This window comes from Dendropsophus ebraccatus, chromosome 11 (assembly GCF_027789765.1).
Source record: "Dendropsophus ebraccatus isolate aDenEbr1 chromosome 11, aDenEbr1.pat, whole genome shotgun sequence".
In the NCBI taxonomy this organism is placed as follows: domain Eukaryota; kingdom Metazoa; phylum Chordata; class Amphibia; order Anura; family Hylidae; genus Dendropsophus; species Dendropsophus ebraccatus.
This window is the reverse complement of record NC_091464.1, coordinates 64,446,131-64,590,309: the sequence shown is the minus strand read 5'-3', so window position 1 is coordinate 64,590,309 and position 144,179 is coordinate 64,446,131. Positions and strand designations below refer to the sequence as shown.

General features: G+C 43.0%; 2 protein-coding genes across 4 annotated transcripts; both read left to right on the top strand.

The window, feature by feature from the left end:
* Positions 1-4,742: 4,742 nt before the first annotated feature.
* C11H3orf38 (chromosome 11 C3orf38 homolog) lies at positions 4,743-16,373 on the top strand. Its single transcript, XM_069944832.1, has 3 exons — positions 4,743-4,967; positions 8,668-8,873; positions 15,683-16,373. The coding sequence occupies exons 1-3, from the start codon at positions 4,841-4,843 to the stop codon at positions 16,217-16,219; spliced, it is 870 nt and encodes a 289-aa protein (XP_069800933.1). The 5' UTR covers positions 4,743-4,840; the 3' UTR covers positions 16,220-16,373.
* Positions 16,374-72,542: 56,169 nt separating this feature from the next.
* HUNK (hormonally up-regulated Neu-associated kinase) lies at positions 72,543-139,568 on the top strand. Of its 3 annotated transcripts, XM_069944504.1 has the most exons (12): positions 72,736-72,795; positions 74,426-74,534; positions 95,361-95,601; positions 116,731-117,023; positions 121,164-121,219; positions 121,723-121,858; positions 123,914-124,041; positions 125,281-125,410; positions 129,199-129,367; positions 129,541-129,624; positions 134,941-135,103; positions 137,095-139,568. In XM_069944504.1, exons 3-12 carry the CDS (start codon positions 95,362-95,364, stop codon positions 137,751-137,753), a joined length of 2,058 nt encoding a protein of 685 aa, XP_069800605.1. In that variant the 5' UTR covers positions 72,736-72,795; positions 74,426-74,534; position 95,361; the 3' UTR covers positions 137,754-139,568. The 3 variants fall into 3 exon arrangements, with proteins under 3 accessions (XP_069800604.1, XP_069800605.1, XP_069800606.1); XM_069944503.1 differs by lacking the exon at positions 74,426-74,534 and having other exon boundaries at positions 72,543-72,795; XM_069944505.1 differs by lacking the exons at positions 72,736-72,795; positions 74,426-74,534; positions 95,361-95,601 and adding an exon at positions 100,225-100,281.
* Positions 139,569-144,179: the final 4,611 nt, after the last annotated feature.

Here is a 144,179-nt window from a genome sequence, read left to right as displayed (position 1 = left end):
CCCACATGTGGACATAAAGCGCCATGCGGGTGCAGGGTAAGCCTCCGAAGGGAAGGAGCGCCATTTGGTTTTTGAAGGCTGGATTTGGATGGAATGGATTTCGAGGGGCCATGTTGCATTCAAAAGGCCCCTGTGTTGCCAAGACAGTTGAAACCCCCCACAAGTGACCCCATTATGGAAACTGCACCCCTCAAGGAATGTAACAAGGGGTGTAGTGAGCATATGGACCCCACTGGTGACGGACACAAATGTGGAACAATGTGGCGTGAAAATGAAATATTACATTTTTTACACTATAATGTTGGTTTAGCCTTGAATTTATCATTTTCACAAGGGGTTAAAAGAGAAAAAAACACACAATATGTGTAGAGCAATTTCCCCCGAGTCCGTAAATACCCCACATGTGGACATAAAGCGCCATGTGGGTGCAGGGCAAGCCTCCGAAGGGAAGGAGCGCCATTTGGATTTTGGAGGTTGGATTTGGCTAGAATGGATGATGAACGCCATGTCGCATTTACAGAGCCCTCGTGCTGCCAAAACACTGGAAACCCCCCACAAGTGACCCCATTCTGGAAACTGCACCCCTCAGGGAATCTAACAAGGGGTGCAGTGAGGATATGGACCCCTTGATGACGGGCACATTTGTGCCATGAAAGTGAAAAAATGAAATTTTTCCCTTTCACGTCACATTGTTCCACATTTGTGCCCGTCACCAGTGGGGTCCATATGCTCACTGCACCCCTTGTTAGATTCCTTGAGGGGTGTAGTTTCCAGAATGGGGTCACTTGTGGGGGGTTTCCAGTGTCTTGGCAGCACAAGGGCTCTGTAAATGCGACATGGCCCTTGAAATCCTTTCCAGTGAAATTCAGCTTCCAAAGGCCAATTGGCGCTCCTTCCCTTTGGAGGCTCGTCCTGCGCCCCCTTGGCACTTTATCGCCACATGTGGGGTATTTCCGTACTCGGGAAAAACTGCGCTACACATTTTTTGTCTTTTTTTGCCTCTTATCCCTTTAAGAAAATGAAAAATTGAAGGCTAGAACAACGTTTTAGTGTAAAAAATAAATTTTTCTTTTTTCACGCCATATTGTTCGGAAAATCTGTGAAGCACCTGTGGGGTCCAAATGCTCACCGCACCCCTTGTTACATTCCTTGAGGGGTGTAGTTTTCTAAATGGTGTCCCTTTAGGGGTGTTTTTTAGGTTTTGGCACCCCAGAGCCTCTGCCAACCTGAAGTGGTACAGTCAGAAATGACCAAATATAACGGAGGCGTTGAAATTCACTAGGCGCTCCCTTATATCTGAGGCTTGTGGTTGCGTCAAATAGCGCAATAGGGTCACATATGGGGTATTTCTATAAACTGCAGAAACGGGGCAATAATTATTGGGGTGCATTTCTCTGGTAATAGGTTTATAATTATGAAAAATATTGGATTACAATAAAATCTCTGCACAGAAAATTAAAATTTTCAAATTCCTTACACACTTAGCTTTTATTTCTGTGACTCCCCTAAAGGGTTAAAACACTTTCTGGGTGTGCTTTTGCAGAGTGTGGGAGGTGCAGTTTCTGAAATGGGGTGCTTTGTGGGGCTTTCTAACATACAGGCCCCTCAAATACACTTTCAGACCTGAACAGGTCCCTAAAAATATCAGATTTTGAAATTTTACTGAAAATTTGGAAATTTGCTGCTAATGTGTTAAGCTTCCTATCGTCTAAAAAAAATGAAAGATAGTTTAATAAATGCCGCCAACATAAAGTAGACATGTTGCTAATGCTATTTAATATATAATTTATGTGGTATAACCACTTTCTGTATACGCAAAAAAGTTTCAAAGTTGGAAAAATGCATTTTTTCACATTATTTGGGGTTTTTTTTCATAAAGATTTGTTATGAGTATTGACTCCAATTTACCAGAAATGTAAAGTACAATATGTCACGAGAAAACAATCTCAGAATCAGCCGGATAGGTAAAAGCATCCCGAAGTTATTAATGAATAAAAAAAACACTGGTCATATTCATAAAATTTGGCTCTGTCATTAAGGCCATTTCAGGCTCTGTCCTTAAGGGGTTAAGGCTATGTTTGCACAACTTTTTTCTTTTTTTTTTTTTAAATAATACCAGACGTTATTTGATAACAACAGCGGAAAAAAAAAAAAAAAAAGATCATTATTTAGGCTAAATAATGCTATTATGCTATTATCCGGGGGGGGGGGGGGGGGGGGGGGGGAAATAATAAAAAGAAAACTATTAGTCGCATAAGTCGCCAGACATTATGTGTCATATGTGTCTTTATGCAGATGAGTGCGTATACAGCAGTGTGGTGGGGCTGTGCGGGTCTAGCTGTGAGCTTCTGCATACCACCTGTACCAGCTTAGAGGGTGTACAGGCTTAGGGCTCGTTCCCACTGAGGAAAGGTAGCGGAATTCCGCGACGGAATTGTCCGCCGCGGAATGCCGTTAGCCTCCCGCTCATAATGGGAGTCTATGGGAGGCGCGCGCTCCTGCCCTGTCCGCGCTGAAGAATGAACATGTTCATTCTTCAGCGCGGACAGGGCAGGAGCGCGCGCCTTCCATAGACTCCCATTATGAGCGGGAGGCTAACGGCATTCCGCGGCGGACAATTCCGTCGCGGAATTCCGCTACCTTTCCTCAGTGGGAATGAGCCCTTAGGCTATGTTCACACTACGTGAGAGACCGGCCGTTCCGTGACCCCGGCCGCATGATCTTTTGGTCGCAGGGTTTGAATGTGGGCGCATCAGCGCGCCCGCATCAGAACCTCCCACAGCACACAATGAAGCAAGCGGCCGGAGCCGCTCGCTCCATTGTGTGAACTGACATGGGTTTCCTACGGCCGCAATTCATTGAATTGCGGCCGCAGAAAACTGACATGTCAGTTATTTGCGGCCCCGCAAGGGATCCCGGCCGGAGTGTATATGATGTGTGTACGCTTCGGCTGGGATCATACAGAAGATAAGGCTATGTCCACACCGCACAAAGTACGGCCATACTTTTACGTAGTGTGAACATAGCCTTAGAGGTTACATCTAGGTCATGTCACGTCTCTCAGGCTTAAGTGCTTGAGCTGCAATGTTCTCCAACATATGGCTACTCAGCTGTAGCAAAACTATGACTGTACTGTACGCTGGGAGTTGTAGTTCTGCAACAGTTCTTTAATGGTGCAACTCTCCTTGTTGGGCTATAGGGAGAGATTGATCAGTCAGGGCCAATGGGTCAGACAAAGGCCCCTGGGGCCCACCATGATGACTAGTAGTCCTGTTGCCAGTGTTATAGCTATGAACGCAATTCCTCTAAAATGCTGCATAGTTTGACAGTGAATTATACATCATTATAATAAGGGAGCCTGTCTGTGTGTCATGCTGCCTGTGGTTCGGGCAGCATGACTACTTCCCTTTAATAAATGAAGGGTCCTGTAAGCACCGCTCAGTGTGTATAATGGCCACTAGTTTACACCTGCTCTTATATTTCCTTTCTTCTGTTCTATCTTTAGAAGAGGAGAGAAGAAAATAATGACAGTGCTGGGTCTGCCATGTGATGCCAGCGGCGCCAGGCAAACCATATAGTCATAGACTGTAGCGGGGTACCATGTGGAGAAACTGCAACAGAGATTCCTAAAGTCAATTTACACGGAACGATTATCGTTCAAATTGTCGCAATAACATGTTCACAAATCGTCGTTCATCATTCGCTAAAAATTTGCAGATCGCTTCGTGTAAACAGTCTTCCAAACATTCACCCTATGTAAAGGATGGGCTTAAGCGATCTTAAAAACTATCGCATTAACGATTTTTCTAACGATTTATTAGTCTAAACGCTGATCGGTATAAAAACCAAATCGTTCCTTCAAAATCGTTAAACGATCGATTGGGCGAATTATCGCTTCGTGTAAACGCAGCATAAGAGCAACCAATAAAGGTGTGAACACGGCCTAAGGGCCTTATTACACGGGACGATTATCGTGCGAAAAATCGTTATATAGTTCGAATTTAAACGATAATCGTTCTGTGTAATTGGAGGCAACAATCGAAAAATCATTCGTATGTCGTTGATTTAGATCTGAACCTAAAATCATCGCTAATCGTTCGCTGTAATTCCACATTGGTTCCCTCAAGTTCTGCGTCAGTGTAATTGCCCATTGTTTTGCTGGAATCAGAAGGAATAAAGGATCGTAGTAACAATCGTAACTAACGACCATCGTTCTGTGTAATATGGTGATCGATTTCAGGTTAACGATAAACAATCTCGTTTGTGATCGTTTATCGTTAAAAATCACTCGGTTTAATAGGTCCCTAAGGCTGCTGGTGGGCACCTGCTGCCATCATAAAACAAATACGATGTGCACATATATGTGGGTGTTTTTTTCTGGGGTCCTCCCTCCCATTCTTCAATACAAAAAGGGGAAAAACACGTTAAAACACTAGAAAAGTACGTTTTTTTTTTGTCCAAAAAACGCCAAGTAAAACTCTTGTCCATAAGAAGTGCCACAGCGACCCCTACGGTAACACCGCGGGACTGCAGTCACATACAGATGTTCCCAACCTGTGGGTCTCCAGCCGCCCGGCATGATGGGAATTGTAGTTTCGTAAGAGCTGGAGGGCCGCAGGTTGGGGAGAACAGGGAGAGGCCACCACAATGTTCTGTACACACTCCATCTCCTGCGCCGCTCCATGTCAGCTTGTAGCGACGCTGGCGGCGCGGACGCCCGGTCACGTGAGTAGTGACGTAGCCGGAAGTGCGCTGCTTTCGGTTAAGTTTCGTTTTAGGCTGACAGCTCCCAGAGCGGAAGCTTCGTTTGTGTCCGGGACAGTGGCCGGTGGCCTCGGCCATGGCGGGTCTGAGCGGCCGGGAGAAGGAGGGCTGCAGGCGGCTGCTGGCACAGCTGGACACCGAGGACCTGTTCTCTGTAGCCGATACCGTCACCAACCGCATGATCCATATATTCAGCAAGGAAGGTGAGCGGCGCCTGCAGGGGGCGCACTACTGCTCCCAGCAATACACGACTGCTCGCCTGCTAATCAGACGGGTATTCCCTATCCGGTCACTAGGGGTCACTCTCCATCTAATGGATATAAAAGGGAGAGATTGAAGCGCACAGCTGCGCTCTTCTCCCTATGTTGGGGAGGGACTGACTGCAGGGACCCCTATTGATGACAGGGATGGAGGTTTACTTGTCTCCTGAGTGTTCACCTTTTATTTACCAATCTGTTCACCCTCAGTGGGATTTGTGAATGTTCCTCAGCCGTGTTCATAGACAGTGATTGGAGCGTGGTCTCTGCTGGTCCATGTACTAGGCAATGGGGGGCAACGTCCGCTGCTAGGAACCGTCAGCCGAGCGCGGGGGTGCTGGACCTCTCGTGTGATCAGTGGGGGTCGCAGCAGTCACATCCCCACCCATCAGACACCTAGTATCACAGGTACAGTGTGTTGGAATCATAACTGGTGGGGAATCTGGCATTCACTTATTTTACTTTAGCGGTGCCTACACAATGGTTGATACAACCGCTTTTCTTAAAGGGGTTATCCAGCGCTACAAAAACATGGCCACTTTTCCCCCTCTCTTGTCTCCAGTTCAGGTGCGGTTTGCAATTAAGCTCCATTTACTTCAATGGAACTGAGTTTCAAAACCCCACACAATCTGGAGACAACAGTAGGGGGAAATGGCCATGTTTTTGTAGCACTGGATGACCCCTTTAACCCCTTAGTGACCACTAATACGCCTTTTTACTGACCAAAGAAGTGGGCCTTATTCTGATACATACGCCCTTTTACTGACCTATTGGAATAAGTAAATGCTGCACTCCTGTGTCCGCATCCTGGCAGATCAGTGTGACAGCTGGACTCCTACTTCTAAGTACCAGAAGCAGAGAATTGTCCCTTCCGGATAATTTAACCCATTAAATGCCGCTGACAACCCACCCCCCATGATAAAATGACAATTTATGACAGTTTGTCCTCCATCCAAAATAAATTATTTAAAACCTAAAAAAAACTATACATGTTTGGTATTGGTACATCCATAACGACCCAAGCTATAAAATTCGACTGTCATTCATACTGCATGGTTCATTAATAAAACCGCGCCAGAATTGCTTTATTTTGTCGGTCTGCCTCAGGAAAAACATAAAGGAGATCACATATATGTGTGAAAACTGCGATCAATAAATCTATACATCTTCCCACAAAACATGATCCTGCAAACAGCTGTGTCACAAGGAAAATATCAACGCTGTGGATCTAGCAATGTGGCAAAATTTTTGTCTTTTTTTTTTTTTTTTTTTTTTTTTAAGAAAATAGTTTGTACTGTGCCAAAGGGGTAATAGTTAAAGTAAAAACGATGCAAATTTGGTATCACTGTAATCGTAGTGAGCCAGAGAATACATTTGTTATCCTATTTTTACTGCACGCTGCATATCATAAGTTTAATATTAAAAAAAATAAAATGATTTTTTTTCTAATATTCCTCCAAAAAAGGGTTAAAAAAAAATCAATCAATAACTTTCATGAACCTGAAAATGGCGGCAGTAAGTAGTATAAGCTGTCCTGCAAAAAAACAAGATCTCATATGGCTATATGGGTAAAAATAAAACAATGGTGCAACTCTTGGAAGGCGGCAATGAAAAAGTATGAAAATGTTTGTTTATTTTTATTTATAACATGGGGAAAGTGGGGTGATTCAGACTTTTATTAGGGGAGGGGGCTTTTTACTAATAACACTTTTTTTTTTTTTTTTTTTTTTTTTACACTTACACTAGAAGCCCCCCTGGGGTTGGGGTTATTCCCCCAAAAAAACAAAGTGCCGAGCCAGGATCAGCGCCATTACAGCGCAGACCCCAGCCGGGTAAGAACACAGGGATCGCCCCTCTGCGACAACGTCGCGTGTTGGGTGATCTCGCCACTAGACACCAGGGATGAGGCTGCAGTATGTATTCAGATGCAGCTGTCAACTTTGACAGCTGCATCTGAATATTTAATTAGCGGGCACGGCGATTGGACCGTGCCCGCTAATAGCCACGGTCCCGGGCTACACACAGCACCCGGGACCGCGGCGGTTCAGAGCGCTCTGAACACTTCTAGGCGGCCCAGGACATACGGTTATGTCCAGGGTCATCTAAGGGTTAAATCAGCGCCACCTGTGACCCAATGCAGTTTGGGAATTGCATCTAACCCTGTTTACTGGAATGTCCACAAAATGCCTAAGGGCTGCCTACAGAAAAAAGCGGACATTTTCATTGTTGTTAAAAGGGTTCCCCCCCCAAAAAAAATCTTTTTTGCAGTGTTAAATAGTCCACCCCTAGCTCAATATATCTCTCAAAGCAAGTAATTGCCTGTTTTAAGCCGTTTTGGAGCTATTTCTGCCTATTCACCCCCTCAGCATTCACAAAGTGAGCTAAATGGAGTCCAGGCCGACACGCTCCTTCCTCCTGGCCCCCACCTTTGGAGTAGGGATCACATGTCCTCCTCTCTCTTCAATGGGATGACAGGCGCTCCCTCTGCTGGCTCTGTGAAGAGAACACTGCAGCTGGCAGCCTGCTAAACTGTGTGTCATCAGGTCATAAATCAATCAGGTTGTGTGTGTCAGCTGCGGAGTTGGGGGCGTGCTTCCTTGGCAGTGTGGGGACCTGTGCCTGGCCATGTGCGTCCTCCCTTCTCCTCAGCCTCCACTTGTAGCGTCCAGGATCCTCTGCCCCTGCTGTAAGCCTGCTGATTCTTCTTTCTCCCCAGGGCATACATCTACAATCCCCCCCCCGCTATCCATCCACATCAGAGGCTCTGTAACCTGATACATTGTGATTGTAGATGGATAGCAGCTTGCTGGGACCTGTAGTTCTACACAATATATCAAGTCACAGAACTTCTGTAGAACTACAGGTCGCAGCAAGCTGCTATCTGTCCACATCACAATATATCAGGTCACACAGTTTCTGATTTGGACAGATAGCAGCTTGCTGGGACCTGTAGCTCTACAGAAGTTATGTGACCTGATACATTGTGTAGAACTACACGTCCCAGTAAGCTGCTATCCATCCAAATCACAATATATCAGGTCACAGAGCTTCTGTAGAACTACAGGTCCCAGCAAGCAGCAGGAAGAATGCATGATGGGAAATGTAGATTCCTGGCCAGCACCATCTTGCATGTATATTTCGGCTTTTAGAAAACCTTTTTCTCAGGTATGGGAACAGCTAGAAAGACAGGAGACGGCTCAAAATACTCAGGGGGACTTGGTGAGACCAGCTAGGTTTGGGAGCATTTAATTTTTTTAGCTCTTGAGAGCTTGGAGAGATGCTTCACGTGCTGGGTGGTCGGGTTGGTGAGGTAACTGAACGACACACAGCGAGTCCCTATACACAGAGGTTCCTGGGCATAGAACAGTCGCCTCAGCAGCCCAACCATCCAGCGTGTGCAGCGTCTCTCCACACCCGGTTGTGAGTGCAACACTACATTTACCATTTCAACTGACTCTACCTTTTTGTAGAAGTGTCTGGCAGCTGCATGCACCACTTGCCCCCTTTAGGAGGCATAAACCCGTACAGACATATTTGTAAGAGTGGATCATTTATCTGACAGCTGTCTAATGGCTATGGCCACCCTTAGTCCTTGTCTCTCTTGAAATCTGTATAAAGTAACTCTCTGCTTCTATCTCCTCCCCAGAGGCCATTGATGCAATAATAACTTACAGCAAAAGTGCAGAAGAGCTCTTAAAAAGAAGGAAGGTTCATCGCAGCGCCATCTTCAAGTATCTTGCCGCAGATAATGTCACCGTCCTGCCCTCCAGTGAGAAGAGCCAGCTCATTCAGTGTGCCCTGGATCACTGGAGAGGTCCAAGCGTCCAGCATACAAGGTCTCCGGGTCACAAGGTGAGTGGTGGGGATCCATAGAACTTAAAGGGAAACTATCAGCAGGTTAGGACATAGTAGCCTGCTGATGGAGTCTAATCGGGGCGTTTACACTGAGGGTTATAGTAAAAGACCCCCGTGCTGTCTAATTTCTTTATAATACCTGTTTTATGGCTATGCAGAGGAGGCTGTTTGGTGCACGAGGGGCTCTTTTCAAGTGCATCTTCAGCTACTTCTGAAAAAAAGAAGCATAAGGCTGAAGTCTGAGGAAACCAGACTGTTTTACTACCGCGTATAGCAAATACCACTTTCTTACGCTGGCCATGTTTGTTTGCATCGTAAAACGTGGATGCGTCATACATTACAAAGCAGGAGCCACCCTACTGGTAGGGGCAGAGGTTATGTGTCATACAGATCGACCAGTTTACTCAAGTATTTACTGGTAATTCATTGTCTGCCAACTTGTGACTATCCAGATTGTCATGTACACACTTACCAGAACTCTACATGGATGCCACTGCAAGGGGTTAATCTATTTCCACTCACTGAATCTTGCACTCTCTGAATCTTGCACTCACCTACCCTTCAGGTGGCAAATTGAGCATAAATCACACCCCAACCCAGTCCCAGCCCCTCAACACACACACGCTGCCACCACCTTTCAAATTAAGTGTGAAAGGACACTGTCAACCCACAACACTACTCTCTGGCACTCACAGGGTTAAATCACTACATCTAAAGGCTATGGATTCTTAGAGCATACAAGGACCAAACTTATTAAAGTTTTGAGCTTTAATAGACAAAAGGTACAGTGCTTACAAAAAATAAAGGGAAAAGGCGGAATTATGACTTACCGATAATTCACTTTTCATTAATCCTCATGACAGCACCTACACATGGAGGATGTCACCTTTGACCCTATCAGGAACAGGAAACACAAAGAGGTTAAAAGGGCACTTCCCACCATTCCCCTCAGTGTAATTATAACGAACCCATACAGGATTATACACCAAAAAGGGAGGGAAATATAAGGGTGCTGTCATGAGGATTAATGAAAAGTGAATTATCGGTAAGTCATAATTCCGCCTTTTCAGTGCATCCTCATGACAGCACCTACACATGGAGACATACCAACTTAGACTTTTAGGGAGGGACCACTGCTTGGAGCATCTTTCTCCCGAAAGCCAGATCTTGAGAAGTGCCAACGTGCAACAGATAGTGCCTGTAGAAAGTGTGAGGCGAGGACCAGGTTGCTGCTTTACAAATTTGTTCGAGGGAGGCTGCTGATCTTGCTGCCCATGAAGCTGCCGTAGCTCTTGTAGAGTGTGCTTTAACACCTGTAGGGGGATCCTTCCCCATAGAAGTGTAGGCTTCACAGATTGGCATCTTAATCCATCGAGCAATGGAAGTTTTTGTCGCTTTCTTGCCCTTGTTTGGGCCTTGGAACTGTATAAGAAGGTTTTCATCCTTTCTCCAGGTTTTTGTAGTATCTAGGTACTGTAAGATGGCTCGTTTAACATCAAGACGGTGAAAGGCTTCTTCTTTCTCATTTTTTGGGTTGTCACAGAAGGATGGTATCACAATATCTTGCGATCTGTGAAAATCTGTAACCACTTAAGGAAGAAAAATGGGGTTAAGTTTAAATACTATCCTATCATCTAAGATGGTACAGAAAGGTTCCATGATTGTTAAGGCTTGAATCTCTCCCACCCTACGTGCTGTGGTAATGGCTACCAAAAAAGCTGTTTTGAGTGTGAGATATCTTAATGAGACTTCATTTAGGGGTTCAAAAGGTTCCTTTGATAATCCAGATAAAACTATATTTAAGTCCCATGGGGGGGGAGAGATTTTTGATGTTTGGTTTGATTCTTGCCACCGCCTTAAAGAACCTTCTGATCCATCTGATCTGCGATTTGAGTATCGTAAATGCAACCTAGCGCTGAAACCTGTACTTTTAGCGTGTTGATAGAAAGGCCTTTGTCCAGCCCGTCTTGAAGAAAATCAAGGATCCTGGGGATATCTGGATGTAGCATGTCCGGAGGAAAGTCACCACACCATGATTGGTATTTTTTCCATTGTTTTAGATAGATGGAGGAGGTGACTTCTTTTTTGTTTTTTTAGGAGAGTCTCTACCACTCTTGGCGAGAGGCCTTTGGCTGATAGGAGGGACTTTTCAAAAGCCAAGCCGCTAGATGTAGATTTGCTGGATTCTGATGACGTAGAGGGCCCTGGGTCAAGAGATCTTCCTGAAGAGGGAGCAGGATTGGATCTTGAACCGCTAGCGACTTCAACAGACTGTACCATGCTCTTTTGGGCCACAGTGGAGCTATGAAGATTACTGTGGTCTGACCTGACCGTATCTTCTGTAAAGCTTTTGGAATGAGCGGGAGAGGGGGAAACGCATACGCAAGCTTGAAACTCCATTCTTGTTGAAGTGCGTCCAGGGCCATCGGCCGATCTAGTCGATTCAAAGAGCAGAATGTTTTTACCTTTCTGTTTGCTCTGGAGGCAAATAGGTCGACTTCTGGATAGCCCCACCTGTCTACTAACATGGAGAATATCTGGGAATTCAATTCCCATTCTCCTGGAAGAACCTGGTGACGACTTAAGTAGTCTGCCACCACATTCTCTGTCCCTTTGAGGTGAACCGCAGATATGGATGACACCTTCTTTTCTGCCCAGGAGAAAATTTGTTCTGCTAGGGATTGGAGTTGGGATGATCTGGTGCCTCCTTGATGTCTCAGGTATGCCACCACAGTTGCATTGTCTGTAAATATTTTGATGTCTTTCTGGATAAGGAATGATTCGGCACTCTTCAGTGCCTCTAGCACTGCTCTCAATTCCCTGTAGTTTGATGACTGACGTTTGTGATTCTCTTTCCACTGACCCTGAAAATAGAGGCCCATGAGATGTGCTCCCCAACCCCATAGGCTGGCATCCGTGGTAATCTGAATGGTTGGTTCTTGATTCCACCGAATTCCTATTACAAGGTTCTTCTCTGTCATCCACCAGATAAGAGAGGATTTCACCTTTTGCGAGATTGTCATCTTTTTGTCCAGAGACAATGGAGACCTGTCCCAACATTGTAGAATGCTCTTTTGCAGAGTTCGGGAGTGATGTTGACACCAGGGCACTGCAGGGATGCAGGATGTCATCAGTCCTAAGAGGGACATTGCGTTTCTGATTGATGTCATGGTTTTCTTTCTGAAATCTCTTACCTTTGAGGTTAGAGAGCATACTTTCTCTTCTGGAAGAAATGTCATCTGGACTCGAGAGTCTAGGATCATTCCTAGGAACTTCTTCCTGGAAGACGGAATCAAATCTGACTTGGCAAAATTTACTATCCACCCCAGGTCCTGAAGGCATTCTACCACAACCTGAATGTGCGCATTTAGAATTAGAGGAGAGGGGGCAGTAATAAGTAGGTCATCCAAGTAGGGGACTATGGTTATATCCCGTTGTCTCAGATGTGCCACCACCTCCAGCATAATCTTGGTAAATAACCATGGGGCGGATGAGATTCCGAATGGAAGGCACCTGAATTGATAATGTAGGGTTTGGTTCTCTTTTCACTGCAAATCTGAGGAATTTCTGGTGAGAGGTATGGATTGGGACGTGGAAGTATGCGTCCTTCAGGTCTATTGTTGCTAGGGCTGCGTTCTGATGTATCAGAGGAATAGTTGTTTTTATCGTCTCCATCTTGAATTTTTTGGGCCTCAGGAATCTGTTCAGGTATTTTAAGTTTATAATTGTCCTGAAGGTCCCGTTGGGTTTGGGGACTAAGAATAGATTGGAATAATGCCCCAATCCGATTTCCTCCTGAGGTACTGGAACAATTGCGCCTAGGTGAATTAGATCTTATACCCCTTCCATTAAGCGATTCCTCAGAGTGCGGGATTGACATGGGGTAACCTGAAATTTGGGGGGGGGGGGGACGAGTAGAGAAATCTATGAGATACCCCTCTTTCACGATGTTTAGAATGAATTGATTTTTTGTCACTTTCTCCCAATTGGTGGTGAAGAGAGAAAGTAGTCCCCCCACCTGAACACAGTCATTTATCTTTATTTTCGGAGGAGGGGTTGAGGAGGAAACCTCTTCCCTTACCTCCTTTAGGGTAGGACCATCTGCCACTTTTTCCCTTTCCTTTATACTCCTGTTTTTTCTGGGTATAGGGACGAAAAGGTTTCTTATCCTTTTGTGCCTTTTTGTATGGAAAGTCTTTCTTTCTGTCAGCCGCCTTCTCTAGGATGTCCTCCAGTACAGGTCCGAACAAAAGGTTTCCCTGGAATGGAATTTGGCAGACTTTATTTTTAGATGCAATATCCCCATGCCAATGTTTCACCCATAATGCTCTTCTTGTGGCATTGGATAAGGCCGCTGATTTAGCTGCCATTCTCACAGATTCTGCCGAGGCATCGGCCAAGAACCCTGCAGCCAATTTAAGTAAAGGCATTGTAGAGAACAGTTCTTCTTTTGACGTTTTGCCTGCCATATGATTTTCTAACTGTTCTAACCATATATATAGTGATCTAGCCACACTAGTGCATAGAATCCATAGAATCTTTTAACTGAGTAGCGTCCTCAAAGGGTAAATCAGTTTTTTTGACAACTTTGGCCACCTGTACATCAATTTTAGGTATATTAGTCCATGCCTCAGAATCAGCTTCATGAAAAACAAATCTCAATCTAAATTCCTTAGAAATTTGAAGTAGTTTCTCAGGTTCCTTCCATTCAGAAAAAAATAGATCTTTAATGTTTTGATGTATTGGAAAAACCTTTCTCTTTTTTGGTTTTAAACCGGCAAACATTGCGTCTTGCGCAGAAAGTATTTGTTTAATATCATCTAATTCCATGAGAGATCTGACCGCCTTAATTAACGTGTCAGTATCCTCAGAAGAGAAACAGAATTTTCCTGGTTCCTTCTGGGAAGTACCCTGAGACGACTCCATAACCACATCATCAACATTATCATCATTATTATCATCATCATCTTTGTTTTCGGTTATACAAAAGTCTGAAATAGCCCATGCTTTACGTTTTTTAGCAGGTGGAGCTCTATCTGAAACATTGGGGGACCCCGGCTGGGCCAGGGGTGTGACAGCTGGGTTATTAGGAACCAAGCCGGCCATAGAGGCCTGGATTTCCCGACGTATTATGGCCTTTAATTCTTCTGAGACAGATACTTGTGCAGGAGGGTTCAGTTTTGCAAGGCAGATTTTACATAGCATTTTAGTATATACTTCAGGTAGTACAGCAGCACATCCAACACAGCATTTCTATTTGTCCCTTGATTTTTTTGGAGCCTCCATATCTCCCTATAAAGAGAGGAGAAACCAATATGATAGGAATCACCCTGGAGGACTAACTATCATAACGCCCTTAAATGAGTATTTTGTATCTCTACTCACTGAACCAGCTGGTGGGCTTCTCTCTGCAGCCTCCCCACGCTCCCCAGCAGCGTCCATCACAAAGCACAGCAGGACACAGTGGGTTACTTACAGATCTTGTAGCTGCAGAGATTCAAATTTGGCGCCGAAATCGTGGTGCCGCGCCGCCTCCCTACGTCCGTGTGACGTCATCAGCGTGCGCCCGTAACACGTGCACGCATCGGCGCCCGCATGCGCAGAAGTTTCCACTACCGCCAGGGGGAACGCCACAGGGGAGCCGCAATGGAACCCGAGGGCTTTGTGGCGTCTTGTAGCTCCCCCGCATAAACTCCCGGAGCGCCGCAGGGGGAGCGGGGACCGGAGGCACCCAGAAGATGCGACCGACACAGGCTGATACCGGGAAGGACCCTTAGGCCGTTCCACAAGCCCTGTCCCAGGACCCGTGACCACACAGGATCACAGGTAACCTCTGTGTTCCTTGATCCTGTCAGGAACAGGAAAAACACTGAGGGGAATGGTGGGAAGTGCCCTTTTAACCTCTTTGTGTTTCCTGTTCCTGATAGGGTCAAAGGTGACATCCTCCATGTGTAGGTGCTGTCATGAGGATGCACTGAAAATAAGACATACATATATGCAATAACAGTATAAAATAAAAGGGAAAAATAAGCAGAAACTATCTAAGACTTACAATAGTTGTTGCCTTCCCAGGGGGTAGGAGAAATCATGGATCGCAGCTCAGTCAGACTGACCCTCTACACTACCACCAGGTTTTGCTGTTGCCGCCATATTTTATACCATCAAAACTCAGCCTAGATTTCCGAGACGCCCATCAGGTGATTAGGATAATGTTTTGTCCCTGATTGGCCGCCCACAGGTGATTAGGATAATGAGTGGTCTCTGATTGGCCGCCCATCAGGTGATTAGGATAATGGGTTGTCCCTGATTGGCTGATTAGGGGATAATGGGGAAGGACCAGGGACACCTCATTGCATATGTCCTGTAATTAAACCATTGCCCTGGGGTTGGGGGGTGTTGTGCTTTAGTGGATCTATCCATTCTTTGAAGTAGATTAAGAACTCTAGGTTTCCTGAGACCCTCAATAAACCAGGCCTAGTGTTTCCTGATCAGAGACCCTCAATAAACTAGGCCTAGTGTTTCCTGATCAGAGACCCTCAATAAATTGCCCAGAGTTTATGATGTTTGGACCAGCTAAGGTGTAGTGAGTGGAATACACATAACAGTCTGTAGTGTTTGAATAAGTAAAACACTTTCATAACCACCTATAATATGACTGTACACACTCATGAATAGGGACAGGGATGTCCATATTCCTCACACAGATCTATAAGCAAGAATCAGCGGTATACGGTCAGTGGACCCAGGGTATACGGTATACATAGGGGTTCATTTATTTATTTATTTATTTTCATTTGTGTTTTTAGGTTGAAAAGCAAGAATCTGAATCTGAGACGTTGGACTGCCAGCTGCTTGGCGAACACTTCTGCAAATGGTTTTACCCTCTGCTGAATTCCCAGAATCCATCCTTCGGGCAGGAGAAGGGGGACTGGGGGCCTCAGCACTTCTGGGAGAACGCAGCACTGAAGCTGGCGTACAGAGCGGCGGAGCAAGCTGTGGAGGAATACAATGGGTCCCAAATGGCAAGTCTGAGGCTTCTTGCACTCACACGAGAGGAGAGACTCCTATTTAACCCCAACCTTGATGGAAGAGGCCTGAAATGCGTGCCCTCTCCTCATGGACTGGTGGTGGTGGCGGTGGCCGGCACTATACACAGAGACAATGTCTGGCTGGGAATATTTGAACAGATTTTCGGATTGGTCCGCTGTCCAGTGGGTAAAAACTGGAAGATAAAGAACGTGAACCTTAAAATCCTCGGGCAGAACACTTTAACCTGTGAGGAGTCACAAGGGCTGCCCGCCATTACCTTACAGAGCAAAGAACTGGAGCTGTACTATGGCTAAAGCACTACTAGAACCATATATGTAATGGGGCATACACATGGCCGGCCATATATCAGTGTTATGCACATCAGCGTGGTCCAGAGAATCTATGAACACTGTGATTTTCGCTATGCACTATGTATGTTTTTAACATGACAAGTTTATTCTGTCTCCAGTGATTGTCCTTTGTACCAGATTATAATACAAAAGGACGTCCTAGAGGTACTGTAATATATACATCACAGGTCTCGTATGTCTTTATGGTAGATGCCATTGACATGACATTGCATTAAATGGGTTCTCCGGCGTAAATCTTTTTCCTTCCAATCAACTGATTTCAGAAAGTTATACAGATTTGAAATTTACTTCTATTTAAAAGTACTTATCAGCTTCTCTATGTCCTGCAGGAAGTGTTGTATTCTTTCCAGTCTGACACAGTGCTCTATGCTGCCACCTCTGTTCATGTCAGGAACGGTCCAGAGCAGTAGCAAATCCCCATAGAAAACACCTCCTGCTCTGGACATTTCTTGACATGGACAGATGGCAGCAGAGAGCACTGTGTCAGACTGGAAAGAATACACCACTTCCTGCAGGACATATGGCAGCTGATAAGTACTGGAACACTTGAGATTTCTAAATAGAAGTAAATTAAAAATCTGTGTAACTTTCTAAAAACCAGTTTATTTGAAAGAAAAAAGATTTTTGTAGGAGTCTGGGTGTCCTCAAAACTAAGCCAGGACAAGTCCGTACTAAGCACTTTCTCCCCTAGCTCTGCTCCACATGACTAGGGTGGTCTCATAATGTAAGTCTATGGAACCCGCTTAGTTCTTGTTCATTGGGGGCATCACTAGCTATCTTTTTAATTGGCCTTCCCTGTTGAGATAAATAACATATTTGGCTGATGCATGTGTCCCGCCAGGGTTTGCAGTCATTGTCGATCAGTGGCCGTCCAATCTCTGGGACCCCCACTGATCATTAGAATGAAGAGTGCAGTGCCAGGTGAGCTGGGAGGCTCCTTCCCTGTGCAGGAGCGCTCACAGACGCCCACTGTGCTGTGAATGACATTGAGCCCTAGTCCCCTGAAGTTCCCTGCAGTTTTATTGACAGGCTCGACCCTGAGCTATTTTATTCTCACAATCTGCAGAGCCCACCAAGTATAGTGCTGTGGTACATTCTAGCAATATGATAATCACATATGTAATCACAGGCACAGAACCTCTCGGCACTGCAAGTGCAAAAGAAGGACAAGTCGTGGAATTCTGGAATTTGCCTACCGTCTCCCAGAGTGGTGCGTATAAAAGCAACAGAACGTTCAGCTACATCAATATAGACAAAGGCTAATTCTATCACTGGGATAAAAGATAGCACCAAGATAAATAGAGAATAGGTTAAAAAAATTATATATATATATATATATATATATATATTGCCACCACCACAATCATAACAACACAGCCTGGATAACATAACTTTCTCTGGATACAGTCATATGAAAAAGTTTGGGCACCCCTATTAATATTAATCATTTTTAGTTTTAATTTGGGTTTTTGCAAGAGCTATTTCAGTTTGATATATCTAATAACTGATAGACACAGTAATATTTCAGGATTGAAATTAGGTTTATTGTACTAACAGAAAATGTGCAATATGCATTTAAACAAAATCTGACAGGTGCAAAACTACTTTTTACTGACTTATGGTGCGTTTACACAGGCAGATTTATCTGACAGATTTTTTAAGCCAAAGCCGGGAACGGGTCATAAAGGAAAGACAGAGATTTCTCCTCTTTTCAAATCCATTCCTGGCTTTGGCTTCCAAAATCTGTCAGATAAATCTGCCTGTGTAAACGCACCATTACTGAAGCACTAAATTGGTTTCGTAACCTCATTGAGCTTTGAACTTCATAGCCAGGTGTATCCAATCACGAGGGGGGCATTCCTCTCTTCCCAGTAAATCCAGATGTGTAATCAGCCGATTACAGGACCAAGAGACGAATCCACACCAGGTATAATAAGCGCAGGAGTATTCAGATTTGCACACCGGTGCAACCAGGGATCATCCTGAGGTAGATGGCATAGTAAACCTATACTCTTTATTGCAACGCGTTTCGGCCCTATATTGTCTAACATGGGCCTTTATTAAGCATACAGAGCAGACACCACATGAACAATATATAGGCACATCTTAATGACATCATATTAGGCTTCCGGGTCGGTGACCTCAGGAAGTCCTGGGACAGAGGTAAACAAATATAAGCACATGGCAGACAGAGGTAAACAAATATATGCACATGGCAGGTTGTCACTATGTAAACAAAAGGCAAATAACATATGTAAAGTTCATCAGCCCATAAGTCCATGAGATTCCGAAGTTCAAAAGTTCATAAATCATAAGTCCATGAATTCATAACCAGTTCTTACCAGTAAATCAATAGATAAATAAACAACCGTATATCTCCACATAAATAAATAGGTTAATGTATGCAAAGAGATAATTGTACATACTAATCATAAAGTGTATGTAGTCACTAAAGTGCATGGTCTGTTTAGATAAACATGATTGTGTTCTTGTGTGGGTATAATTCATTGCTTACCATGCTGGAGGACAATAACCCCCATCCTGGACTGATAAACAGGGCTCCAGTGTTGTGGAGGAACGGAGTGATACTTCTGGTGTGTGACGTCATCACGTCAGAGCACACTACGTTGGTGTAAAGATACGGTATTCCTGAAAGCTGGAGTAGTGTAGGGGTAAGTGAAGAGTCACTAGTAGAAGTTCTGGTGCATTTTAAAGGGGAATTTTTGTAAGTAAGAGACATTAGCAAGGTTATAGCCACTGTATATATGATATGAAACAGATTATGTATAAAAAATCTAGTTTTAATTAAAATTCAAACTAAAAACGAGAAAGTCATATATTAGAGCGCTGGTGCCATCTAGTGGGCAAAAGTGGTAATGCAGTCCTATAAATGTTCAATGCACTCATTTCAACCTTCATTGATACCTGAAGGTTTAACCCTTTAAGGACTGGGCCCATTTTCGTTTTTGCGTTTTCGGTTTTTCCTCCTTGTGTTTAAAAGGCCATAGCACTTACATTTTTCCACCTAGAGACCCACATGAGCCCTTATTTTTTGCATCACTAATTGTACTTTGCAATGACAGGCTAAATTTTTGCATTTGGTACACTATGAAACCAGAAAAAAATTCAGTGTGTGGTGAAATTTTTTACGCCATTCGCCCTGGGGTAAAACTGACTTGTTATGCATGTTCCTCAAGTCGTTACGATTAAAACGATATATAACATGTATAACTTATATTGTATCGGATGGCCTATAAAAAATTCAAACCATTGTTAACAAATATACGTTCCTTAAAATCGCTCTATTCCCAGGCTTATAGAACTTTTATCCTTTGGTCTATGGGGCTGTGTGAGGTGTCATTTTTTGCGCCATGATGTGTTCTTTCTATCGGTACCTTGATTGCGCATATACGACTTTTTGATCGCTTTTTATTAAATTTTTCTGGATTTGATGCGCAATTTTGCACTTTGGGATTTTTTTGCGCTGACGCCATTTACCTTGCGAGATCAGGAATGTGATTAATAGTTCGGGCGATTACAGACGCGGCGATAGCAAACATGTTTGTTTATTTATTTGTTTACTTTTATTTAAAACCTGGGAAAAGGGGGGTGATTCAGACTTTTATTAGGGGAGGGGGCTTTTTACTATAAACAACACTTTTTTTTTTTTTTTTACACATATACTAGAAGCCCCCCTGGGGGACTTCTAATATATATACTTTGATCTCTCATTGAGATCTTTGCTGTATAGATATACAGCTTTCGGCTACTGCAGCCGGAAACAAACGAGTGCCTAGTCGGGGACGGCGCCATCTTGGACGAGTCCCCGGCCGGCATCAGACAGGGAGATCGCTCCTCCGGGAAAATGTCCCGGAGGAGCGATCTCCCCCACTAGACACCAGGGAACGGTTGCCTCCGGTAATCGGAGGCAGCTGTCAACTTTGACAGCTGCCTCTAATTAGCGGGCACGGCGATCAGACCGTGTCCGCTAATAGCGGCGGTCCCGGGCCACACGCGGCACCCGGGACCGCGGCGCTTCAAAGCGGGGTCGCCGCGCGGCCCCGCTTTGAAGTGCTAATGAGGACATTTGACGTACGGGTACGTCCTATGTCCTTAAGAGGTTAAATGAGTGCATTGAACATATATAGGAACGCATTACCACTTTTGCCCACTATAAGCTCTAATATATGACTTTCTCGTTTTTAGCTCGTTTTTGACCACTATAAGCTCTAATATATGACTCTCTCGTTTTTAGCTCGAATTTTAATTAAAACTAGATAATCTGTTTCATATCATATATACAGTGGCTATAACCTTGCTAATGTCTCTTACTTACAAAAATTCCGTTTTAAAATGCACCAGAACTTCTACTAGTGACTCTTCACTTACCCCTACACTACTCCAGCTTTCAGAAATACCGTATCTCTACACCAACGTAGTGTGCTCTGACGTGATGACGTCACACACCAGAAGTATCACTCCGTTCCTCCACAACACTGGAGCCCTGTTTATCAGTCCAGGATGGGGGTTATTGTCCTCCAGCATGGTAAGCAATGAATTATACCCACACAAGAACACAATCATGTTTATCTAAACAGACCATGCACTTTAGTGACTACATACACTTTATGATTAGTATGTACAATTATCTCTTTGCATACATTAACCTATTTATTTATGTGGAGATATACGGTTGTTTATTTATCTATTGATTTACTGGTAAGAACTGGTTATGAACTCATGGACTTATGATTTATGAACTTTTGAACTTCGGAATCTCATGGACTTATGGGCTGATGAACTTTACATATGTTATTTGCCCTTTGTTTACATAGTGACAACCTGCCATGTGCATATATTTGTTTACCTCTGTCCCAGGACTTCCTGAGGTCACCGACCCGGAAGCCTAATATGATGTCATTAAGATGTGCCTATATATTGTTCATGTAGTGTCTGCTCTGTATGCTTGATAAAGGCCCATGTTAGACAATATAGGGCCGAAACGCGTTGCAATAAAGAGTATATGTTTACTATGCCATCTACCTCTGGATGATTCCAGGTTGTACTGCTGTGTGCAAATCTGAATACTCCTGCGCTTATTATACCTGGTGTGGATTCCACTCCTGGTCCTGTAATAGGCTGATTACACATCTGCATTTGCTTCTCCCACCGTCGGTGGTGACGTCCCCCAGTACAGCTGCGGAGTACACCCCTTTGCATATAGAGTTGTGCCTAAATTTTGCACAACCTATCCAGGTGAGTGGATCCCTTTAAGACCCTGCTACCATTTACCTAGTCATCTTTTATCACACAAGGAAGTGCCCCCATGTTTCTCTCTTTCTCTTCCCAGTAGACATCCCACAAGTGCCAAAGCTTCTTAAAGTGCTCCATTTTATTATCAAGCATAGCTGTTAGTTGCTCCATATTCCTCACATCTAGGATTCGAGCGTTTAAGTCTTCCAGTGTTGGAGGAGCAGAACGCTTCCAATACTTAGCTATTAAACATCTAGCGGCTGTGAGAATATGGAGTAGTAACTTCAGGGCCATGCGCCCGATCTTGAGGGAGGTCACATTGAAAAGATAAAAGACAGGATCCAATGGAATGTTTAAGCCCGAGATCTCTTTAAGCAGACCTTTGACTACAAGCCAGTACGGAGTGATAAGCGGGCAAGTCCAATAAATATGCGGGAGGGAACCTGAGGTCCGCTGGCATCTCCAGCATAAATTTGGAATTTTCTGATTCATGGCATGCAAAATCTATGCAGTGTAGTACCAAAATAGCATGATTTTATACTGGTTCTCCTTGTATGTCACACATATGGAAGTCTTAGCATCTCTGTCCCAGATTATCTTCCATACACTCTGAGGTAACCGTCTCCCAAAGAGATTTTTCCATTTATCCATATAGGGGTATCTTACTTCGGAGTCTGGTAAGGGCTGCTTAAGAAGTCTATGCCTTTAGTGGACACCCCTGCTTTCCAGAATCGCTCAACCTTCGTTGGAAGTGATACCGTAGTAGAGGAAAATAGCGAGAACATGTAGTGCTTAATCTGAAGATGTTGGTACTGTGCCGCTGGAGGGAGACTATCAGAAATCAGAGGCTAAACTCGAGAAAGATCGTAGACTTTGGTCAGACGGATTCACAATATCCGCAAAGTGGAACAATTCATTAGCATACCAATATTTCGTCATTCCACTGGTGATGCTGTCTGGGAATTTAGGATAAAATAAAAATGACGTCATTGGGGAGCACTACGAGGTTAGGGGGAAGTTACGCATACAAGTGTTCCAAATCCGTCTAGTGTGCGCAATAGGGCCTAGGACAGGACCCGGAAGGGTAGTATCAGAGGTGGAACACAGTAAGGAATTCGGGTGAGGATGAGTAATCCAAAGTTTCTCAATGATCATCCATTTTGAATAGGCCTGTAGCACTGACCAGGCTGGAATATGTCATAAATGTGCAGCCCAATAATAACATAATATGTCAGGTAGGGCAAGACCTCCCCAACATTGGGGAGCCTGTAAGATACTTTTTGCTACTCTGTGGCGCCTATGGGCCCAGACAAAGCGGAGGATAGCTGCTTGTATTGATTTGAGCGTGACCCCAATCGGTAGGGTTTCAAAATAATAGACCAGTTTGGGAAGTATTGTCATCTTGACCACCGCTATTCTCCCTAGTAATGACAAGGGCAGCGTATGCCATTTGTCCATTAGAGTCCGTATCTCAGAGAAGAGCTTAGGGAAATTAAGAGTGTATAAAGAGGCATAGAAATTAGAGATCTGTATCCCTAAGTATTTAAGGGAGTGGTCTTTCCAGTTATATTTATAATTAGATTTCAAATTGGTTAGCAAAGATTTCGGTAGGTTAATAGCTAGGGCTTCTGTTTTAAGTGTGTTAATTTTGTTTCCTGAGAGATGACCAAAGTGAGATAGAAGGTTATGCAAATTGGGTAAGGAGATATGTGGTTGTGTAAGAGATAATAACACATCATCCATGAATAAGGAAAGTTTAAAGTCAACCCCTCTAATTTTGATACCATGAATATCCGGGTGGTGTCGTACTGCTGCCACCAGGGACTCCATGCACAATACAAATATAAGGGGTGAGAGCGGGCAACCTTGTCTTGTGCCATTGTGTATTTGGATGAGATTGGATAAGATATGGGGAAACTTAATAGTTGCTGACGGGGAGGTATATAGGCCCTTGATCGCTGTGAGGAAAAGCCAGACGTCTCCAAGACTCTGATCATGAACGGCCACCCCAGGCGATCAAAGGCCTTTTCGGGGTCAAGACTCAATAGCATTGCCGAGCCTTTTTCCTTGTTTACTGCATCTATTAAATCAATCACACGACTGGTGTTATCTCCCCCCTGGCGGCAGGAGACAAAGCCAACCTGATCTTTATCAATGAGCTGAGGGAGCCACAGGGATAATCGGGTAGCAAGAACTTTAGTAAATAATTTAAGGTCAGCATTGAGGATAGCAATGGGGCAATAACTCCCATAGTCCAAAAGGTTTGTCCCCGGTGTGGGGATTAGCGTAATATAACCATGTGACATAGTGGTTGGGACAAGCTCCCCTTGGAGGAACGCATTAAACACCTTAAGGAGATGGGACATAAGAATAGGAGCAAAAGATCTTTTAAGATGTCCCCCAACTCCTTAGTGGTGATTTCTGCATTTAATGCCTCTCGGGCCTCTGGGGGGAGTGTGGGGAGTTGTCAGGTGTTTAGAAAGGTGTCATAGAGTTGTGTTCGGTCTTCGGGAGTGCATCCGGGAGGTTGTAGAGATGGGCAAAGTATTCCCTAAAGATTTCTGCTATAGCAGAGGGATCATGGATCAGGGTACCATCCTTACCCCTAATAATGTGTGGGATTTGCTGCTCAGTGTGGTCCCTCAATTGTTTAGCCAAAAGAGTATGTGCTTTGTTGCCTCTTTCATAATACCGCTGTTTAGTATATAGTAAAAGCTTCTCAACTTTATGCAAGGCTAAGCTATTTACTTTAGCTCTAAATCTCAAAACCTTCCGTAGTAGTGCCACTGAAGGAGAGGCAACTAATCTAGTCTCCAGGGACCGCAACTGTGCAGAAAATTTGTCTATCATGTGATTCCTATCTTTTTTTAATTTAGCACTTAGGGATATACAACAGCCTCTTATCGCTGTTTTATGCGCTTCCCAAAGCACTACCGGAGACCCCAATGAACCATCATTAACGGTGAAGTATTCCTTCAAAGAAGTAAGCAGACTATCTTTCAAATGGGGACTTTTCAAAAGTGATTTGTTTAGGCGCCAATGGCACTGCCTAGTGAAAAGGGCAGAATCCTTGAGATCAAGCATCATTGGGGCATGATCCGACCAAGTAATGAGACCCATATGGGCGTCTTTTATAATCCACACTGCTGGGACATTCCCAAAAAAGTAATCTATACGTGTCTACATCCCATGCGGTGAGGAGTAGAAAGAATAGGATCTATCAGAGGGATAATTGATCCTCCAGAGATCATATAAGGAGTATTTACGAATCACCTTGCGACATTCCCTGGCTAAGGCTATCAGCGAGGCAGGGGGTTGAACAATATTTGGAGAAAAACGGTCACTGCGTTCAGACATAACACTGTTAAACTCACCACCCAGAATTAGGGTAGAGAGTGCGGGTGAGAGAGTTTAAGCAGGAGTCTATTCAAGAATTGGATCTGGCGGGTGTTAGGGACATAGGCATTACACCAAGTAATAGGGAGGCCCCTATAATAACCTTGGAGAATTATATACCTGCCTCCAACATCCAGTGTCAAAGAGTGAACCTGGAGGGGGCATGTTTGGGATATAAGGATTGCCACACCTGCCCGTTTACCATCACAGGGAGCTGAGTATGCAATGGGGTATTTGTGTTTGGCAAAGTTAAAATTGCCCGCAGCATCAAAGTGGGTTTCTTGGAGAAACACTATTTCCGCTTCTGCTTTAGTGAACTCCGTCAGTGCAAGTCTGTGTTTGGTGTTAGTATGGAGGCCATGTACATTCAATGACAGTAGTCTCACCATTGTGAAGCAACACAGTAAGCAACACAACTCAGTTATAGAGCACCAATCTACTCACCAGTCCCAGGAAGAGCGGAGGATCCAACCGGAGGATGGGTCACACAAAAGGGGAAGGGTCACAAGGAAAACACAGACAAAAGACACAATAAAAAAGGGGGAGTGAAAAATGAAACAAATTAATAAAACAATCAAAACAGTATTCAAATAGGCAATACCAAGAGACGCCTAGTGCGCCTTAAAGGCGCCCCAGGAAACTTTGGGTTGGGGGGATAAGATAATGTTAAGTAATAGAGCTGGTGTCTAAAGGGAACCCGAATTCTTTATTCACTCAAAAAATACGAGGGAGGAAAGACCAAGGGAATCTAATATAAACCCCACAGGGTGAGGAGGTGAACCAGTCTTCTGGAGAATAAGATAACTAAGTATAACAATATAAGAGTAAGAAAATAACCTTCAAGCTCGATGTGCTCAACCGCCAACATGCATATATCTCGTATCTTGGCATGATAATCATGCCAGGCACAATTCTTAAACTATTTCCATTCAATTTAGTGCAACATATCGTACAGCATTGTTAAGGGACCCTGACCACATCCACATATTGATAGTAAGTTAGTAAGCCTGCCACCTGCTAATGGGGGGAATAAGAAGGTTAGGTGTGAAATAGAGGAGGGGGAAAAGAGGGGAGGGAGAGAGAGAAGGGGGAGGGAGAGAAAGAGAGAGAGAAAAAAGGGGGGGGGGGGGGTGTGGACAGGACAGGAGAAAAGAATATCCAGGGAGAAAGGAGATGGGATCAGAGGGTAATGTGATATGACTAAGGGTACTATTACACGGAACGATTATCGGCCGAATTGGCCCGATTCGGCCGATTATCGCTCCGTGTAATAAATGCAACGTTCAGCCGATGACAACGATCATCGGCTGATCGTTGATATAGGTTAGACCCTATTTTCGTCGGGCGCCGACCGCGCACCGCTGCGTGTAATAGCGGTGCGTGGCCGGCGACTAACGATATACATTACCCATCCACGTTCCAGGGCTGCTCCTGCCGTCCGCTTCTCCCGGGGTCCCGCGCGCGCTCTAGCTTCACAGAGGCCTGTCAGCTGATAGGCCGCTGTGAAGCTAGAGCGCGCACGGGACCCCGGGAGAAGCGGACGGCAGGAGAAGCGGACGGCAGGAGCAGCCCTGGAACGTGGATGGGTAATGTATGCCAGTTTAGCAAGGGCTGCAAGGACATCGGTAACGATGTCCTTGCAGCTCTTGTCAAACGATTATCGGGCCGTGTAATAGGCCTAGTAAACGAGCAACGATCTAGCAGATCGCTGCTCGTTTACAGGTATTATCGGGCCGAGCTCGGCCCGTGTAATACCACCCTTGCAGTTCAATGGTCCATCAAACACTCAGCAAGTGGGGAGCCCGCCCGAGTTCAAAAGTTATGCATTGCAACGACTCAGCTTCAGGTCGGTAACACCCCAGGGGAACCTCTAGGAGGGGTGAGCTTCCATTTTTGGCATTCTCTGTGGAGCCAGTCAAGAGGGGGGATTGGTGGGGGCAGGGGCAGTTCCCAATCGGTGAGATCCGGGCCCGGAATGTCCAGAGCAGCGCAGAAGTCATCCATGTCAGCGTATGTGGACAATGCAACCAATTGGCCATTCTTCTGAGCCATAAGAGCAAAAGGGAAACCCCATCTGTAGGGGATATTGTAGTCTCGTAATATAGTCAGCAGAGGCTCCAAATGACGCTGTTTTTGCAAAGTCAGCCAGGAGAGATCTGCAAAGAGCTGAACCGGAGTGCCATTGTAGACTACAGCATTTGATTGCCTAGCTTAGGTCATAAGTTCTTTAATAGTGTAGTCAGTCACACAGCAAATGACATCTCGGGGGTTGCGTAGTTGTGGCCCTAGGTTGTAGAGCTCAATGCGCTCTGTCCAACTGAAGCGGGGTGTCTGCTGGATGCTCCAAAACAGAATTAAATAACGATTGGAGGACCAGTTTAAGATCTTCCGATGAATCCTCAGGGAGGCCCCGTACCCTGACATTTTGCCTCCGTCCTCTAGTGTCTAGATCTTCCAAATGTCTGGTAGTCTCTTGGAGGTGTTTAGTAGTCAAACAGCATGTTTTTGGAAGGTGGAGAGACTTTTTCTGGTATCAACCTGGACACATTCCAAAGAGTCAACTCGATCTGTTACTTGTTTAAGATCCTTGCGAAGATGTGCAATCTCTGCTCTGCAGGTTTCTTTCACTTCAGATATAAGTGAGTAAAAAAGTCCGCTTTAGTAGGCAGTGCCTGAAGAAGCTTATGCCATTCTGATGGGTCAGGAGCTATAAGTGTCCGGTCAGCAGTGTCTTCCACTAAGGACTCCGATGAGGAGCACCAATCTTTGCGTTGCGCCAGTAAAGTCGGGGTAGCGCCAAAGTCATCATCACAGGAGGAATGCCATTCAGCCAATCTCTGGGAGGATCCTGCTTGGCTTTTTTTTGTAGCAGAGGCGGAACGTGTACTTTTAAAAGGCATGGTGGCACACTGCTTGTCAGGATCAGCTGCAGGGGAGGAAAGAGCATTACTGGTAGCACAACACAATGGCGCAGAATTATCTCCCTGGGAGGGGGAGTAAAATCCAGTCGCGGCAATGGCTGAGAGGCCTGTAAAGTAGTAAAAAATTGGTGCAGAGTCCTCTGTATAAGCTGTTGAGGAGCAGCAGTAGTAGTAGTAGGTACAATAAGATCCCCGTCCCTGAGAGGGGGTTCAGTCTGGTGGTCTGACCGCTCCATCCCTCTGACTATGTCTTCCTTGTCAGTCAATGTCTGTAGCAGCACACTGCAATGCTGCAATATAATGGGTAGGGAGAAGGGGTAGCCGTACTATAGAAGGGCCAAGCACTGTGGAGTGGCTCTCACCACCTGAAGCTGCACTTACTGTATTAAGCTGCACTGTTAATCAGGGGCCAGGGAGCAGCTGCAAGGAAGGGAGCACAATGGTGTGTCTACACTATGGTGCGTCACTACTGAGGGAGGCAAGATGGCGGCAGTGACGAGGTGTGCAGAAGAGGATCGGACTCCCAGGATGTATGGGGGCTGCTGTCAGTACGTGCTGGGGCAAAGATCACCTGTCCGGCATTCAGGGGAATCACAAGAGGTGTGTAGCTACTGGAGTCTGGGCGGGAGTTCGTCCGGCCGCCCGCACACTGTTATATGCACCAGTCAACGCGGGCAAGATGGTGGGGGCCACATGGGGTACAGAGGGGGTCCGACTCCCGGAATCATCGGCGGCTGCAGCTGGTACGTGCCGCGGTGACGCTTACCCCTCCGGCGGGTGGTTGGAGCTTGGGTGTCCCACTATTGCGGGGGTCTGGGAGGGCACTAGCCTGTCTGCACGGCCTAAGATGGCGCCAGCCGCGTGCAAGGGCAGCCCTCCACCTCTTACTCTCCTGTCCTGCCAGAGAGAGCTGACAACCCACTGCAACGCCTCTGGGTGGTCTCCAGTGTCCGAGGAGAGGGTCAGCGAGGGAGGGAGATAGCTGCAAGCTAAATTAGCAAGTGTAGCAGGCGGTGGGTGAGCGGAGCTCCTGGTTCAAGGGGCCATCTTCTCCAGTGGCTGGACATGCCCCCCCCCCCCCCACACACACACACACACACAAAGATTGTTCAACATAGTTGTTCAGGGGAAGGATACAAAAAGTTGTCTCAGAGATTTAACCTGTCAGTTTCCATTGTGAGGAACATAGTAAGGAAATGGAAGACCACAGGGACAGTTCTTGTTAAGCCCAGAAGTGGCAGGCCAAGAAAAATATCAGAAAGGCAGAGAAGAAGAATGGTGAGAACAGTCAAGGACAATCCACAGACCACCTCCAAAGCCCTGCAGCATCATCTTGCTGCAGATGGTGTCACTGTGCATAGGCCAACAATACAGCGCACTTTGCACAAGGAGAAGCTGTATGGGAGAGTGATGCGAAAGAAGCCATTTCTGCAAGCACGCCAACACAGAGTCGCCTGAAGTATGCAAAAGCACGTTTGGACAAGACAGTTTCATTTTGGAAGAAGGTTCTGTGGACTCATTAAACAAAGATTGAGTTGTTATGCATGGCGGCAAAAAAACACAGCATTCCAAGAAAAACACTTGCTACCCACTGTAAAATTTGGTGGAGGTTCCATCATGCTTTGAGGCTGTGTGGCCAATGCCGGCACTGGGAATCTTGTTAAAGTTGAGGGTCGCATGGATTCCACTCAGTATCAGCAGATTCTTGAGAATAATGTTTAAGAATCAGTGATGAAGTTGAAGTTACGCCAGGGATGGATATTTTAGCAAGACAATGATCCAAAACACCACTTCATACTACTCAGGCATTCATCCAAAGGAACAATTACAATGTTGTGCAATGGCCATCCCAGTCCCCAGACCTGAATATCATTGAACATCTGTGGGATGATTTGAAGCTGCTGTCCATGCTCGGCGACCATCAAACTTTTTTTTCCCTTTTTTTCTTAACCCCCATCCTCCCACCCACCCCGCAGGGAGAGAGAACAAAACAAAACAAAAAAATCACCCCACAAAATAAACAAACCTAGGAATCCAATTCCAAACTATTTTAGCCATCCAGACCCTGCCATCCAGCCCAGATCTTACGATGCTTTCTGACTGCTTTATCAGATATCTTTCTGGCAAGAACTTCTTCATATTCCCTCCTCAGATCCATAAGGGACCACCATTCCTTCAACACCGCCACTTTCGGACCCATCCAATACCGGCCAATCATAACTTAGTATTGCACCAGCTTTATTACATAGAGTACCTTTCCCCCTATCGTTCGGGAATCCACACAGGACCAATTTCCAAGTGTCCAGATCCAAACTAATTTTTAATTTTGTACTAAGAATTCCATCATCCCTTTCCACAAAATCTGAACCTTATCGCAAGCCCATACTAGGTGCATAAAGTCTGCATCATCCTTCCCACATTTAGGACAAACTGCGTCATCTCTGCAACCCCTATTTGCTAAACCCTGCGGGGAATAATATAGTTGGTATAATATCTTCAATTGGATAAGTCAATGAGTCTGGGAGACAGTTGAGTCCCTAGCGTTTCTAAGGGCAAGCTCCCAATCATCATCTCCCAACGGTCCTACTTTCCCTTCCCATTTTCTTTTAATCCTTCTCAGCTGCGCGCCTCCCCTCTCCCTGATCACCTGATTGTAGATCCCTCTCAAAAACGTACCATCCCTCGGAGGTTCCCTAATATAATAAAAAAAAAAAACTGGCTGATTTATATGCCAGACCTCTACATTAAGTGTACACCTAAAGGCGTTCTTTACTTGTCCATATCTCAAAAAGTGAAAACCGTCCTCACCATAGTCTTTTTTCATAGTTACATAGTTAATACGGTTGAAAAAGGACACATGTCCATCAAGTTCAACCAAGGAGGGGATGGATACAGGGAAGGGGGAGGGGTGATAGGTTCTATACATATGCATTTATATTATTTTACTCTAAGAACTTGTCTAGCCCTGTTTTGAAGCCCTCTACTGTTGTTGCTGTGACCAGATCCTGTGGTAGACTGTTCCACAGAATCACAGTTCTCATGGTAAAGAAGGCTTGTCGCCTCCGGAGATTGAACCTTTTTTTCTCCAGGCGGAGGCAGTGCCCCCTTGTCCTTTGAGGGGGTTTAACCTGGAACATCTTTTCCCCATATTTCTTGTAGGGGCCATTTATATATCTTCATGTCTTCCCAAGATCGCAGATTGCCATTATTCACCAATTGTGCAACATATCGTATTCCTTTAGTTCCCCAAAACGATGCTTCACCCATCCCAACGAACTCCTTCAGATACATATTTTCCCACAAAGGGGTAAATGTGAAACTACCCTTAATTCCAAAAACCCTCTTCAGTGCCTTCCAAACTCTACAATACATAGTGAGCTGTGTAGCAAACGTGCTCCACCCAAATCCCGCTTCAACCGCTTCAAATATATCTTTATACTTAAATATTCTAGAATCTCCCCGTCTCCCAGCACATAGACCGGAGGACATGGCGAGTCGTGATCTCCATCCAAGGGCAGCAAGGATGATTTTTTCCCAATTAATTTTTAATCCCGAAAGGGAACCAAACTCAGAAACTATCTTACATATTTTAGGTACGGCGCTCTTCCTGTCTCTCAAAAATAATAAAATGTCATATGCATAAAGCAGCAATTTTTCGTTCTGACCATTTAATACAAAACCAGAAAATTCATCCGAACCCCTAAGTCTGGCAGCCAGTGGCTCGATAAAGAAGGCAAAGAGCAGGGGCAACAAAGGGCACCCCTGTCTTGTCCCCCTAGATGGTTCAAACCATGCAGTAAAATCATTGTTAACCCTAACTCTGGCTCTAGTGGCAGTATATAATAATTTGACCCCAGACCTGAATATCATTGAACATCTGTGGGATGATTTGAAGCGGGCTGTCCATGCTCGGCGACCATCAAACTTAACTGAATTGGAATTGTTTTGTAAAGAGCAATGGTCAAAAATACCTTTATCCAGGATCCAGGAACTCATTCAAACCTACAGAAAGCGACTAGAGGCTGTAATTTTTGCAAAAAGAGGATGTACTAAATATTAATGTCACTTTTCTGTTGAGGTGTCCATACTTTTGCACCAGTCAAATTTTGTTTGAATGCATATTGCACATTTTCTGTTAGTATGATAAACCTCATTTCAATCCTTAAATATTACTGTGTCCATCGGTTATAAGATATATTAAACTGAAATAGCTCTTGCAAAAAAACTAATTTTGATAACTAAAAATTATTAAGATTAATAGGGGTTCCCAAACTTTTTCATATGACTATATTTAAAGGGGTTGTCAATGAGTAGAGAAACTGTGTCACACCTGTGTGCAAGTTGTGTTTAGGATTGCATCTCGGTCACATTCGCTCAAATGGAACCAACCTGCAATACCAGATATAACCAATAGGCAGGTGTGGTGCTGTTCCTGGAAGAAGGCAGGCATGTTTGTCTAATATTGGATAATTCCTAAGTGGAGTTAGTTTCTCGTCACTCGACTCTGTCATAATTTCAGAATCCCCACTATCACTTGGTCCAGTTTCCAGCCCCCCCTTCTATGCCATAGGAGACAGGCTCAGGCCCACTATCTCCCTCTAGTCACATCATGTGACTTCCTCTGCACAATTCATGACTGGTGTCAGACTGCCGTTATAGGTGTGTTCTCATATAAACAAGGTGCAAGCAGATAGGTGGGGGCTCCGACCATTGGAACCCTACTAATCCCAAGAACAGGGACAGGATCATCTCAGGAATGAGCAGTACACAGCACACAGGATCAGCCAGCACTCTGTTCATTCCCTGTGGGGCTGCTGACTGATGAACTTCACAATGTGACCACATAGAGAATGAAAGGAGCACTGGTCGTTTCTGAGACCAATTCTCAGCATTGTTGGGGGTCCCAAAGGTCAGATCGCCACCTTTTAACTAGGTATCCCCTATTGTGTAAGTAGGTGATAACTTCAGATGTAAATACCGATTTAATCTCTCTTTTGTCTCCAACTATTAGCATTGCAGTGTTCCAGCATCAGGCATCCTATCTATGGCAGCCCCAGGGCTCTTCCTGGGCACCTCCTCTTACAAGTGTACAGCCAGGAAGGGGTCTTTCCTGCTGCCCAGCTATCCTGGCAGGCAAAGTGTTGGTGCTGCCACATATACACCAACCCGCCAAAGCAACTCTGGCATCAAGCTACAATGTAAGTTTACAAAACAACATGTACACACATATACACGTACATTATATGGAGGAAGGTATGGGAAACCATACGGCTTAAGGCCCAGCAAGTACCGGCATGGGACACTGGCTGGGAATCCCGGGTGCCGCTGGCTTTTTGGCAATGGCCCCTTTATCCCTCCTCAAAAGGCAGCCCAGCTGGAGCAGAACTCGTCAGCGGCCATTCTAAGCTGAAAGTGCCTGCCCTCGTCAGATAGCAGACTGCTACACGGCTTAAAGAGAACTAATCATGGAGGAAAATCAAAAAATATTTTTTCCCTAATTATATGTAAAATATCATTTTATTAAACTTTGTAAATATATTAAATTTTTTTTTTTTGCTGCGTTTTTAATTTATTCACTTTATACTTTCCTGTCTCGGGCGAGACAGGAAGCTCCCGTCATGCACAGCGGCAGCAAGGTCGGGGGGGCCGCCATCTTGATTACGTCATTTGCGTTCCAGCGGTGGAACGCAAGTAACGTAATCAAGATGGCGGCGCCCGGCTCGAACAAGAGGATCAGGTAAAGTATAAGATAAATAGACAAAATGAAGACACAGACTGCCTTTGCAGTCTGTATCTTATACTTTACCTGATCCTCTTGTCCGCTGCAGCAAGGCCGGCGCCGCCATCTTGGTGACGTCACTTTGCGTTCCACCGCTGGAACGCAAGTAATGTAATAAGGAGGGCGGCGCTGGCCTTGCTGCAGCGGACAAGAGGATCAGGTAAAGTATAAGATACAGACTGCAAAGGCAGTCTGTATCTTCGTATACAGACAAAATGAAGATACAGACTGCCTTTGCAGTCTGTATCTTATACTTTGCGGTGGAACGCAAAGTGACGTCATCAAGATGGCGGCGCCCGGCCTTCGTGCCGGGAAAAAAGGAATTGGGTAAAGGCAAAGGCAGTCTGTATCTTCATAGATAGACTTAGGGAGAGATGATAATAGGGATAGTTAGTTTTAGGTGATAGGTTCTCTTTAAGGGCCAGCAAGTACCAGCATGGGAGACTGGCTGGGAATCCCGGGCTGCCACTGGCTTTTTGGAAATGGCAGCTCCAGTGGCCGCTTTATCCCTCCTCAAAAGGCAGCCCCGCTAGAGCAGAGCTGGTAAGTGTCCATTCTAAGCTGAAGGTGCCTGCTCTTGTCAGATCGCAGATGGCTATACACCTTAAGGCCCGGCATGGGACACTGGCTGGGAATCCTGGGTGCCGCTGGCTTATTAGCAATGGCAGCTCCAGTTGTCCCTTTATCCCTCCTCAAAAAGCAGCCCCGGTGGAGCAGAACTCGTCAGTGGCCACTCTAAGCTGAAGGTGCCTGCCCTCGTCAGATCACAGATTGCTATACTACTTAAGACTTGGCATTTTGTTCACTGATCTCCTTAAGTTCAGTGATTATTGTGTTTTTTGGTCTATTTTCATATTTTACATTGCCCCTGATAGCCAGAATCCTGCCCCTCACTTGCAGCCGTCTGTCGATGGATACCTAGCCTTGGTAACCCTCGTCTTATGTTGTTACACCCGCAACAGGGTTAGACTTTGACTTCAAGGGGCCACCCTGGTGTTTCCTTATTTAGGTCTCAATGCTTGCAATTGCGTGAATCCCAATTTCGTATAATGCATCATGCAACCTATGGTTTCACTTTTCCCAAGACTCAGCCAAAAAAAAAAAGCCAAGGTCAAGTAAGAAAGTAACAACTAAAAAAACTAAAGGAAAGACAAACCAGATAACTAATAGCAAGAATAGTTAATAATTTTTTGTCCATAGGTCACCAGGCATCATCCAAACAAGTGGTAACCACCTATTTTAGTTGATGTGCAATACATAACCTTCTTACCAGAGAGAGCTCTTTTTTCAGTCTGTTCCATAGAATGGGAGACCAGACTTCCCTTATTTCAGAGCTGCGGGGGTCACAGCCATTGGAACACCAGTGAATAGGAAATATCCCTTCAGACTCTTTAATACTGAAATGGTAAACAGCGCTCCTTGGTGTAGATGGTAACAAATGCAACCAGGTGAGCAGAGAAGATGAAAACTATCACCTGGGTCAGTTGTGCAAACCGAGGCGCAACGCTCACAAGGGCGGGAACCAAGGTGAACCACAGCCATTCCCATAAACTCTAAGGAATTAGACAATGAGAAAATTTCCTCCACTCCAATACAAGTCATCGGGCGCAGGTCCAAAGGCAATGGTAGATGGTAAAACTATCATACCAGGTATGACACTTGAGAAAGAAGTCAGTTCGACTTTGAAACGCGTTGTCTAAATAAATTATATATATTTTAACTTACGTTTTACAATCTACCATTGCCTTTGGACCTGCGCCCAATGACCTGTATTGGAGTGGAGGAAAGTTGTCTCATCTTCTGTCTCTTTAAGGCAGACTAGACTATGTAAACATTGTTCTGATCTCTGTTGAGATTTCCCCCCTCCTTTTAGTGGCCTTTTCCTTCTGATTAGCATTAGCTGTGTTAGGTAATAATTGTTTATGATGAATGCAATCATTACACCAGCAATTTCTATTATTACCAAGCATTCTGTGTTGTATTTTGTTAAAAATATCCGTATGTATACCAAGGCTTATTGGAAGGGTGAACACTAATAATAGACTCTTCAATTAGGGGGAGGGTCACCATTTCTTCGAAGGCGTACTATTACTTTGTAAGATGGGGCCATAAAGTTAAATCATGCGATACTATACAAAAGCCTTCCAAATTCTTGGTGCTATGGAAACAAGCTGTTCTTACATGTGCAAAGAAAAGTTTCCACCTGTCAGACTGTGCAAAAAGAACAGTAAAAAGCTATATAGAAAATAAATCTAGATTATATCTTAAAGGAATATTCCAATTTAACTAAAATGTGAATTACGGCCTGCTAACACTGTAAACTAACAAAATAAAGCATACATGCCTTGACCCCCCCAGGCCACCCCATGCCTGTGCTTACTTAGGTGACTTGCTCTCTCTGTTCTCCTAATGACGCTTCAGAGACAATGTAGCCTCAGCGATTTACTTAATTTTAAGAAGGATCATGAGGATTAGAAAACAGAAGCATCAGAACACCAATGCTAAACCAGGCAACAACCCCCCCTCCCCAATTTTAGTGCTTTGATTAGGTTTCAGCCTGTAATTTCATTTGTTTTAGGCTATGTTCCTACACAGTATTTTTGCTCAGTATTTTGGTCAGTATTTTGCGACCAAAATCAAGAGTAGATTGAAAAAACAGAAAGGCTATGCTCACACACTACTGAAATTGAGTGGATGGCCGCCATATAAAACATAGCTTTAACGTGTCACTGTCGTTTCATTTTTTTGCAGAAATCAATAGTATGGTCGATTTGTAATTGGGTTTATTAGGCAAATATGCCATTATCTGCAGTCAGAAAGACGTTCCCCAGGTCCCCCCCCCCTTCCTCCCTCCTCTCTCTCATCCACTGCTCATTATCAGGAAATCTCGACTCTTTTACATCAGTCAAGCCCTGTCTGTTCTATGGAGAGGGGAGGAGGGAGATTAGTCGCCAGCAGAGAACAAAGGATTACACAGCAGGAGCTGCATGAAAGCGGTATTCAGAGGTCTGAGAGGTCAGTGCTGACTTTAAAGGAGATAGCTCTAGATTAACTCTTTATTGTCCTGTTTTGGTGCCTCATCTCCCTCCACCACTCCCCTCTCCGTAAGAGAACCATGAAGACAGGTGGGAGAGCTTCAAACTGCTTTTTCATGATAAAAATGCATTTTTCGGCTAATAAACCCAATTACAAAGTTTCTTAAAATTGCCTGTGCTATTGATTTTTGCAAAAAAAATTTAAACAACAGTGACACTTTAAGCTAAATTAGAATGCTACAGTTTTCCCTTATTTATTCAGATTGTAAGGGGTACTCCGGAAGAAAAATAGTTTTCAACTCAGCTGGTGGCAGAAAGTTATGCAGATCTGTACTTTATTTAAAAAAAAATCTCCAGCCTTCTATTACTTATCAGCTGCTGTATGCCCTGCAGGACGTGGTGTATTTCCTGTCTGACACAGTGCTCTTTTCTGCCACCTTTGTCTGTGACAGGAACTGTCCAGAGCAGTAGCAAATCCCCATAGAAAACCTCACCTGCTCTGCACAGTTCCTGTCACGTACAGAGGTGGCAGCAGGGAGCACTGCGTCAGACTATAAAGAATACACTACTTCCTACAGGAGATACAGCAGCTGATAAGTACTGGAATACTTGAGATTTTTTTTAAAACAGAAGCCATTAACAAACCGATTGCCTGCTCAGCTGGTGTCCACCCTGTCCAGTCACTTATTGACTAAACAGGAAATCTATCAGCCAGGTACGTGACGTTGCAGCTGGAGGTACTGCAAGACGCCAGCGGCTGTCAGAGACCCGGGAGCGATACTATGGGGCACAAGGATACGTAAGTATACTTTTTATGTTCCCGCACCCACTATGACTTTTTGTCATTTTTTTTTTTTTGTTTCATGGAATCTCCTTTAAGTTCAAGTCATCACTAGATGGCGCCATTGTACTGTTGAATAAGCTTGCAAATCTTTCCTCCGTTTGAAATGGAACTTTGTCGTCATATCATATTGTACATCTAGGGATTGTTTTAGCATAATTTATTCAACAGTGTGGGGAATAGACCTCACAGGTAATGGCCAGATTCCCAAGACTTATGACAACTAGAAGATTCCAGAGACATCTGCATGTTCTATATCCAGTGTCGTGGAGCGGGTTTTGTGCACTGAATGACTTGTTGGGGTATCCTTGTTGGAGAAATGGGAGAGAAACTTAAATGACACAAAACCTAAAAGAAACATCCGTTTGTGGCTTATTATTTTTGCTATGATACAACATAAAATATTGGAAAATTATTACAGTAACAGGTAATTTAAAAAAACGAAATAGACTGGAGAGGGGGAAAGATTTAACGTGTCCTAAGGATATTTGGCATGTTAGAAAATCTAAGGATTCTGCTCAGAAAAAACAAGTCTTATCTTGCTCATATGCAAACTGATGAAAGATTTACTCTTCAAACTTAAGGCCCTATTCCACGGAACGATTATCGTTCATAAACTCGCTCCAACGAATGGAATAGCTGTAAACGAGCGAACGACAACTGCAAAATCGTTGGTGAGTCTTTAAAAAAAAAAAAAATCAGCATGTCGAAAAAAAATCGTTGGTCTTTAAAAGATAATTGGCTAATCAGTTCGTAAAATTAGAAATCTTTCAGTCATTCGTAAAAAGGTTTCAAAAAAGTAGGTGTGTCGTATGGTCATGATCACCTCGACGAACGTTTGAAACGACCATGTAACGACGGCAAAAAAATTGTTAGACTACATATATCATTCATGTTCCCACGTGTTTTATGTGTTATCGTTCGCTAAAAAAAAAAACGTTTAGTGATCGTTAACGAGCGGTCGTTGGAGCGAGTTTATGAACGATAATCGTTCCGTAGAATAGGGCCTTTATCCTGTTTAGGATGATATCAGAAAACGCACAGAGTAAATTTAAATGATCTTTATTCTTTCAACAAACATGGTAGGGTGTCCAACTGGCAGGACCTCCTGAGATCAGATAGCTTTCCCCTATTCTGTGGGTAGGCAATAATGGGAATACATGTTTAATTTATCAATCACTTTGAAAGACAGCAAAAATATGTGTTGACATGGATCAACTAAGAGATCATGTTTAGAGATGAACGCAACTAAAGCATGCTCGAGTCTGAACCTGCGGCATTTGGATACCAACGGCTTAAAAAGTAGTATACAGCCCTGAGGAATCCGGGAAAAGATGGATATGACCTATGGCTGTATCTATGTTTCCGAGATTTCCTAGGGCTGCATGTAACTTTTTCAGCCGCTGGTAATCAAATACAGAATGATCGGACCTGAGCATGCTCCAGTTACGCTCATCTCTAATAGGGAGCAGTACTACTACATGACATACTGCAGCAGGCCTGGGGCGGTCAGATCAGGGATGATCTTTAATACGCATAACATGCTAGCCACGATGCACTAGGCCCGGCCATTAGCCTATTTGGGTCCTAAAACCAATGCTGCGTGGCCCTTCTGCAACTTTCCATAAACGCTTGTTACTCCTCCCCCACACACGACTTCCTTTGCCTTCTAGCTACGCTGACTTCATCTCAGAAATCCTAAAGGGCATCTATTTGCATAGATAGCTTAGTTTAGTAAATGTTTTTTTTTTCCCCCTGGACCCAGAATATGGTAAATTCTGGTTATCTAGAAAATGCAGGGACCCCTTTAAGTAACTTTAAGTATGAGAGCTGCATATGAATTTACATTAAAGCTAATTAACAAACAGCGCGGGTCAAACAGTGTCGTCGCAAGGACCATCAGTCCCTCTCCTATAATGTATACATCTAACCAGGGGCGTAGCTAGTGTCTCCTGGGCCCTGGTGCGAGAGGCCAACTTGGGCCCCCCCCCTCCTTTCACGACCAAGTGATGCTATTGTTGTTGTGTGTGTGTATATATATATATATATATATATATATATATATATATATATATATATACATACACACAGTGGTGCCTTGGATTATGAGCATAATTCGTTCCAGGACCGTGCTTGTAATCCAAATCCACTCTTAAACCAAAGCAAATTTTCCTATAAGAAATCATGTAAATGCAGACAATTGGTTCCACACCCCAAATATATTTATTATTCTGTACTGTACAGTAATGGAGAGGATGGGAAACACAAGGGCTGATAGAGACTGCAGGGAGCATGAAGGAATGAGCAGGGCAGATGTGGGCACATACATGCAGCACTCTCTGTCCGGGGAGAGAGGGGTTACAGCTATGGAGAGATTACCCCCCCCCCCCCACAGTCCTGTCCCCTGATGTAAGCCCCAGCCTGAAGGGGATCTGCTATGATTTGGAAGGTGTTTAGAGTACAGTGCTGTAGACCCCGCTATGCAGGCCATGCCCCTTCTCCACTCGCGCTCCCACCCAATACAGGAAGTTCTTAAACCAAAGCAATGTTCTTAAACCAAGTCACAATTTTGAAAAACTGTGAGCTCTTAAACCAAAACGCTCTTAAACGAAGTTACTCTTAAACCAAGGTACCACTGTATGTATATATATATATATATATATATATATACACACACACACACACCAAGACAGATATTACCTATTACCGCCATACTGTTACCGACCAAATCCTGTATACTGAGACCAATATTACCAGTAATACCAGTATATAGGGAGGAAACATTACCGCCACACCACAACCACTACCATCACCACCATATTGTTACTGACCAAATCCAGTATACTAAATCCCCTCATCCAGTCATATAGAGGTGGCCCCAGCTCTACACAGGCTCTATACACCATATACATTACTGTGCAGTTATATCAGGTGACTCACAGGAGACGTCTTCTCTGATCGGAGTTCTTTCCTTTTCATCTTCTTCTCCATCCGTCCTGGGCCGTTATGAGAACTTCTCCGAGCCACAAATCCACAGAATCTGCCAGACAGATATATTAGGCTCCACACTCTGACACCATCTCCATCTCTCTACACACTGCACATCTGTACTGTCCCCTTTACACCCTCATTTAGTGGGTAGCCCTGACTCTATGTGACCTCCTAATAATATATGCCCCCCTCTGTGTATTCCCTCTCCCCCTATGTTGCCCCCCCAAATAGATGGCCCCCTCTACCCCCTCCCTTATAGATGGCCCCCTCTACCCCCTCCCTTATAGATGGCCCCCTCTACCCCCTCCCTTATAGATGGCCCCCTCTCTCCTCACCCTCCCTTATGGATGGTCCCCTCTCCCCCCACCCTCCCTTATAGATGGCCCCCTCTCCCCCCACCCTCCCTTATAGATGGCCCCCTCTCCCCCCACCCTCCCTTATAGATGGCCCCCTCTCCCCCCACCCTCCCTTATAGATGGTCCCCTCCCCCCCCCCTCCCTTATAGATGGTCCCCTTCCCCCCCCCCCTCCCTTATAGATGGTCCCCTTCCCCCCCCCTCCCTTATAGATGGTCCCCTTCCCCCCCCCTCCCTTATAGATGGTCCCCTTCTCCCCCTCCCTTATAGATGGTCCCCTTTCCCCCCCTTTATAGATGGTCCCCTTCCCCCCCCCCCACCCTCATAGATGGCCCCCCTCTTTCCCCCCACCCTCACAGATGGCCCCCCTCTTTCCCCCCACCCTCACAGATGGCCCCTCTTTCCCCCCACCCTCATAGATGGCCCCTCTTTCCCCCCACCCTCATAGATGGCTCCTCTTTCCCCCCACCCTCATAGATGGCCCCCTCCTTCCCCCCACCCTCATAGATGGCCCCCTCCTTCCCCCCACCCTCATAGATGGCCCCCTCCTTCCCCCCACCCTCATAGATGGCCCCCCTCTTTCCCCCCACCCTCATAGATGGCTCCTCTTTCCCCCCACCCTCATAGATGGCCCCCTCCTTCCCCCCACCCTCATAGATGGCCCCCTCCTTCCCCCCACCCTCATAGATGGCCCCCTCCTTCCCCCCACCCTCATAGATGGCCCCCCTCTTTCCCCCCACCCTCATAGATGCCCCCCTCCTTCCCCCCCACCCTCATAGATGCCCCCCTCCTTCCCCCCCACCCTCATAGATGGCCCCCTCTTTCCCCCCACCCTCATAGATGGCCCCCTCTTTCCCCCCACCCTCATAGATGGCCCCCTCCTTTCCCCCCACCCTCATAGATGGCCCCCTCTTTCCCCCCACCCTCATAGATGGCCCCCTCCTTTCCCCCCACCCACATAGATGCCCCCCTCCTTTCCCCCCACCCTCATAGATGCCCCCCTCCTTTCCCCCCACCCTCATAGATGCCCCCCTCCTTTCCCCCCACCCTCATAGATGCCCCCCTCCTTTCCCCCCACCCTCATAGATGCCCCCCTCCTTTCCCCCCACCCGTACAGGCTGATAAAAAAAACAAAACTTAACTCACCTGACATCGCGCGCCCACGTCGATCCTCACTCCTTCGGTCTGTCCCCGGCTGCTGCGCGGCTGCCGGGGGTGTCGCGTCTTATCCCCGGCAGCGCGCGCATCCCAGAACTCCCTGCGCGCCGGAAACCGGAAGTCAGGGCCCAAGGCGCGCAGGGAGTTCTGGGATGCGCGCGCTGCCGGGGGTAAGACGCGACACCCCTGGCAGCCGCGCAGCAGCCGTAGAAAGACAGAGCCAGACTCTTGTGACCGCAAGCAAAAAAATGCTTGCGGTCACAAGAGTGATTGATCGGGGGGCCCCGCGGGCCCCCCTTGTGGCGGGCCCGGTCGCGGCGGCGACCCCCGCGACCACGGTGGCTACGCCACTGCATCTAACTAGAGATGAGCGAATCGCTCATCTAAACAAAGCAAAGCGCTTTGTTTGATCAGCGCTCTGCTCATCAAGCCGCCGGCCTTTCAGTGCTGCTCCGCTCCCTGCTACTTGTTCTACATCTAACAATGCAACATGAGAAATTAGCAAACAGCGGGGGCGCACATAGTGTATTACCGCAAACTTAGGAATAGGGTTAAAATTGTGGCTTCAAAGCCGCCCACCTAGGGTGGTCTTGCTACAAGCGCGACACCACCAATCGCATGATCAAATACAGTATGTAGCCTCTTGCAGCCAGTCCATGGAGCCTGGGGATCCCGGTGGAGAATCAGAAGCAAAGGCTGGAGATACAACCGTCCAGAGGATCCAGGACTTTGATGGCGCTAAACGGCAGCTGATAGTGATCACTTCTAAAATAATGGGAGAAGTAGTGATAAATGAAATTTATGATTTTATTGCAAGAATAATGCGTTTCAAGCAGGGCTCTGGAGTCTGGAGACGCAGCTCCAACTCCGACTCCTGAATTTTGTCAGGTCCGACTCCTGCTCCTTCATAAATGGCCGGTCAGATACCAGGGGAGTTACTTATCACACTGGCTCAGCAGCTTCTCCCTAATGTCCTACATGATGCTGGGGCGACTTCTAATGGAATAAGGAAAAAAAAAAGCAGCTTCTCCTGTGTGTGCCAAGAGAGTCTTTCCCAAACTGCCAAATAGTGACCGACAACTTTTCCCCCGACCACCCTTATCTAATAGGGCCAGTGTCCAATTACTGATATATTCCCTGACCCCCCTATCTAATAGGGCCAGTGTCCTATTACTGATATATTCCTCGACCACTCTTATCTAATAGGGCCAGTTTCCTATTACTTATACTGTATATTCCTCGACCACCCTTATCTAATAGGGCCAATGTCCTATTAGAATGTTGCTCATAAAATATATTGATGAGCAAAACTTAAAAAATTTATGTCAAAACTTAATTCTAAATTTTTAATTTAAAAAAAAAAAAAACTGGAGTCGGAGTCGGTACATTTTTCCAGACTCCACAACCCTGGTTTCAAGACATAGCCTCTTCATCAGGTCAGTATCTTACTGATCTGATGAAGAGGCTATGCCTTGAAACGCATTATTCTTGCAATAAAATCATACATTTCATTCATCACTACTACTCCCATCATTTTAGCAGTGATCACTATCGGTTGCCGTTTAGCGCCATCAAAGTCCCGGACCCTCCGCACGGTTGTATCTCCAGCCTGCATCGTTTTTCTTCTAACAATGTAACAGGCAGCACTTTCTAGAAAGCCTTGCTAAACATGGATGATACATACATTATAGCTGAGAGATCAGTAATTCTTATGTCGGCTTCACTCTCTTACATTGCTAGAACATTGTCAGGTGATTCTGCCTTTTATCATTAAAAATATAAGGAAAAAACTGTTCTTTCCCCTGAGTTTTATCACATTCTTATGTATAAGTGACTGACACTTTCCTGAATAAAGAAGCAAGGACAGACAGGCTTCAGCTGCTATTTATAACTTGTTAGATGGTGAATCATCTATCCCTTGTTGTCAGAGAAACCTGCAGTATATAGTTCCTGTATCCCCATGGTTTCCTGCTTGTTCTAATGCTTCAGAGAGATATAGACTGCAATATGTAATATGCATATTGGACACTAGTTCTATGGAATCTCGTCCAATGCAAAGTATAACATCATTTTAAAGGGGATGTCCAGTGCTACAAAAACATGGCCACTTTTGCACCACTCTTGTCTCCAGATTGGGTGGGGTTTCAAACTCAGTTCCATTGAAGTAAATGGAAGTTAATTGCAAACCACACCTGAACTGGAGACAAGAGCATGGCAAAAGTGGACATGTTTTTGTAGCGCTGGATATCCCCTTTAAGAAAAGTCATCAGTCTGTTTAGTTCTGAAGAGTGTTGAAAGCATAAGATACTTAAAGGGATAGTCTGGGGGTTTCTTTTTACACTAAACGTAGCCAGGCTAAGTGACACTTTAAAAAAGTGTACTCACTCCTCCCATCCCTATCCCTCCAGTCCTTAGAAGATCAGGTGCTTGGGAAAGACTCTCTGGCTCTTCATAGATTCTCATTAAAAGTCTATGTTAAATTGACCATCTGTGCATATAGTGAAAAAGAACTAAATATTTTTTTTACAATGTGTGTATAGATGGTAAAAAAAAATCCTTTTTTTTTGTCTGTATTATGCTTTTATTTTACTGTGTGTGAACGTAGCCTTATTACTTTTATGTAACACATTCAGGAAAAGATAATGAGTGTTCAATGTTTAGTGATATTTCATTTTTCACATTTTAATGTAGAGGAGATAATTGCATGCTTTTCTAGCTATTTAATGTTAGAAAAAAAGTTCTCATCTTTTTTTCTAATATATCAGATCTGATAACTTCAGACTACTTTAAGTCATATTTTATGGTGTTTAAAAGCTACTGTCATAAAAAAGGGTTCTCCAGAGAAAAAAAGAATTGGTTTGAAATCAACTGGTGTCAGAAAGATACGCAGATTTGTAAATTACTTCTATTTAAAAATTCAGTCTTCCAGTACTTATCAGCTGCTGTATGTCCTACAGGAAGGGGTGTATTATTTCCATTCTGATACAGTGCTCTCTTCTTCCCCCTCTGTCCATGTCAGGAACTGTGCAGAGCCGTAGGAAATCCCCATAGAAAACCTCTCCTGCTCTGGACAGTTCCTGACATGGACAGAGGGGGCAGAAGAGAGCACTGTGTCAGACTGGAAAGAATAGTCTGTAGCCAGCACAGTTAACAATTCTATGCTGAGCTCCCGTAGGATGATATGAAAACACCACTTTCTGTAGGAAACACAGCAGCTGATAAGTACTGGAAGACTTGAGATTTTTAAGTTGAAGTAATTGACAAATCTATATAACTTTCTGACAATTGATTTGAAGAAAAAAAAAAACTTTTTCTCCAGAGTTCACCTTTAATTTGGAAGTGCCCATGTCCATTAACCCATTCAGGACCGTCCAAAAAAGGCCTTAAAGGGGTACTCCAGTGGGGGGGGGGCACTTTTTCGCTGGGTCCCGCATCGCAGCGCTCCGGTGCCCGGTTTCCATCCGCTTCCGGGTGTCTGACGCGGGCCCGAGACGTGACGTCTCAGGTCCACTCAGCCACTCAGTGACAGAGGCGGGATCGGTTTCAAGTCCGCTCAGATCCCGCCTCCTTCACTGAGTGCCTGAGCGGACCTGAGAAGTCACGTCTCGGGCCCGCGTCAGACACCTGGAAGCGGCCGGGCACCAGAGCGCCGCAATGCGGGACCCGCCGCTGGAACTGGGGAGGTGAGTGGACGTCTTTTCCCTTGGCCACCTCCTTCCCGGTCCCAGCAAAAAAGTGCCCCCCCCCCCCCCGCTGGAGTACCCCTTTAAGGACCAGGGCCAATTTTTCAAATCTGACTTGTCTCACTTTATGTGGTTAAAGCTCTGTGATGCTTTGACTTTTCCAAGTGATTCTAAGATTGTTTTTTGTGACATATTGTACTTTAGGTTAGTAATAAATTTAGGTCAATATCCTTACGATTTTCTCACATTTTATGATAAAAAATGGCCTTTTTCTATCTTAGAATTTTCCGCAGTTACCATGCAGGTGCAGATTATGGGGAAGATTTATCAAACATGGTGTAAAGTGAAATCAGATTCCACCTTTCATTCCTCACAGACTCTTTGGAAAATAAAAAGGTGGAATCTGATTGGTTGCTAGGGGCAACGGAGCCAGTTTCACTTTACACCATCTTTGATCAATCTCCCCCATAGTGTATTGTTTGTTTACATTTTTTTTTTACATTTGATTTTACTGCCCCACTAGGGGACTTTGCTTTCTGATTGCCTGTTGACATAGAATAATACATGTCAGTGCTGATCTGCACTGCTGTGTATTATGCCTGTCACGGACATAGCTGATCAGACTCTGCCTTACAGCTTTTTGTCACTGTAGCATTGCAGACACTTGTGGGTCACACTGTGACCCCATTCAGTTGCATTAGCTGGGATGCGGCACAATCATTGTATTACAGTTTCCATGTAACACCAACCCAACAGTGTAAACTGAAAGTTAATTTTTGCATAGCAATGCAGTAACAAAATGTATGTTTGGTGACAAAATCTTTTTTTGTAAAGATGTGTTTGGCCAAAAGGTGGCGCAATCGTCATGTCTATTTTATATAACCGATGTGCTGTAACTAGAATTTTCCTTTTTAATAGCTGTAACGGGGACATCAGGTCTACTTATTTATTTGCACCTTTGATTACGACCTGTTGTCAGGTACAACTGCATTGCTTTTTTTTTTTTTTTTTTAAACAAAGGCATTCCTATATATATATATATATATATATATATATATATATATATATATATAACAAAGGTATACCCATAAATAAGTACCAAATGCAGTTTTCATTTTCACTAGACAAAATAAATCAACAGAAAACAACTCAAAGTCTACATGGATTTGGAATTCTAAACCACAAGTCTATGTAAAATATTTCATTGCATAACAACACATAAAGACCTTACAATAACAACAACATTTAGGGTTTAGTAAAGCTGGTGGGCCTAGCCCTGCTGCAAGGCGGACGCAGACATCTATAGCTGCTCCAGATCAGGTATACATTTCTGCCATGATCTATGTCATGATAAGGCTATGTTCACACAACTTCAAAAATAAAGAAAAGGCGGGCGCTTTTGCTATTTAAAATAACATCCGTACTTGCCACGATTTAACTGAGTGCAATGCAGTGCATTGAAGTCGATGGAAAGACGGACGCCAAAAGCACACAATGGATTGAATAATGGACGTTATCACGTCAAAATAATGAACATGACAATTATTTTTGGCCTTCTTTTGCAAACAGTGGATGTTTTTTTATTAGTTGTTCACACAGTTTTTCTTTAACACCGTTCTTTGATCGTTTTTACTATTAAATTTAATGGACTTTTCAATTAAGCCGCATCCAAAGGACAATTAGTAACCCAAACTAGAATAATGTACAAACACCAGTCATTGCATTAAAGCCAAACTCTTGCGGGACCCCCCCCCCCCCCCAAAAAAAAACACAGACACACACAGACACCATACTCACCATCCCTCCGGTGACGATCGCCACTCCATTCGCCCGCCGCCCGCCTCACCGTCACCGCCGTCCGCCGTCCAGCGATGTCTCTTACTTCCGGGTCCATGGGAGAGAAAAGGCTGCCAGTGCGCTTGTGCATTGGCAGCCTTTTCATTGGCTGGAGCGCATCACATGGCTTCCAGCAAGCTCAGCCAATCAGGGCTGAGCAAGCTGGAAGCCATGTGATGCGCTCCAGCCAATGAAAAGGCTGCTGGTGCGCATGTGCATCAGCAGCCTTTTCTCTCCCATTCACTTTCAATGAAGACGCCGAGGAGGAAGAAGACCCGGACCGCCCTCCGCCCTATAACTTTGTAATGTGTGTTAAATTAGCCAAAAAAATTTTTTGTGGGAGTTGTCTTTTAAGGGAAGGCTAGACAGCTAAATGACGTCCATTATTTTAGACTCAATTAGACAGCATTTTAAACGGAGCTGAAAAAACATTGCCTTGCCACTCCTGCCTGCCCATTAGGCAAGCAGGGTCTACATCAGGGAAAAGACACAGATTTTGTGTGCAAATTGTGTAGTTTACACAGAAATCTGTGCCTTTTTCATTAAGTATCCACAAAAAAAAAACTTTTTCACATGTCAAATATTTTTATTGGTTGGCATCTGAGTGTTCAGACTTCAACCTATCAGGAGCTACGCTGTCCCTCTTTCTGCTATGAGCAACATGGCCTCATAGACTTACAGTATGTGACAGGGCCTAGAGGGAATGTGGATGTAGTACATCCTCTTTAAGCACCCACTTTTCCCCACTGGTTCTGATCAGTCGGGGTCAAAACTCATAACAAAGTACAGTGGTGCCTTGGATTCCGAGAATAATTCGTTCCGGGCATGTGCTTGTAATCCAAATCACTCTTAAACCAAAGCAAATTTTCCCATAAGAAATAATTGAAATGCAGACAATTGGTTCCACACTCCAAAAATAATGATTTTTATTCTGAATAACATGTAAAACAGATGAAACAAACATTCAGAAACAGCTGAATATATTATATTAGAAGTTACTGTACAGTAATAGGGAGGATGGGAAACACAAGGGCTGACAGACTGCAGGGAGCATGAAGGAATGAGCAGGACAGATGTGGGCACAGTATAGCAGCATTCTCTGTCCGGGGAGAGAGGGGTTACAGTTATGGAGAGATTACCTCCACAGTCCTGTCCCCTGATGCAAGCCCCAGCCTGAAGTGGATCTGCTATGATTTGGAAGGTGAGGCAGAACATGCCCCTCCCCCACTTGCGCTCCCACCCAGTACAGGGAGCTCTTAAACCAAAGCAATGCTCTTATGCCAAGTCACAATTTTCAAAAACTGTGAGCTCTTCTTGCAAAACGCTCTCAATCCAAGTAAACCAAGATACTGTACCACTGTATACTGTTCTGTTTTGTGATTACATCTTCATCCTATCTTGCCTGAGCTGTTTTAAAAACATTTAGTGATGTGCTTTATAGCAAGATTAATAAAGATAGACACAATAGACCAAGTCTGTCCCCTTGAGATAAATGTGAAGCATTATTTAATGTACTCTGTGACCTGTGAAGAGTTCATTCCACAAAGAGCTGCTATTGTCTTAGGGTACTATTTCACAGGCATACTAGATTGGCGCTCGTTTACTAGACCTATTAGACGGCCTGATAATCGGCAGTAAGGGCTGCATGGACATTGTTAGCGATGTCCATGCAGCCCTTACCCAAACACCTGACACTTTTCCCCACTCCTGGCCTTCTCTCCTGTGAGAGGTAAGGTGTCATTTGTTTAGGGAATCATCAGCCATTGTCTGCGCATTACTTTCACACATAGTGATGCGCGGTCAGCGCCCTACGATTTTAGGTCCAGACCTAAATCAATGATTGTTGTCATTGGCTGATCGTTGTCTCTATCATGTGGTGTCCCACCACGGGTGTTGCCATTAATTACACCCTTTGCAAAAGCCTGTCCTTTCTGTAAGCAAGTGGTGATGTAGTAGTAATAAAGTTTCGCCACAAGATGTCACTATTGTGAGTATATGCAATTAGTTGCTGCACAGCTGAAGTATGGAAAGGGTTATTGCTTGCTTATATGTCACATGGACCTGTGGACCAATGAGAGCATCTTCTATTCTATCATCTCTCCCTTTACTTCTTCTGTATGCACTCTTCACCCATACACAGCACACCTTACTGGGGCTGTAGATAGGAAGGCACATGGGTAGGGGAAGTGTATGAGTTCTTTGATGTTGGACTTTGTAGAGGAAGGACGCAAGCTAGAATGCTCCCTACAGTGGTTCGTTTGGGCCCTGGCCCTCTGCCAGGTCCCCAGCCTTAGTATGCAGTCTAAGTCAAGTTCCTGTACGGTAAGGAAGCAAGACAGGACGCAACCAACAATTTCTCTTCAAGTAGCTTTACTCAGCACTATGCAGTGTTAAACCCAGGAGAGGAAGTCAGAGATCATCTCAACCCACGCCATGGACTAGAAGAGTCACAGTGCAGGATAGTATACACAAAGGCAGAAAGCTAGGAACTGATCCGGATAGAGCAAAGTTGCTAGAAGCCTATGAACTCTATCTCGCAGCGCAAGTGTCAGCAGGGAACCCTCAGCATGCGGCTCATCCCAGGTAACAAGGTCTGGGGCTTGTGTCACCCTCTAAGACGAGTGGGGCAATAGGTGGTTCATTCCGATAAGAGTCGCTGCACGGGCACAAGTATTCTCTCTCAAGTATTCTTCTATTTCTACCTCATCCTCCAACATTCCGGCAAAGCACAGTACTACTTGGGTTGGGACTCTCGCGACATCCTTCTCTCTACTCCTCTGATTCTTCTTTGTACCTCTCAGCACGCAACCCAGTCGGCACAACTGTACCCCTCTCTACACTCTCATCACAGATCTGGATCCTGTACTATTAAGTGTATTATCAAGTGTTCTGTCAAGGCAAAGCTGTTTGATCTGCTGCACACAAGTATCTTCTGAGTAAACAAGATCTTATTCATGATAAAGAGACTCTGTGGTCCTGCACCCAGCACCAACACAGTATACACACAATCCTTGGGACATTTCCCCTTTCAGTACCAATAGTCCGGGTGGCGCACTGGTGTGTCATTAAACACTATTCTTTTTCATTTTTAGACATGCTGTCTCCCCCTTCATTGCTGGATTTTCTACCGCCCTAGGCCAGGGTGGAGAGACGGGCACCCACTTTACCTACATTCCTTTTGTGCTGCTGTAAACATTTTTTTTAGTCCGGGTGGGTCACTATTCCACTCCGGACCACCGTGACAACAGCCCAAGGGATTCTGTAACAACCTGGCAGGACACTGCCTACAGGGGAACAAGGTACAACCGGCCCTTTAAACTAAAAGCAGGTGTGCTACCATACGTGTGCCCAACCGTCACTGGCGTCATGACATAACATCACTGGGCCCGGCTGTATCCAGGCCAATCACCACAGAAGTGGCGTCAGTGCTTTCATTGAAATCAACAATAAATACATTTGCAGTAACTTACTAAGTTCCATCTGGTAGTCAGGAAGGCGCACAGAGTCCAAGTGATGGGAAGCAGATGATTAGGAGATTTGTTTCTGAAGAAAAAAAAAAACAGATCTGGCTGCTATAAAGTTATGTTGTATTATCAATCCACGCTTTATTTTGAACCTAGATGAAATGGTGTACAAAATAGAACACACATCTTAAAGGGTACCTCCCACTATGGTGTGCTCTGATTGGTGTGCAGTCGCATCTGGATAGCTCATCACAGAAGTTCCATGCACAAGCCCCATTAATTAGAATCAGTTCATGCACGGAACTTGCCCCCGCATGAGATGTATTGCTTCATTTTCTTTTTCTTTTTAGTGTGGTACTTTATTCTACAGGTTACTACAAATATAGTGTTACAAAGTTGACATCTTGCTTTGGATCACCAAATTTTAAAAACTCTTAGGCTAGTTTTTTAGCTTTAAATTTTAGGTATGAACCCAAAAAGAAAGACGGTCAGGAAAAATAAGGTCTGCACCTCCAATGCACAATCAATATTAATATTATTGGAGGTGCAGGGCTTATTTTTCCAGACGGTCTTTCTTTTTGGGTTCATATGCGATGGTTTTGTCTGGAGGGACTAGCACTCAGCTTAATATTTAGTGTGGTGCCTACCTATATGTACCCTGTCCCCACCCCACATAAGACATCCTCCAAAAAATAAGTGGAGCATTTACAGGGGATAGCTTAAAGGGGTTATATAGTGCTACAAAAACATGGCCATTTTCTTTCAAAGACAACAAGACTCTTGTCTCCAGTTCAGGTGCGGTTTGCAATTAGGCTCCATTCACTTCAATGGAACTAAGCAGCAAAACCCTGCCCAAGCTGAAGACAAGAGTGGGGCTGTCTCTGGAAGAAAGTGGCTATGTTTTTGTAGCGCTGGATAACCTCTTTAAAGTAAGGCATTCCCCAAAAGTAAGACCCCTGCTGCCACCATGCCACTAAGAGGAGGGGGTGGGTTGTCTGTATATGCTGGTTTGTGAAAAAAATAAGACATTCCCTGAAAATAAGACCTATGGCATCTTTGGGAGTAAAATTAATATAAGTCTTATTTTCGGGGGAAACAAGTTTTTTTAGGGACAGGCCACACTTAAAAAGGTTATCCAGTGAAAATCTTTTTTTTTTTTCTCCAGATCGCCCGGCTTCAGAAAATTATATAGATTTGTAATTTACTTCTATTTAAAAATTTCAAGTCTTCCCATACTTATTAGCTGATGTATGTCCTGCAGGAAATGTTGTTTTCTTTTCAGTCTGACACAGTGCTCTCTGCTGACATCTCTGTTCTAGACAGGAACTGTCCAGAGCAGGAGGGGTTTTCTTTGAGGATTTGCTGCTAGAGATGAGCGAACCCGGGTTCAGGTTCGAATCGGTCTGAACCCGAATGTTCGGCATTTGATTAGCTGGGGCTGCTGAACTTGAATAAAGCTCTAAGGTTGTCTGGGAAACATGGATACAGCCAATGACTATATCCATGATTTCCACATAGCCTTAGGGCTTTATCCAACTTCAGCAGCCACCGCTAATCAAATGCCGAAAGTTCGGGTTCGGATGGACTCCAGCATGCTCCAGGTTCGCTCATCTCTATTTGCTGCTACTCTGGACAGTTCCTGTCTCAGACAGAGATGAGAGCACTGTGTCAGACTGGAAAGAAAACAACATTTAGGGTGCCTTCACACGTACCGTATCGCTGCGTATTTAATGCTGCGTTTATATCGCTGCGTGTTTGGTGCGATTTTTACGTGTGAGTTTTGATTTTCACATAAAAATCATGTGAGAATCAAAACTCGCATGTAAAAATCGCACCAAACACGCAGCGATAAAAACGTAGCGATAAAAACGCAGCGTTAAATACGCAGCGATACGGTACGTGTGAAGGCACCCTTAAAGTGACTCTGTACCCACAATCTGCCCACCCCAAACCGCTTGTACCTTCAGATAGCTGCTTTTAATCCAACATCTGTCCTGGGGTCCGTTCGGCAGGTGATGCAGTTATCGTCCTAAAAAACAACTTTTAAACTTGCAGCCCTGGGCCAAACTGGCATGGCCTATAGTGACTATGCATTAGGCTGGCACAACCTCTCTGTCCCTCCTCCCCGCCCTCTTCATCATTAGGAATGTTCCAGGCAGGTATTATCCTATTAATCAGCTGTGTGAGCACGGCACATGGGCTGGATCATTAAGGCACCTATGCAGTTTTCACTGCAGAGGAATAGGAAAAATCCTGCCAGTGGCATTCCTAATGGGGAGGAGGGACGGAGGGGTGGTGCAAAGTTTGGGCACAGATACTCTAGGCCACGCCAGTTTGGCACAGGGCTGCAAGTTGAAAAGTTGTTTTTTAGGACAATAACTGCATCACCTGCCGAACGGACCCCAGAGCAGATGTTGGATTAATAGCAGCTATCCAAAGGTACAAGTGGTTTGGGGGGTTAGATTGTGGGTACAGAGTCACTTTAAGATATTAAAAGTTAAGGAATATGTGCGGAATTTCAGGTGGATTCCGCCTCAAAATGCATGCAGAATCCGTCTGAAATTCTGTCTGTAAAAAATGAACATTGTGAATGTACATTGACTTTAATGGGCTTTCTGCTTCTTCGTGCACACTGCGAAATTTCCGCGCTGAAAATTCCTTCGCGGATCCGCTTTCCGCCTGAATTCCACAAGAGGAATCCTATAGAAGTCAATGGGGCTTGAAATTCTCCTTGAATTCCGCTTGCATTCTGCTCGAATTCTGCTCCTATTCTGCCAGAGATTAAAAAGTGAGGGCTTTCAAGCAGAAAACTTTCCTCTCGAATTCTTCGCTTACTACTCACCTATTCCTCAGTGTGAACATACCCTTACTGCAGGACATACAGCAGCTGATAAGAACTTGAGAAGACTTGAGACTTTAAAAAGAAGTACAAAAAAAAAAGAACAAATCTATAAAACTTTTTAAAAAAAGAAAAATTTTTTTGCTCTATAATCCCTTTAAGAATGGTTGATAGTAGGCCTTACTGCAGTGTCAGTACACTACCGTTCAAAAGTTTGGGGTCACATTGAAATGTCCTTATTTTTGAAGGAAAAGCACTGTACTTTTCAATGAAGATAACTTTAAACTAGTCCTAACTTTAAACAAATACACTCTATACATTGCTAATGAATGACTATTCTAGCTGCAAATGTCTGGTTTTTGGTGCAATATCTACATAGGTGTATAGAGGCCCATTTCCAGCAACTATCACTCCAGTGTTCTAATGGTACAGTGTGTTTCCTCATTGGCTCAGAAGGCTAATTGATGATTAGAAAACCCTTGTGCAATCATGTTCACACATCCGAAAACAGTCTAGCTCATTACAGAATCTTGAAATGATTGGTAAAGTCTGTAAAGGATGGAAAACTCCTTTAAAGGGGTACTCTCTGCTCACAATCAACCACCAGTGTCCTGAATCTCCTGAACCTGTGAAATCATGGCCCCTCTCAGTCAATGAGCGACTGAGGCAGGAGATCTCACAGTCACAGATTGGCTGAGTGGGTAGCTCCTGTAGTGTTGTGATGACACAGGAGCCAGGAGATTGGAGGCTTACAGTAAGCGCTGAGCTGCAGGGGCACCAGGATGGGTAAGTATCAATTCATTATTCTGCCCCCGACTTCCTTTAATTCTATACCCATTTCCAATTACGAATATAAAACTGGGTGGATGTTTTTCCATTAAATTTAATTGGGGGAAAATGCTATTTTGGGGAAATTATTTGAGATGTAAAACAACAAAAAAAAAACAGCCCAAAATACTGTGTCTGAACACAGCCATAATATGCAATACAAATGACTGAGCTAAAGCACAGAGGAAAGAGGAAAAGAGGAAATAATCTCTCTTGTTTTCATGGTAATGAGACTCACTTAGTGTAACGGTAGGAAACCTTGACAGGATATGTTATTTATTATGCTTGCAAATGTTCGCTCTCCGACTTTTATATTCCAATTAAATGTGGTGAGAACGCCAGTATATGCACATTAATGTCATTCATGGATATGCAAAATAATGTCATATTTACTTTACCTGAGGAGGAGGATTAGGGGGTGATACATTTTGTTAATAATAACGTTAGATCAAAGAGAAGTAATTAGGCAAAGCATGAAATCATTACAGTAAATGCTAAACATTAAAAAGCCTCCTTTTGGAAAAATAAATTTATGTTCAGATCCTTTTCCGCCTCCAACACATTCTTTACCCATGAGGCATCCACTGTGTCTCCCCCTTTCTTTCCCATTTCATTTAGACATTTTTTGCGTTCTTATGATATCACTAATATTGTGTAATGTATTAGCATTATACCATGCTGTAGGGCCACCTTCCTTGTTGTCAAATTAAATGAGTTTCTTTAGTGTCATAGTGTATTATATTAAAAAGAGTTCTTACATTTAAAGTGACTCTGTATCCATAATCTGCCTCACCAAACCGCTTGTACCTTCGGTTAGCTGCTTTTAATCCAAAATCTGTCCTGGGGTCCGTTCGGCAGGTGACGCTTTTATTGTCCTAAAAAGCAACTTTTAAACTTGCAGCCCTGTGTCAAATTGGCGTGGCCGAGAGTATCTCTGCCCTAGGCCTGTGACGCCCCTCCATCCCTCTTCCCCGCCCTCTTCATCATTAGGAATGCCCCTAGAAGGATTTTTCCTATTCATCACTTGTCTAAGCAGTGTACATGTTCAGCACATGTGCAGTATTCAGACAAGTGATAAACTTTCATTTTATCAGAGCTGAAAGCTGAGCTGTGATTGGTTCCTTTGGGCAGTATACACCAGTGTATATTTTACACAGTGTAGAGCCAGAAAGCTGACAGCACTCGTTTGCTCCTCGCATTCGCCCTGTGTAGTTTTTTAAGTATAGGGTATAGGCCAACAATGGGATTGGGTCAAGGGACACATTTTAAACTGACACTCAGATGGAACGCAAGCAGTTAAAGGGATATTCCCGTCTAATCTGATATAGTTATACTTGATATATTGCTCTATTCCTTCCATTGTTGAGAGATTGTTGTCTAGGTTACCGACCACCACTCTATTCTAAAAGCAGGGATCTGGCGACCCATATATACATATTTGTATATATTATACTATGTACAATACATCTCTATACAGCTACATTATAGCTATATACACCAGCCATACCACTGTTTTTAGAGCAGAGTGGTGGTCGGTAACCTAGACAACAAGCTCTCAACAATGGAAGGAATAGAGCAGCATATCAGGAGAAGACAAGTTTGCTAAATTAATGTATTTGTAAAAATATTTATATTGACAATTCCTACAAGTATAACTATATTAATAGTTATATATATGAGAATGCCCCTTTAAAAAAGTAAAATAAAATAAAATAAATGCCACTGTTCACCTGTGCAACTTTTCTATGTTAATAGTCCCCTGTTCTGCAATTATCATAAATGTAACAGATCATGGGAGTGTTTACAGTGCTTCTACAACGTATACGATATACTGCATTACCTGCCTTCAGCCTGAGGGAAAATAACCCTTGAACCAACATTTTCTCATATTTTTGGCATTCCTGCCCCCAAATCCAGAAAATAAGAATTTGCAAGTCAAATACAAGATTGGATAATGGAATGTAATTATTGATTTACTGTACATAGGAGTAATAATTTCTCATGCTTTTAGCAGATGGATGACAAGTATTTATAAAAAAGCAGAGACTGTGTTCCTCTACAATAGGGAAAGACACCATCTGCTAGCGAGCACATTTTGTTGCCTGGATAAAGAAAGTTAACACTATAAAAACTGAGGTTTCTGCAGAACAATATCACATTGCATCAGGCCATAGTTCAACATACTCATTTAGGACATGTTCACACAACGTATGTTTTGCATAAATCACTGACGTTGTTACAATATGCATCAACGGCCGTGATTTATGCAAAAGATACGCTATATTTGAATGAATGGAATCCCAGCTGGAGCGTATACACATAGGGGGACATTTATTAAGTCCGACTTAAAAATGTCCCCGCATCTCCGGCGCTACGGAGATTTATGTAGAGGCGGACTGCCTCTACATAAATCCCGTTCGGTCGCACGGCAGGAAACCTTTGCCAGCTGAGAGCTGGAGTAGGTTTCCTGCGTATCTTTAACACGAAGCAATGATAAATCGCGCGGACTCTGAGTCCGCGCCCCCCGTTCCGCCCCATGCACACCTCCTCCCCGCCCCCTAGCGTACGAGGCAGAAAGTGCCGATTTGCAAATATTTTATTTGCAAAACGGCCATTTTGCAAATAAAATATTCGCAAATTGGCACTTTCTGCCAAAAAACAAAGATAAGCTACTTGATACATGTCCCCCATAGTATATGGTCCGGCCGGGATTCCAAGCAGCCACACTCTCCATTGTGTGCAATGGTGAATTGGGATGCAGGCGCACGCAGGTGTGCTCGCATCCCAATGGAACAGAAAGGAAGATCATCCAGCCGGTACTGCAGTACTGGCCAGGATGATCTTCACTGACACCGGCCGTTCTGTAACATTCGATGTGTGAACCCGGCCCTATATGACTCGGGTTTGTGCAATTTTTGGAAGCCCTCCATAAGTCAGATCCAGCTCCACCACAGTTCTTCACTACACTGACAGAGATGGACCACAGAAAGTACTGCATGTGCAAAATTGCTTGGCACTAGCATGGTGCATTTTTAAAAGCAACATTTCTAATCTAATTGTGACTGTTACAATTCTCTCTTTTTAGTGTCCTAAGGTCCCCATACACCTTCAATAGGTCTCGCTGTGGCTTATCTCTTTCTGTACAATGGGGTCAGACGTGATTGTTCATCATGGCTGACTCTATCACTCCCATCATCTGGCAGTGGTTGTACTAGACTGCCCCATACTTCTAATACCAGCGGCTGAATCCACTGCAAGTGGTGGGTTTGGGTCACATAAGTCTAAGGCTATGTTCACACTGCGCACTGCGTACGAGTCAGGCCGCATTTCGTACACCGCCGTACATGTGCGGCTGAAACTACGGGCGTGGGAAAAATAAACATGCGGCTGGAGCCGTACGAACCGCGAACATACGCCCGTAGTAGAGTTATGCTTCCCTAGCTTGTTTCAAAGCGATCTGAGGCTGGTCATGTACTTGGAAATCTTCGCCCAGCCCCATAAACCACACAGAACCTTTTGGATCAAAAAATCAAGTTCAATTTGGCTGAAACAAGTACTCCGTACGGGACCGCATGGAAATCCACGGCCGTGGGTTGGAACAGTTTCGGCGGCAAACAATGGTCTTGTTCATTTTTCACGGTGCCGTATACGATCCGGCCATAAGCTTATACGTAGTGTGCATTGTGCGGGCGTATATCGTATACTTTCAAGCGAACGCATAAACCTCAAAACTATGTGCGCATATTCGCGGTTCGCATTACGGCCTGAAACATACACAGTGTGAACATAGCCTCAAGGTGTATGGGGATGTTAAGAGGAATGGCACCAGACACCATCTATGTTTTTGGTATTTCTGCACCAAAGACATTGTGTTAAATGGGAAACATCTCACCATGTATAGCAGAATTGTGACTGTGCGACCTTTCTCTCAGCTTATAAGGGAAACATAGCCACAGATGCATTGTTTGTTGTGCTAGTGGGCCAAAGACAATATATGATATTTCCCATCCTGTGGCTATAGGTGCTCATACACCTAAAGGCACTTTTACACAGGCCAATTATCGGCAAGGAGGGTTTCTAGAGACGCTCATTCAGCTAATAATTGGCCTGTTTAAAAGTGTTGATTGGGACTTTTGGCCCTTTGTTTGTGCAGCCTGGCCGAGGCATTGGTCACTGCAAACAAGCACTGAACTCGCTGTAAAAGGACACTTATAGCCCTATTCCACGGAACGATTATCGTTCATAAACTCGCTCCAACAACCGCTTGTTTACGATCACTAAACGATTTTTTTTAGCGAACGATAACACGTAACGTGAACAATATATGTATTGTAACGATTATTTTGTGGTCGTTACATGGTCATTTAAAACGTTCGCCGGGGTGATCATGACCATACAACACACCTACTTTTTTTTAAACCTTTTTACGAAACGACTGAACGACTTTTTTTCGACATGCTGAAAAACAATTTTGAACGACAGTATAACGATTTCGCCTTTGTCGTTCGCTCGTTTACACCAATTCCACGATGCGATTATCGTTAACGAGTGGTCGTTGGAGCGAGTTTATGAACGATAATCATTCCGTGGAATAGGGCTATTAGACTAAAGTTGACTGAGCCTGCTGTCTTAGGTGTATGCCAGTCTTCTCACTCTCTGCCAGATAATGTGGGTGAAGAGAAGAGTGGTTTGAGTTCCACTACCTAACCCTATTGTTCTAGGTGGGGAAAGGCAGAGCCAGAGCAGTTTAGCTGCGGCCTTGCCCTTCCCATAGAGAACACATGAATGTTTGGCCAACAGTTATTGAAAATGAATGGGTACCTCAAGACATCTCAATACATATGGCCAGTTTGGCTGCATGTTGTCCTAGTAGAATTTTTAATCTAGTAGTAACTAAATGATCCTTTCCTACTCCTATAGCACCTTATAGAGAAAACAAGAGCAGGCCACTACTATGTTTACAATGCTGGCCCAAAGACAATATCAGAACCAAGAGATATCTCACCATCCTAGATGCACCTTAGACATTTTGCCATGTATTTCCAGCTTTATTGGCATTCAGTATTTGCTTCTTAAAAGTGTACCCATCTTTTTAACAAATATTTGACAACTTATAGAAATATGTCAGAAATAGTCATCACTAGAAGCCTTCTATGACTTCTTCCATGATCCTCAATGATTTTTTTTGGTTTGGCTCCTGCCAATGTTCCTTGGCAACACTCGACAGAAGAAATTTTCTTTCCTCAGTTCTCTATTTGTTAAAACAAAAGTCTAGAAGACAGCTGCCGAAAGAAACAAAAAATGAAAAACCTGTGACTGTATTAACCTAATTTTATTGGTTATCATGGACAACTCACCCACTTGCTGTAGACTTGTTTTGGGTTTTAAAATGTGTTTATATACAATACAACTAAAGTTGTCTGTAGCAATAATCATTAACATTTATATACATTCTAAATTTAGGGTGTCTTCACATATACCGTATAGCAGTCAATTTCACGCACCGAAATCCACTGTGCGGTGGCTACACAAAAAACAAACACAGACACACACATAAAATATACTTACCATCCCACTGGTGACGATCGCCATTCTAATTTCCCGCCGGCCGCGTCCCCCCCATCTTCGGCCGCCGTCCTTGCTTCCAGGTCCGGGTGCAGTGAATGGCAGAGAAAAAGGCTGAGCAAGCTGGAAGCCATGTGATGCGCTCCAGCCAATGAAAAGGCAGCCGATGCGCATGTGCACCAGCAGCCTTTTCTTCTCCCATTCACTGCTGTGGAAGACAGCGAAGAGGAAGGAGACAAGGACCACCCCCTGCTGTCACAACACCGACCCAAGATGGCATCCTGGAGAAGAGATAAAAAACACAGGTACAGTGACTCCAGCGCTGCTACCGTAGGACCATCACAGGATTCCGATAGTTAAGATCATAGAGGATTTATTTACAAAACAAAGCATGAGGTTAACATGTTTCGGGAAAAAGCTATCCCTTCCTCAGAACCAGTATGCATGATGCATACTGGTTCTGAGGAAGGGATAGCTTTTTCCCGAAACATGTTAACCTCATGCTTTGTTTTGTAAATAAATCCTCTATGATCTTAACTATCGGAATCCTGTGATGGTCCTACGGTAGCAGCGTTGGAGTCACTGTACCTGTGTTTTTTATCACTTTCTCTGCATCATTCCTATACGGGCCCCCGGTGGGAGCATCCCGTCCGTTGGTACGTCTAGCTTAGCAGCTACCGGGATCTGGACATTTCTACACTTCTTAACCCTCTTTGGGTGATACGCATCAAGCCCAAGTGGCTCTTAGGTGAGTGCAACATCTCCCTACCCACTATCCCATTTATCCTAAGGTGTTACACGAGGCGCCGGTGCCTGTGTTTTTTTGCTCTCTTTCTTTTAGTCCTGGAGAAGAGGACAGGGTCGACAGTAATTTGGTATGTATACTTTATTTAACTTCCAGGGGGAGGGGGGGGGGGGGAATGGGGCCAGACCACTTGATAACACACATTACAAAGTTATATAACTTTGTAATGTGTGTTAATTAAGCGGAAAAACAAAAACGCAGCACTACCCCTTTAACTCAGCATCTGCCAGGCTAACAACCTAATACATTACCTGTCCACATTGCAGCTTGCTTGACCGCCTCCTGGGTGACTGGCGTTCCGCTCAGTCAGCCAATCAGTGCGCTGTCCTGTCAGAGCCACTGATTGGCTGACCGGGATAGCAGTGACCTAGGAGCTGGAGCGTGAACAGGTAATGTATTCGCTTGTTAGTCCGGCAGATGCTGAGTTAAACAGGCCATGGCTGCGTTCTTGCAGCGGAATGAAAATCGCAGCAGATTCAGCTACAGAACTTGCAGTGTGAAATCCGCTTCAATGCAGTATGTGTGAAGGCACCCTTATAATCAATCATTACAACAATGGATGATTGATCAAAGAGTTGTTCTTAACACTTTAATCAAAATCTTGGTAGTTGCCATGAACATATCAATTACTTTCTTATGGCTCAAGAAAAGTAGTTAGACTGCAGTAATAGGATACAATATTTCCTGTGATATGAACAGATTTGCGTGGGGTAAAGAATTATTTATATTGTTAGAAATCTGTTGATGTCCCTGGGCAGGATTATATAGTCAGCGGGTGTGAATGTTTTACATTGAGGTGCATGCAGGGCCGAACTGGCCATCTGGCACTTTGGGCTAATGCCAGATCGGCTGGTCCCCTCCATGGTCTTGTCTTCCACCCGCTCCTGGTGATGTTCAGGAAAATAGCACATTACCAGGGTCAGGGTGGCATTTCCCCCCGGCCGGGCCCCCAGTGGATGCTTCAGGCTGCCGTCACATTAACAGAGTAAGGTGCCATTGGCTTCCCGCTCTGCCAGCCACTTTTGTGGCTGCTGGGATCATTCTACGTCTGGCCACAAGGGGCCACTGTCTCACCCAGCTAGCTGGTGCACAAGTGACATCACATTTATTGGCAGTAGTATTTCATTATTTGGGGAGTTGGATACAGGTCCAGCTCTTTAAGACTCCATGCACATTAGAGAAAACTTGGATGCGCTGATTTAGGAGAGGCCAACTGTCTAATGTGTATGAAGGCCTCCTGATTCTCACTAGACAGAAAATGTTGAGGGAGAGAAGGTTTGGGCAATCCCTAATATTTTTGTTTTCAGAGAGATAGGCCAGTAAAAGAGCACTTAAAGTGTACCTGTCATTTCAGGTGACTTTTCAAGATCTGCTACCATGTGTTTGCATGTGGATTACCACCATATCCTGCTATTATATATCTTATGTGCACAATCTATGACACATTTATAATATGTTTCTGTCTATATTTTACTAGATATACGGTAGTCATGCCACATACAGCAATCTGCTTTGTTTATAATGATGGAAAATTTTAACCCCTAGACGACCCTGGGCGTACCTGTACGGCCAGCGGTCGCTAGGGGTTCTGAACCGCTGTGATCCTGGGTGCCGCTTGTAGCCCGGGACAGCGGCTATTAGCGGGCACAGTCCAATCGCCGTGCCCACTAATTAAGTATTCAGATGCAGCTGTCAAAGTTGACAGCTGCATCTGAACACTTACTGCAGCCCTTCCCTGGTGTCTAGTGGGGTGGATCGCCTCCCCACGCTGCGATGGCGGGAGGGCGATCATTGCTTCCGGCACCGGCCGGGGTCTACGCCATAATGTTGCTGATCCCGGCTTGGTACTCTATTGCTTTCGGTTGCAGCATCTCATTGATCTATGCAGTATTACTATACTGCATAGATCTCAATGATAGACCAATGTGGCTATACTAGAAGTCCCCCTGGGAGGCTTCTAGTATAAGTGTGAAAAAAAAATGTTTTATTATTAATTTAAAAAAAAACCCTTTTCCCATGTTATAAATAAAAATAAATAAACATATTTAGTATCGCCGCGTGCATAATCACCCAAACTATTAATTTATCACATTCCTGATCTGGCACGGTAAACTGTGTAAGAGCAAGACAAGTCCAAAGTGCAAAATTGCGCATTTTTGGCCGTATCAAATCCAGAAAAATTGTAATAAAAAGCGATCAAAAAGTCAAATATGCGCAATCACGGTACCGATAGAAAGTAAACATCATGGCGCAAAAAATGACACCTTACACAGCCCCATAGACCAAAGGATAACAGCTTTATAAGCATGGGAATGGAGCGATTTTAAGGAACATATATTTGTTAAAAATTGTTTGAATTTTTTAAAAGCCATCAAATAAAATAAAAGTTATACATGTTACATATAATTGCAATCGTAACGACTTGAGGAACTAATTTAATAAGACAGTTTTACCCCAGGGCGAACGGCGTAAAAACAAAACAAAAAAAAACAAATAAAAAAAATATTTTTTTTTTTTTTCAATTTCACCACACATTGAATTTTCTTCTGGTTTTGCAGAGTACTTTATGCAAAAGTCATTGCAAAGTACAATTAGTGGCGCAAAAAATAAGGGCTCATGTGGGTTTCTAGGTGAAAAAATGCAAGTGCTATGGCCTTTTAACCCTTTAAGGACATGGCCCATTTTCGTTTTTACGTTTTCGGTTTTTCCTCCTTGTGTTTAAAAGGTCATAGCACTTGCATTTTTCCACCTAGAAACCCCCATGACCCCTTATTTTTTGCGTCACTAATTGTACTTTGCAATTACAGGCTGAATTTTTGCATAAAGTACACTGCGAAACCAGAAAAAAATTCGAAGTGTGGTGAAATTGAAAAAAAAAAACGCATTTCTTTTATTTGGGGGAAATGTGTTTTTACGCCATTCACCCTGGGGTAAAACTGACTTGTTATGCATGTTCCTCAAGTTGTTACGATTAAAACGATATATAACATGTATAACTTATATTGTATCTGATGGCCTGTAAAAAATTCAAACCATTGTTAACCAATATACGTTCCTTAAAATCGCTCCATTCCCAGGCTTATAGCGCTTTTATCCTTTGGTCTATGGGGCTGTGCGAGGTGTCATTTTTTGCGCCATGATTTGATCTTTCTATCGGTACCTTGATTGCCCATATACGTCTTTTTGATCGCTTTTTATTACATTTTTTCTGGATTTGATGCGACCAAAAATGCGCAATTTTGCACTTTGGGATTTTTTTGCGCTGACGCCGTTTACCGTACGAGATCAGGAATGTGATTAATTAATAGTTCGGGCGATTACGCACGCGGCGATAGCAAGCATGTTTATTTATTTATTTATTTGTTTACTTTTATTTAAAACCTGGGAAAAGGGGGGTGATTCAGACTTTTATTAGGGGAGGGGGCTTTTTACTATTAACAACACTTTATTTTTTTTTTTTACACATATACTAGAAGCCCCCCTGGGGGACTTCTAGTATATACACTGTGATCTCTCATTGAGATCTCTGCAGCATAGATATGCTGCAGAGATCCATGAGATCGGCACTCGTTTGCTTTCGGCTGCTGCAGCCGGAAGTAAACGAGTGCCGAGCCGAGGACGGCGCCATCTTGGACGCGTCCCCGGCCGGCATCAGTAACGGAGATCGCTCCTCCGGGACAAGGTCCCGGAGGAGCGATCTCCCCCACTAGACACCAGGGAAACGTTGCCTCCGGTAATCGGAGGCAGCTGTCAACTTTGACAGCTGCCTCCGATTAGCTAATTAGCGGGCACGGCGATCAGACCGTGCCCGCTAATAGCGGCGGTCCCGGGCTACTCGCGGCACCCGGGATCGCGTCACTTCAAAGCGGGGCCGCCGCGCGGCCCCGCTTTGAAGTGCAAGTGAGGACATAGGACGTACCGGTACGTCCTATGTCCTTAAGAGGTTAAGCACAAGCAGGAAAAAACGAAAACGCAAAAACTGAAATTGGCCCGGTCCTCTAAGGGTTAAGAAAATAATGGACATATTTCTATAATGTTCTCATTTGGAAGTGGCATATAAAGCAAGCTCCTAATGTTTAAACAAGATTTGCAAAATTGCTTCAATTCATATTTAAAGGGGTTATCCATCTGGCTATGTTCACACTGCGTATGAATCCGTCCGTAGATCGTACGCCGCCGTACATGTGCGGCTGAAACTACGGGCGTGGGAAAAATAGACATGCGCCGTAGGCGTACGCGCTGCGAACATACGCCCGCAGTACAGTTAAGCTTCCCTAGCTTGTTTCGAAGCGATCTGAGGCAGGTCATTTACTTGGAAATCTTTGCCCAGCCCCGTAAACCACACAGAACCTTTTGGATCGAAAAATCAAGTTCAATTTGGCTGAAATAAGTACTTAGTACGGGACCGCATGGAAATCCACGGCCATGAGTTTCAACATTTCCGTCCTCAAACAATGGTCTTGTTCATTTTTCACGGCGCCGCATACGATCCGGCCGTAAGCTCATACGTAGTGTGCACTGTGCGGCCGTATATCGTATACTTTCAAGCGAACGCATCAACCTCAAAACTACTACGAATATTCGCGGTTCGCACTACGGCCGGAAACATGCGTAGTGGGAACATAGCCTAAAAGCGAAAAAAATTAAATGCTAGCTGTCTTACCCACCAAGTCCCCCTGAGTATTGTGAGCTGTCTTTCTAGCTGCTGCCATTTTTCTGCCAGTTTTTCTAAAAGCTGATCTATATCCAAAATAGAAAACTACTAGTGATGAGCGAGTACTAAAATGCTCGGGTGCTCGGGGAGGTTGACAGGTTTTTCACACGACCTTCCCTCTACCGAACTTGGGTCCCCTGCAAAAATGCTCGAGTCTCCCATTGACTTCAATGTGGTTCGTTACTCGAAACGAGCACTGGAGTATCGGGAGATATTCGTCTCGAGTGACGAGCACCCGAGCTCGGGTGATCGTTACTCGAGACGAATATCTCCCGATACTCGAGTACTCAATACTTGGTACATGCTGCCCCTGCTGTTTCCTGTCCATTTCTGTTGTGTTTCCATTATGCCTAATTCTGTGCAACAGCCTGGTTAAAACAGAGGGACAGCAATGCATTCTGGAATCTGTAGTACTATGTACATCTGCTCAACCAGGAAATACAGAAACACAAAACAGAACAAAAAAACACAAAACAAAGGGATTTTTGGTAGTTTCAAAACTGGGATAGGTAATAAATTATTACCTATCTCCTATGGAAAGGAAACAGCAGGGGCAGCATGTATGGATGCCTCTGAGGCTGCCTAATTGCACCATTATGCCAAATTCTGGGCAACAGCCTAGTTAAAACAGAGGTAGGCATATGAACCACCCAAAAACTCAGCCTGACACAGCATGGCAGTGAAAACACAGGGAACTATTAAAACAGAGGTAGCATATGATGAACCACCCAAAAACTTTGCCTGACACAGCATGGCAGTGAGGACACAGAGAACCATTAAAAACCGAGGTAGCATATGACCACCCCAAAATTTAGCCTGACACAGCATGGTGGTAAGGACACAGAGAACCATTAAAAGTGAGTGAGGAAGCAAGTGAGCCTCCCAAAAAATTGGAGTGAGGCCAGGGGCTAAGATTTATAGTGGACATGAACCTAGGTGCTGACAGCTAACTAGCTAGGTCAGCTGTCAGTCACCATCAAGGGTACACCTGATGCCAATAGACCGGGGATGGTGAGGACTTGGCTGCGGCTACACAAAAAAAAGATAACACAGCTGGCTGGTTGCCGGGGACGCGATCGGCGGGCACTCTGCAACCAGTCCCGCTCTTCCGCAGACGTAGTGACGTCAGAGCATGGCAGTGAGTACACAGAGAACCATTAAAAGTGAGTGAGGTAGTAAGTGAGCCTCAAGCAAGCCTCCCAAAAATTAGGCCAGACCAGCATGGCAGTGAGCACACAGAGAACCATTAAAAGTGAGTAAGGAAGCAAGTGAGCCTCCCAAAAATTAGGCCAGACACGGCATGGCAGTGAGCACACAAAGAACCATTAAAAATGAGTGAGGAAGTAAGTGAGCCTCAAGCAAGCCTCCCAAAAATTAGGCCAGACCAGCATGGCAGTGAGCACACAGAGAACCATTAAAAGTGAGTGAGGAAGCAAGTGAGCCTCCCAAAAATCAGGCCAGGCACAGCATGGCAGTGAGCACATAGAGAACCATTAAAAGTGAGTGAGGAAGCAAGTGAGCCTCCCAAAAATTAGGCCAGACACAGCATGGCAGTGAGCACACAAAGAACCATTAAAAATGAGTGAGGAAGCAAGTGAGCCTCCCAAAAATTAGGTCAGACACAGCATGGCAGTCAGCACACAGAACCATTAGAAGTGTGTGAGGAAGCAAGTTAGCCTCCCAAAAAATTGGAGTGAGGCCAGGGGCTGAAATTTATAGTGGACATGAACCTAGGTGCTGGCAGCTAACTGGCTAGGTCAGCTGTCAGTCACCATCAAGGGTACACCTGTTTGTACCGAGGGTCCAGGAGGGTGAGGAGGGTCCAGGAATCTGTGTTGTCAAAAATTTTTTTACCCCAAAGGTCACGGGAAAGAAAGCCTAACATAAAGTCAGCCATGTGCACCAGGGTCCCAACACGCAAGAACGCCCTCTCCTCAATAGGCTCAATTTCCTTCTCCTCCTTCTCCTCCTCCACCAATTCCTCCTCTTCAGGCCATACACGCTCAACAACTAAGTATTGAGCATGGGTACCCTCTTTAGTCGCGGCAGCAGTGTGTTCCTCTTCCTCCTCTTCTTCATCCTCCTCATGCTCTACTCTGTGGTGAGATACTGACGTCAAGGTGGTCTGGCTATCTAGCGGCAGATGTTCTTCACCCGTCTCATGAGACAAAGGCAAAGTCTCAGACTTCAGGCTGAGCAAGGAGGTTTAAAGCAGACACAGCAGCGGGATGGTGAGGCTGATGATGGCGGCATCACCGCCGACCATCTATGTTGACTCCTTAAAGGGGCCCAGTACCTGACAGATAGCAGACATCCACATCCACTCCTCATTGTCGATTTGAGGTAGCTGACTGACCTGACTACCGCTTCTTACCGAGGTTGACATCTGGCATTCCACAATGGCTCTGCGTTGCTGGTAAACCCTGGCTACCATCTGGAAGGTGGAATTCCACCGCGTGGGCATGTCGCACAGCAGTCTGTGAGCCGGCAGTTGCAAGCGCCTTTGCACTGTCCTAAGGGTGGCAGCATCCGTGGTTGATTTGCGGAAGTCAGCCAAATTGGGGTAGGTCTTAAGGAACCGCTGCACCACTAGGTTGAACACGTGGGCCAGGCATGGTACATGTGTGAGGCTACCGAGTTGCAGAGCCGCCACCAGGTTCCGTCCGTTGTCACACACAACCATTCCTGGTTTGAGGCCTTTGCACTGCCCTAAGGGTGGCAGCATCCGTGGTTGATTTGCGGAAATGTGCACAGATGCGCCGCACCTTGGTGAGCAAGTCAGCCAAATTGGGGTAGTTCTTAAGGAACCGCTGCACCACTAGGTTGAACACGTGGGTGGCAGCATCCGTGGTTGATTTGCGGAAATGCGCACAGATGCGCCGCACCTTGGTGAGCAAGTCAGCCAAATTGGGGTAGGTCTTAAGGAACAGCTACACCACTAGGTTGAACACGTGGGCCAGGCATGGTACATGTGTGAGGCTGCCGAGTTTCAGAGCCGCCACCGGGTTCCGTCCGTTGTCACACACATTCATTCCTGGTTTGAGGCTCCGTGGCGCGAGCCAAAGATCTGTCTGCGCCATGATGCCCTGCAACAGCTCCTGGGCCATGTGCCTCTTGTCGCCTAAGCTCAGCAGTTTCAATACCACCTGTTGGCCCTTACCCACCGCAGTGCTGATGCAGCTAGCGCTACGAAATGGAGACGACGTGCTCGTGAAGGGTAATAGAGAGGAGGAGGAAGAAGAGGAGGAGAAAGAGGTATACAAATCATGAGAGACCGCCACCGAGGTAGGCCCCGCAATCCTCGGTGTCATCAGCACATGAGCGGAACCAGGGTCAGACTCTGTCCCAGCCTCCACAAAGTTTACTTAATGTGCCGTCAGGGAGATGGTTAGGTGGACCTTGTGACTGACCGCGTTGGTCAGGGCACGGATGATGTTATCTGACACGTGCTGGTGTAGGGCTGGGAAGGCACACCGTGAAAAGTAGTGGCAGCTGGGGACAGAGTACCGAAGGACAGGCACCGTCGTGAGGCTCCTAAAAGCCTCTGTCTCTACCAGCCAATAGGGCAGCATCTCCAAGCTCAGCAGTTTGCCTATGTGCACATTTAGGGCTTGTGCATGCGGGTGAGTGGAAGTGTATTTGCGCTTTCGTTCAAAGGTCTGCTGCAGGGACAGTTAAACGCTGTGCTTGGACACCTTGCTGGAGGGTGTGGAGCATAGTGGAGGTGAAGGGGTGCGTGTAGGTTGGGAGGTGCTCGTGCCTGGGGCCTGGGCGGGGGGGCTGACAGAGCCAGCACGTGACACAGGGGAAGGAGCAGGGGTGCGACTTGCACTCACTGAACAGCCTTGGTTCCACTGAGTGGGGTGTTTAGCACTCATATGCCTGCGCATGCTGGTAGTGGTGGCTCCCCTGCTGCTCCTTGCGTGGCACACGTTGCACACTACAGAGCGTCGGTCATTCGCACTTTCTTTAAAAAACCTCCAGACTTGGGAACATCTAGGCCTGGCCACGGGAGTTTGACTCCTAGAAACAGTTGCTGATCTACTCACTCTGCCCCTGCTTCTCCCTCTGCCCACCCCTCTTCCTCTTCCAACCGGTCCTGCTGGTGACCTTGCCTCCCCTCAGAAGCACGGTCTTCACGAGGCTTATCCACCCTGCTCGGGTCAGTCACCTCGTCCTCATCCACCAGCTCTTCCTCCATTGCCTTACTCTGCTCCCCACTTTGAGTTACATCAATGACAACAACCTCACTGTCTGACAACCGGCTCTTATCGTCATCATCAGACACCTCTTTCAACCCCGCTTGCAAGTCCCCGCTCTCATCACCCACTGACTGCGTGAGCTGCATAGTTTGGGCATCGGGACAGATCGACTACTCCGGTTGCTCAGACTCAGGGAAGGGTCCAGAAAAGAGTTCCTGGGAGCATGGTGGTGGATCTGAATCCCCTCTTTCCCTGGGGGGGCCAGGCTGTGGGGAAAGAGGCTGAGCTGCTGGAGAAAGGGTTCCACTCCCTTGGGTAGCGTGGGTGGACTGCGTGGAAGACTGGGTGGTGGATAAGTTACTGGACACATTATCCGCTATCCACGTGGTCCTGTGTACCCTAAGACCCCCTAAGTTACGAGAGGAAGCTAGTGAGTAGACGTCTGCGGTGTGCCACTGCTACCTCCTCAACGGGTGCTGCTGTGTCTCCCTGGCCTGAACCACGGCCTCTGCCAACTGCATTACTTGGAAGCCCACGCTCTCGTCCTCGTCCTCGCCCCTTACTCCTGGGGTTCACCATTTTATGGACACTGCACAGTATGGAGCTTAGATAGGCCTTGAGTAAGAAATACAGAAATAAAAAAATATACTAGTGGTCCCACTAGCTTTTGGGGGGCTGTGGGATACAATCTGGTGGTGGCTGCACCTATACACTCTGTGACACCGCCTTTACACTCTGCAAGCAGTAGTGAACTTAGATATGGCTTGAATAAGAAAGACAGAAATCTGGAAATATACTAGTTGTCCCACTAGTATTTGGGGGGCTGTGGGATACAATCTAGTGGTGGCTGCACCAATACACTCTGTAACACCACCTTACAATGAGCAGTGAAGTACTATGCAGGTGTACTACAAATCACAGCAATACATGTACTACAGCAGCTCCACCAGCCACAAAATCATAAAAGAGTACTGATCACTTCTTAGGGGTCTGTATGCAACACCTAATGTCCCCTTTCTGACAGCAGCCGATCACCAGTGTGCTGCTGAAATCGTGGTAGCAGCACTGCAACTCCCAGCCAGCAGTCTGACCCTAGTATAAAATGATGGACCTTATTTGCATGGACGTCAAAATAATGATCATGTCAATTATTTTAGGACGTCTTTTGCAAACAGTGGATGTTATTCTTTAGTGGTTCACACACAGTTGTTTTTTTTCACCCTCCTTTCTCTGTTTTTACTAATAAATTCAATGGACTTTTCAATTAAAGACACACCCAAAGGCCAATTAGTAAACCCATTCTAGAATAATGTACCAGCAGCCGTCATTACACTGAAAGGTGGCTAAATGACGTCCATCATTTTAGACTCAAAATGACAGACGTCATTTTAAAAGGAGCTGAAAAAACGCTGTGTGAACATAGCCAAAGGCTACATGTACATTAGACATAGGGTGGTATTGTTTAGGGTTATCTACAAAAAGAAAAAAATTGTAAATGGGTTCTATCCATCAAATTCTAAAGTTGCAAACCCCAACCTAATCCATTTGCTGCGAGCTACAATTCTATCGGCTACATTGTAAAATCAATGGGGGAAATTTATCAGTGCTGTCACTAAAGACGAGCAAACTCTCAGTAAATTCGATTTTGCCCCAACCTGATTGCTCGGTATTTGAATCCTGCAGCCTAGAGAAGATGGATGCAGCCCAAATTCTGAGCGCTCAGGTTTGAATTTACTGGAAGCTCGCTCCTTTCTAGCTGTCACCGTAAAACTGGTAACAAAAAAAAAAGCTGCAAATTTTTGCACAGCGGTCTCACATTTTGTGTGAAGCACAGGATAAGTCGTGAAAATTTGCGTAAATAAACGACTGCTCCAAAATGTGCAAAGGTTTACACCAAGAACCTTTTATAAATTCCTCCCAATTAGAGATGAGCGAACCGGGTTCGGGTTCGAGTCGATCTGAACAAGAATGTTCGGTATTTGATTAGCGGTGGCTGCTGAACTTGGATAAAGCTCTAAGGTTGTCTGGAAAACATGGATACAGCCAATGACTATATCCATGATTTCCACATAGCCTTAGGGCTTCATCCAAGTTCAGCAGCCACCGCTAATCAAATGCCAAGCGATCGGGTTCGGATGGACTCGAGCATGCTCCAGGTTCACTCATCTCTACTCCTAATGAATTGTAAGCTACAGCTCCATAGACGTTGATGATGCCCACCAGGTCCAGAATACAGGATCTCCAGGTAGCTACATCTCTTTATGTGCAGCATAAAATATGACTTGCTTAAAAATCACCGGTTATGTGTCTGATGCATATTATAGCAATAAATCCCAGCAGCCCATATCCGCCGGGGGCCATTGTGGCATCCAGACCAATATTTTGCCCCCCGTTATTTTGCTGTTGTATTATATCATGCTGGGCTTTGTGCCGGCTCCTCGCTTCCATTGTCCCTGGCTGTGCCTGATCACGATGTACATTATCTCGCCACTATTTTGTTGTCTGCATCCTGTGTTCCTATTCAGCTGTTGCTAAGCAACAGGAAACCGATGTCTGTTCCCCTGATCTATAACATGGCCTGTGTTAATAAGAAGGAAATCGTGCAATCTAGGCTGATAATGTGACTATTTTTAACCAACCAGAACGGTTCAGCCTTGTATTGGTGGCTGCTTCTGATTTTCTTATATGTGAAGGAGCCTGGATCCAGAGGCTGAGCAGTATCTCATGCAGCTCAGCTAAGTCACATCACAGACATCATGGTTGTTCTAACTACCCTGAGATCACCTTGTATCAATGAGAATAATGGCAAAGAGCAGAAGGAATGGAGCCTGGAAGAGGATGATCATGGCAACAAGTAAACTTTTATTTTATTATGCATAAACTACTATTCTATCTATCCTATCTATCTATCTATCTATCTATCTATCTATCTATCTATCTATCTATCTATCTCCTATCATCTATCTATCTCCTATCTATCTATCTATCTATCTATCTATCTATCTATCTATCTCCTATCTATCTATCTATCTATCTATCTATCTATCTATCTATCTATCTATCTGTCTCCTATCATCTATCTATCTCCTATCTATCTATCTATCTCCTATCTATCTATCTATCTATCTATCTATCTATCTATCTATCTATCTATCTATCTATCTCCTATCTATCTATCTATCTATCTATCTATCTATCTATCTATCTATCTATCTATCTATCTATCATTGCAATATAATTATCCATCCATTATTGCAATATAAACTCTAACCTTATATACACATGCAAGGTGTTCACAATTTTTTGCAAATTTTTTATTTTTGCAAGAGATCTTGTTTGCAAGAAAGAATTCCTTCCTTTATCCATTACTATAGGCATTGACCAGACTTTTACTTTAAATGTATTCTTTTAAATACGCAGCTGCAATAGAATTTTTTTATAAATGTTATTTTATTATGCATTTTTATGTTACGCCTTTATATATATTTTTTTTTATTTAAACCATAAATAGGTTGTGAATTAGATCTCCTAAAGGAGAAGCATTACAGTAACATCTGTTTACTAGACAAAGGAACAGCCTGAGCCTTGTAGCTTTTACTACGGTGTGATAGTACTATGGCCTCAGTGTGCCACGTTGCCAGCCTTGTGTTAGGAATGTTTATCATGGTGACAGCTTGGCATGATCCCACGGTGTATTGTATGAGACATTGTGCCTCATCCTATAAGGCTCTATGACCCGATTTGTGTTGTCGTTGCTCTTTCCTTTTTTTTCTTCTCCTTTGTGAAGTGTCATAATTGACAACTACTATAATACGTATAGTAGAAGCAGAAATGTCTGGATACTTTGATAGCAGTGCTCTAATATTTGTATATATAATATATATATATATATATATATATATATATATATATATATATATATACATTTAAAGTGAGATATTCATTAAATTGATACAGTTTGAGGCTTAAAGGGACAATAACCGCTATGTCTGGATAGAGTTGCCAATATCATTGATCCATTAAAATTAAGGTTCTCTGCACTGGAGATATGTAAGGTGAAGTATTGACCATGGGGGCAGGGATTACACTGGACTTTCCATCAGTAAGGCATTGATAGATACCACAGTCATTCCCTCTCTATTCCGGATTGGCAGATAACAGAGAACAATAGATTGCAGATGAAGATGAGATGAGACAGGCTGCAGGTTTGCGATTGGCAATCAATAATTTTAAGCATATCCCCAGTCATGAATAATTCTGTGCATTGGGTATCATAGTACACTGGCAGATACAGTAGACAATACTCAGTTATCTCTTATGGTAAAGGACTTTTATTGTGATTCACTAGCAGGAATTACAGAATATCACCCTTTATGATCAATACTTTGTTACTTTTGCACTTTTTTTAAGTTGAGGTCTTTCAGGTTTACTTTACTTTTACTATAGTGCCAGATATGACTACATGACAATTTTGTCTGCTCTAGGTCACACTGGAGTCATTGTGCTGTAGCACCTAAGGTCAGGGATAGGCTCATGTTGTGACCTCAACTACAACTCAACAGATGCAACAAATCATGGATACTTTGGGATACGGTATGACCCCATTTACTCACCTTAGCTGTAAAAATTGGCAATCTTTGGTCGTGCAACCGCGGTGGTGGTCAGAATTATGGTACTGATCTAACTTTAACGGGGTTTGTAGAATTAAAAAAACATGGCTGTGCTCTACGGAAAAAAACAGCGCCACACCTATATGCAGGTAGTAGATGGTACTACAGCTAAGCTCCATTCATTTCAAAGGAGTTAAATTGCAAAATAACATAGCTGGTGCTTTTTTTTGGAAGAAAGCAGATATGTTTTGGACAACCCCTTTAAGGTTAAGCAGGCCATAGACATCTAGTATTGCCGACAGATTGCACAAAATTAGATGGGATGTACTGACAAGGCAATGTCTATGGGACCTGGCTGAACCTCTGCTGACAAGTGTCATCATGGACTGGCTATTTCTGTCCAGTTCTTGTTCTCTTGTGTTTTCCTACAGCCACTTACCCCTCTGTTGTAGGTAATGTTAGAGGGGCGGAGGACATGCAGTAGGTGACATAATTCAGAGTTATCTTTCTCCTACTAACATGTCAGCTGAGAAGTCATGTTATTCCTATGGTAAGAGGTCACCAGACCCCCTGATGCCGCCTTTCTCAGGGAAAAGGAAGAAAGGCGTAAAATTATTAGTGGACTCCATACAATTGGCAAGATCTGTTCATTGTAATTCTATATCTATGGCCAGATGTATCAGGAATAGAGCTGAGTGCACATTTGGCTTCTGTGAAGAATTTTCTTGACTTTCTGCAGCTCCAGTAGGTATATTGCAGTGTTTGGCGGTACAATTGGTTTCATAATACATACTAAATGCCTGTGGCTGTTACTAAAGCAACAAGCTTCCACAATCCTTCTATATGGTTGGTGGAAATTAACCGAAGGACTCTAAATACAAGTGCTTAAGTTATTATGCAACATACAGTACAGAGATTGTGCCCTGCAAAAATATAATAAGGTAGAAAAACAAGGACCTTCTGTACTGAGGAGTACCAAGGATGAGGCAAGATGCGTTTCTCTCCTAAGTACCTAGCGTGTGCACCTGGTCCCTCCTACGTGTAGCATTGCTTTCACGTGTAGTGCTGCATGCCGCACCAGAGCTTCTCATGTCAGGTTTACATCATTCTCAACACATTGTAAATCTCTATTTTGACATGTGGTATGGCTGCATTCTCCTACACGTGACATGTTACCATATTGCCACAAGCAGCTGGGAATGTGTACATTACTGGAAAGTCTTCAGCCTCCTGCACTACTGTACAATGACTGCAGCTTAGTAGCTATAAGATATATATATATATATATGCTTTTATTATGGCCTGTGGACTGTTGGTCTAGAAGGTAATGCAAAAGAAAGCAGATATCTATCTATCTATCTATCTGTTTATCTATCTATCTATTTATCTATCTATCTATCCATCTATCTATTCATCTATCTATCTATTGGTGCGTTTACACAGACAGATTTATCTGACAGATTCTTGAAGCCAAAACCAGGAATGGATCTGAAAAGAGGAGGAATCAGTCTTTCCTTTATGACCTGATCTCTGTTTATAGTCTGTTCCTGGTTTTGGCTTCAGAAATCTGTCAGATAAATCTGCCTGTGTAAACGCACCATTAGGGTCCTTTTACACAGAAGGATTATCTGACAGATCATCTGCCAAAGATTTGAAGCCAAAACCCGGAACAGACTATAAACAGAGATCATGTCATAAAGGAAAGCCTGAGATTATTCCTCTTTCCAAATCCATTCCTGGCTTTGGCTTCAAATCTTTGGCAGATAATCTGTCAGATAATCTTTCTGTGTAAATGGACCCTATCTCATATCAATCTATCTCCTATCTATCTATCTATCTATCTATCTATCTATCTATCTATCTGTCTATTTATCTATCTCCTATCTATCTATCTATCTATCTATCTATTTATTTATTTATCTGTCTGTCTATCTGTCTGTCTATCTATCTATCTATCCATCCATCTCCTATCTATCTATCTCCTATCTATCTATCTATCTATCTATCTATCTATCTATCTATCTATCCATCTCCTATCTATCTATCTATCTATCTATCTATCTATCTATCTATCTCCTATCTATCTATCTATCTATCTATCTCCTATCTATCTAACTATCTATCTATCTATCTATCTCCTATCTATCTATCTATCTATCTATCTATCTATCTATCTCCTATCTATCTATCTATCTATCTATCTATCTATCCATCTCCTATCTATCTATCTATCTATCTATCTATCTATCTATCTATCTATCTATCCATCTCCTATCTATCTATCTATCCCCTATCTATCTATCTATCTATCTATCTATCTATCTCCTATCTATCTATCTATCTATCTATCTATCTATCTATCTATCTATCTCCTATCTATCTATCTATCTATCTATCTATCTATCTATCCATCTCCTATCTATCTATCTATCTATCTATCTATCTATCTATCTCCTATCTATCTATCTATCTATCTATCTCCTATCTATCTATCTATCTATCTATCTATCTATCTATCTATCTATCTATCTATCATCTATGTGTGTGTGTAATCTGGCTATCCATCCATTTAACCCATATCTATCTCATAACTGTTAATTTCATATCTAAATACCTATCTTTCTCTTCTCTTTATTTATTATCTATCATATATGCAGTAAAATACCAGAGAAACCTTCCAGCCCGAATCCCTATATAATGGGGATAACTGCAGGACAGTACAGCTTGGCAGCAGTTTTCTCCTTTATATGACACAATTGTGTGAACAGTGCCTGTGTAAGCTGTGACCGCTTCTGCATGGTGTGTCCCTTTATCTCTTCTACCAGTCTATTATATTACAGGCTACATGGTGCAATACACATAATTATAGTAATTATTTTGCCGTTAAATAAAGGAACTTGTGGAATTAAGACCTCATTACGTTTGGAGGCTGATACCATGGTAATATATTAGCAGGGATCTAGTGTACAGCCGGCTCACGGCAACACAGGAAATTATTTCTGCTCTATGAACATGTTTTATTGCATATTAAAAAATATTACCTGTGCAGAAGCAATGTGACATGTTAACATCTTTTATGGTACAGAGGGTACACATAACTGCTATCCTCTGCAATGCATTGAAGGGTGGTGAATATAACTTATCATTACCACTAGGTGGCGCATGTTACAAAAATAAGATGACAGGTGCGCCAAGAGTGCAGACATTACATTCTGAGAAGTACAAGAACACAATGACAGAGAGACAAGCAGAAGGATTAGAAAGATTATTCCTCAGTTTGCCAGGATGTCTTGGAAATCGAAATGTTGTATTTTTTTTTTTTTTTTTTAGTCCTGATTTCCTGATAAACATCTCAAGGAGCTACTTGAAATATCAGCTATCTTAGATAACACTTTCCTCAAAGACATCTCAAGAGGCTTATGAGAACATCAAATTATATGGCTGTATCTATCTGAAATAATGTCAAGGAGCTCTTTAAATTTTCCTTATGTTGATAAGTTATGAATCTTTTAAGCTCCAAATGTCATTTTGAAATTCTTAAAGGGAACCTGTCAACATGAAAACACGGTCCAATATTTATATATCATATTATAGAGCAGGAGGAGCTGAGCAGATTGATATATAGTTTTGTTGGAAAAGATTAATTGTGGGTTTAGTAGTCTTAATGTATGGACCGCCCACTGGACCAGAATCACCAGTCATTTAGATTGATAAATCACAAGTTCTATTGAATATTTCCCATAAAGCTATATATCTATACCCTTAGCTCCTCCTGCTCTATAATGTGATGCTGGCAGATCAGATTGAATTTTCAACATAACAAGTTCCCTTTAAACAATCGGGGCAAGAGACATGGAAATTGACAATGTTTGCAATTGTAAGAACAGAGACTGTTGCAGAAAATTAAAGACATATCATAACCACTATATGTTATATAAAAATCCAATATGGTATAATATGGTCACCCACAAGGCTGCTGGCTAGGGTGGTGGACACAAGTATTGATTTGGAAACTACTGTACTGTCGTTTGCGTTGCCTACCAGATAAATCAACAATATTGACTCTAATTATATATTGCATAAAAAGCGGAAAAGAGGATACAGATGCTGTATACTATATAGAAGGATATGAAAATCTGCTCTCTGGTGCCACCTTTTGGAGACAGCTTTTTCTTTAAATCAATGTTTGACTTTAAGAAGCCTTAAAACATGACTGAGGATTTAGTAAGCCAAGCAGAATACCTCTTGGAAGGGGAAGTTACCCATCTGTTTGGGTTGTTGCCTCTAGTCAGTACAAATCGGGGGGCTGGAGAGCGGCCAAAGGATAATGTTTCTTCTTGAGGAGGGTGCCAAGGTGCTGTTTGGTAAACATGTAAGCATCGTACACACTTGTAACTACCCTCCCCCCTAGCATTATTGTTATGATGTCATTATTATATAATATGGATACATGATATATGATACATGATTTATAGATTCTTCCAGGTAAACTGGCAATAGCAGGTGACTTATTGAAATCTTAACCCAGTCAAGGAATCTAGACCTTTGACCGGTTGTACAAGATTCCCAGTACTAAGATGCCTGAGATTCGCGGTTGTGCTCCAGAGGCTCGCTAGATACATTGTCACAACCCTGGGCATCATTCTCTAGGTCTCCGGGTCAAAGAACACAGTTATATAACAATTTTCTTTTCAGGATGAGCAGTCTGAAAAACTAAAGAACTTTATGACTTATCATCTTCCTTACCAGCAAGTTACTTTTAACCCTTTATTGGAAGATAGTTCAGGTTAAGGGAACTAGAGCAGGAACATGGCTGCTCCTTACAGGCCTTGATCTATCCCTTTAGGAACGGAATCAATTCATCCAAATCTGTCAGAAAGGTGAAGGAAACTTGAGATGTGAATAAAAGTTAAATTTGTCTTTTACCAATTTTTGAGCATTAGATCTACATGGGTCCCTCAAGACTTATAAAATCCTAAAAAAAACTTCTGCCAGCTTCACCTGTTGCTGACTCCTACCCTGGGTGCAAGCTTGCCAGCTCCCTGGGCCTATAGGCCCCTGAACCATATAGGATTATGTATAGCATTATGTCTTAAATGTATTAGATGACAAAGTTTCTGGGGTCCAGGTAGAAATACTAGGTGAAGCATTGGGATCTGAATCCTTGACAAAACTGGTTAATTTGGAGATGTCCCAGTGTTTAATACGACCACACTGAATTAAAGTTTTTTTCTGGGACTTTTCTTATTATGGCCTCTTGCACTCCCGCCCATCCGCCCGCATACACTGGGAAGAGCACAGAAGCAGCCAGCGCAGTGGGCAAGCATTGTGTAGTGGCCATGCTTGATTGCTGCAACTTGGCTCCAATTTACTTTAATGGGAGCCAATCTGCAGTAACCCATCATGGCCACTACTCAATGCACGGCGCTGTCTGCTTCTTGCTCCATTCACTGTATATATGGGCAATACGGTTCTGGCAAACAACTTCCGGACCCCCAAGGATCCCATATTGATAGGGAACAAAAAACTCCTGGAAAATGTGATACATTTTTAGACATGTAAGTCAACCTGATCTTAGATATAGTCAGAAATCATTTTTTAAATTTTGTTAAATTATATATAGTAATTCAGTGTTTCTTTTTTATAAACAGCTGGCACAGACAGTTTTCTGAGTCATCTACATTGGTACAACTTGTACCAGAACAGCGGCTATCTCAATACGTGCAGCAAAATGTTTTCTACTTATGAAAGGGCCATTATCTTCAGTAATTCATCCACTTTTCCAGGGATTCCCTCCTCTCCTATCATTGGTGGGCGGCTCAGCATGTACACTGCTATTTCGGAGTGAAAATACGTCAGGGGTCGGACACTTCTAGAATAACCACAATAGCCGTGTAATTTAACGTTACGCAGTATAAAAGTGACTATAATTTTGCAAGGCATGCCTGGTAATACCAACTTGCATTTTCCAAAAACGACATCTTAGCGCTCGGCGTGCATACAGCTGCGTATTATTCATCGGCTGTAAATAGGAAATCATTGCACGCTGGGTCGCAGAACATAAACAGATCCCCTTTTGTGTCTTCTGTTGTGTGCGTTCTCCTCTGTACTTTACTTAACAGGCTTTTTATTCTTCCCTAAAATGCTATAGGATTCGAAGCGACAAGAAGCCTGCCTGCAATTGCCTGCCGAATTAACAAAAATAGCCGCCTTAGCCATGTGTTTGTAAGAACATTTTTTTTAAAAAAGGCAAGAAGGACAAAGGAAATCATTTTTTTTTTCAATACAGTTTATCTGTAGTGTGCACCCTGGGCCTCTAGATGGCAGTGTAGTTGAACGACAGTATGAAGGCAAAGGCACAAGTATAAAAAGCGGCTAAAAAATCCACCTCCCGCCAAATCTTCAATTGGAATGTGAAGGTTCCTTGTCCCTGTTTAGATGAAAGTTCTCTTTATCTGTCAACAGCTGTTGCAAAACTACAACTCCCAGCATGCCCTGACAGCCGAAGGCTGTCAGGGCATGCTGGAAGTTGAAGTTTTGCAACAGCTGGAGTACCATAGGTTGGGGAACACTGATATATAGCATAATATCTTGTCATTCCTTTAGTATTGTCTTTTGGTAAGGAAAAATTATTTTTGTTTAAACCTTAATTTTTTTTTATATTAAAGCATCTCAGTGCCCATAATAAAACATCTCGATCTCATGCATGGTCCTGTTTTTCTTTAGTTTGCACAGTATGTTGGTATTTCACAGCGGTGGTACTCCAGAGCTGTCATCTTGCAACCATTTTCAGACCTTTTGGCAGCTAATAAATGTTGTCTATCGCTGCCCAGTCACCTAGCATATATGCAAGAGTACAAAAACACTTAGGGCCCTATTACACCAGCAGATTATCTGACTGATTTTTTTGAGCCAAAGCCAGGAAGGCACTATAAACAGAGAACAGGTAATAAAGGAAAGACTGAGATTTTTCCTCTTTTCAAATCCATTCCTGGCTTTGGCTTAAAAAAAATCTGTCAGATAATCTGTTGGTGTAATAGGGCCCTTACATTTATGAAATGAGTATAATCTAGTCAATAGAACTAAAGGACTGCAAAGCCGGACTGACTTTTAAGGACATTTTGCAGTCCGCGCTCTGGGCAAAGGCACGGACCATAGAAGCCATGGTCATGTGCATTGGCCCCTAGAATAAAATGGGTCCTATATAGAGATGAGCGAACCTGGAGCATACTCGAATCAATCCGAACCCGAACTTTCGGCATTTGATTAGCGGTGGCTACTGAACTTGGATAAAGCCCTAAGGCTATGTGGAAATCATGGATATAGTCATTGGCTGTATCCATGTTTTCCAGACAACCTTAGAGCTTTATCCAAGTTCTGCAGCCCCAGCTAATCAAATGTCAAACGATCGGGTTCGGATCGACTCGAACCCGAACCTGGTTCGCTCATCTCTAGTCCTATACTATCCATAATTACAGAAAGTATACAGACTGTGTTCTACTGCCATGTACATAAATCCAGAGTCTTTCTCCTCCCTTTGTGATTTTCCTAACAGAGCATTGCCTAATAGTAATTTTTCATACACTACAACTACACTTCAATAAGAATCAGTCCCCCAAAATTGCATCTAAGGCAACACTCCAGCTATTATAGATGGGCTGCTCTTCCTTTTGGAGTGAGATATTTCTCCTGGGGGTGAGCTAATTTGCATATTTTTGTACCCATGGAGCATTGGCTGACAATAGGTCTCCATACATCGTTTCATCTCTTCAATGAGAATCGGTACCCCTTAAATGGTCACTTTAAAACTTTAGACATCACTAGAGGAGGTGTAGTTCTGTTTATGTTGCTTGCCCCCACCTTTACCAACAGCAGATAAAACCAAGAGGAGAATTGTTAACTTTGAAGAAGCTCTGTCAGTAGGTTTATACTTCCCTATCTAAGCATAGGGAATTGCCCCACAACAAGGGTACTTGTAACCCACTTATATGTTGGTACCCTGTAGTCAATTTCTTTTTAACAATGCGCAATGATGAAAAGACTACATTAGGTATAAAAATTAATTTGTATTTATCCTATTAAAATAACCTTTTGAATACCCTATACAAGGATAGCATAAACTAGTGGCAGAGAAGCTGAACAGAATGATGTATCACTTACACTGTTCTGTGTAGAAAATTCAGAGATATCCTTCTAAATAACATGGACAATAAGAAGTCCTCTACATTATGTGCATAAGCTCAGTAGTCCACGATAGTCATGAGAAGTAGAAAACTCCGCCCACCAACTGCTGATTGGCAGTTATCTATGCTGTGTATAGGCAGTCAGCTGTCAATCAGCAGCTGGAGGGCGGGGGAAATGGTGCTGCAGTATTAGGACAGAATGATATAAGTAATACATTGTTCTGTTCAGCATCTCTGTCAGCATAAAGGCAGCATAAACATAGTGACATTGCCTTTAAAGAAAAGACAGAGTCACAGATTTCTATTTGCTGAGAAAATGCAGTCACATAACTGGTTCTCTAACTGTAGGGTGTACCGTGCAACAAAACTGCATATATTTTACAGCAATGATAGAAGTGGTTGTTGGCTGAGTGTTTTTTACAGGTTAAAACTAAATCAAGTTGCTCCCCCTGTCCTCAGGTCATGTGTGGTATTACAGTTTGGCTCTATACCCTTTAATAGAACTAAGCTGCAATAACACACAAAATAGGGCAAGGGTGAAGCTGTTTCTGGAAGAAAGCACAAGCATAATATGGTGTATTTCGGCATCAATTCCCAGCACAACCATGGGGCCGATCTCATCTTACAGCACCATACGCAGCACCTATAACGCTGTCATTTAGGATCACAAGGTTGGCAGACAGGCCACGATTTGCCACCATAAAATAGGCACAAACATGCGCCTGGGTTACAGTCAGGCCTTACTGGGAAGTCTCGTGAACCCTATCCTCTCCTTACAGGCGTCCTTAGTTGTAACAGCTGGGAACAGTTCAGTAATGATCCTGGCATTGGGAAGAGAATCAGATTACAGCGTCCACCACAGGTTATTATAGTTTGCTTCCTGAAATTAGCCTACAAGTGTAATTAAGAGCGCTGCTCCTTCCACTTTTAGAAACTGACAAATAAACTTAGATTAAAAACTCATCCACATGCATTAGCGTGTTTCCCATGGATTGGTAATGAAGGAATCCGGGAGAGTTGTAGGGTCTAGACTTACATTAGCGCTCATGCATATGGCTTCATACAAGCTATGAGTTATGTGGAGCTGAAATATAAAGCCTATACAAGTCTATAGGAAAATACTGGAAATTCACATGCCTCTCATTTCATAAAGTTTATTAGAAGTGTTTTCTGTCACATTAGGGGAGGCTATGTCCATACACTAGGGGGCACATTTATTAAGATCAGCACACAAGTATGCCGTGTATTATTCTATGTAAACCATACACATAGGGAGGGCCTTACTATGACCCTATTATGGTGATTAGTAATAAGCGAATAGTGAAATATTCGAATATTCGATATTCGTACGAATATCTCCCAAATATTCGAATATTTGATCGAATATTCGATCCCATTAAAGTCAATGGGAACAAGTATTCGATTATTGAAAAACATCTATTCGACCACTTGGAGGTAAAAAACCGGAAGCTGGGGGATTTGAACGCTTATCGAATATTTATCGAATATTCAGCGAACTATTCGATAATATTCGATAGATCAAATACCTTATTATTCGATCAAATATCTATTCGATCGAACAGTATTCGCTCATCACTAATGGTGAAGTTAGGCGTTTTTTCTTATTTTTTAAATGTTTTATGTCTTTTTTTGTGCTTTAATAAACATTTATAATTTTTTGATTACAAGGTGTGCTGGTTCTAGTACTTTCTTTTCTTCTTAGCTATTGTGTATTATTTTATGTCATCAGGCAATCAGATAGTGTTCTACTCTTCAGATCTGTTCCTTCCATGGTTTATTTCAGAGTAACAATCTCATTGAGCCTTTCTGTCATCCCATAGAACAAATTATAGCTTACACTGCCTGAGGATTTATTGGTTAGAGGTTAGGTAATACTGATACAGTCAGATTACTTATGTGTGAAATGTGGGTGTGGACTGTAAAGATAAATTGTGTAATCTTTTGTGCTAAGGGATTTGTCTCGGCACTCGATGTATGATTTTTATGTCTGATGAAATATATTGGTTTGTGATTTATCGCCTAGACAGGGAACAGTAGGGCCTAGACTAACATGACCCCGGGCAGTAAGCAGGGAACAGTAGGGCCTGGACTGACATGTACCCGCGCACTAAGCAGGGCGCAGTACAGCCCGGACTGACATGATCCTGGGCAGTAAGCAGAGAACAGTAAAGCCTGGACTGACATGACCCTGGGCACTAAGCAGGGAGCAGTACAACCCGGACTGACATGACCCTGGGCAGTAAGCAGGGAACAGTAGGGCCCAGACTGCCATGACTGTAGGCACTAAGCAGAGAACAGTAGAGCCTGGACTGACATGACCCTGGGCACTAAGCAGGAAACAGTAGGGCCTGGACTGACATTACTCTGGGCACTAAGCAGGAAACAGTAGGGCCTGGACTGACATGACCCTGGGCACTAAGCAGGAAACAGTAGGGCCTGGACTGACATTACTCTGGGCACTAAGCAGGAAACAGTAGGGCCTGGACTAACATGATCCTGGGCACTAAGCAGGAAACAGTAGGGCCCTGACTGACATTACTCTGGGCACTAAGCAGGAAACAGTAGGACCTGGACTGACATGACCCTGGGCACTAAGCAGGAAACAGTAGGGCCTGGACTGACATTACTCTGAGCACTAAGCAGGAAACAGTAGGGCCCTGACTGACATTACTCTGAGCACTAAGCAGGAAACAGTAGGGCCCTGACTGACATTACTCTGAGCACTAAGCAGGAAACAGTAGGGCCCTGACTGACATTACTCTGAGCACTAAGCAGGAAACAGTAGGACCTGGACTGACATGACCCTGGGCACTAAGCAGGAAACAGTAGGGCCTGGACTGACATTACTCTGGGCACTAAGCAGGAAACAGTAGGGCCTGGACTAACATGATCCTGGGCACTAAGCAGGAAACAGTAGGGCCCTGACTGACATTACTCTGGGCACTAAGCAGGAAACAGTAGGGCCTGGACTGACATGACCCTGGGCACTAAGCAGGAAACAGTAGGGCCTGGACTGACATTACTCTGGGCACTAAGCAGGAAACAGTAGGGCCCTGACTGACATTACTCTGAGCACTAAGCAGGAAATAGTAGGACCTGGACTGACATTACTCTGAGCACTAAGCAGGAAACAGTAGGGCCCTGACTGACATTACTCTGAGCACTAAGCAGGAAACAGTAGGGCCCTGACTGACATGACCCTGAGCACTAAGCAGGAAACAATAGGGCCTGGACTGACATTACTCTGAGCACTAAGCAGGAAACAGTAGGGCCCTGACTGACATTACTCTGAGCACTAAGCAGGAAACAGTAGGAGCTGGACTGACATGACCCTGGGCACTAAGCAGGAAACAGTAGGGCCCTGACTGACATTACTCTGGGCACTAAGCAGAGAACAGTAGGGCCCAGAGTGACATTACGCTGGGTACTAAACAGGAAAGAATAGGAAAAATTCGGCCTGACATGATCCTTCTCTATGGCAGCGTGTTCTCCCTTAGATGCAGAGGCAATGCAATGGGCTGCAACACAAAATCTGTAACAGGCCCTTATGTCTACCATGTGACATTAATAGTATAGGTGCCCTTCTAAGTGACTGAGGGAGCCCTGAAGGCCTGTGTGTGACTGCAAGTTCTGTACCCCCCTGCCCTGCAATGTCTCAAGGAAAGAACACCTCCATAATCCAGCATGGGGAACATGGATTCTGTATGAATTTATAACAAAAAAAAAAAAACAAACAAACCTGGATATAGACAAAAATATGTTTGGTCTAATGAACTTAATAGACATGGCCCAGGTATGTTACAGTATATGACAGAAGAATACACTTATTAGGAGTCTTCTGTATCTTTAAGGCCTAGAAAGAGATGTTGTATATAACACATTCTACGATCACCAGAATTCTTTACCACCAGGGATTGTGTTGTCGTATGTGTGATCACATTTTTCTAGGTGCGAGCGAAGTGTCTGTAATGGAGCAGATCTAAAGCCGTACGTACACAGCTTTTTATCTGTGATTTTTTTTCTTGTACAAGAATATGGGTTCCAATAGGGTGCATAGGTAACATGCTGCTATTACTGGGAATGCACGTGAGGTGAGGTGTTCCAGCCTCAAGAACAAACATAATGACAGTAATAACCAGATCGACAAGTGCAGAACATTTCGGAGAAAGAACAGATTTAAACCTGTAACTAGGCAGGCAGGGTAGAAGAGGGTCACAGGGGCTGAGAGGGAGCTGCAGGAAGACGCCTGTCAAATAGAGTAGTAGTACACTTTATATGCATGGACTCATGTATGCTAATTTATGTTACAACACATGCATTGGTAGGCTACGGGATAACATGATGTTGCATGCATGTAAGATTTTGCAATTGCAACTTACCGAATCACAACCTGACATTAGATTAAGGTTTGCATTGTGGCTTCATGTTAGATTGCATCGAAAACAATTCACATTACATTGGAACAATCTGAGAAATAGTAGTGCTGGACTGGTCACACATTGTTAGATGGACTCTGGGCAACAACTATATAAATATTTGTGCCCAATCCTTATCTCCCCTAACATTGGATCATTCCTTATCCCCCCCCCCCCAATATCTACACATTAGATGGTTATATAGTCTTGCCAAAATAATGGCTTTGGCCAATGTGAATAAGTAGCATAAGCCTTTGCCAGTTCTCTCCTAAGGGAATATAGGATCAGGCATGCTGAGATAGCAGATTCCCATACACACTACTAGATAACCGACACTTAATGTATATGACCACCTAAAATATCATGATATCTGCCAAATGTCTTTGTTGGTCATACTCATAAAATTAACAACAGATGTTTCTAAAATAAGCTGATAACTCATGTCTTGTCACCAGGGGAGCCAGATGTGAGCTAAATCCCTCTCTATATCTGACCACAACTGTTTGCAGTATCCTCAAGACCAGGGTCATATTACTGGGATGCTCCATTTTGGAACCAAGTACTGTAGGTCAGTAGGAGGGAAACTGGTCTGGGATCTGCACTGAAGGAAGAACATTGGGTGGAGATTACCAACAATACTGATGGTTGAACCTTCTCTTTAAGTTTCTTTATGAAAGTAAAGTCCAGACCAGAACAGAATAGCTCATATTGTTCCTGCTCATTCTACTTTAGTACTTTTGGAAACTCCCGGACCAGGTGATATAATGTAGACTGTGTTGGATTGTATATGTGACTTTAGATCAGTCATACAATTCCATAAATGAGAAGTAAGAGTGGTATTACATGGGACGATTTTTCAGCGATTAACGATAAAAGATCTCAAACACTTTGACAAATGATCTTAAATTGTTCACCCTATTACACAGGGCGTTGAGAGTTACTTACGGTCGTTCTTGTGCTCGTCCTTTCCTAGCTGATAGACCAGGGAACGACCAAACGACGGGTATTACACAGAAGGATGTTTGAACGATTTAAGAACGATCAATGACGAAAATAGGTTCAGATTCTATCAAACGATCAACGATTTCTCATTGGCTGTTTAATTGTTGCCTGCTATTAGGGTCCATTTACACAGACAGATTATCTGACAGATTATCTACCAAAGATTTGAAGCCAAAGCCAGAAATGGATTTGAAAAGAGGAAAAATCTCAGGCTTTCCTTTATGACCTGATCTCTGTTTATAGTCTGTTTCTGGCTTTGGCTTCAAATCTTTGGCAGATAATCTGTCAGATAATCTTTCTGTATAAATGGAACCTTACACAAAACGATTATCGTTTAAATCTGAACGATAATCGTCCCGTGTAATGTGGCCCTAACATGTCACCTGACGTCCTTCCATTTATCTTTCCTTGTTCACCATCATCCTATCTGATCAGATTTTTCGAGTTTTAATTTGTACTTTTGACTTTTTCAATACTTTATTTTGTATGGGTTTCATTGCAACATTGTTTATTGTAATATATAGGTATACTAGTTGCGTTTTCATTCTCTTTTAGGTCTGTAGGAAGGAAATGTTCACAAGCGCCATACTTGCTGGAAGATTTATTTAATGCCTTTTCATGTTCTTCCGAGATTTAGTGCAGTTGATAGAGCAGTAGATAAGACCCAAGCACATGCTCCTACCTGAGCTGAGGAAATACATCATATACTGTTACTAGCTGGCTGACCTTCCTGGAATGGATCCACCTCCGGCCCCAACCCCCAAGGCTTGTAACACATTAACGGCCTGTATCATGATGGGAGAGGAGGAAAGCTGAACCATTGCTGCGACCTATAATGTAAAGCCTCGGCTATCATGAGATTTCATACATACAGTAGTTACTCATATATAATTTATCTACAGCGTGCATAATGCATTCAGTGGCAACTGAGCAAACATTGCAGTCTTAGTTTTTTTAAGGCAATAAACTAAGGTAAACATTGAGGGGAGAAGGAAAGCCTTGCATGAACTGGCCATATGGTCCTGGGCTATCAATCCTTGCTCTATGAGAAAATCGACAGACACTCAATGATGGGCTAAATATTGGATTAGCTGGAAGTGAATGACCACCCTCTAATATAAGCTTGAAAATTCAGCTAGAATTGAGTTGTTCTGAAACTTGTTCCGAATTCCCAACGGATATATAGTACTTTTTACAATTCTACAAGCCACCATTAGTTTTATTATTGAGTTTAACATAAAAAAGTATTCTCCTCTGTACTTAGATATCGCTTCACTAAGTTCACAGTTCTAACACGTCTGATCGGAGTGTTAAGGTGCCTATACACCTTATGCTAAAGTTGGTGGAATGCACCACTGGTGACGGCTTATCTTCCCAAGAACTAAAGGATTGGGCAACTAAAATTCAGCTTTGTGGAACTTTCTCTCCTTGACATTATCTGTCGGTATGCCCCCATAACATTAGATTATGGATGGGGAACCTTCGGGCCTCCAGCTGTTGCAAAACTACAATTCCCATCATGCCTGAGCAGCCGAAGCTAAAGCTTCGGCTGCCCAGGCATGATGTGAATTGTAATTTTGCAACAGATGGAGGGCCGAAGGTTCCCCATCCCTGCATTACATGATAGGGCAGTCTTACCGAAATTGGAAGGTTTGGCCAACATATGACTATCACTATCAGTAGCTCATTTCACTCTCTGGCTCTAGATAGCTCTATATTTCTATACCAAGCCTATGAGGCCACTGGATGGAGAAGATTGACAGCAGCGAAATAAAGCGTGTCTTCTCGCTTCTTGCTGAGACCTCAACCTAAACTTTTGACACATTAAAAGTAGAGATGAGCCCAAATGGAGCATGCTTGAGTCCGATTGTTTAGCATTTAAATACCAGTGGCTGAAGAAGTTGAACATAGCCCTAGGGAGTCCAGGAAAACATGGATATAGCCAAACGTACACATTAAGATATTGCCTTGTTAGTTTCAAACCTCTAAAATAAGTCTACAGCTGGACAAACCTGCTGATTTCACGAGGACCAGCCAACTATCTAATGTGTATGGGGTCATCTGATGTCAGATGTCAGAAGAACAGTGTAGCGTGTTCCATTTCAACATGCTTGATCCTTTTATTGTCAAACAGAAAAGCCTTTGCCAGGGCTGTCCAGAAGCGGCTTCCTCCCTTTTGCTCATGTATGTGGGGGGTGGGGGGAGACATAGCTGTCATAGCTACTATAAAAAAAATTATGGTAAATATGACGTAATATAAGGAATAATGGAAGCTTCCATAATAAGGAGCTCACTAAGCACGGTCCATACCAACTAGAAGCAGCCCTTTAATTTGGGCCTTGTATACTGCTATCCCTTAATATTCACATACGGCAAGTTCAAAGGAACTAAACCTAAATTATGGACTCCGAGTCACTTAAAAAGAGCAATGATGCAAATCGGGGAAACTTCCATGTTGCCTCCAGATGCAATGTTTCCCGTCATGTTTCCCTCTGTTATTGAAGCGTGTGGATTCAGTTGTTTAACATCTGCGTCCAGACCATACATCAAAACCTTGATGACCTTATGTGGTTACAACCTTGGCACAAACCAGATGTATCTCTTCTCCCTCACTAAGCCTATGAGAAGGTCTTGGTTACGCAATACCAGGCTATACATAAGCACATATGTTCACGGTTTATAATGTGATGGGTGTGTTTTTTGGAATCTTATTCCCGTCCAGGGACTCACTCAACAGGTCCCCGCACCCCACTGTTTATACATGGTGACTTTTTTCTAATGGTAATGGTGATACTATTTAATTGTAAGTGGTGTCTGTATGAGCTCGGGAGGAGGGAACAGTACGGGGAAGGCACAGCCTGGAGGTATATCTTTTAACAGGACACTTGTAGATTAATAAGATCATATTAACAATCCTTAATAAGCAACATTCCAGGGAACGACTTTTCATGCAATGTCATCCATGGCTAAGCCGCTGCCGAAAGGATATGACTTGATTCATAACGCAGCCAACCAGCCAACAGGGAATGCTTTATATTGCTGAAGGATGGAGCATCTCGTACCTCACTTATACTAAGCGGCTGTGATGCTTCATACTTGAGTTTTCTCCAGCAGTAATTCCTTACATAATCCTTTTATTGTTTGTATTGGAATTGTTCCCATTATGATAAATGATTGTTCTGATAATAACCGGCAGGACTGAAAGGAAGTTTGCATTACCCAGTATTGCCCTCAAAGGTTTAGACAACTTCTTCTTGTTTGAAGGGTTCCTTAAACTGAAGATTTTCTCTGATCCTGATGATCAGCTGCTTAAAGAACTCTTCAAGTGTTTCATTTCTCTGCAGCATTCCCACTGGGCAAAAGAGGTATTACACTCTGCTCAAATTAGTGGGCTGTCCATGTAACACACTTTTGTACATAAAAAAATCTATACCTAGTCATAGTTTTATACAATTTTTTGTCAACGCTATGGGGGAGATTTATAAAAGGGTGTAAATATACACTTGGAGTAAACTGCCCACAGCAACCAATCACAGCTCAGCTTTCAGCTCTGGTAAAATATAAGAGGAGCTGTGATTGGTTGCTGTGGGCAGTTTACACCAAGGGTATATTTGCACCCTTTCATAAATCTCCTCCTATGTCTTTTCAGTGGAAATTAGATGATTGTTAGTCCCAGACAGGTCAAAGACATTAAGACCCCCATACGCTTTGGAGAAAATTCTGCTAAATTGGCTGTTTTGGGCAGGACTGGCCAAATGTCTAATGTGTTTTGGGGCCTCCTGACTTTCCCTGGACAGATAATGTTGTGGAAGAAGAGGATCAGGCATGTTCGGTGTTAACTGCCTGATCCTTTTGTCCTGGGGCAGGGGCATAAGCCTCCACCAGAGGGGTCTGGCAGTGGCTTACACCTCAGAATACATGAATGCTAGTAGAGCATGGATTTGGAAGCGATAGCTGTCAGCCATATGTATGGGAGGATAGAGATAAGAGGAGGAGATAGCTATTCGTCTGACAGCTATCCTATGCATATCTTTTGCCTGTTATCAAAGTTCACTAAACTATGGCTAAGATAAAGTTAAAAGTTCACAGTAACATAACAAAACCGCCAGCAGACAGACAGCTTTGTTAAGTTAATGAAGGTGTAAGCACACCTATATAAGTATGTATTGTTCACCAATGAGCCTCTTAATTATCATTAAAGTCAATGGCAACATCTAGCCACACCAAGCCATTGTGTTCTGCCTGTCATCAGCATAAATACACAGAATGCAAATCAATGGTAATCATGAGAATTAAATGCAAGTGACAAAAAAAATCCCTTACAGTTTTTACACTGTAGGGAGCAGCAGACTCCTCACAAGACGTCTGTCACTTTGGTATTTGGGCGGTAATTATAGAGGAGCAGTGTCATGAATTTCAAGGGACTCTGCAGCCTTTGTTCCTTAATGTCATCATCTTCCTCTGTTCTTTCTTTCTTTTCTCTTGTCAAATTGCAATCAATGTTTTTGGGTAACCAATATAGTTACCATGACAGCTTCAACAAGAGGTTGTCACCCAGCTTTCCCAGATCCCAGAATGGTGACTGTCTAATTCTACAATAATAGTGTCTAAAGCTGACCATGTAAATCCACCAACAGCTGTCTCTCCTTTATACACATATACTGAGCTTGACTGAGCATGCATGTATTCTAATTGGGAAGAGGGAAAAGAGGCATTGCCAGCCAGCTCTGGTGGCAGCTTATCTCCCAGGGATCAAAAAGGATTGGGCATTTAATATAAACCTTGACCAATTCTTCTCTCTCCTGTTGAGAAACAGTTGCGAGGACTCCCATACAAATTCAGCCACAGCTATGCTCCTGCAAAATTAATGCACAGATGCCATTAGCAATCCATAAGTATTCCTATTCTTCTGCAACCATTAACAGGAGGCCATTTTTGGACAAGCACTATTTAGCCTTATATGCCCAGTACACATAATTGAACATCATGGCCAGTGGTTCCCATGAGATCCATAGCATGGGGGCTGTCCACGTTCTCTACACTGTTGAGGGAAAAGTAGGATCCTTTGTCCCCTTGGAGATAAGCTGCCTCCAAAAGTTGTCCATAGTACATAGCATTATTGTACTATTACTTTCTACTGAATTTGTATGCTTTACTGATTGTGATGAAAACTGCTCTGTATTCTTCACCGACCCACTTCTGGTTACAGAAGAATAGGAATATTTATGGTTTGCTAATGGCATCTGTGTACATGCTGCAAATGACCTCCTGTTCTTGCTGTACACTCTAGCTGGGAATTCAGCTCTCTCCCCCTATACCTTCTTGAGGAAAAACACCACCAAACGCAGGTCCGACTAATGGTGACTAGATGAATAATTTAAAATTATAAAAGTTTACTAAAAATAACCAACGCGTTTCGGACCTGTATCGGTTACTTTTTTAAGAGTCATATAACCATGTTATATGACCATGGATTATATGACTCTTGAAAAAGGAACCGGTACGGTTCCGAAACACGTTGCGTCTTTTTGATAAACTTTTATAGTTTTACATCCACGCCATGGAGCGCTGTCCCTTTCCTGTTTTTCTTTTTCCTATACCTTCTTGACCTTACTCCTGCTCACTACACCAATAGGGGCCTCTCTCATGGTGGGAGAGGGATAGGGTTGGGTGAAATCCCAGCTAGAGTGTACAGCAGAAACTGAAAGGAGGAACACCAGACTACATATTAAGACAACAGAGCAGACAGTTTGCATCAGAAGCAGAAGAAAAGCATAAAAGACTACAGAAAAGTGATAAAATAACTTTATTTACCAATATATGTTGTTTTATTAGTTGAAAAGAGGTATCATCATTGGACAACTCCTTTAACCCATTTTGCGATCCCTCCAGCAATTAATTGGACACATATATGTGTACACATATTGCCATGGTGCAGAGGGCGGGAACCCTGAGTACTAGGGTGCATGTAATAGTCCTAGACCTAGTCAGCCTTATGGATTGTGCGTCCCGCCCTTGCCTACATGGCACACCCAATCAAACCAGGAGGTGTTAGATCTGACACTTTACTGAATTGCATCTGGACAAAATCCAAGAACATTTCGAAGGTGATTTATTTTTTAATCCCTCCCAAGGCTCTCAGCATCCGCATACGATATTAATAAATCCGCTCGGGGTCCTAATGGCTCTTAACGTTGCACTTAGTCCCCTCCAAGCTCCTACTCTGCGGACGCAGCTATAAAACTATCACACAGCCGGTGGTAGATATTTGTAGACAGGGGCCTATAAAAATAAGCCTGTGTACAATTAGCTGGTAAATCCCACCATCGCCTGGCTGGCCGCAGCCCCGCCAGTGGTCGGGATCTTTGGGCATGCGTTATTTTATTTACCCACCTATATGACGGCCACTTGTATTTACCTTCTATTAAGATCCCATTCACTTTTCCTTCTTCTCTTAGAACATTACGGTTCTTCCAGAAGAGGAAACATTGTGTCATTTCCTAAAAATCAACTAAAAATAGATACATTGGGTTGTTTTTTTAATTCATATTTTTGTCTCTGGAAAAATCTATGTCTAAAGTTGTAGGTCTGTGGTCGTGTTGACCACCGAGTCTTATTTATGGTAGTCCGAGCCTTTCCACCCCCCCCCGCCCTTCAAAATAAAGAAGTGACTAAGGAGTGTGTGAAGGAAACAGAGGCTTTTGGCTGGCTGCAGTCACTGGAGGAGGAGGGGGAAGGATTTGAAAGGGGTTTGTTCAGAGTTGCTGAGCTTAGATCACATCTGTTCCTGCCGCCTGTGATGGGATTAAATTACTGCACATTCTGAGTGAATGAGGCTCTTCAGACAGGGAGCCCTCAGTCACTGCACCTCTGTCCTGCCTTCCTTCCCTCTCACCAGGGCTGTGTGCATTCATCTCCAGAGCTGCTGCTACTGCTGGGACTATCAGGCAAGCATCATGTGCAACCACCCACTCTGATTGTGGATTTTACTCTCCATTGATAAAACAGAGAGTAATGCCCACTGCTGCTCCCTGGGCGCAGCCGCCTATGGATCATGCACACTAGACTGTGAACACTTGGTGGTAGACCCATTAGGGTTCCTGACCACTCCTAGCCATACAGGATAAGTGGTCAGGGTGACTGTGGATCTGATCTGACCTGTGGACCCTCTGTCTCTGTCTCATTCAGGATGCCAGCTGCAGCTGGGGATGGCATCAGTGAGTCTCCCCCAAGGTTTCTGCTTGGGGAGAAGCCCCCAGTGCAACTTGAAGACTCCTTCCTGCCAGCCTGTGTGAGCAACGTGTCCCGGGATACCCTGCGCAACTTCCAGCACACCAAGAGAGTGGGCAACTACCTGATCGGGAGGAAGCTGGGAGAGGGCTCCTTCGCCAAAGTCAGAGAGGGGCTCCATGTGGTGACTGGAGAGAGGGTAAGTGAGACCCTGCAGGGGGCTGGCCTGTGCTGGGGTAGGGGTGGGGGGCTGAAGATTAGTTATGTATGTGAAAAATATACATTTTAGAGGGTAGTTTCTAAAATGCCTGGAAATAAACAGATATGCTACAGGAGATTGATCAATAGCTTTTGTATAAGTTTTGGTGAAGAATTGTGGCACGTTTTTGAGCAATTGTTTACTTTTACTGTGTTTTTGTACAAAATTTTAAATTTTTTAATACTTTTTCTATCTATCTATCTATCTATCTATCTCCTATCTATTTATCTATCTATCTATCTATCTATCTATCTATCTATCTATCCATCTGACTATGATCTATCTATCTATCTATCTATCTATCTATCTCCTATCTATGTATCTATGTATTTATCTATCTATTTATTTATTATCTATCTATCTATCTATCTATCTATCTATCCATCTGACTATTATCTATCTATCTATCTATCTATCTATCTCCTATCTATCTATCTATCTATCTATCTATCTATCTATCTATCTATCATCTATCTATCATCTATCTATCTATCTTCTATCTATCTATCTATCTCATATCTATCATCTATCTATCTATCTATCTATCTATCTATCTATCTATCTATCTATCTATCATCTATCTATCTATCTTCTATCTATCTATCTATCTATCTATCTATCTATCTCCTATCTATCTATCTATCTATCTATCTATCTATCTCCTATGTATCTATCTATCTATCTATCTATCTATCTATCTATCTATCTATCTATCTCCTATGTATCTATCTATTTATTATCTATCTATCTATCTATCTTCTATCTATCTATCTATCTATCTATCTATCTATCTATCTATTATCTATCTATCTATCTATCTATCTATCTATCTATCTATCTATGATATTGAATTACATAAACTTTTGTAACAATATGTAGAATATATATAGGTGAAATCTTCACATGCATTATGTGTATATTGTATATAGCTATTGTATGTAGCCAACATCTTTATTGTATATTGATGCATATACCCTTTCATGAACATTGAAGTTGAAACTTTATGACATCTCCATTCATACGCTTTAGGCACAATAAAAATAATGTAATCTTCCAGTGAGTTGCCAGTAATTCTCAGACTTTCTCAGTGTTTTCTTATATTTGTTTTACTTCTAACTTACTTTACGCCATAATTATTACTTCATTACAGAGGATATTTGTCTGTGGTATTGTGCCAGTGGTTATCGAGCCTCCATTCATTTTTGACACTTGCATAGGGATCTTACACGTACAACTTATTCTACAAAATCACACCTGCACTTTTTTGCACTGCACTGGCATGCTAGTGAATATGGTGCACGCTACAATAAATAGTCCATAGGGTATAATGAATATGCCCCAGTATAAGGTTATATATATATATATATATATATATATATATATATATATATATATCACTATACAGTTTATCAGTTGCAATTTTTTCAGTTTATCAGTTGCAAATCTTCCTGTTACTTTGAATCCTGAGAAATGTCAGTCACTGTTCTTAGTATTAGTGTCAATCAGGGTTAAGACGAGTACATTGTAGATGACCGGGTGCATCAGGAGGTTACTGTGTTTATTTCCCTAGAGATTCCTCATTGGGCTCAGGATTTATCCTCTGTTTGGTGTCAGATGATTGAAATAACAGGCTGGTTGATATTGGGGTAAGGAGGTGGGCTGGGTGTACCAGACAGAATGGGGTGACCAGTCCAGTCTTAGATGAGCTGAAGCAATAGATGCACTAACTATATGTCATCTAACGTTTATATGGATTCAATATATTCTACAGAGAACACAGTCTCTATGTCCCAATGCAGTGGCATGCTCGCTTTGCAGCATTGCATTGACTTGTGACATGATAGAAACACGACAGTCACAAAAAATTCAACTTTGATGGATTTTTGCCCACAAGTCGCACATGACTTTGCCAGCATTGACTCCAGTGCAGATTACATGCAACCTGTTTCCGACATTCTGGATTTTTTTAAATGTCAAATTGCAACTGTAATAAAGTTACACGTCGCAGAAATATTTTCATCATGCAACTTAGATGCTACTTGCTGCTGTGTAGCCCTCACCTAACAGTTTTATTAGGAATGGGAATGCACTTCTTAGCACAAGTCCTCTGGCTTAACTTCTGTCTTATATCCATGAAGGAACCATTAAAGAGATTAGTTGGAAAACTTTAAGTTGACTTCTGACAAGACATTAGTTGGATCACCATTGGATGTCGGTAGATGCATATGAGATAGATAGATAGATAGATAGATAGATAGATAGATAGATAGATAGAGAGATAGATAGATATGAGGTGAATGCATACATATATGAAAGATGGATAGATAGATAGAGAGATAGATAGATATAAGATGGATGCACAGATAGATAGATAAATGAATAAATAAAAAAATAAATAGGAGATGGATAAATACATATATAAGAGATAGATGGATAGATAGACAGATAGATAGATAGATAGATAGATAGATAGATAGATAGATAGATAGATAGGAGACAGATAGGAGATAGATAGATAGATAGATAGGAGATAGATCGATAGATAGATAGATAGATAGATGGATAGACAGATAGATAGATGGATGGATAGACAGACAGACAGACAGATAGATAGATAGATAGATAGATAGATAGATAGATAGATAGGAGATAGATAGATAGATAGATAGATAGATAGATGGACAGACAGATAGATAGATGGATGGATAGACAGACAGACAGACAGACAGACAGACAGACAGATAGATAGATAGATAGATAGATAGATAGATAGATATAGGATGGGTGGATGGTATTCTCATCCCTTTCATTGCCGATACTTAATACCCGATACCTGACTAATGTATTTGCATCAAGCTTGGATAACACAGTCCTCTGTTTTTGGTTGGTGGTCCCCTTCAGAGAGGAAGTGCCCCTGGCTGTAATAGCATATCTCATCTTATCTCATGGGACCTTTAACATTCTCCACCTGGTTTAACAAAGGAGGGTAAAACAATGCCCCAGTGGCAATTGTGTTATTAAGTAGCTTGGTTAAAAAAAATCCAGATAAGCCAGTGATCTGCTCTGTCCTGCAGTCCCAGACCCCACCTTTAAAGACCCTCACAGCTTTGATCCCGTCCGCCATTATATGCGCCCCACCCATAATTTGCATTCATTACCAGTCTGAGGCTAGAGTTGAGTCTTTTGTGGGAGAACATCTTCACCTTTGGTGAACTTTTCCATTGTATATTGGGGAATTGCATTACCACTCATTTCCTAATCCAATTCTATTACTTAAATTGACAGATATAAGGGTGGCCCCTTTCTGGCCCTCTTGTGTCATCTTTATTCTGTCAGTGAAGGAACCAGAGGAGTTGTCATGGGGGCCATCAGCAGGTTAGGGAGACATAGTCTCATAGTCGCTCTAGTCTCCCCATTGTCTCTCTTGTGCTGACGACGCAAGCTGCTCTTCCCTATAACTTGGGACATTATTAGAGGGACACGTGTCCAGGTCTTCTGCTCAGTAGCCTTGATGTCCAGCACAGTCAGTCACCCCTAAAATGGATCCACACCCTCAGTTTTATACATGATGCCCCTGAGACTATTCCCGACAGCTCATACATATTCACTGCCATTGTATAATTGAATTAATGGAAAATTTTATCAGAAACTAAAAAAAAAATGCCTCAAACTAGCTCCAATAACTAGGCCAAGACTGAGCAAAGCCATTTCCCACCAATAGCGCTTGTTATACATGACCCCTAGGAAAAGGAACAGGTTATACAAACCTTCTCTCCTCTATGACTATTACTAAAAGAGCGAGAATGAGTGTTAGCGATACCTGCTATTGCAGCTCATGTTTCTGGCCTCGGGGGAATATTTGGGATCACAGAAAGGTTGCAGATTCAGGTTAGGAAAGTTTTGTGCTGCTCTGGGGTCTTGGTTTTCTTCAGTTCATTCTGCTGTTTCTGTGATTTGTATGAAGAGAATAATCCCATGAAGCACTAAAGATGTGTAATGGAACACAGAAGGGGGGGTGTTGCCCTAAAGGGGTATCGGGCCGTTGCATTTGAACATACATGAGCCTATTATTTCAAAAGAGACAAGCTACCTCTAGAGATGACTAGATCCTAATTTTTTTTTAGATATCAAGGACAGACCAAGGGGGTGGTGTGTCTCCTTGAAGAGACTGCTGAATTGGTGTAAAGGGTCTTATAAGTCATGCAATGCTTCATGGGACAAGAATATGCAAAGCAGCTCTTCTCCAAAAGAAAAATAACTTACTCTACAGTGACACCTACTGGAGGTAGCTACTCTTCAAATGCATGTTCGACCTATAAAGGGCCTTAAAGGGGTACTCCAGCGAAAAGCTTTTTCCCAGTAATTGAAACACATTAAAAAGTTATAAAACTTTGTAATATGCTTCAATCACCTATTTGCCCCCTTCCCTATCTTGGGATTGGCTGAGCAAGCTGTAAGCCATCTAACAGTTTTACAGAGTCAGTTAGACATCACAGGAGACAAAGTGCATCATGGGAAAGCCCAAACCAGGAAGTGAAGAAAAAAATGAAGACACCAACTGGAGCTTCAGGGACCTGTAAACAGCGAGAAATTCTAATGGAGACCGACTCAGGAGTGATGGTAATTGTGAAAACTATGTTTATGATTGATTATTTTTTTTTATCAGCGCCGGAGTACCCCTTTAAAACATGATTGGGGATTATATGTTGAGAAGGGAAAGTCATCTGTCTGTAAAACACTGTCTACAGATAGCTAACTTTCACTTCCAGGAGAGTTTTTGGCTTGGCATTTAATCCTTAATCTTGTTTGAAGACCCTTTAAGGTTTGAAGCCACTTTCAATAGGTGGCAATATGGAGCAAATTATTTTTCTTATGGAGTAAAGCTGCTTAATAAGAAACTAAACTGCCTATGAGCTAGCACAGGGGGCTCTCCTGACGGACCACAGACAGATGGTGGTGTAAATAGGGGTCGTGCATACTGGAAAACCACCACCCGATCCCTTTGTTCTGTAAGAACACAGGAACACTCAGCAATGCCGGTAGTTCCTGTGTATGTGGAGGACGGGATCCAGTCGGGCGACAGAAAACTGATGGCCAAATGATCGTTCTGCCATCAGTTATTAAGTGGGATTCTTGATCTAGTATACTAAACCAACCTTGGAGAAGTTGCCCTGATAAAAACAGGTGTATAAACCTTTTGGTTTCCCTTCAGATACAAAGATCATCCAATTTTACTAATACATTTTATAGCACTGGGAATCCTGCCCTAATAAGAGAGAGTAATATATTATAAGTGATTACCCTTCAGAGATTCTGCTTTTATAAGCTTTCCATCCATTATTTTACAAGTTTCTTGCCCGTGTCAAGCTCCCTTATGTAAAGTTATATTCTGCAAGCATCCTATGGCCGGGTTCCAACACGTCTCTCAAGCCCAAATGCTTTTAAACCTTTCAGCCCTTGTTATTTGTTGAAGTATTACAGATCCTCTGGCAGCCGCACTCACCTTGCCAGTAATCCTGCACCTGGGAAGACTTAAATTCAGTGTATACTCCAGTCTGACCATTATTTCCTTTAAAGAAACCTAGGATAATGCTTTAATATGGGTCATAAGTTCAAGAACATATAGGATGAAGAACGGGGCGTAATTATCACCCTGTTAACATTTCAAAGGGACATGGTCACATGAAGATATGGAGTTGAGCTGGGTTCGGCCAGTTGTTTCTATTCTATTTGTTATATACTTTCACTGTGAATAGTTTTTTTCAACTTTTGTGTTTCCCATTGACGTTCCTATAACTTGGCCAATATGGAGTTTGCATAGTAATTGGTAGTTGGGCTAAATGTTAATTTCTATATGAAATAAATGTATTTCATTGGTCATTATTAGTGATGAGTAAACTTGCCAAAGGTTTGGGTTCGGATAAACATTGCTGAACACGAAGGTCTGGCATTAGACTCAAGACTTTTAGGGAAGTTAGATTCCACCCTAGGGTTGCCGGGGAAAGATGTATACAGCCTTCTCTCACTCTCCTGCCACTGGGAGTCAACTGGGAAAACATTGCCGAACCCAGTTTGTCAAGTCCGCTAAACTCCATCCATTGGTTATCCATTATTTCTTACCACTATTAACTACCTGCAATCTGGTGCAATGGATACATTTGAAGGTTTTCTCTGTGTTGTTTTTTTCATTGTGTTTTTTTTTTTCAAGAAAGAATTTTTTTTTTTATGGAACCAATCAATCATATAAGGAACCAGTTTATTCAGCATGACATTATTTCACCTCACACAATCCATTAGTTCCACTTATTCTGCTCAATACATTTCAGTGTTCGTGTTCTTTCTATGTCCCAAGTTGAACCGAATCAATGTTGAATGGCTTTTTAGGCACCTTTTTCTGTAATGGTTTCTATAAATAGGTTTTTGATACTTGTATGTCATTGGATGAATAAGAATAGACTCAGACCTGGGAATTTTGCATTCTTCTATAAGCGTAGCATTATCTATTAACTCTTTGTTCTTGGCAACTTGTCTCGTATCCATTACCTTAGATATGGAGCGTTGTATGCTATTCTGGCACGGACAACATTCAGTAAGCCTCTTTCATATTCTCCTATGAATTCTCAGGACGAAGAGTGGGTTGAGTCCTCAGTGAAGATAATACATAGAGAATATTCTCTTTGATATATTGCAAAGTATGAATTTTCTATGCATCTGTCTAGAAGTGCTACATTGTTCCTTCTGGAAACAGATAGCTCTTAAAGGGGACCTTGAACCATAAGGGGATGGGTAGTAAAGTGTCATTCACTTCAGTGTAGATGAGCTGCTATTGCTTTAATCTATGACTAGAGTGCACTAATTCTGGGAAAAAATATATATATATATATTTTTTTTTAATTCTGGGCAACCACCTTAAAAAATTAGTGGATAATGCAAGAAGCCATATTGGTAGCTTGCAAGAATGCCAATGCAAAGTAACATCATATGCATATTTACCCCCTTTTACATAAAATTGTATAGACCATTTTAATATTCATACTTCCTTAAAATGACATTCAGAGTATTTGGTCCAAATACTGTGAGCCCCTGCTATCCCAAGAACAGGGACCTGACTTTTGTGTTTTGAATAAAGTGGTGACCCATGCATTTGTGCCGCCTCTCTATTGTTTGGAAACAATGTCTTCCTTGTCTATAGCAATAGACAATAAATGGAGGGCAGTGTGCATGAGTGGGTTGCTGTTTCCATTTCAAGCAAAGGAGTCGGGTCCCCATTCCCAAGATCACAGGAGTCACATCAGACAGGGGATACACTCTTTAAACTTGGTATACTGTTTAACCTGGGCAAAGATTGCTTGCTATCTCTATGCTATTTCTTAAGTTCTTTAGCGCTGACATCAAGTCCTTTCCCAGCGAGGGGTTTAAACTGCTCCTGGTGCCATATTGGAGTAAAAAACATTGGGAGGACTGGTGTCAAAGAGGCGGGGCATAGAGTATCTTTGCCTTAGGCATATGACACCTCCCAGGTCTTCCTCCCCACCCTCCTTCTCTCTAGCGATGCCCCTGGCAGCACTTTACCTCTTCAGCCGAGCAGAAAAGGCGCAGACGCACTAACATGGTGGCCTAGTGCAAAGAGTCCGGCCACATCAATGTGCATGCGCCTCTTCTACTAACAACGTTTTTTTCAACGGATGATTGTCTGCACATTACTATAATATTTGCTTTTGGTTACAGGTTGATATAGGGTTTTTATACCTACAACACTTCTAAAATTTCCATCCTTGTTGTCTATCTGCCAGACCCCATGGAAGTAATGTGACTTGATAAGTGTCTGCTTTGGTTAAATAGCAGTGTTGTGTCTCCGTTTTCTTTTTATTTCCTTTTATCCTCTATCATGATCGACAAGACAACCTGTCACTCAATCGTCTTGTAAAAACATATCTTGTTTGTGTATATTTAGACCCGTACATGTGTGCAAGAGCGGCCTTGATGAGCAGCCAACGTTTGCTTTCCAGACCACTCTGATTATGTTACATAGTTTGCTTTTTTTTTTTTTTTTTTTTTTAGCTAATTTTATAGAAAATAACCTCTATAAACAAACCAAAGGCCAAGATTTGTAGGACCCACATTATGAGATCCTAACAGCATTCACAGAAAGATGGTTGTTTACCGGGATACATGTATTGATAAATTTTCCACTTTGTGCTGAAGGTAGTAAATTCCACACACTATGGAAGATATTTGTGGGTAGAGATACTATTAGAATATACAGTAGTTTTTGAAAGCTAGTGACATGTAGGAGGCATGAGGTCTTATGTGCCTCTGGTTTCTCAGAATTTGTTGGTTGCGTCCGCAGAGAACATGTGCTGGAATTCAGTGCATGTGGTGGAACGGCCTGACATTATATAACAGTCCATCTCCAGAAGCTCTTGGCTTCGGGTCCCGTTAGCTGACACGTTACACATACACCTGGAAGTCTGTAATCTGGTTATGTAACACGACGCAGGTAACCGGTGTACGACAAGATTTATACATAAGCCTCTTGATGAATCGCTTCCTCATCATCTTGTTCAGGATTAATTCCGTCATCCTCAACAGCCTGGCTATAGCTCATGTTTACTCTGGCCGGACATGCACATCTCTCCAGCTACCCCTTGGCAGATCCTTATTTTCCTCCCCAAGAGATTGAAGAAACACGTACTTGACAACAAACTCGACATTGATTCATTGACTCATGTAGGACTTCAAAACCTGAAGTTGACTTTCTGAGGATCTCTCAGTTAGAAGCTGTATTCACACATTGCAGTTTCTTTTCAGTACTGGGCTACTGTTAAACTACTGTAGAACTGCAATGAAACCGCAGCACAGTCCTACAGAAACATATTTCCTTAATCGTTTTTCAATTTACATCCTCAGAAACTCAACATTATAAGGTTTTCCAAGTTTGCAAAACCCACTTTTATGTACTCAGCAGATGGGTTAATGGCGGAGGGGGTCTTTATTCAGGAACCTCATTTAAAAATCATAGAGTGGAGTGGTTACAAAGAGTGTCTCTGGAGGACCTGTCCTGTCTTGCATTTTTACAGACCTTCCTTGGACTTGAATGGACATTGTGTAATGCTTGAAGTCACCTGTGATGGTGCTGCAAGAAATCAAGCACTTACTACCAAGGTTTCTCCACAGATTTTAGCCGATTGCTGTGGTTCCCAGCAGGAGAACACAATGGGGGAGATCTATCAAACATGGCATAAAGTAAAACTCGCTCAGTAGCCCCTAGCAACCAATCAAATTCCACTTTTCATTCCACACAGACTCTTTGGAAAATGAATCTGATTGGTTGCTAGGGGCAACTGAGCGAGTTTTACTTTATACCGTGTTTGATAAATCTCCCCATTTGTGATTGGGTTATTGTCAAATCTAAAAATTGGCTGACGTGAAGAACCCCTTTAAGAAGCCAACTAAAGTTGCAAAATATATTACAGTCCTTACCCTCCCAGCCTGCTACAGCTGATAAAAGGGAATTCTGTTACCACTTTCTTTCACTAACAGTGCCACTCTTTTCTATAGCTGGATAACCCCTTTAACACTCTAGTACCAGACACTACCTTTGGGGCCCTTTCTGGACTAAAGCCAGCTGTGTATTTCTTACATATACATCATATATACATAATTTAAACAAGATTGTATCTATGGGATTGCAAGTATACTTAACGCAAATAGAGTTAATGCTACATTCAACATTGCTAAGGTAGACACATCAGCGGGTCGAAAGTACAGCAATGCAGGAACCTCGGGCTGAGTTTTTATCCTCTTGTACAACCTCCTTTAAAGAAAGGACTGCGGCACTGACGCTGTTCTATCCGTGTAAAAATCTTAAAGCGAATGTACTGCTGGTACATTAGCTTTAAGAGGTTGTATAAGAGCATAAAAACTCGTTCATACGTATGGAGCCATTCTATACCCGGGCACCGGCTGGGGGTAAAGAACTGGAGGCAGGCTGGCCCGCCCCCAGTGGTAGGAAACCCCCTCCCCTTTATTACTTTGATTCCCCGCACCGGCGCCATTTTATCTATATGAAAATCTTAAAGCAAATGTACTGCTGGTACATTCCCTTTAAGATTTCACCCATATATTTGGGGTAGGGTTAATGGGGGTGTCAGGGTCTTCTAGGATCAGTTGGTGCCAGTCACAGTCTGTCTGCTGTCCTTCCAGTCTGCCAGTCTGCTGTCCTTGGAAGTGGTGTGGTTTTGTCAATCATAATGAGAAGCAGTAGCACAGCCTGGGTTGCCAGCATCCACAGCAAGGCAAGTATTGCTCCCCCTAACTTGACTGGGTAACTATAAAATAAGCAGTGATACATCTAGTATATGCATCATCTCCCAGTCAGGAGATTTCTTTTCCCGTGTATAATATATCCCCATCACATAGGTAGGTTCTTGACATCAAGACCTTGGATATTGGATACTGAATTGTGACAATCAAGTCATCAAGGTCACCCAAGAAATGACATCGTACTCAATGGATGCAAGAATTGTTTGTTCAGCACAAGGTTTTTATAAAGATAAATAGGCACACAAAGGAAATGCACAAGGATTACATTTGGTTGCTCATTCTTATTAGAAAGCTTCATTTATACGTTCAATTAAAAGCCTATAAAGACAAAACACCCACTCACTTTGCTCTCTGTGCTCCCCTACTTACTTAGTGTTTATAATGCGGAATATTCAAAATGGGACCTTTTTATAATGGGATTCTAAAAATAGGCGAGCGATTATATGAGATTAATACAAGGCTAAGAATACATTCTTATTAACAGAAACTCATTTATTCTAGAACCTTTTCCCAGAGCACTTTGTGTTTGTTTCAGTCAGGGAGGGGAGCGTGCCATGGCAATTTTTAGACCTTGCAGACGTTGAAATGACATTACTGAGCCTCTCTGTACTAGTCACGCACGGGATTAATGGAGGCTTGAAAGTGACCAAATCCTACAGACGAGCAGGTTGTAGTCAGGTCAGGAGTCAGACAAGTCTGTGTATTATCGTGGATCCTTCTCTTCTGAACAACAATTTACTTTAAGATATTAGGGTCAGACTGGGGTTCTGTGAACCATCAGAAGACACGATTTTGTGGGCCCATCCTCCATGTAAATGGAACACCTACATCTAAACTTTTGTGTTAATCTTTGTTTATTGTACACACCGCATAGATCAGGAAAAAATACAAATAGGTTATATGTGACCCAAGCTGTAAGAAATAGACCCTACAAAACACCTCCAAATAGGGTTGTCTTCTACCAGATCTTTGGGGTCTATTATTGTACCAGAGCCTAGGTCCAACAAAGGATCCTCTCCTACTGTGATGGCCAGTCAAATCGTGTTAGACATCCATATCTTTCACCACATATCACTAACAAAAACAATGCACACCTAGGGACTTGACCTGTCACGTGCACTTGCTTCATCTGTCAGCACGTATAGTGTATCTGTAGGCTAAAAGTATAACAAGGCTTCAAGTCTTGACAGGTCCTAAGTTCACTGCTAGTATTTTTCCACCTTATAGCTCTGTTGTTGCATTACTATTGACAATTTCTTAAATGTTCACAGGAGTTAGACAAAAGAAGACTATATGAACAGCTTAAATATCCAAGTTTAATATAGCCATTTTAATTTAAAGCTGTACATACATTTTAGCTGGCTGTAGCTTGTCGATGTTTATCTATCTATCTATCTATCTATCTATCTCTCTATCTCTCTATCTCTCTATTTATTGGGACACTGTTGCGACCAGTGATTGGCTACCAGGAAGCCGTAGCAACAAGTGGAGACCGGGAGCATTATTATGGTGGTTATGGAGGCCTAAGATGCCACTTTCAGCCATATATAATTTTTTTATCCCCTGACTTTATTGTATTGCCCTATGGAACTTTCCTAGATTTAGATTATCAATGAGGAATGTGCCAAATGGAACTAAGACTTCAGGTGTATATACCTTTGTTCTGAAAGTTATAGGTAGTGGATGTGACCACTGGTAAGGCCTAGCTATATGGGGTGCTAAGGAAAAAGTTGCACATGGGCTCTGGTGTTGGTTAGGAGTAAGGAGGCCTGTTAGAAATTTTGCAGTTAAGGCCTAATATATTGTGGTAACCAACCCTCTACCCATGCAGGTGCCAAATCCAAATAAGAGAAATGGATAAAGATGGGTAATGGTACTCTATAGAAGTTCTTCATCTTTTCTTTTTTCTTTAAACAAAAGCAAATTTTTGCATTTACCAAAAGAATATTGTCAAATTTTTCTGTTCCATCCAGTTTGGGATCTTTAAAGTCGTATTAGGTTACCGATTTTCAGTTTGGGCTCTGATATCAGAATCCACCCTCGGTAAAGTTGACATCATTTTTCTATTAGAATCCCTCCTTGCTATTTTAATCTGAAAAATACATTTCAATGTGTGAGGAAACCAGACTATTCCAAATTGCTAACAGAGGGAAATAACTCGGTAAACTCTCGGCGGTTTGTTTTTCTTTCGGATTGAGTTTCCCTCGTAGCTGAAACCCTCTCATTATTAGGGGCTATCGGGTTGCTGCTTTCCGTTCCATACAAAAGACAGATTTTTAGGGACTGTATCTGACTGCATGGGGATGTATGGGAAAACCTCCAAAAAATGAAATGCAATATTAAAGATGGGAGAGATATGTTCTTACTAAAAAAAAAAAAAGTTTTTATTTCAAACTTTTTAAACCAAAAATGGCAGTATAAAATATACATAGGATTAGAGATGTCTGATGCCAAGGAAAGGGGGATATATGTAGTCTAGATGTTAGATAGCAGAGTACCTTGGATGTTTCAGATGTTCTTCTCTTCAATTACCGTTAGATGTAGATGGTTCTTGGCATGTCTGCTAACAGAGTACAGTCTGCCCAATGCCATACTTATTTGATTTGGATTTTACGTTGTCCCATTGGCTGCTTATCCGCATCCCTAAGATGCCTGGTTGAGAAAGCTGAACATGCTCGTCTGTGGCCCAGAAAACCACATGTCACAATAGATTAGTGGGTGGGTGAAAGCTGGGAGCTAACAACTCGCCTGTCCCGATCCTAATCAGAGGAAGTGGTCATGCATGGACCATCACTCTCTGATGAAACTACCCGTGACCTCACATTGGTTTCTGTAGCTCACAATTATGGTAATGAAGAAGAATGGAGAAGTTAGATCTATACTTATGCATAATAACATTATGTGTCGAAAGAGCAAGCTCCTGAGCACCAATAAGAATAAGAAGCCCTATGGCTAATCCTCTCGGTATGGTGAATTTTTTTTCAATGCACCACCATGATGATACATCCTTAAAGAGCTAAGTTTATATAGTACTCTTGGCCAATGCAGGTGCACCTGTAAATCTCAATACATGTTTGTGCCGTGTGACACAGCTTTTGACTATGAAGTCATAGCATTATGTCTCGGACAGTGTGCATGTGGCAGACAGTGATCCTCTTGTCATTAATCTGCTTCCAGTCTTGTCTGTTGTGTCGTTCTTTAGGAAATTAGCTAATCCGCTTAGGTAGGAGGTGATACTTCCCTTGATCCCAGTGTTGGACAGCTAGGCAGGTTTGCCATTTTGGACCATTGGGCAGCTGGATGTCAGCTGCCTTAGTGGCAGACACCTTTTTTGGCCAGGCAGTCAAAATTGATACGTTTTTAACTAGAATATATACTAGAAAATGTCAGTGCTACGAATTATAGAACTATTCCATGAAATAGTAGGTTCAGTTGCATGTTGTTCATTGGAAGGCCTTGTGCGTGGAGCATGTCTGCTAGTACACAAATTCTCCATGGTTCCATGATTGCTGACATAACTATACATGTACCTCCATAAGACAATGCCTCTAGAGAAGTATCTCCATAATACAACACCAAATGAAACATGGCGGATCCAAGAAAAAATATGGGTTACTGTATGAAATATAGACTTCTCTGTCACCATACAATTTTTAATTTGCTTGAAGCCTTGATACAGCCATCTGTATGAGACATCAGTATGCCACTCAGTAGCCTTTACAATATTGAAAACATCTCAGATTTACATATCCCATAGTTGCCATGTAATATCCTTGGTATGCACTTTCACTATGGCTGCATTCTGCCAGTGATCGCGGCATAGTACAAGGAACATGGTGATGACTGCTCCATGCAGAGCATCTCACAGTAGGAGCCCTGCGTATAAACTTCTTCTGCAGAAGTTTACAGGCGGGTAATATTTCACACCACACCAGGCAATGCATATGTGATGTGACAGTCTCAGATAGATGTGTAGTCCTCACCTCATCCACTCAACATTTCATTAGAGCTGGCTGCTACATAGCTCCATGTCTTGCGGTGAAGATGCTGTGTGACCAGTTTTTTTCTGCACCTTGTGATCGTAAACTTCAGCTTTAATTTAAGTCAGCATTTAGCATTCAGCGGGTTTCTCCTGAGGTTTCGCTTCTATACGGTTTTGTCTTATTGGCCTTGGATTACTTCATCTGCTTCAGGAAGGCACTGAGACCTTCTCTTTGGAAAATAAGTGAAGATGGGAATACATTGTATCAGCTTCTAATATTCATAGACTATTGATGGAAATACTTGGGTTGTGATCCTGATTGAACTAGAATTGTTTGATCAGTTGAAATGGGTGCCTACAGTTCTCTTTCATGGGTCATGTACATTTTGGTAGTATTGGCCAACCTATGGGGACCTTCAATTCTCCTTTACTGTCAGATATAGGCCTATTTCCATATGCCTAATGTTTTTTGTGGTATCTGGTAACAGCAGGGGGAAAAGTACAGACTTACCTCTCCCCATGACCTTGGTGAACGGCGGGGTCGGCCACGGGATCCCCAACGGGCTCTGAGATCTCCGGAGCTGACACAACTCGCCTGATCGACTAGCTGCTCATCCAGTCAGGGACTGGGGTGGAACGCCGCTTCAGTCACTGATGGGCCGAGTGGCCAGTCCATCAGCCTGGACAGATAGTATGCATAGGTTAAACTTGTGGAGGCACTGCATCAACATCTATATACAGTAAACCAAGTTGATGTCGCGAGCTACCGCAACTCAGCTCCTATTCAGTTTAATAGGAGCTGAGCTGAAGTAACCCATGCCACAGTTAACATGGCAGGGATACCTCCACTATTTAAGTGTGTGTAAGTCCTGGTACAGTGGCTCCACTAAACAGTTTATAGTCTGGGGTGCCAGATATCGGCATACCACTATCAGGCGTGAATGGCCTATTCTGTGGATAGGCATCAATGTTTTAAACCAGGAAAACCCCTTTAAATATACTGAAATATCTTTTCAGGGCTATTGGTAGAGGAGCTCTGTCTCAACAGGACAATACTTGTTTGATGTTGTTCTTTATACATAGAAATATGTAAGTCCTCCACAAGTCGTATGTTTCTTGATTATTAAGTGACCTTTCCCTGTCCTGTACCTGTCATTCGATTTACAGAGAAAAAATAGCTTTTCATGAACTTTGCAACACTGCCAGCTATGTGAAAAAGTAATGCATTCAGACAGCTAACCTACTTCTCGCCTCCTCACCTGTTCCTTAGACGTGATTAAATCTAGCAGCCTGGAAGTCAGTCCTTGCAGAAGAGCTATACGTCTTTAATGCATCTTATCTTGGTGGACAGGAGTAGACTATCACTTACGACACCACAAAGCTTCTGTATTCACATCTCTCTATGTTGGATGCGGTACATTGATTACATCTTTTACAAACATTTTTACAGAAATGATTTTTAAGGCCGTTTATGAGTAAATTGGTTTATTTTTTTAATCTTCCCTTTTTCCATGTTCTCCTGGTATAGCACTTAAACGTTAACATACTTTTTCTATATTTTTGTATGTTGCATGTCAGAACATGTAGTGTTGTTTTTCTATTACTTTTTTTTTAACATAATTCATACAGACTGCTCCATTACCTTTTTTAACATAATTCATACAGCAGTCTATCACTGTTAAACCTTTAACCTCATACAGTAGTGATCTTAACCTAGATTTAGGTATTGATCTTGTTCGAGCTTGGTAACTAAAAATTAGGCCTAGAGCCATTTACAAACCTGTTTTACAGCACTGCTGATGTGCAACTCACGTGAACTCATCCCACTCATCTATCCTGCCTAGACTGACAGCTATTGTCGCTTTTCAGGAACACGCATAGGGCAGCTTCACATAAGTGTATTATATAAACATTTATGTGTCCGTAACATGGGCACAAAGTGCACATGTAATATGCTTATGTGAAACCGGCCTTACAGTATCTTTAGAATTGTAACTTTCTAATAAAGTTTACCATAAGTCCTATTAAATCTTATAAAGAAGTTTTATTCAAAGGGCACTTTATATTTTATGAAGAACAGTTTATGGGAATTGTACTACTTATTTTGCACCAATCCCAAGTTATAGTGCATATAATACTTCCGAGCTGCATTCTCACTTTTTTAGGCTTGAGAGCTGAAATGTCCTAGAATTCCTTAATGGCTTTATATTGGTAATTTGCATTCTGAGAAATGTTATTCTTACATTAGGACAAATCTTCCCATTGCTTTGGTCGCTTACATGGAACGATAATCGGCCGAATCAGGCTGATTATTGCTCTATGTAATGGAGACAATGATCAGCCAATGACAACGATCATCAGCTGATCGTGTCTTTTGGTCCTGACCTAAAATCATCCTTTGCCAACCACGTATCACGACATGTAATAGCAATATATGGCCAAAGGCTGGCGATTCAGTAAAAAACAATAACTGTATACATACCTCCCCTACGGTCCTCAGTCTTCTGGCCTCTGCTTGCTACCGGAAACACCACTGTAGCTTTAAGACCCCTGAAGCTGCATCGGCAGGTCCGGGAAGTCAGCAGAAGACCGGGGACTGTGGACAGGTAATGTATACAGTTTAAGGGCAAGGGCATTGCTAACAATGTCTGTTCAGCCCTTGCTAAACGATTATCGAGCTGAGTAATAGAACCCTTTGTTAATAATATTAACCAACAGAACTATGAATTCAGCTCTGAAGTATACAAGCTGTTCCCTGTAGCCCTGGAGTCCATCACTTAGCATTTGGGTAGATACTTATAAGTTCAGTTTACTAAGTTCTCCTACATTTTGTGTAGAAGACCCCTTATGTTATTTGTTAGTAGGGGCTGACTCTATTGCTTAGGTTGGTTATACATTTAAAGGGAACCAATCAGCCCAATTGGGCTGATATGGTTCCCTGGCGCAATGTATAAAGCTCCTGCAGCAGCCGTGGTTGTAGTTGCTTTACCTTTGGCTGTCCAGGCTTGATGGGAATTGTAGTTTTGCAAAAGGTAGAGGGCCAACGGTTCCCCATTTACGACCAGCTTAAAGGAGTACTCCAGCGGGGGGGGGGGCACTTTTTTGCTGGGACCGGGGAGGAGGTGGCGGAGGGAAAAGACGTCCACTCACCTCCCCGATTCCAGCGGCGGGTCCCGCATGGCGGCCGCTTCCGGATGTCTGACAGGGGCCCAAGACGTGACATCTCAGGTCCGCTCAGCCACTCAGTGAAGGAGGCAGGATCCGTTTCAAGTCCGCTCAGAGTACCGCACCAGAGTACCGCGATGCGGGACCCGCCGCTGGAACCAGGGAGGTGAGTGGAGGTCTTTTCCCTCAGCCACCTCCTCCCGGTCCCAGCAAAAAAGTGCCCCCCCTCGCTGGAGTACCCCTTTAACTCATCTTCATATTATTGGTTTATTATGTTTTGTCCTTTTTTATCGAAATCCACGTTTCATGAACAGCGCCATTGGGGGGGGAGGGTCACTCAGAGGTTAAAAGCAAATAACAATAAATTATTTAAAATCTGTTCCCACTGAAGCAATAACTCAGCGGGATACATATCTTTGGACTGGCTCAGTTCATTTAACACAAACACTAAATTATTAATAAAACCCACATGAAGCTATGGAGGATGCGGAGGACTCGCTGAGTTATTAGAGGCCTGTGTAATTTGCCATCACTGCGTCCTCCATAGAATAATATTTTGCACGGCTGCGGGCGTATTGTGAATTAAAACAATCAGTAGTTTATGTATCACTGGTGGTCTCTAATTCTGTTTGAGTAAATAGGGCACCGACCATGGGGGAGGGGGGCAGACCATTATTATCTCTGCTCTGTCTACAATAGAATACACAGAAAGTAATTCTCTAAGTCATATGTCACGGTCGGGGAAAAAGATCAATATGCCCCTGCACACTAAAGACTGTGAAATAATATTTTTAAATATTATTAAATATTATTAATTAAATTATGGGCCGCTATCTAAAGCATTTGGGTTTAATGTATTTATTCACAGCTAGAGAGGATTGCTCTCTTTTAAAGTAGTATTCGGGTGACATTATTTTTCTTTTTTTTTTTTTTTTATATTTAGCTCTGTATGCTGTACAAATAAAAAGACCATACTCACCTGCCCCTATCCTCTGCAGCTGTTGTTCTGATAGCTCACAGTCACTAGTACTCTTGGCTGCTTTTTGGTTCCTATGATGTGTTGTCCCTATAGCCAATCACTGGTGTGTTCTCTATGGGGAGGAAAGGATTAAAACTACAGTAAAAGAGCTCTGGATGTGGCTTGTCTTTCCCAGAACAAAGGGGTCAGGCAGTGATTTTCTTCAATACGGCCAACCTCTATCTCCTCCGACATCATCTGTTGGTCGGTGGAGAGCCTCGGGTACGGCAGAGGAAAGTATAAGGTGTTTGGAGACCTTTAATGCTAAGCCCAGCATTCAGGGTGGCAATAAAGCATGAGTGGCTTGGATACATGCTGCTGTTGCTCCGCCACCAGGCCTACTTAATGAGCGGGAGTGAGGATTACAGCGTGATACTCTGAAAATGCTGCCCCTCTGCAGACTACCAAGAACACAATCAGAGAGCCGTGGCCAGCAGCTGTAAGTTATTGGTCCGTTCTCTTTGACTCTTTACCCTTGTCACTCCTTTAAAACACAGTTTGCTTTCCCCAGTATGCTCTTACAGCTTGTTTTTGTTACAAAAAAAAATTCTGAATCCTTTTCAAATAATCCTGTGTGAACATAACCCTAAAACAAGGACAGGCCTTGTTGCTGCTGTTCCTGATCAAGGATGAAGGAATTTACATTGGAGTCAATGCAGGCCGAGCATTAGTCTGTCCTAGATGGTGTCAGGACTTGACAAGGAAGGCAATGTAGGTGCATAGAGTCCCTGATTATTGCTTTGAGTTCGATCAACGCTATCAAATAATTTAGGAAATGTTAAAAGAATATATTTACAAGATTAAAGGTATCTCTGCTATCTGGGCAATAAGCCATGACGGACCAAGAAATGCTCCTTTTCCCTGCTGTCTCTGTCTCTCTCTCTCCCCTCCCCCTCCCCCTCCTCTCCTCTCTCCCCCTCTCTCTTTGTCTTGCCATTACCCCATTTTACTTGACTGATGATAGATAGGCTTTAAAATATTTTACTCGCAGGCTTTAGTTTACATCCCTGAGCATTTCAGAACCTTTAAGTGCTTCAGTAAAGAATCAGAAGAAGTAAGTTTCCTTGTAATTGCTTCTTAGGAACAACGTCGGTAGGAACTTGTGTAGCATCTCTGGGGATTTATACCTGCAGTATAAACCATTGAAGCAACAACTGGATATTTTTGTAATTTGAACAGTATTTGCTTCGGTCAGTTTTAACCAGATATTTTAACATTCTCTTTTCTAATCTATTTTTATACTTTGGAGATTTTATAATTTTTTTTTTTTACATGGTCATGGAAGCAGCCATGTTCCTTGAGTTTCTGCTTTGCCCTGTTAACAGCAGTTCAGAGATTTTCTTTACAGCAGCCATAGGAAACGGTAGTGTGGAGATAATTTTTGTGTCAGAGTGTTGTGGGCATGCTCTGTGACCTGAGCAGAGGTCAGGGTGCAGGTGTTTAGGAGTCATCACCTAGATCCTACTGCTAACTTCTTCCGACTTTATATTAGTGTTGTTACCTGTCATTGTAATCCTGCTTGTAATGGTAATGAGATGTCTACAGAGAAGAGATCTCTTTAGAACAGGAAGTGTCAGAGAAGTGATCTCTTTAGAACAGGAAGTGTGAGAGAAGTGATCTCTTTAGAACAGGAAGTGTCAGAAAAGTGATCTCTTTAGAACAGGAAGTGTCAGAGAAGTGATCTCTTTAGAACAAGATGTGTCAGAGAAGTGATCTCTTTAGAACAAGATGTGTCAGAGAAGTGATCTCTTTAGAACAAAATGTGTCAGAGAAGTGATCTCTTTAGAACAGTAAGTGTCAGAGAAGTGATCTCTTTAGAACAGTAAGTGTCAGAGAAGTAATCTCTTTAGAACAGGAAGTGTCAGAGAAGTAATCTCTTTAGAACAGGAAGTGTCAGAGAAGTGATCTCTTTAGAACAGGAAGTGTCAGAGAAGTAATCTCTTTAGAACAGGAAGTGTCAGAGAAGTGATCTCTTTAGAACAAGAAGTGTCAGAGAAGTGATCTCTTTAGAACAGGAAGTGTCAGAGAAGTGATCTCTTTAGAACAAGATGTATTAGAGAAGCTATAGAACAGGACGTGATAAAGGAGTGATCTGTAAAGAACAGGAGGTGTTATACTATTGTGATCCTCATTGGTCAGTCATATAATATTTCAGGATTATTTTTTACAGATGTGGGGCAAGTTGGTTCCCATTAAGGAGATCTATCTGGTGTAATGCTCAATTGGGGGGGGGGGGGGGGGGGGTTCTGGGGAGAGTAAATTAGCTCTCTTTCAGAGAGAAGAAATCTATCTCTTTAGTGCCACCTATAGTGAATCAAAGTCAGTAACTTTTTATTAAACATAGATAATGACATAGGAAAATAGCCACACGGTATCCCAAAAAATTCAGTCAATTTCCCCTTTCAAATGACATACCAGCTCTTTCAGAAAAAGGACCATTCTTTGCATCAATTCTTTACCCCATGTCTAACTTTATCTCAAAATTAACCAAAAGGGCCACAAAGGTCTTTCCATTGTAGAACCTACACTGAGATATTTCTAATTCCCACCATTAATGAATCCATGTTTTATTACACAGGTGGCCGTAAAAGTTATTGATAAGAAGAAGGCAAAAAAGGACACTTATGTCACCAAGAACTTGCGTCGAGAGGGTCAGATCCAACAGATGATTCGACACCCAAACATTACGCAGCTGCTGGATATCTTGGAGACGGAGAACAGCTATTACTTGGTTATGGAGCTATGTTGTGGAGGAAACCTCATGCACAAAATTTATGAGAGAAAAAGACTGGAAGAGCATGAGGCAAGAAAATATATCCGGCAATTGATTCAAGCTGTCGAACATCTGCACCGTGCCGGAGTTGTCCACAGGTGACTACAGTTCTCATTGAATATTGAATCAGAATAAGGTTTCAACTTCGCCATTATTGGTGTCTAACATAATTTCATCCTAGACTTCTTCTATGAATTCAAAATTACGTCCTCATTTTGTAATTATAAGGGGACTTGCCTAGTAATTACTGTTGGGCAAATTGGTGAAATTTTGGGTTTGTCAACGTTTGTCTGAACCCAAACACAGAGCATTTGACTCCCATCGTCTTGGATTCTTCCCTAGAGAGTCCGGGAAAACATGGATACAGCACTGGGCCTTGTCCATGTTTCTCTGCCAGCCCCAGGGTGGCATCCAAATTCTCCAGATGGAGAAGTTCACTCAACACTACTAGTAATAGAAGATTTGATTTTTGACAGACATTTCTATATTACTACTGTTATTCCCTATCCACAGTAAGGGGGCAATTGTCTCATCACAGGGCCAGCCCCCCCCCCCCCCTTCAATCTTAAAGCGTGACTGTCATTTCAGGGCCATTTTTCTGAAAACATTAAATATCAATACTACAAGCGATTTTAAGAAACTCTGTAATAGGTTTTATAAACCAAAAGAGTTTCCTTCTGTACTGAAAAAGCAATCTCCCAGCCTCCCCCCTCACATCAAATGAAGCAGGATTTCGGTCTCCATTATGTGGCTATGGAGAGGGGAGGGGCTGTTAGGAGTGACTGAGCACGGAGCAGTCCTGCACAGCACAACACCCTGCAATCTTCTCTCAGCAAGTTCATAGATAAGCACTGACCTTTCTGACACCTGAATTTAGCGTTTTAGGTGCCCAGAGAGTCTACAAACAGCTGACCTTCATGTCACCTCTTCCTGCTCCCTCATCACCCTCAGCCCCTCCCCCCTCCATAGGCTTACAATGGAGAGAGCAGAACCAGTCTTCACTGGCTTCTCTGTAATGAAGACGTGTTTGCCTGATAATGCACAGATAAGAAGTCAGGGGGGGAGGCTGGGAGATTGCTTCTTGAGTACAGAAGGAGGCTTTTTTGGCTGATGAAACCTATTACAGAGTTTCTTAAAATCGCTTATACTACTGATTTCTGCAATAAAAAAAAATATGACAGTTATGCTTTAAGAACCAATCTCCAAACATCCATAGAAATTGACCCTTGTGGCATCTTCATCTGGCTCCAGATGGGGTTGCCTTCTTCTGGAGGTGTGGACCTAATGATTGGCCAACTGGTGTATCATCTACCGATTTGTTTAGTTGGCCACTTAGACCTGGATATAGATTTAATTGGTTGTGTATGTATTACATTAGTACATGGGAACCATTACTTTCCAATTACAATAATTATGGGGATAAGCATCTTCATTACTAAGGTCAGGAGTAGTTAAGACCCAAAGGTCAGAAAATTTGCATGCCAGTTGCTTGTGGATTGACATGTTTTCTCTGTGTTAAAGCTCGGGTTTATTTATAGATGGACACAAAGACAGATAATTGCTCTGGCATTAGAACCTTTTTTTTCTGTTTCTCTTCTTGTTTACGCCATCATTTACCGTGATAAAAGGAGATTGCTCTCAGAAAACAGGCAATTTATTTACGACAGCTGCATTGAAAATGGCACAGGCCAATTTTAGTTGTCGGAAATGTTCGCTGCTCCCCTCTGCTGAATTCTCTGAATGAATGAGTCACCCGTATTGTTAGCAGAAAGATCACAACTTTGTGTGAAGTTTCCATTATTCATAAATTTCTGCTGGGGAAAAAAAAAAAAAAAAGCACAAAAGACCCGGGGATATAAATACAATGGGAGAGCAGTCACGACAAGACAAGGATTTACCTGACTCCTTTGTGTAAAGGATGAAGTTATAAATAGGATCATACAGAAGGGACTTGGCAAAATAATATTCTAGGGGACAGGAAAAAATGTGCTCGCTCTGAATGCAATTCTGAATTCCCAAGGAGCTGTTTAAAAGGAAAGTTCACGGACCTCAATTTGCTGAGACAAAATGAGGAATCCGATTTTATTAAATGGTTTTATTCTCCAAAATAAAAACCACCAATAAATACAAATCCTTTATTCGTCCTTTACTGCCAAGTTGTTAAAGGAACACTCCAGGTTAGACTGATTCACTGTGTTATGCTTAGTCTAGGGTTTTAAGGGGGCGGAGCATGACACATAGATTTGAATGACATCAAAGGGAGGTGATATGTGTTGTGCACCGCCTTCTCAGGCTCTAGGCATAACAATTTAAAGGGAGCCTATCACTTGGAACATGCAGTCTGATCTGCCAGGATTATATTATAGAGCAGGATCTGCTGAGTTGATCAATATATAGTTTAGTGGTAAAAGATTCAGTAAATCTTATTTACTCACCTAAATTTCTGCTCATTCTGGGCATAGCAGTTCAGTGGGTGGTCCTAATTAGTGACTAGAAGGCTGTCAGTTACTGATCAGGACCACCCACTGGACTCTTAAACAGAAGGAGCAAAAGTTTAAGCGATTAAATTACCACTAAAGTTCCACTAAATCTTTTCCCAAAAAGCTATATGTCAAACTGCTCAAAAAATACTGCTGTATAACATAGTGCTTGCAGATCAGACTATATTTTCAATGGCTCTTGTCTGGAGTGTTTCTTGATATAAAGAAGTGATAAGAAACCCCCCGATTCTATTAGTCAGGGGTCCCACCTATCAGATATTTATGGCTTATCCTGAGATGGATAAACTAAAGAAAAGCCAGAGGCTCCAGTACTAAAGAAATGTTTGAAATAAATATAGAAATAAGTAAAATATAGGTTGTTTATAACCAGAAGATCCTTTTATGAAGCGTTTTAGCATAGAGGCGTGTAAGCCCAAGTACACGCGATGATCTGCAGCCTGCAGGCAGCATCAAATCTAATGGTAACGGGCAGATGCATTCTTTTCTGCAATTACTGTCTGATTGCTGAACCTTCTCGGCAGCATTAGCGGTAGATGAGCGCTGTTCACTGCGAAATGCATTATACAGGGTGGGCAGCAATATGAAGCTGTTTACAAGGGCTTAAGTGTGAGAGTACAATCATAGGCAACCTAAAGCTAGACAACCATAGCAAAAATGATATAAGGAAAGCAAATTTCAACCTTCCTGATGCAACCTTAAGCCACCTCACTGCCCCCCTACCCTGGGGTTTGTACCCGCTCTGTTGCCTAATCTTTTGCTAACTTATATTACCTACAGTTAAGGGTTATGAAACCAGTCTAAGCCGGGCCCCGATACACCCTTGAAGCATAGTCTTTATCTTTACAACAGTCTATGTTGCTGCAGAATACAGGTAGCTATATATTACATTTTGCTGACAGATTTGCAAGCAGTGGCAGTGAAGCTAGAATTCCTCCAAGTGTTTCCAATAATAAGACTATGTTAAGGAATTATTTAGGTGTGGCCCCACCATTAGATTTATAGATGCAGTTTTTTTCATCTAAAGCCAAGAATGGTTTAAAAAGAGGGGAAGCCTCAGTCTTTCTTGGGGCTTTATGGCAAGTTTGGCCGCAACTCAGGCTCCATAGCTAATATAAGTGAATGGGGTCCTGTTGTGACCTGCAGGTGGCCACAGTTGCAACCTGACAGTCACCAGACGTTTATCCAAGATAAAACTGATGGCCGTGGCTACAACGTGACCCCATTTATCTTCATTAGGTGCAATGCTTCAGCTCACGTGACTGTGATCATTGGCACCATGTAGCCTCAGTCTCCCCATATGTCTCCTTCCCTGTCTTGTCTGAACATTAACATGGAAACACACCTTCATGCAATTTATAAATGGTCTTTTTAGACCTAAAAAAATCTTCAAGCACCCTAGTGCATTATAGGTTAAGAAACGGGAACCTTGCAAGACTTTCAACAATCGCCAGGCCTTCTTCTCTCTGGAGGTCTTATGCATTTCACAGTCTATTGATATCAATGGGTTCCATGTAATGTCTAATTTCTCCTGTGGGGGCACTGCAGGGGAATTGACCACATTCTGCCAGTTTGCCTCCAGCGGATCACAATGATGCGAAGCAAATAACCCCTTTTACTCCAGCACTTATCATATCCTGGTAATGACTAGCCATTTCTCCGGTAACCTAGAAAAGCCTTTCAGCCTTGATCATAATGGCATGTAATGTGCACAGTCATTAATTGTTGTCTTTCCCGCAGAGACTTGAAGATTGAAAATCTGTTACTAGACGAGAACAACAATATCAAGCTTATCGGTATGTAAATTCTGTAATGAGCCTCCCATTAACATTGTATCCCTCCGTTTACTCTTGATCTGTCCAAGCAGAGATTATACAGTGTCTCAATGGAGTCTCTGTGCTGCTATTGTGTTCTGCTTCCTCTTCCGCCCCTCTCCTGCCAAACCTCGCTGCTGACTGTGCAGTTTGTTGTGTGTGAAGTCCTGCGCCCGCCAGTAATTTGTTGATGTAGGTTGTGAGTGACACATTGGCAGCTGAGAATTTTTCTTCCTGAAATTGTGGAATTTTACTTAATTAGAAGAATTACAGAAATTCAAAAACAAGATGAAAAAAAAAGTGTAATTCAGAACTTGTTTCCCACACAAAGAATATCTGTCTGTGAGTGTTGTAGACTTATCTGTGAAAAGTGCTCATCAGTCGGAATATATGATAATGTAGTGCTTACTATATTTATGCTGCATTTATCAATGATCTTGGAAGCATTAGTTGTTTTGGTTCTTATGGTATATGTGTATTTGCAGATTTCGGATTAAGCAACTGCGCTGGAATCCTGGGTTATACGGACCCATTCAGTACACAGTGTGGAAGTCCTGCCTATGCTGCTCCAGAACTCCTGGCACGAAAGAAATATGGACCCAAGGTGGATGTCTGGTCTATGTAAGTATTTAAGTTATCAGACTTCCTCTTTTGCAACTAATATAACTACTAATATATATGGACTCAAAATATTTCTTTTGAGAAAGCCTAGCAATCAGATGGTTGAGGTATAAAGAGGAGCGAACCTCAAGCATGCTTGGATTCTTCCACTCTCTTCATTTGATTACCGGTGGCTGAAGAAGTTGGTGGCAGCCCTAAGGCTGCCTGGAAAATATAGATAGTCATAGGGTGTATCCATGTTTTCCAGGACTCCCTTGGGCTGTCTCCAACTTCTTTAGCCTCCGGGAATCAAATGCAGAGGGTTCCAGCTCAGGGTTACCTGAGCGCGCTCAAGGTTCACTTATTGTTATTGAGGACCTTTGCTTCTGGCTATGATGTATCTAAGCCAGTGTTACAGTGCCAATGTTTGGAATACAATTTTCCATTATTAACAAATTCAAGATTCTGATCTGTCTCCTATATGGGGATGTAACATTTTTCTCTGCCCCTCCATACCTCTTACAACTCCTTCACGAGTGAAGATGGACCACAGTCCTTTAGCAGACTATAGTTATGCCCTTGACCATAGTCAAGGATTAGTCCATTCCCACCATTAGCAATGGACAATACCAGTGGAAAACATTCATTAGACTATCTTAATTGTTATTCTAGGTTTGGTTTTGGTTTGCCAATTGTGATGCAAAAAATGAACCAGTTCAAGTTTTCCTTATATCTTGTCATTGGATAATTGTAAATCGAGTCGATGCCTACCTTAAATGGTAGTTTTCCACTAAAACAAGATAAAGAAATGAGCGTTATGACATTTCTGTCTTGTTTCCTATCTTAGCACTTGTATTGGAATGCAGATTAACAGACCTTTGCTAGTGCTTTTGACCTTTCGCTCAGACAGATAGACGTCCTTCACCAAAAGTAACTTGACTACGTGCAAAGCTCAATGATGGTAATGAGTAACCCAGCTGTCCAGTTCCAGCTAGCCCACAAATGACGACAAGCAGCGACACAGCATATCTGCTTTGAATGAACAAATTCTGGTTTGTTGTTTGATGAGAGAGCACACAAAACAAAGGCACATGTGGCCACCAAATGGGACGACTGGGCGGCCCATGACTGCTGGTAATTTGACAGTTCAATGTATTATTACTGGTAGGGTGGTCCCCAATATGTCCATATGCTTGGACTGTCTTTATAGATGGTTCAACCGCCCACATTCTCTGGGATTAGGGAATAAAAGAAAAGCTTTATTTTGTTGGAATTGAAAACATCCTCCCAAACTGCATTGATTTTTCCAATAACGTTCAAGAATCTGATTGTTTGGCCTTTATACTCTTTATCATTCAATTTTACCTATGTAGGTTGGACGACTATTTAGAAGGAAGATGTCATCAGTCATTGGGGTCGTTCCCAAGAAACCACCAGGAATATCCGAATTATTATTTTTTATTCAGGCAGCAAAAAAGTGATGACAGTTTCAATTTAACATGCATAAGAACCTACAAGTGTGTTACATATCCAACTACATAAAACTGTTTTCTACAATTTTATGTTTACGGCACCTACGTAGATCTATTCCTCTCCATGGTGACAGACTACAAACAGACCCTGTGTAGTCTGATCCTGCATTCATTCCCTTCCTTTCGTCCCTTAAATTTTAAAAATGTATTATCTATCTATTATTATCTATGTAATGTAAGTGGGCAGAAGATAAAAGGGACTATGGCTGTAAGATCAGACTACAGAATTTGTAGTCTTTCACCCTGGAGACACATAGGTCTGCACAGGAGCTGTATACTGTACACACAACAGTATGTAGTATTATTGTTTGAGTATTTAAAGTTGCTCTTTCATATGGGCTTAAAAGTCTTTAAATTGGGTAAAAATTTGTTGTCCAGTCTTCAGATATAATTTGTGTGGTAAGGGCTAAAGTACTAACCGTGAAGTAACATAACTTACGCTAGGTGCCACAGGCTAGTAGGTGTGTTATGAATGACATCCCAAGTTTCTAGTTATTCTGTCTACCCATTTCTAACCTACCGTTCACTATTTTTGTTTTTCAAGTGGAGTTAACATGTATGCCATGCTGACTGGCACGCTGCCATTTACCGTGGAGCCCTTTAGCCTGAGAGCTTTGTATCAGAAGATGGTAGACAAAGCCATGAATCCGCTGCCCTCCCACCTCTCTCCCGGTAAGTAGTTTTGCATCCCAGAGGCCATTCTTAAGCTAGCGCCGTGGAGCACTCACATGTTGCTCCACACTTTCTGTCACTAAAGGTTGCTTGTTTCTCAGGCCAATTTCGAGAGCACTTTCCATAATGTCTTTATTACTGCAAGAAGGGAAAATTAGGCGGCATGAAAACTCAGCATTTTGTGTGAAAACGCCTGCAGCGACTTTTCTGTATTGCTGCTACATTGTGAGCCCAGACTTTCAGGGAGGATTTTCACATGAACACCCCTCCCTGTACGTATAGAATGGCTTTAAACAGGTCTATTCTGTTGTTGTACATTTGGTTTTATAATTCATACTAAATTGCCAATGGCAACAAAGATAATTACAAAAATGTTAACTTACTAAGCAAGTTATATATTCTACGGATTTTTTTAGGGTACTTTAAAAAATAACCATGATAAGGGAATAATCCAAAAACATGAGAGACGAACTCCTTAATATGAGAGAGGATGGTGTGATCAGCTGATTGCTGCAGATTTGGCTCCTGTCGGCAACTTATTTTCCCTACAGTGGCCAAGTTATATATTCTATGGATTTTTTTAGGGTACTTTAAAAAATAACCATGATAAGGGAATAATCCAAAAACATGAGAGACGAACTCCTTAATATGAGAGAGGATGGTGTGATCAGCTGATTGCTGCAGATTTGGCTCCTGTCGGCAACTTATTTTCCCTACAGTGGCCACTACAGGGGAAATGTAGTATTACGGGTTGTCCAAATAAAACATTAGTAGACTGGAATTGTTGTCTATGATGTACATGTACCCTATCAGTTCATATTGAATAGGTTTGTTAAGAAAAAACAAGTCCTTTAAATACATTCCCTCTATGAAGGCACACTTTTCTTTGGAACTGTAGCTGGGATGAGATTGGAGGTCGATTTCCTTGTTTACACACATCTCATCTACAATGCTATGTATATATACACACATGGCCATCCGATGTATGCGTAGACAGAGCAAACATGAGATGAGCTGGTTTTAGAGGAAACTAAAGCATATAAAAGTATAGTATTATAGTAAGAGCATCCAATGTCACCATACATAAAATATATGATTCAGTAGTTCCCAGACACTTGCATAGGATTGTGTTTCCTTGCTGCAAAACAACAACTCCCTTTATGACAGGAGTTGTAGTGTTGAAATGGCTGGAGGGCCACAGTTTAGAAAAACCTTTTCAACAAAATTATTTTTTTCCAGCTGCTACTAATTTCCTCCGGTCTCTACTGGAACCAGATCCATTGAAAAGACCAAACATCCAGCAAGCACTGGGAAATCGATGGCTAAATGACAACTATCACGGAAAAGGAGTTCACACATATCCAAACAGGTAGATCCACCAGGCCATCCAAAGCATTTCATATGACTCATGATGTATATTCCTTGTATTCACTGTGTTTTAAGCCTTCTTAAAGGGGTTATCCAGGATTAAAAAAGACACAGATACTTTCTTGCAAACACCTGTCTCCAGGATGTGTGTGGCACTACAGTTAAGCTTTATTCACTTCAATGGAACTGAGCTTCAAACCCACACCCAAACTGGGGACAAGAGTGAAGCTGTTTCTGGAAAGCTGCCATGTTTTTCAAAGCTTGGATAACTCCTTTAAAGAGAGTTTCCACCATGTTGTTTTTTTAGTGTGTGGAATTTGATTGACACTCATGTTAAATCTGTTATTTGCATGGCATTGTGTATCCTAGAGCTGACAGAGCAGCAAAGGTCTTCGAGGGTCTTCAGCTGAACTTAGCTGGTCAACAAAGATTCCTATAATCTGTGATGTCTCTACATATTTGTACGGACTTTAAACCTTGTTAACAATAAAAGGCCCAGGCCTTTAGGTCTATTACACTTCACCAGCTTGCACATTAGGAATAAAAGCAGTGGGTATTGTCCTGAAGGTTTGTGATGCTAACCTCAAGTACTTCCGAGCCTATAGCTAGCCATTAGACATTACATTAGTGGCTGCTCTCGGCACTCACTTACTACTTACATATTACAGTGGTGACCACAGTTCTTATCTAGCTCCAGCCTAAAAAAAATATTCTGTTTCCTTTCTGAATTCTTCTGCAGAAGAAAACATGGAAGGGGGAAAAAAAACATTCATAATCTAAAGTTAGCACGTAGGCATAGACAATCGCTCCATCGCTCTCCGCCTCGCTGGTCAATGAGGCGAATCAAGAGAAGACTCATTTAGCTCAAGAAGCCATCATTAGAAAATCCTCTTGTAAAGGTTCTGACGTAGGGGAAAAATGTGCTTATTTAATGAAGTAGCAGTGACTACAGATGTAGCAGAGACGAACTTAACTATTTGTGCATGGTGAGTGATGGTAACACAGTAGGTTTACCTACAGAGGTAACAGTACAGTTTCCATTATCTATATCCAGCAATAAATAGTGACTAGTTAAGTAAATAATGTTTAAATGGGTTGTACTGAATTTAAAAAAACATGGCTGCTTCCCCTAGTGCTTGTGTCTGGCATTGCAGCTTAGCTTCATTGGGGATCAAAAAAAAAACCAACATGGCCAATTACATTTTATACATACATTGGTCATTAATGGGCCATCAGAAATTATATTGTGCGTGCAGACAATGGCTTACCGGTTGACTGATGGCATCTCCAAATGCGAGCACACCCTTCACTACTGTGAAATGCAACAGCTCCTGTGTGCTAACACAATAGACCCTGATCCCTTCCAAGGCTGCCTGTCACCAGCAGGTCGGGTAATTCTATTTACACACAAACAAAGCTGCAACAATTAGCAATTGCTAACGCTCACCTACAAAGGCTTCCTCCAGCCCAGCGTGTTTACTCCATATGTAATGGAAGCTCTTTATGGTGAAGTCAGAGGCAGATCTCCTACTCCTTTAATTGCTGCATAAGCGGGATTAGCGGGGGTCCTTAATGCCTCATAGATTTTTTTTTTTCTCAGAGCGAGCAATGTTTTATGATACTGAGGTTTATTAAACACTCCGGACCCCTCCGGTGCCATTTATATGCCAATTAAAAGCAAATGCAATGTATTTTGAATTTTTTTCAAGAAGTCAATCTCTGCGCTCCCCTGAACATACTAAGAAAGCATTTCCATCCAGAACCAAGTCCCTACCAATAAACAGAATTCCTTCAGCCGTTCTCATCTGTCAAGGGGTTAAGATTTCTATCCAGCTGCCAATGTGAACATGTTTTTTTCATAACAGTCGATGGCTGCCCCACTAGCTTTTTGCAAAGTGGAGACTAAAATGGTTAATCTGCCTAACTACTGTATGGTGAATCAGGGAGATATGTCACTACATAAGACATCAGGTATTCGTGATGTTCATATTCATATTTTTTTCAGAAATTTCAACCCTATATAGGAGCTTTTTCAGAAAGCTGAACCCAGGCATGCTGGGTCTGTTAGAGAAGATTTCTGTTCTGCCCCATAGAGGGGGCACCTCAGTAGGGGAAATTTCTCTTCTGACATGTCCATATGCCATTATAGTGTATATGGGCAAATGTTTCTTCTGTCCATGTGAAGTGGACAATGTCATGTACTATAATTCTGGCTCTGGTTGCACCAGAAAACTTCAATGCAACAAATGTATTATTTGTTTTGTCTTAAGATGACCATACGCATTAGTGAGTGTCTGCCGAGGTCTGTCGAGTTTCCAGAGGCCAGATAACTATCTAATGTGTATAGGGACCTCTTGACTCTTCCCTGAAGCAGATGTCGGGGAGAAGAGAAGGCTAGGACATGTTAGATTTGGAGGATTCTGGTAGCAGGTTTCATCTCTTTCCCCAATAAGAATACATTGTTGGTTAAACCATGTGTATTGGTTGTATTTACTAATGGAGCATTCCCTTTTTTTGGCACAAAATATTGGATTAAAGTAAGGCAGCCAAGAGGTGCCATAGAGAAGAGAATTGTGGCAGATCGAGCCGTCAATCTAAGGTGTATGGCGCCTTCCCGAACAATCAACCAACAGATAATGGCGGTAGTGATAGGAGTCGGGCACGATGGAAAACACCGTCCAAACCCTTTGTTTTGGGAGTGATAAGGCGCTTTGAGAGCTCTCTTGTTGCGGTTTAACCCTTTTCTCCTCATGGATAATACAGGAACGCTCATCCTTGGCGAACAGTTCAGCCCTCAGTTATTGAAAGTGTATGGAGACCTTAACTTGCGCACCAAATCTTTCATACAGCAAACACCTTCGGCCTGTCTCTTCTGGTTTTGCCCTGTCTCATCAGACACAATGATCGACTATCCTCCAATATTTACTTTTACAATTTAGATGTCTTCTTTAGCATAGATAACCCATTCAGAGTCCAGTATGGAAAAGTGTTGAATATCACACATGGAGCATTAGTCCGGAAAACATCTGCTTCTAAGGGAGATTATTTCTTAATGGGGGAGCAATAGGTCGTGAGAAGTTGTCTGGATGCCTCCAGGCAGTAGGGGAGAATCCATCATGACCACTTAAGTCTCGTGTGGAAAATAAGTTTACTTTAGACGATTATCTCTTTTTAATTATTTAAGGATCACATGCCTACATAAGCCGGGTTCACAAGGATCACCTCTTATCTGCCCTTAAATTTGTAGCATGTGGTAAGGAGTTATTCTTGCCTTGCGTTAAATCTCCCTTGGGCCCCATCAAGGTGGGCATGCTCTCTCCTTGCTCAAAGACATTCAACGTGTTAAAACATACTAATAATTTAATTGTTTACATAAAGAATTAGTCCTGAGGTGCCATATGTCTCACTAAAACCAATGTGAGATGAGTACAACACATTTTCAAACTCCTTGGAGTGTTCCCCACCCTGAGGCTTTTCAGCTGTTAAAAATCTGAAAAAACTATCCAACCATCGATAGGGGGTCTAAACACCTTGTCCTCAACCTTGACCTCAATGGGGAACATTCGGCCCTCCCATTCTTGCAAAACTACAATTCCTATCATGCCTGGGTAGCCAAAGCTTTGGCTGTCAAAGTATGATGGGAATTGTGCTTTTGCAACGTTTCTTAAAGGGACAGTGCCCATTTAAAATCCACACCACAGTTTTCGTAGCAATTTTTTCAACAAATGTTGCCCAAAAAATTATCCATTTTATCTCCTAATGTCCAGTGTTTTTCTTCCCCCCCCCCAGGATCCATCTTGAAGACTTGAGTCAGAGCGTGATTCGTCACATGTCGGAGAAGCTTGGTTATAAGCACAGTGACGTCATCAATGTCATCCTTTCCAATCGTGCCTGTCATACCCTTGCTGTTTACTTCCTGCTAAACCGGAAACTGGAGCGCTACTTAATCACTATGAGGGTATGCCTGACTTTCCTTCTGGTTTAATGTTTTAAAGGGGGGGGGGGCAGGGGGTTTCTCGACGAGATGGAGGGAATTACGGGGAGGGTGATGTAAAAGCCATGATTATCAGGATTGTGCCGCTCTGTTATCTGCAGCGCCCTGTAATTAACATCTGTTCTTTCTATTGCTAGAAACCTGACATTAATGACAACGTTTGCCACAAGAACCAGATGCATCCATTAGAAAAATACAAGTCAAATAAGAACTCCTACGAGGTGAGCTCCAGAATCCGCAATGTCTTCTCTTCCCTAGAATGCAGTAAAATGGGGATAAATAAGTTGTCTACTTAAAGGGACAGCATACACAATTCTCTAATATCTTTCTGAATGCCCTCAATGGGCCTCATGGATTGAAACTGTACCAGAGGCTTTGCTGCCCATAGCAATCAGTCAGCATTTAGCTTTCAGTGTAGAATCTACAATTTAAAAATAAAACATGGACTCCGAATGGTTGACCCACTTCTTTGTTTTTGAAATTTCTTTGCTTAAAGTGGGTTGCCACAACTAGAGAATCCCTTTCAGAAAGTAACCAGCCCCGAGATGGGGCTGATGGCTGTCGGTCAAGATTGCATGGATCTCCCCATTAGTGCTATATTTGGTATCACTTCCATTGAGGTGAATGGAACCAAGTTGTAATACCATACACAGTTAGGTGTTATACTGTTTGTGAAAGAAAGCAGCTTTAAAGGTGTTATCTATGCTGAAATAAACATGACTGCTTCCTTCCAGAAACGGCACCACACACAACCTGAGGACAGGGGTGGCGCTATTTTTTCAAGAAAGTAGCTGTGTTCTTTCTAGTTCCCTGTTAACCCTATTTATATGTAGTAATAATAATACACCAAGGATGGTATGTGGCATGTGACGGATCCTACCATCATGGCATTGTGGCATGGTAGTTACTAGAAATGGTCACAACTTGAGTATGCTCAAGTCTAATCGTACAGTATTTGAATATTGGTGGCTGAAGAAGTTGGATGCGGCCCTAGAGAGTCCTGGAAAACATGGATACAGCCATTGGACTTGAGCATGCTTGAGTTTCACTCATCCCAAGTAGTTACCCTTTAAGGGCCAGTTCACACGAAGTAAAACTGGCGGAATTCCATGGCAGAACTCTCCGCCACGGAATCTTGCCAGCCTCTGTGTCACACTGCCAGCCTATGGGAGGCTCGTGCGCCTCCTCTCTCACGCAAGCCTCCTATAGACTGCCAATTCCACCAGTTATACTCCAAGTGAACTGCCCCTAATGCCAATAAACTGGAATTTAATTTCATCCTACATACACTATACTCTATACCTACATGCACTATAAAGATAAAAGGGCATTAAAAGCTTTACTGAACAGGGCATTGGTATGTTTACTGCTTCCCACAATTGTACATCGCTGCGGAATATGCTGGCACTACATAAACACAGGATATTATCATTAGAAAGCAACGCACGTAGGAAAACAAACGAAAGGCCACTATTGTAGAAAGTAAAGCTGTCAGGATGTCTCAGTCCCATTGATTGTGTTGTTCTTCGGGAACAGATAAGGAAACACCTTTGTAGAAGTCTAATATTACAACCATAATTATTTAGAAAGAGTAGAACCCCCCAACAAGATGCGGCTCAGTGCTTTCCATGCCGGCTCAGGATGTAATACAATAGTGAGGTGATGACATGTGTCCAGGGCCTGCCAGATGGAGCGTGTCTCAGCCATGGTCGGGGGAGTCACTTCCTGCTCTATGAAAAGAGAAAAAGAGGATCGGAAACTCCTCCTAGAGCTCTGCTGTGTAAAGGAATGAAAGTGGAGGATGTGCCTGCTGCATGTGATGCAAGGAAAGTGCACATCCCGGCCTTCCTCAGACAGCAGAGTGTTAACTCTTGTGCTGGGGGGGTAACACATCGTAATTATAACTATGAACAGAAAAACATAAAATTCTAAAAAGTTAGATTCTTCAAGATTCAAAAATACTTTGAAGTTAAATTAGTCTCCATTTTCAAAATGTCTGCCAGTGATTGATAGCATGGTTCTTTACATCCTGAGACAGACAACACAGCTTTTTTCCAAACCTTTAGCACATAGCCAGATAAGAATATTCTTAAGGTTTTATTTTTAGCTAAAGTCAGGATAAGATCCTAGAATAGGAGGAGACATGCAAGGGAAGGCTGAAGAGGTCTGATAATTTTTCCACTTAGATGATATGACTGTATTCAAGATCTTTGGCACATGGATCTTAAATACTATACCTAGAGAGTTATGGACCCCTACTGTGCATTAGCCCCCATTGTCACAAAATAAAGTATATGCAAATAGATCTTACAGCGCTTAGGCAAAGTGGTTTCCCACTTCAAGTCAGCGTTTCACTCCATGTAGGAGTCTTGGAATATTGACTGGGGATCTATGCCAAGAAAGACTTCCTATCTGCAGACAGCTGTTTCAGTGTTATTGCCCCTTTATCAGTGCAGAGCAGGGTGTGGGCTGACTAGTGAGAGGCCTATCCACGTGGGATACTAGTTCTCTTTAAGGAAAGTTTGTCACAAAAGAAAAAAAAAAACATGGCGAGCGCATTGAACCCTAGTCGTAGTCCTTATGCAGAACGGATGCTTGTAGAGAAGAAAGTCTATTCTAGTTCTAAGTTTCTGCAGCTGCACACACTGCAGTCACTGACACCTTCTGTGTCACCATATGGTGCCTTCATTGGGTTCCATATTTTACAATGAGTGCTGGCAAATCTCAAGAGCGTAGCACCTGAAGTGTATTACGATCTGCTGTCTGATGGGTTCATATGGAAGCTATACATTACATGCCTGTATACAGAGGCATAGCTTTAAGCTTCTGTGCCCCAGTGGACCATGACCACCGGCCGCCATGTGCCACTTATAATACTGGTGGCTTTTATGAGATGGTCTATAGACCTTGTAGGATACCAGGGCCCAAGTATGACTGCTACCTCCACACCCCCTACAGCTACGCCCCTGTCAGTATGAGGTCTTAGAACAGGGGTGGGGAACCTCCGGCCCGCGGGCCGCATCCGGCCCCTGAGACCTCCCGATGCGGCCCGCGGCCCGCAGCTCCCCTGTGATGCTCGCCGCTCTGCTGGGGAAGAAGCCGGCATACACAGCATCCTCCGGTGTCTGTGACAGCTGGCGGACACCGGAGGATGCTGTCTGTGCCGGCTTCTTCCCCAGCAGAGCGGCGCGTGTCTTTAGTCTCTTGCGGGCCGCGCGCGATGACGTCATTTCATCGCGCGCCGCCTGCAGGAGAAGACCGACACAGAGGACCTGGGAGAGAAGAGGACCTGGACTGCGTGGGAGCGGAGGTAAGGTGAGAGGGATGTTTATTTTTTTATTTGGGGGTTAACTAGGATCCCAGGGACATGACTGATGGGGGGGGGACAACTAGGCTACCAGGGACATGACTGATGGGGGGACAACTAGGCTACCAGGGACATGACTGATGGGGGGGGGGGGCAATTAGGCTACCAGGGACATGACTGATGGGGGGGGAGGGCAACTAGGCTACCAGGGACATGACTGATGGGGGGGGGACAACTAGGCTACCAGGGACATGACTGATGGGGGGGACAACTAGGCTACCAGGGACATGCCTGATGGGGGGGACAACTAGGCTACCAGGGACATGACTGATGGGGGGGGGGGAATAACTAGGCTACCAGAGACATGACTGATGGGGGGGGGGCAACTAGGCTACCAGGGACATGACTGATGGGGGGGGGGGCAACTAGGCTACCAGGGACATGACTGATGGGGGGGACAACTAGGCTACCAGGGACATGCCTGATGGGGGGGGGGGGAATAACTAGGCTACCAGGGACATGCCTGATGGGGGGGAATAACTAGGCTACCAGAGACATGACTGATGGGGGGGGGGGGGGGAATAACTAGGCTACCAGGGACATGCCTGATGGGGGGGGGGAATAACTAGGCTACCAGAGACATGACTGATGGGGGGGGGGGGAATAACTAGGCTACCAGAGACATGACTGATGGGGGGGGGAATAACTAGGCTACCAGGGACATAACTGATGGGGGGGGACAACTAGGCCACCAGGGACATGACTGATGGGGGGGACAACTAGGCTACCAGGGACATGACTGATGGGGGGGACAACTAGGCTACCAGGGACATGACTGATGGGGGGGACAACTAGGCTACCAGGGACATGACTGATGGGGGGGGGGGACAACTAGGCTACCAGGGACATGACTGATGGGGGGGACAACTAGGCTACCAGGGACATGACTGATGGGGGGATAACTAGGCCACCAGGGACATGACTGATGGGGGAGACAACTAGGCTACCAGAGACATGACTGATGGCGGGGGAATAACTAGGCTACCAGGGACATGACTGATGGGGGGGGGAATAACTAGGCTACCAGGGACATGACTGATGGGGGGGGGACAACTAGGCTACCAGGGACATGACTGATGGGGGGGGACAACTAGGCTACCAGAGACATGACTGATGGGGGGGGACAACTAGGCTACCAGGGACATGACTGATGGGGGGGGGGAATAACTAGGCTACCAGGGACATGACTGATGGGGGGGGGACAACTAGGCTACCAGGGACATGACTGATGGGGGGGACAACTAGGCTACCAGAGACATGACTGATGGGGGGGGAATAACTAGGCTACCAGGGACATGCCTGATGGGGGTTAACTAGGCTACCAGGGACATGACTTGGGGGTTAACTAGACTACAAGGGGCATCACTGGGGGTTAACTACAATAGCAGGGGCACTAGGGGAACAATACTATGCCTTGTCCTGGGTGCTGCAAACCCCCGCTACTAACTGCCGCGCACGGTATGCGGCCCTCGAATGATTTTATTAATGCCCGACCGGCCCTCGACATGGAAAAGGTTCCCCACCCCTGTCTTAGAAGGACAACAGCTCATGAAGCGGAAGGTATTCTAAGTTTTACTATTGTGTGACTCTGGCTGCAGGCATCTTCCTAATGGGACATTGTCTATATTGTTTCCTGTGTCATTTCTCTGTTAAAGAATGTCATTTTTATGTTTTAAGTCCTTTTTGAACTTGGTGGTCTATGAAATAAACAACTGAAACATGAAAAGGCAGATCTCTTAGAAAGAGACACAAAGATTCTTGACATTTCAACAATTTACTAGGAGCTGACAGCAGGACAATGGCGGATCTCAATAACTGGGGAATGCCAGCAGCACAGGTGTCATATGCTTGATGTCCGCTCCTAAAGAATGTGCCCCCCCCCTAAAAAAAAGAAGAAAAATTACCAATAATTATAAGTCAAAGAGAGCTACGTTGTAAAAACCTGTTTATTGAGTGTATCATAACTTATAATCTTGTCCTAAAATATAAACAATATAAAATACGGTATAAACAAATTCTATATACCCGCCCCAGATATATAAACATACATCGTCATTTATGAATGTTTCATTTTCTGACCTGTGCTGTGTGCAACTTTCCAAGATTTTTTATTCTTTTATTGAACTCCTCACTTGGGCTAACAATGGAATCTTCTTTTTTCAATGGACAGGAAAGAAAACCTAAAGATCCAGAAAAACAAAGGGATCAGCGATGTGGCCAGAAGAAAATGGAGAAGTGCTCCCCATCTCATAGGACACCCCCATGTGTCATGACACAAGGCCATAACTCCAAGCCTCCCCTCAAGGAGAGAAAGTCCTCAAAGTCTGAGCGGGGTAAGAGCATTATGTTAATCCTTCAAGTGCTTACGGACCCAGCACATCTAGACATTATATGAAAAGCCCCTCATCTGAATAAAACTTGTGTAATGCCGAATTTCACCTGTGATGGCACTGCAGGAGATTTAAACATTTGCTACCAGATCCTCCAGCACATTACAGCTGATCGCTAGGGTAATACACCCTATGTTCAGTTTATCAGGGGACACTTATTTTTTGTCAGGGTGTCTAATTTATGTTCCTTATGTACATGTTTAAAGGGACTCTATTACCTCCAACCCACCCTCATGAACACTAGAGTGATCTGTAAATAGGATACCAAATTTGTAGCTTTGTACTCTTTTACATTTTACCGTTGTAAGCCTACAGACTGGGCATGTTGATGCATAGAGAGGATGACTTAGCTCAAGAATATAATGGAGAGGACTACTTAGACACCTTCATTTGTGGCTTATAGCAAAGGAACGCAAAAACATAAAAAGATTTAAAAAATTGCAGATATAGAATTAGCATTGGTTACTCTACTGATACCTTAAGTTTAGGGGGTGTTTTGGAGGTGTCAGAGTCCCTTTAAGTTTTTATGGGATTTATTCAGAATCCTGTAGTGCATAGATATACAACCTCTCAGTAGAGAAAAAAAAAAAAAAAAACGAAACATTCACCCAACATGCACCAATTCAAATTTCTAGATACAGCAGTCGAATTTTGCTGTCCATAAAAACTTTTTTTTTTCAAAAAGTACTTTTGCGATTCCCTGGAAGAGTCAGACACGGCTTTTCCAGGGAATCAGAGCACTTGAAAAGTAGATGTACTTTTTCTAGACAGAACTAATCGATTGCCGATGCTTGAGATTTGCATTTGATGATTTCCACTGGTCTATTAGCATTCATAGGATTAGATTCACTCTTTTAGAATGGCCATTAAAGTTAATAGAAATGATGTGGCTGATTTGCACCATCTTCTATGGGGTGTGGTGTTGTCAGATTCCTATAGGGCTCTGCCATTGTGTTACCAGCTGCAGGAAAGTCTCGTATTTTACTCAAGTGTTAAGCGGGCCATATGCATTAGATAAATATTGTCTGAATTCATTTTGAGTGGAAAGGCTTCCCATCTAATGTGTATTAGGGCCTCTTGATTCTCCCCTGGTGGCAGATTTCAGGGGAGAAAATGATCAGAAATGTTTGATTTCTACTACCCGATCCTTTGGTTCTTGGGAGATGAGCCATCACCAGGAGTCTGGCAGCAGCATTGAGAACACATGCACATTTGGCCAAGTTCGCATGTATGTGAGGGTATCAGGAGACGTAGTCAAACATATTCTTTTAAAATAGTAATCCTTTGCATTTCAAATAAAATGCTGTAAGTATTTTTTTCCTTTGCATGAAAAAGTTGGAATAATTTCTAAACATATTATTATAGAATCAGAGATGTGAATATGAACATGATCCGTGGGTGGTTCCTGTAAACAATTATGCTTTTTATGCAATTTAGCAATTATACATTGATTGAGTATGATTACCTTGGGCTAATGGCTCTGTGGCCCTTTAAAAATTCTGTTTCATAAGCAGCACCCACACTAATTTACATTGCATGTAAACATTTACATATCATTTGCATGAATAAACATACACCATCATGCGTCATATATGGGAACCTGGCAAATGACCATACATTTGTATCCATTGGCTGCTGGATGGATGTTCTTACTGAGGATACACATAGCGGGAATGACAATAGTGGTCATGCCGCCTACACGCATCAGAGAAGTATGGAAACAGGAGGGTTAAAAAGCATCTATCACCCAGTGCTAGTCACAATGTGGCTGATTTTTCCAAGCAAAATATGTTTTTACCGGTATACTTTTCCCATTACTCATCGTAGAGGAAACAGTAGTTGGAGAACATCTACATCTAGTACTAATGTCTAGCAATTAGTCATGTAAAACCATTGAAGATCGAAACAGTTGATGTTTTCTTTCTCTTTTGCAGAATCCATCGGTGGGTTAAGCCCCTTCCATGAAGTCAGGTTAAACAAGCCAGTGTGTGTCACCTCCTGTTCTTTAGAATATTTGGAAATGCAAAGTCCAGATCCAAGAACACCTAAGATCATGAGACGTCAAGACTCCCACTCCCAAGAGACTGTGAACATGAACATGGGCGTTCGCATGAGGGAACCTCATCTGAATGTCGTACGTTCCTTTGAGTCTGTGAACAGAGAAGACCAAATAGAATTGTCCCCATCTCACCAGTATCGGGTCATAGGTTCTCCAGTGTCCTTCTCCCCTCGTCATTCCAGTGAAAGAACTCTATCCCCAATCTTTCAGTTTGACAACACAACACCTGTGAAAGCTCATTCCCAGCTTTCATCTTTCACCTATGAGGACAAAAGTAGCCCATCCAGCTCTGAATCCATGTCCCCAACCTCTCCCCATTCCCCATCATGTAACAACAACAACTTGGGAAGCCCAAACTGTGTTAGGAGCCGAGGTCGATTTCCAATGATGGGCATTGGACAGATGTTGAGAAAAAGGAGTCAGGTTACCTCTCCTAAACCTGAAAACTCCTTGGAATCCCGGATGCCAGCCCTGCAACAGATGAGCCCAGGTTATACCAGTTTCAACTCAAGCGATATGAACGTATTTTGCTGATTGGACATCTTTTTGAGAACTGTGAGGGTTCAAGCCCTCAGGACTTGTTGATTATATTTGTAAATGTGAACTTTTGTAATATTCCTCATTGTATGAAGAGCATTTGTATGTGTTTTATTTTATGCATTGATCTCTTCATCACTTCCCGTAAATTGCACTTCTACGGCAGTGATGCCAGAGAAACTACGAGAACTCTGTCTGGTACAGTACGAAATACTGACAATTTTTACAAGAAAAAGAAAATTCCACAAATGGACATTTCTGTGGACAAAGTTCTGCTGTAACTGATTTCTTTGAAATAAACTATACTGTGGTCTACTGATATTACCTACCATGGACCAAACCTGATCTCTAAGCTCTTCATTTCCTGCACTGACCTTGATGCACTTGGGAACACTACGGAACTGGAACAACTTACATTGAAAACGGCTTTTGTAAACATTTTCCCATTGCACATTAAAGTGTTATGATGTTAGTATTTGACACCACGTCACCATTTTCCTCCAGCTCATTGTTGTAGGTCATTCTGTTTTGACTTTTTCCCTTGTGCATTTTTTTTTTATAAAACCTTATGCTGCTCCTTGGAGACAGATGAAGGAAAGTTTGGCCTTGTTTTTGGTACTATTGTAGATGAAGATCTCATTTTGACTTTCTAATAGATGGTTTTGTAATGTGGGAACCAGGAAACAATCCAACAATTTTATTTTATAATTTTTGCTTCAGAGCGTTTAAATGGTTACTCCACCCGAAACAAAGTGGCACCAGTATAGAGTTATACCTATAGTATTTGTCTTGTAATCGACATATTACTTGGGTCACCATGAAGTCTCCTGTTAATAGATGCTACATTTTTTTTGTGCCTTCCCTATGAACTCATCAGTTTGATAAACAGAGAGTAGATCTATCAGTATTTACAGTGTGATGGTTTTATTCAGATACTAGTACAAAAATCTGAATCTTGGGGTCTTCAGGATTACATAAATTGACAGTATCTATAAATTGGGTAAAAACCTCCTTTGAGATTTTGATTTGACCCCAAAAATTAGCTAAACATGCTTAGCTTTAGTACAGTAAGGTCAACAGAATAAGCTCAGTGGATATATAAATTTGGTAGTCCCTACTTGTTAGAAGTGGCCATTAAAGATTAACTGATCCTGGACCTCCAGCGATCAGCTGTAACTTGTAGGGAAACCTCACTGTAAAGCGGAACGATCAGACTCCAGCATGCTAATCTCTAGTGGTGATTTCCTCTGTAGTATATTCTTCTAGATAAATGAAGTTTATCCCCCTGGAATTTTAGTTTTACAAACTAAAACACCTACTCAGCATTTTTTAAATAAGTGTTCTGGTTTACATGTAATGAAGGAACAAAAGACTTTGAAGATCCTTAATGTTTCAGCTTACATTGTCACAGCTGAGTGAGAATGAATACAAAGGCATGTCTTTGTGTATCTCTTATTAAGACAACTCTATTCTTGCGGCAATTTAGATAGATCAAAGTTTTTTTTGTTTTTTTTTCGTATTTACTTCGTATTTAATCCTTTAACCAAACCATTTTGCAAGACTTTTGAGAGGGTAAAAATTATTTAAGCCCAATTTATCTGAGCCTATTTAGTTATCACCATATTTAATTTTCTTCCAAAATCACTACTTCTACTTCATGTATCACCTGCATTGACTATAATGCTGCCATTGGAGGGGGGTTAGAGAACTGGAGCCACACCAAACATAATTATATAACCAGGGTGGAATGAGATGAATGAAATGGAGACCACCCATATACTGCAAGTCCTAAAAGGCTTGGGGAGATACGGAAAGAGTGATAAACTTACTAATGGAATTGCACTAATTTGTGAATTTGATGACATGTTGGCTCTATCACTTGCTCAGATCAATCTCTAACAATGGGTTACACAATCTAATATTTTTTAGTAACCACAATCATTCTCATGTTTCGGAATAACTATCCAGGTTAAATGACAATCTATATGCATTCTTCATGGATTTGCAGCTTTACCGAAATAATAGACGATACAATGACTTATAGGTACAGGTGGGTGGTGGATCCATGCATCTTGGTCCAAAACTATGGCATTAGAATTAAATGACTTCTTGAACTAACAAAGAACTTGGTGTTCAATCTATGTCCAACTGCATACAGTATGATTGCACTGTTGTAAAATGTGAACATGGTATTTATTCCATTAGTTTAAACTAAAGATGGAACCAAGAGGATCTGGATTTGTCACTAGAGTGCACCAGAATGTTGGTTCCACCATAGATGGTGAAAAAGGCTACATATGACTTATTAATTCAGTCTATAGTTTACATTTGGACTACAACACAAGAGTGAAGGGGGGTTGTTCTATAGTCTTTTATTATGAAACATAGATGATTCTCTATTGTGGCTCATAGCGGAGGCTTAGAACCTTAAACGCCCATATGATATTCATATGACCTACTAGGTAACATGAACAGGGACTGTCATGGTGAGTAATGCATTTTAAACTGGTTGGATCATCCTACTGAAATCAATAGGATCCACTGTGAAATGTCTTTGATCCCAGGAATATAAGGGTTGTAAAATGTCTTTGTATTGGGCACAATTTAAAAACAAATGGCATGCATTTCCATGCATACAGGCTTCTCGGAGTCTGTTTTTTTTCACAACTCGCTGCCGTTGGCTAGTATCTTGTAGAATTCAACTGGAATCTGTCCCAATAACGTGTAGGGGGATGCCTAATGCTGACTCCACCAGATCAGATCTGTCAGCTGCCGAATTCTTGCTCTTCGATTGTACCAAAGAATGTTTTTGAAGAAGACGTTAATTTGGGCAGAAATTCATGAACATATTACATGAATATGTAATTAGTGCTTATTGTTCAAAGTCGCTGGAAATGTAGCAAAATGCAAACACTCCTCTCCCCTCTCCCCTTCATGTGTAACATAAACCCTCATCAGATGCAGATTGTTTCTTGTCATGTGGATGGAATTTGCATTGTACCTACTATTTAAATCACATTTTTTATTGTAATTGAACCGTTTTCATAAAATCACATTTCTTGAAACACGTCGCCTTGTGTCTTATGTGAAATATGAGCTTGATTACTGTATAGTAAGAATTTTTGGAAGCTACATTGCCCCCTCCCTATCTCAATTACCCATTATGCCCCGGCACTGTTGCCAACCCTTGAAATTTTCCATTTGCAAATAAGAATTGTACAAATTTTCATGGTATGAGACTATGCAAATACTATATTGAACTGATTTTCAATTGCATATTTTCTCTTCAGTTCGCACATCTAGCTTTGTAATACCAGAATGCTTGTGGTTTTTTAGAAGGATCATGTTAACTGTCAACCTGCAATAGCCTTAAAGGGTGTCGTGTTCACCGCACATCGTGCCTGGCACTGCTGAACATTCAGTACACCTATTATGAGCTTCTTCAAGGCTGCTATGCTGTAGACCACACTGTTGATTTTTACTCTACTTAAAGGGAACCTTTCATCACAATCATGCTGCATGAACCACGAGTCATTGGGGCAGTCCCTGGTGACCATGATTGATAGGTCTTTTCCAATACCCAAACGTGAAACATGGAAAGATCTATTCATCAAAATTGTTAAGGTAAGGAGAAGCTGCTAGAAACCAATCTTTCGGTTCGGGTAGCATGAAAGTGATGACAGTTTCCCTATAAGCAACCCTTGGCAATCACTCTGTGCGTGAAGTAAAAGTAAAAAAGTATGCTGTGCTCTTAAGGTTTTGACCCAGTATTTCCTGTCACCATTCTTTGTCTGTTGCCAATCCTGACCTTATGCTAGTTATACTCTGGTGAACAAACTCTGCCCGCCCTGTCCTCTTCTCACTGTCTACTTCTTCGCTAACACACTTGGAAAACACCAGCTGTTGTTATTGAAGAGGGCAGTGACCATGCAGTAAAGACCGTGGGATTTCTTAGACTCTTCTCTTCATTCTATCCAACTCCAATAGCGACACAGAGGATTCACTACGAATCCAGTCAAGTAGGCCTTATAACAATCCACTAGTGATGAGCGAATAGTGAGATATTCGAATATTCGATATTCATACAAATATTCCGCGAATATTCGATCTAATATTCGATCCCATTAAAGTCTATGGGAACAAGTATTCGATTAGTGAAAAACATCTATTTGACCATTTGGAGGGTGAAACCGGAAGCTTGGGGATTTGAATGCTTATCGAATATTTATCGAATATTCGCAGGATATTCGTACGAATATCGAATATTCCAATATCTCACTATTCGATCGAATATCTATTTGATCGAACAGTATTCGCTCATCACTACAATCCACCAATACAGTGTCGGATTGGGTAATCTGGGGCCCACCAGAGGAAATGATCCTGTGGGCCCACCAATGAAGAACCAATGAGAAACAACATGTCAGTCAGTATTTCTGCAGGTTTTTAAGCTGGGGGCCCACCGGAGGATTTTCTGGTCCCCTGGTGGGCCAGTCTAAAACTGCATCCATATGCCTTACACATATCAGGACTGGCCTCCCAATCAATTGTAGTCATAGGGTACTGGAATTGGAGGAGTGTTGCCCAGTGGACACTTTTTAAAACTTAACTTGTCTCAAAGGCTGCAGCTTTATAGTAAAGCATAGTCCAGCTATTTTACCCTGCTCTTGACTGGGCATCATGAACCTGATGACAAGTTCCCTTTAATTTAACTGGGGTAGCATATAATTTTGATGCTGGACAAATATATATTCATATAGGGAGCCCTTATCCACAGTTAGATTCCTATTTGAGTTGGTGTGACCTTATAAGCTACAATGGAGGTGCCTTCATGGGTGCAAGGTGAGCAACCCACTACCCCACAAGAAAGAACTACACTTCATCCTGCAGGCTGCACTTCTGGACTATATCACTCTGCACCCTCCTGTACCTCTTACACCTGTGACAGCAACTAGCTGCTTCCTTTCGCATTGTGGGAGCTCACATAGCTTAGCTGGTATCACACATCACTGTCAGGTTAATGTAGATAAAGTGCAGGCAGGTTTCTAGCAGCAAGAAGCAGAATGTTTAATTTTATTATGCTAGCCAAGAAATTGAACATATGGTTCTAGTAAGTAGCTCTTCAGGTGTTGCTGTTATTGTGCATCAAGGACGCTGAAGACATCAGTGTCTTTGGAAATGTCATCTTTACATCTTCCTGAGTTCTGCTGAAGCCCATGAGCTGGAGCACTCTGCTGGGCCAGACCTGTAGGCACCATTATGGAAGAGTAATTATGGCCTGGTTATAACCTCTGAAATAGTGACACCAAGTAGCTAGTGATGAGCGAATACTGTTCGATCGAATAGATATTCGATCGAATAGTGAGAAATTCGAATATTCGATATTCGTACGAATATCCCGCGAATATTCGATAAATATTCGATAAGCGTTCAAATCCCCCAGCTTCCGGTTTCACCCTCCAAATGGTCAAATCGATTTTTTTCACTGATCGAATACTTGTTCCCATAGACTTTAATAGGATCGAATATTCGATCAAATATTCGCGGGATATTCGTACGAATATCGAATATTTGAATATCTCACTATTCGCTCATCACTACAAGTAGCCCCTTTTACATGGGCTGATTATCAGCCTTGCGTGTTGGCTGATAATTGGCCTCTGTAAAAGTGTTAGCGATCAGTCGAGGAGCGGGAAAATCACATCTTTATCGCCATTGGCTGCACATCTCCCTGTGTAGGCAGGGGATTTGTGGCTGAGGGCCGGGGTGGCTGAGAGAAAAGACTGTGAGTCCACTCACCTCCCCGGTTCCAGCGGCGGGTCCCGCATCGCTCAGATTCCGCCTCCTTCACTGACTGGCTGAGCGTACCTGAGACGTCACGTCTCGGGCCCGCGTCAGACACCAGGAAGCGGCCGGGATCCAGGCACCAGAGCGCAGCGATGCGGGACCCACCACTGGAACCGGGGAGGTGAGTGGACATCTTTTCCCTCAGCCACCTCCTCCCCCGTCCCAGCGAAAAAGTGCCCCCCCCTCTGGAGTACCCCTTTAAGGGAGAGCTCTATAGACAAGAAGTCACATGTGGTCTTTCAGTCCCCTTTTATCAGTGAAAGTGCCACCTTCTAAGTAAGCAAAAAAAAGAGCCCCTGCAGCCTCATTTTAGAGTCTCGAAACCCAGGACTAGCTAGATATTCCTCTGGGAAGGACCCAGCCTTCGGAGTAAGGCATGCAACAGAGCATCCTAAAAGTCTGATGACCTCCAATTAAGTTTAGTGGCATTGTGCCCTCACCAGAAAGTAGTTTATGTCTTTGGAATCAGACAATATAAGTTCCGGAAGATTCCAGAAATGACACAAAAGTGGGTAACATAGACAAAGGGGTAGCAATGGCCTTAAATGGACATATAGTGATTGTAATTGAAAACCC

Coding starts and splice junctions, on each gene's coding strand:
- C11H3orf38 (XM_069944832.1), top strand. CDS start 4,841: ATGGCGGGTCTGAGCGGCCGGGAGAAGGAGGGCTGCAGGCGGCTGCTG. Junction 4,968..8,667: donor CCATATATTCAGCAAGGAAG/GTGAGCGGCGCC, acceptor TCTCCTCCCCAG/AGGCCATTGATGCAATAATA. Junction 8,874..15,682: donor CAAGGTCTCCGGGTCACAAG/GTGAGTGGTGGG, acceptor TTGTGTTTTTAG/GTTGAAAAGCAAGAATCTGA.
- HUNK (XM_069944503.1), top strand. CDS start 72,698: ATGGTTGTTCTAACTACCCTGAGATCACCTTGTATCAATGAGAATAAT. Junction 72,796..95,360: donor GAGGATGATCATGGCAACAA/GTAAACTTTTAT, acceptor TGTCTCATTCAG/GATGCCAGCTGCAGCTGGGG. Junction 121,220..121,722: donor CAACAATATCAAGCTTATCG/GTATGTAAATTC, acceptor GTGTATTTGCAG/ATTTCGGATTAAGCAACTGC.